At 45.4% G+C, this 117,813-nt stretch overlaps 5 protein-coding genes and 2 long non-coding RNA genes across 30 annotated transcripts; 5 read left to right on the forward strand and 2 right to left on the reverse strand.

The window, feature by feature from the left end:
• The first annotated feature begins 3,640 nt into the window (after positions 1-3,640).
• Positions 3,641-23,318, forward strand: SLC22A17 (solute carrier family 22 member 17). 15 transcript variants are annotated; one of them, XM_033851318.2, is made up of 17 exons: positions 3,641-4,203; positions 8,953-9,339; positions 9,490-9,630; positions 9,749-10,471; positions 10,852-10,941; positions 12,360-12,536; positions 14,466-14,542; positions 16,861-17,245; positions 17,448-17,957; positions 18,050-18,153; positions 20,258-20,412; positions 20,995-21,160; positions 21,357-21,502; positions 21,666-21,771; positions 21,932-22,203; positions 22,438-22,549; positions 22,684-23,318. In XM_033851318.2, the coding sequence occupies exons 1-17, from the start codon at positions 4,186-4,188 to the stop codon at positions 22,970-22,972; spliced, it is 3,858 nt and encodes a 1,285-aa protein (XP_033707209.1). In that variant the 5' UTR covers positions 3,641-4,185; the 3' UTR covers positions 22,973-23,318. The 15 variants fall into 15 exon arrangements, 14 of the variants coding, with proteins under 14 accessions (XP_033707209.1, XP_033707211.1, XP_033707210.1 ...); XM_033851320.2 differs by having other exon boundaries at positions 21,932-22,149; XM_033851319.2 differs by having other exon boundaries at positions 17,451-17,957.
• Positions 23,319-33,243: 9,925 nt separating this feature from the next.
• On the reverse strand, positions 33,244-49,660 carry PABPN1 (poly(A) binding protein nuclear 1). Of its 8 annotated transcripts, XM_073800648.1 has the most exons (10): positions 49,497-49,558; positions 49,111-49,198; positions 48,194-48,633; positions 39,617-39,712; positions 37,083-37,197; positions 36,307-36,374; positions 35,892-35,998; positions 35,340-35,427; positions 35,104-35,255; positions 33,244-34,173 (listed from the first exon to the last, which is right to left on the reverse strand). In XM_073800648.1, exons 3-10 carry the CDS (start codon positions 48,623-48,625, stop codon positions 34,134-34,136), a joined length of 1,098 nt encoding a protein of 365 aa, XP_073656749.1. In that variant the 5' UTR covers positions 48,626-48,633; positions 49,111-49,198; positions 49,497-49,558; the 3' UTR covers positions 33,244-34,133. The 8 variants fall into 8 exon arrangements, with proteins under 8 accessions (XP_073656749.1, XP_033707229.1, XP_073656748.1 ...); XM_033851338.2 differs by lacking the exons at positions 39,617-39,712; positions 48,194-48,633; positions 49,111-49,198; positions 49,497-49,558 and adding an exon at positions 37,551-38,233; XM_073800647.1 differs by lacking the exons at positions 39,617-39,712; positions 48,194-48,633; positions 49,111-49,198; positions 49,497-49,558 and adding an exon at positions 37,489-37,512.
• LOC141277993 (uncharacterized) lies at positions 38,701-40,412 on the forward strand. Its single transcript, XR_012330028.1, has 2 exons — positions 38,701-39,169; positions 39,622-40,412. It is a non-coding gene; the product is annotated as an uncharacterized lncRNA (long non-coding RNA).
• Positions 49,661-49,714: 54 nt separating the features above from the next.
• Positions 49,715-52,201, forward strand: LOC141277992 (uncharacterized). Its single transcript, XR_012330027.1, has 3 exons — positions 49,715-50,095; positions 50,384-50,517; positions 51,672-52,201. It is a non-coding gene; the product is annotated as an uncharacterized lncRNA (long non-coding RNA).
• A 743-nt stretch (positions 52,202-52,944) lies between these two features.
• PPP1R3E (protein phosphatase 1 regulatory subunit 3E) lies at positions 52,945-58,268 on the forward strand. 2 transcript variants are annotated; one of them, XM_033851336.2, is made up of 3 exons: positions 52,945-53,998; positions 54,312-56,587; positions 57,468-58,268. In XM_033851336.2, exons 1-2 carry the CDS (start codon positions 53,582-53,584, stop codon positions 54,735-54,737), a joined length of 843 nt encoding a protein of 280 aa, XP_033707227.1. In that variant the 5' UTR covers positions 52,945-53,581; the 3' UTR covers positions 54,738-56,587; positions 57,468-58,268. The 2 variants fall into 2 exon arrangements, with proteins under 2 accessions (XP_033707227.1, XP_033707228.1); XM_033851337.2 differs by having other exon boundaries at positions 54,315-56,587.
• HOMEZ (homeobox and leucine zipper encoding) lies at positions 56,605-72,004 on the forward strand. 2 transcript variants are annotated; one of them, XM_019948542.3, is made up of 3 exons: positions 56,605-57,633; positions 59,599-59,759; positions 69,257-72,004. In XM_019948542.3, the coding sequence occupies exons 2-3, from the start codon at positions 59,714-59,716 to the stop codon at positions 70,852-70,854; spliced, it is 1,644 nt and encodes a 547-aa protein (XP_019804101.2). In that variant the 5' UTR covers positions 56,605-57,633; positions 59,599-59,713; the 3' UTR covers positions 70,855-72,004. The 2 variants fall into 2 exon arrangements, with proteins under 2 accessions (XP_019804101.2, XP_004327425.2); XM_004327377.4 differs by lacking the exons at positions 56,605-57,633; positions 59,599-59,759 and adding an exon at positions 63,361-63,550.
• RNF212B (ring finger protein 212B) lies at positions 71,756-95,233 on the reverse strand. Its single transcript, XM_019948549.3, has 15 exons — positions 95,109-95,233; positions 93,279-93,379; positions 91,369-91,421; positions 90,789-90,863; positions 85,850-85,965; positions 84,733-84,793; positions 83,985-84,013; positions 82,835-82,881; positions 82,571-82,613; positions 82,352-82,412; positions 81,654-81,702; positions 76,049-76,088; positions 75,652-75,752; positions 74,891-74,952; positions 71,756-73,122 (listed from the first exon to the last, which is right to left on the reverse strand). The coding sequence occupies exons 2-15, from the start codon at positions 93,376-93,378 to the stop codon at positions 73,057-73,059; spliced, it is 903 nt and encodes a 300-aa protein (XP_019804108.2). The 5' UTR covers position 93,379; positions 95,109-95,233; the 3' UTR covers positions 71,756-73,056.
• Positions 95,234-117,813: the final 22,580 nt, after the last annotated feature.

The raw sequence follows: 117,813 nt of genomic DNA on the forward strand, positions 1-117,813 counted from the left end.
TTCTTAACCACTGCGCCACCAGGGAAGTCCGGAGCATTTGGATTTTATGCCAGATTTAGTGGGAAGGTATCAACTGTATTCAAGCATGATCTACATGATGTGGGTTTCTTGAAGGCAAGTTCCGTGTCCTTGACATTCTGCTGCCCCACAGAACTGACATCAGATAACAATAGTAACAGTTGCTTTGAGCCAACATTTACACTCATGGACCAGGCACTGTTCTCAGACTTCTTCTCTTTTTTGTTTTATCTTTTTTTTTTGTTTTAATGAATGAATCTTTTTTAAAAAAATAAATTTATTTATTTATTTATTTTGGCTGCATTGGGTCTTCGCTGCTGCACGTGGGCTTCTACTCTTTGTTGCTGTGTGCAGGCTTCCCATTGCAGTGGCTTCTCTTGCGGAGCATGGGCTCTAAGCGCACGGGCTTCAGTAGTTGTGGCGCACGGGCTTAGTTGCTCCGCAGCATGTGGGATCTTCCCCAACCAGGGCTCGAATCCGTGTCCCCTGCACTGGCAGGCTGATTCCTAACCACTGCGCCACCAGGGAATTCCAGTTCTCAGGATTCTCTTAATCCTCAGTTCCATTATTAACCCATTTGACAGACAAGGAACCAGAGGCTCCCAGAGGTCACATAGCTTGCCAAGGTTGGAGTTGGCTAGTGTTGGAGCCAGGATTAGTATGCAGCCAATCTGGAGCGGTGGGGTCCAAAGAGAAGAGAACTGGAAGAATCCATGAGCACCCGAGAAGTTCTGAGTAGAACAGGTCACGGGGTGGGATGAGGAGGAGATCAGCTGATTGGCCCTGCTGGGAAAGGACAAGAGTGGGAGAGAAGACTGGGACCCAGAAAGCCTGACGGAGGGGTTCCTGCCTTTCTACCCCCTGAGTAGTGGCAAACGCAAGCCCCGAAGCTGAGGGCCCCCCTGCCTGAGGCTGCCGCCCACCCAGGGTCTTAGCCTACCACCCAGCCTGGGTTTTCTCCAACCTAACCTGGAGCCCAGAACTCTCCCTGACCAAGTTAGAATCACCTGAAACCTCAGTTTGCGAAGGAGAGGGCAGAGATGAGGCATAAGGACAGGAAGAAGGCTCCTCCTGCCTTCAACAAAGAAGCACTTTGAACTTTCATGAAGGTACAAGCTGGGGGTGCAGGGGGAGTTGTGGGGAGCCAAGGTGAAGAGGAAAGGCCATTGTGCTACACACTTTACATATATTTACTCCTCACCAGAGCAACTGTTCCAGATGAGGAGCTAAACTTCAGAGATGTTCCAGAACTTGACCAAGGTCACAGAGCTGACAAACCAGGATTCACTCCCGAGCCTGACCGGCTCCATTTCCTGCCTGGGCACTCCAGAAGCACAGACTTGTGTTCCTGCAGGTGTGCACTCTAACCCCCTCACCTAGCTCCAGGCACTAGCTAGGCGCTCAGCTACAATGAGGGCAGTGAGCCTCACTGCCCTCCTCCCAAACCACCATTTTGCCGGGTCCCAGCACTTCCTTCCTGCTTAGTCTTTTCCGGCCTCCATCTGTTTCCCCTGTGCCAATCAGGGCACTCATCTTTGGAACAGGGTTTCCTGCCCACCTCCATCTTGAGCCCCAATTTGCCTTGGCAGTCCCCTGGGCAGAGATCATATACCAAGTCACTCCCCAGAAGCTGAATATCTGTGTTCCAGGCAGCCAGGCCCCCCCCAGGGCTGGGGTCTGGGAGAAGTTGGACCAGGCTGGAACTGGAATGGGGGAGCTCTCCCTTGAGATGCATCTGGAAATGTTAAAGTTCTCCTCCCATCCTAAAGGAGTCTGAGTTTGTTCACAGGTGCCCAAGCAACAGGGAGAGGAAGGAGCTGGGTCAGGTGCTTCCCCCTCCCCTGCTGACAAATGCCTGGAAGAGTGGGCCTGTGGAATGCGAAGGTGGAGGGGGATGGGAGGGGAGAGGGGAGCCTCTCTGTATCCCCGGCCTCAGGTTCACAAAGGGCCTTAAATTAGACTTCTGATGTTATCTCCAAATGACGCTATACATACATAGAGCCATTGTCTATCTGTTTGAAGTGTTAATGTGTTAAATGTAAATATTGAAAACATGCTACAGTTTTTCAATCCAGTTTGGCATCTAACTTTTTAAATTCCAGGAACCTCAAAAACGGAAGAAGGAAGGCTTCTCTGGAGCCTCTGAGAGGCCTCGATGTGTTCTTTCCCAAAGGAAGAACGCGGGGTGGGCGGGGAGGGGGCGGGCAACTGGAGGGAGGCAGCGCACGCGAAGGAGCAGTAACAGGGCAGGAGAGGTGTGGGGGACACGAGCCGCGTCCTTCCAGCCGAAGCTTGGGGGCAATCCCAGCTCCTCTGAAAGAGTCCTGCCCTTTTGTGCCCGAAGTCCCCACTTTTGCTCCTCAGGAGCGAGCCAGAGTGAGGGCAGGGGACAGGTCTAGACTGGCAGAGAAGCGTTAAGAGGCGGCACAACCGGCCCGCCCGCGGCTCCGGGACCAGATGCTCAGGCATCACGTTTTCTCGCCAGGGCTAGAATCCGTGTCCAGCCCCAGACCCCTGCGGAGGCCCTGCCAAGGGAGTAGACAGGCTCCGCGGAGGACCCCAGAAAGGCGGAAGGAGCGTGCTCCCTCCCAAGGGAAAGACAGATGTGGGGCTAATGAAAGGGATGCAGAGAGGCGCGGGGCCGGCGGGGGAGATCGGGGGCGTGACGGGGAGAGGAAAGCTCCCGGGAGGGAGCGAACCAGACCACCTGGAGGTTCGCCGCGACGCCGGGCTGCAGCCGACGGGGAAGAGGAGCCGGGAGGGGGCGTGCAATTTGGCCCGAGGGTCCTGAGCTGAAACTCAACACCCGCCTTTGGAGGGATCGTCCTTCTTTCTCCTCCGCCCCTTCCCTTCCCCTCCCTTTTCCCCTCCCTCCTTTCTCTTAATCCCCGGGACTGAGCCCCGCGCCGGAGCGGAGAGGGCCCGAGGGGAGGAGAAAGGAGCTGCACAGAAAGGGCGCCGGGAGCCCGGGAAGGGGAGGGGAGGGGAGCCGCGAGCGGGGGGTGAGCCTGAAGGCCGCGCGCGACCCCCGGAGCCTTCCCAGCGCTCTCAGTGTCCCCACCCCCCCAGCCCCACCTCCAGGCGAGTCCGCAGGACCCTGGCCTCTGCTCCTCCTTCGCCTTCTCTTTGCTCCTTCTTTTGCTTTGTGGCCTTTCTCTCGGTTGCCAGAGACACCCGGGCTGCCCCGAGCCCTGGGGCGCGCGGAGAGGGCCCGCCAAGGGTGCGTGTAAGCGGGGCGGCGGGGCCAGCGCCGAGGGCCGGGGGCCGAGGGTGGGAGCGGGAGCGCCGGCGTCGAGGGCTGGAGGGGGGCGTGTGGGGAACGCCGTCCCGCCCCTTCGAGCCGGGCCCGCGTGCGGGTAGCGAGGCGTCGTCGCGGCGTCCCCAGACCCCCAGGCGCGCTGCGAGCTAGTGTGCGTGTTTGGGAACCCGCTTCCTCGCCGGGGCTGCGAGAGTCTGGGCAGAAGGCAACCACTCGGGCCGCCCAGCCCAGCCGCCGCGCTCTCCGAGACATTCGGCGCCAGCCTGGCCTCGGTTCGCCAAGTCGGGCGAGTTTGAAGAGGGACGAACGTCTCAGTTTTCACTGCCTCCCCCACCCCTCCCTCGCAGCGGGGCTGCCGCAGAGCCCCCGACGCCCCTCAGCCTCGGGAGCACCGCTCTCCGGCGCAGCAGCCGGGTGGGGAGGCTTGGCCCCTAAACTCGCTCGTCCAGCCCGACCGCCCCGGCGGCTTCTCCCTGCCCTCGGGGCCGTCCTGAGCGGCCCGGAGAGGCGTCGAGCGCAGCCCCAGCTCCCGCCTCCTCGCCCGCCCTGGCACTGGAAGGAAGCTTTGGGCCCGTGCGGATCCGGGGTGCCCCCTAGGCCTAGGACAGGCAGCTCCGGGGGCCTGGTCCACCCGGCAGCCCCCGGGAGGCCGCGGGGACGGGGCAGAGCGCGCGCCCTTGGATGAGGTCCCGCAGCGACGCCCCGGCCCGCCCCGCTCCTCCTCCTGCCCGGCCAAGCTGCCTCCCATTTGGGGAGTTTCGTGGGTTTTCTTTCTCCTCCTCCAACCTCTGCGGAGGCCACGACTCAGGCGCCGCAGCAGGGGGCCGCCTCCATGGTGCGGGGCAGCCGCTGCTGAAGTCAGCGAAACCGAGCCTGGCCTGGAGCTGGCCGCGCGGAAGGCCAAGGCCATGGCCATAGCCACGTCGGTGAGTCCACCAGAGAGAGGAGGCTGCCGGGCAGAGACGTCCACAGCCTGTCCTGCACTGCTGTCACTTTTATTTCTGCCTTCTCTTTGTCTCGCTCCTTGGTCCCTTGCTTCTTTGGGAGACTGTGTCCCCCTTCTGGCACTTTTGTTTCCCTTTCCCCCTCTCACTCCTCATCCCTAGCTCCTACTGGATCTGGCCTCCCCCTTCTCTCCTCCCGCTCCCCATTCTCCCCTTTTTCTTTCCAGAGGCTGCTCCTGGAAGGAGGGGAGGGGGCAAGCCTGAGTCCTATCTGCTCCTTTATGGGCGGGAACAGATGGCCACTGGAGGTTGGCAGGGGCTTGTGATTGGGAGGCTAGTAAAAGGTTGGGAGGGGGCTGAAAGAACGGAGGTGGCTTCAAGGAAATAGGAGAGGGCAAAGGGCCCAAGGGGGCCCTTCTCTAGAGGAGGGACGGCAGAAAGGTGGGAAATAAAGTAAAAGAGGGAGATCGGGCAGGGAGCAAGAGAAAATAGAGGGAGGAGGGGAGGTGATGTCAGCCAGCCTCTGGCCACTTTCCTAGGACTGGGGACAAAGGGAGGAGACAGCTGGCATGATGGGCCAGTGGGAGGAGGCCTCCCAGTGAGCGTGTAGCCCACGGCCACCCCCCTTTAAGACAGCCACTCCCTCACAAGTCAGCTGGGCCCCTGAGGAGGGGGTAGAGCTGGGGTGGCCACACCCATCATCAATCAGTCTATCAGGGACTCTGGCCTGGGTTCCCGCAATTGCAAGGCCCAGAGGTTTGGTCCCATTGGACAGAATTCAAACCTGACACAGGGAGGAACTCTTCACAGCCCCGCCCCTGCTTTCTGTCCTCTGCTGCTTGTAGTCTGAATCTAAGCAACTCTGTCCCCTTTCCAGCCTTCCCTAGGCCTTAGGATTCCCAGGGAAAGCGAGGCTGCCACCTGCTTTCTGGCTCCCTCTGAATGGGCATCCTGCGAAGGAGGATTGTGAGGCTGGGAAGAGAAGCATGGCTTCTGACATCCTCCCACACCCCCCGAGGATGAGTTAGATTTTCATTCCTTCTCAGACCAAACTCCTCTTAGCTCCTCAATCTGTATGATGGTGAGCAGACCCTAGTTCGGAGCCAGAAGAGGGGGAGGTCCTGAACATAGTGGGGTACTGTGACATAAAGATGCCTTCTCAGGAGCCAGCTGGTCAGCTGGTCAACTTTGTAGTGCCAGGAGGTAGATCTTTCTTTTGCCTGGGGGAGCGAGGCGTGTTGGTATTTACGCTTATGAAACTCACAGGATCCTAACAACAGCTAATATTTACTGAGTATTTCCTGGCCCTAAGCTGGCCCTGAGCTTTGTCTGGGTTTGTCCTGGTTCTTTGATGCATTATCTCACCCAGTCCTCACAACAACCCTGTGAGGCTGGTACTGTTATTATCTGAAAGTGGATATTCAGCTGTGGATATGGAATTCTATAAAGGAGGAAACTGAAGCTTGGAGAGGTTAAACAAACTGCCCAAAGTCACCCAGCTCGAAAGGGGCAGAGCCAGGACTCAAACTCAGGTCGGTCTGCCTCAGAAACCGTGCTTTTTAACCCCCTGGCTAGATCCAAAACGCCAATTTCTAATTTACAGTTAGAAAGAAAAAGGCCAGGCTCACCAGGAATTTGTGTCATCTGGCTAGCGTATTGGCTTTTTGTGGGACAACCTCCTTTAGAAGCCAAAATATAATCAGAAGAGGGTTTGATCATTTGGAATCAGGCAAGAGAAGTCAGCTTATTGTTAAAATCACCCAGCCATAAAGGGCTGGACAACCTCTCCACCTGAGGGAAACACTGGCCACGAGGAACATGCACTCATGCTGGCTGAGCCAGACACCCTTCCCCCAGGGCCTGGTGGCCAAATGCAGCCTGCCAGAGATCTTGAGCTTGAGATGTTTCACTGAGTTAGCCCACGTGGATTACCTGTTCAGTAATGCCTAACTACCTGCTTTCTACCACTGCCTGGGATCCTGCCAGCAGGCTCGGGTCACTTAGGAAACATAGGTGAAGCGGAATATATTTTGACATTGTGAGTGGCTTAAGCTTGATTCTACCAAATAACTTGGTGGAACCAGAGCCCAGTGAAGAGAGACTAGCAAAGGGAACTTGGGCATCATGAAGACTGCCTATGAACTTGAGTCATGTTTGAGCCATGGGTCCTCTTTTTGTTTTGTTTTTTAAGTCTTTTTGTTGTTATCTTTTTATTTTATTTTTTAATTTTTATTATTTAATTCTGTTTTGTTTTGGGTTTTTGCGGTACGCGGTCCTCTCACTGTTGTGGCCTCTCCTGTTGCGGAACACAGGCTCTGGACGCGCAGGCTCAGCGGCCATGGCTCACGGGCACAGCCGCTCCGCGGCATGTGGGATCTTCCCGGACCGGGGCACGAACCTGTGTCCCCTGCATCGGCAGGCGGACTCTCAACCACTGTGCCACCAGGGAAGCCCTATTTAATTCTGTTTTATTTTTGGCCGTCTTGGGTCTTCGTTGCTGCGCACAGGCTTTCTCTAGTTGCGGCGAGCGGGGACTACTTTTGGTTGTGGTAAGCGGGCTTCTTATTACAGTGGCTTCTCTTGTTGCGGAGCGTGGGCTCTAGGCATGTGGGCTTCAGTAGTTGCAGCACACAGTAGTTGCGGCCCACGGGCTTAGTTGCTCCGCGTCATGTGGGATCTTCGTGGACCAGGGCTCACACCTGTGTCCCCTGCATTGGCAGATGGATTCTTAACTACTGCGCCACCAGGGAAGTCCCTTTTTTTTTTTTTTAATTGAAGCATAGTTGATTTACAATGTTGTGTTACTGCTGTACGGCAAAGTGATTCAGTTATACATATATATGTACATCCTTTTTTATATTCTTTTCCACTATGGTTTATCATAGGATATTGAATATAATTCTCTGTGCTATACCGTAGGACCCTGTTGTTTATCCCTTCTATATATAATAGCTCACATCTGCTAACCCCAACCTCCCACTCCATTCCTCCCCCAGTCCCCTCCCGCTTGGCAACCACCAGTATGTTCTCTATGTCCATGAATCTGTTTCTGTTTCATAGATAGGTTCATTTGTACCATACTTTAGATTCCACATATAAGTGATATCATATGGTGTTTGTCTTTCTCTTTCTGACTTACTTCACATAGTATGATAATCTCTAGTTGCATCCGTGTTGGTGTAAATGGCATTATTTCATTCTTTTTTATGGGTGAGTAATATTCCATTGTATATATGTACCACATCTTCTTTATCCATTCATCTGTCAACGGACATTTATGTTGTTTCCATGTCTTGGCTGTCGTGAATAGTGCTGCTGTGAACTTAGGGGTGTGTGTTTCTTTCTGAATTATAGTTTTGTCCGGATATATGTCATGGGCCCTCTTGACTTAACTACTGTTACTTATATAAGAAGAAAAAAGTGGATCCTTTTTTTGGGGGGGGGTGCACTGCACGGCTTGTGGGATCTCAGTTCTGTGACCAGGGATTAAACTTGGGCCATGGCAGTGAAAGCCTGGAATCCTAACCACTAGGCCACCAGGGAACTCCCAAAAAGTAGATCCTTATGCTTATGGTTGTGAAGAGGCAGCAGAGGAGTGAGTGAGAGGCTCTGGAATCCCACAGCCTGGAGTTCAAATCATGCTGCACCAGCTGTATGTCATTGGGCAAAGTACCAACCTCTGTTCCAATTTCCTTTCCAAATTGGGATAATGATGGCTCCTCCCTCATCAGGTTGTTTTGAGGATTAAATGAGATGAGATGATTAGTGCAAACACTCGCTCAGTGTCTGGCTATATAATTTGCACTTGATGTCTGTGGCTTACCTGAGCCTGTAGCTCTCAAAGGAAAAAGCTTAGATGTCCCCACCAAACAGGACTGGAAACAGGCTGATAAATGTTTGCTCTTGTTTGGTCCACCAGCCCCCTTGCATACACACACACACACACACACACACACACACACACACACAAACACACACGAGCGTATACACTTTTCTCCATGATAACCTCAGCCTCTGCTGGTAGAGCCTTACTTGCTCAGACTGAGAATAAAACAATTGCTTTGGTTTCTGTTTTCTTCCTTATTATGTCGAGGCTGTGTCTGGGCTGGGCTTCTCCCACTCCTTCTCAGAATACGGCGTCTCTGCAGCTGCTTAATCTAACCTGCTTATAGGGGATGCTGACTGGGAAACAGGGAAGGTAAAGGAGATCCTATGGGAGACCTTTTCAGGACTTCCTCATGTAATTCATTCAACATATGTTCATGGAGGACTGATTCCAGGTTAGGCCTATTGCAGAGGCTAGGAATATAGAAATCCCTTTTCTCACAGGGCTGACAGTACAAGGGAAGAAATTGATTTTTTAAAGTAAATAGACAAATAGTATAAAGTACTGTGAAGGAAACAATGGGTGGAGACAGACACAGAATGGGGTGGGGAGAAGAGTGAGAAGAAGACATTTAAGAAGAACTGAAGGATGAAAAAGGGCCAGTCAAATGAATAGTCAGGGGACAGGTAAAGGGACTGCAAAGGCCCTGAGGTGGGAAAGAGCTTGTCTAGATCAAGGAATAGAGAGGGAGAATGCAAGGGATGAAGCTGGAGACAGGCAGGGCTGAGTCAGGAGGTAAGATTTTTAGCTTGAGGGAAGTGGGGAGCTCTATGTTTTGAGCAGGGGAGGACATGACCTGATATGTGTGTGAAGACCCCTCTCCCTACTCCCACCTCACCCATCAGGCCCAGCTGGCCCGGGCACTGTACGACAACACCGCCGAGTCCCCCCAGGAACTGTCCTTCCGCCGAGGGGACGTTCTACGGGTGCTGCAGAGGGAAGGCGCTGGTGGGCTGGACGGCTGGTGCCTCTGCTCCCTGCACGGCCAGCAGGGCATTGTGCCTGCCAACAGAGTGAAGCTCCTTCCCAATGGCCCGGCGCCCAAGCCTGGCCTCTCCCAGGTGCCGCCAGCCCAGCCTGGCTCACCACATCCAGCCCCAGAGCACGGCACTGAGGACCAGGAGGTGAGAGCTGGAGCCCCCCAGAACCCCAAGCCAGGACATGCCCGTCCGCCGGTGCCTGCACGTGGAGGAGGGAGAGCCCTGAGACGGCAGCTCTGCACCGACTCTGCTGTACTAATCCTGGTGGCCAACCCTTTCTGGGCTCTTTCCCCACTGGTACAGGGAGGGGGTTGGAAGATGTCTAAGCTCCTCCCGGGCACACATTATCTGATCCCCTGGTCCCCACACCACCTGACCCACCCGCCTGTGCTGATCCCCCAGGTGTATGTGGTACCACCTCCAGCTCGGCCCTGTCCTACCTCGGGACCTCTGGCTGCACCCTGTCCGCCCTCCCCTGATCCCATCTACAAGGTCCCCAGAGGCAGTGGGACCCAACAGGCTGCCCCTGGAGATGCCCTGGAGGTGAGGGCTAGAGGTTTGTGTGTATGTTGGGCAGGGAACAGACGGCTCTTGGGGGTAGGGGTTAGCAGAATGGGGGCCCACTGCTGAGACTGAGAGTAACCAACTGCTTCCTCTCCAGGTCTATGACGTACCCCCCACTGCCCTCCGAGTTCCCTCCAACGGCCCCTATGACTCCCCGGCCTCCTTCTCCCGCCCTCTGGCCTGGGTTGTCCCCCAGTCCCCTGGAGAAGATGAAGCTCCCTATGACGTGCCTCTGGCCCCGAAGCCACAGTCAGACCTGGAGCCAGATCTGGACTGGGAGGGGGGCCGAGAGCCAGGGCCCCCACTCTACGCTGCCCCTTCCAACCTGAAACGAGCATCCGCCCTGCTCAATCTGTACGAAGCACCAGAGGAACTGCTGGCAGACGGGGAAAGCGGGGGCACTGACGAGGGCATCTACGACGTCCCCCTGCTGGGGCCGGAGACACCCCCTTCTCCAGAGCCCCTGGCAGCCTCGGCTTCCAATGACCTGGACGCCCTGGCCCTGCTTCTGGCCAGAAGCCCCCCACCCGCACACAGGCCCCGCTTGCCCTCAGCTGAGAGCCTGTCCCGCCGCCCTCTGCCGGCCCTGCCTGTCCCGGAGGCCCCCAGCCCTTCCCCGGCTCCCTCTCCTGCTCCAGGCCGGAAGGGCAGCATCCAGGACCGGCCTCTGCCCCCACCCCCACCCCGCCTGCCGGGCTACGGGGGCCCCAAGGTCGAGGGGGATCCAGAGATCGGGGAGGTGGAGGACCATCAAGAAGGACACCACAATGAGTACGAGGGCATCCCGATGGCCGAGGAGTATGACTACGTCCACCTGAAGGTGAGCTCGCCTCCAGCCAGCCCCACCAGAAATGGCTCCAGGAGAGCCAGCAAGGAGGCCTGAGGCCCCAGATGCAGACCCCGGCTTCCTCCCTTCCCTTCTTCCGCATCCATGGCCCTGTACCCTATGGCCTGGGCCCCAGTACTTGGCCACATCACTTGTATCGGTGCCACATTCCTCCCCCTAAACCCAGCCTAGGGTCCCTGAGACCTCTGACCTGCCACCAGAGCTCTCCCGGACCTAGAGTCAAGGGGTTGCAGATCTGATGGCAGGAGAGACCTTCGGGAGGACGTGGGAGTGGGGAGGCGCAGGAAGACCATGGAGGCTAGACCCCAGCCTGCTCCCCCACCACTGCACTGAGACCCTCTCCCCCCCTGCAGGGCATGGATAAAGCTCAGGGAGCCAGGCCCCGGGATAAGGCCTCCCCAGGGGATCCTGAACTGCTGGAGAGGGGGCCACCAGAGCAGCAGGTAACCCCATGGGGGTGGTGCTAGAGAAGGGGCGGGGAGGAGCAGGAACTTGGAAGGAGGGCTGTTCTCAACTCGAGCATCAAGGGAAATCGATTTAGGATGGGGGTAAGAGTTCAGTGAAACGGGACAGTTGGAGTAGAGAGGAGTTAGAATTCAGGAAGGAGCTGGAACTTAGAAAAGGATATCAGGGGGCTTCCCTGGTGGCGCAGTGGTTGAGAGCCCGCCTGCCGATGCAGGGGACATGGGTTCGTGCCCCGGTCCGGGAAGATCCCACATGCCGCGGAGCGGCTGGGCCCGTGAGCCATGGCCGCTGAGCCTGCGTGTCCGGAGCCTGTGCTCTGCCACCGGAGAGGCCACAACAGTGAGAGGCCCGCGTACCACAAAAAAAAAAAAAAAAAAGAAAGAAAGAAAGGGATATCAGGGATTCGGAAAGAGGAAAGAATGTGTTGGAGAAGAGTCAGAAAAGCGAGCAGTCAGGGGAGCAGAAGAGTTGCTGGGCCGGGTGACTTCCAAGGCCCCTTCCAACTGTGAATTCCTGGGTTCCTAAGAGACCCGGCTCCTAATCCCAGCTCCACCACTAAGAAGCCGCCAGTTAATCTCTCTGGGCCTCGGGAAAGTGAGATGGTCTCCTCGACCTGATCTAGAATGGTCCTAATCACAATAGCTACCATTTGTCAGGTTTGTACCAAGTGCCACACCCTGTGCTCAGCACATCGCGTGCGTCAGCACTGATCACAGCCATAGTTAGCACTCACATAGTGCTTACAGTGTGCAATTCTCTGTTCTCAGCCCTTTCTGTACATCGTATCAGCTAATCTCCACTGCAGCCTTAGGAGGCAGAGACGAGAGCTGCACTCTCCAGTCTGGTAGCCACCAGCCACATGCGGCTACCGATCCCTCCAAATGTGACCGGTCCAAACTGAAATGTACCGTAAATGAAAAGTGCACATCAGATTTTGCAGACTTAGTATGAAAAACAATCTCAATAATTTTCGTATTGATTACAGTGTTCAAATTACCACATTTTTAATATATGGAGTTAGAAAATATGGACCAATTTCTTTGGATTTTCTTAATGTGGCTACTAGAAAATTTGAAATTACATGGGTGGTTCGCCTTACGTTTACACTGGACAGTGCAGTCCTAGGCTCCCCATTTTAGAGACAAGGAAACAATGAAGTTCAGAGACTTGTTTTTGAGGTTGTTTGTATCCAGATTTATCTGACATCAATTCTGGGTACCTTCCTGCCACTCGCTATGAGAATCTAAATTGTCTGATGGGCAGAGGTACGATCTAAAGGAATTGAGCTCAGGGAGAAAGGAAGGAATGAGGAACAAAGGGAGGGAAGGAGAAAGGAAATGAGAACAAAAGCGGCAGTAGTGAGAGCAATCCCACGGACCACTCTTCTTGCCCGCAGGAGGCCCCGTCCCCAGGGGAGCCACTGGTTCTTCCCGCCGGAGATCTACAGCTCCTGCACTTCTACGCCGGGCAGTGCCAGGGCCACTACTCAACACTGCAGGCAGCCGTGGCGGCCCTGATGTCCAGCACCCGGGCCAACCAGCCCCCGCGCCTCTTTGTGCCCCACGGCAAGCAGGTGCTGGTGGCTGCTCACCGCCTGGTGTTTGTTGGGGACACCCTGGGCCGCCTGGCAGCCTCCACCCCTCTGCGAGCACAGGTCGGAGCTGCAGGCACAGCGCTGGGCCAGGCATTGCGGGCCACGGTGCTGGCCATCAAGGGGGCCGCCCTGGGCTACCCATCCAGCCCTGCGGCCCAAGAGATGGTGCAGTGTGTGGCGGAGCTGGCAGGGCGGGCCCTGCAATTTACCACCCTGCTCACCAGCCTGGCCCGCTGAGCCCCTTGGCCCTGCTCTGCCCTCGCCTGCCTGCCAGAGCCCCCTCAAGGCCTTGGGCAGCTGGCGGGCTCTGTTTTAGGGACTAGGAGAGGTGGAGGCATCTCTCCCCCTTCCTCCCTCTTCCAGTCATCTCAGCCTCTCACGGAGGCGCCTCCTTCCCTACCCCGCAGCTTTTTGTACGAGCCATTTTGTATAAATTATTTATATTTAATATTATTCCCTGCTTTGTCAGGGGCAGGCGCCAGGCCCTCCAGGGCAAGGAGGAACTGGACCTTCCTCCTCCCTCAGCCTGACGCAGAGGTTCTTGGGCACCGCGTGGCTGCCTGCCTCTGGGATTTCGGCCCCACAGAGGTTCAGGTAGCTGAAACCTGAATCATTTTCAGATTCTGGGGGAAGGGGCCACTCGGAGCCCCTTTCCTGTCCTGTGTCTTGGCTCTAGAACATCAGTGCCTCACTGTTAGCTGAGAGTGAGGGGAGGACGTTGGCCACCCAGAATGGGAAGGCCTGGGAGAGGCCAGAGGGCTCCTCCCCACAGGAGACAGGAGAGCTGGGCCTTGAGCGCTGGTGCATCTCAATAAACCAGGCTGTCTGGTTCCCTGACTCTGCTTCTTGGGAGCCTGGGGAGTGGGCCTGGCACCCTTGGCCAAAACGATGAGACGCATGGCTGTGGGCAGGCTGCCTTTAGGGTTTTGGGGAAAATTTTGCTGTTTCTTCAACAACTATTCATCTGGCAGGTTCTCTGCTCCCATGTGATGTGCCAGGCGCTGTTCTGAAGGTACATCATGGGGGTGGGCTGGATATAAACGAGTCAGCTAAAAGAAGTAAGTAAAGAAAGAAACCTGCCACGAAGTTGACAGTTGCTGGTAATGGAAATAAACAGGGTGATATGCCAGACCAACTAGGTGAGGAGAGAGGCCATTGGAGACTTTAGACAGAACTGTTGGGGAGGTGAGGTGGTATCTGTGCTGAGACTCGGAGGATGAGAGAACCAAGAAGAGTCTGCGACGCGGCATAGCAGGAAGGCAGGCCCTGATTTGTGACCAAGGCCTCTCCTCCAAGACCAATGTCAAGTGATGTCATTAGAGAGGTGCACATGTGGAGAGGGTGGCCACAAGAGAGCCTTCATGGTGCCGTGCTGGAGAGGTCACCCCAGCTGTCCTCAACTCTGGCCAACTGGAGAGCGCTGCTGGCCTGGGCGCCCTCTCCCTTCAGTTAACCCAAGAAGGTCTAGCCCCTTAAACTCCCCTCTCCAGGCTTCCTGACTATCCTTCTGGACACACCATCTTTTAGAGGAGCTGAGGGGCCAGTGAATTTAATGTGTTGGAAGTCCATAGTCCACGGAGCTTTGGTGAAATTAATGGGCCATGGCTTAGATAGGGGATCACTCCAGCCATTTACCACAAGGGAAGTAGTCCAAGCCACAGATCCATTGCTTCAGTTCTGCTTTCCCAAGATGCTACTCTGCCACAGTGACTGGGTTGGAGGCACCCCAAAATTCAATCACACTCTTAGTCCCTTGGCCCCTTTCCCCATGCATTTGCCTCCTCCATTTTGGGTTCTTTGTTCTCATTTCACTCTCAAAAGGAAACTCATTTTCAGATTCTGAGGCCACCAAAATTTACCCCAGGTGTTGAAGACTTGTAACAGGGGCCATCCTCCATCACCTTCCAGAAAGAATTTCAAGAGATCAGCCTGGAATTAGAGTCACAGGTCTCTGTGCAAGTTTCCATGTACCTATATGTCTGCAGGTAAATCCCGTCAGTCCCTCCAAGTCCTGGTTTCATCTTTAATATGAGGATGAACATAATGGTCTCGCAGGCTTATTGTGAGGCCCTAACAAGACAATGCATGTAAACAGCCCAGCACCACAGAAAGTCAAAGGGATGATAATTCCAGGACAGACACAAGGACACAAACAAACCCCAAGGAATGTTGGCTGTGACAGCACCAAAAGTAAATCCCAAAGAGATGCTCAAATGAGTTGGGGGAGGGAAAGTGGTGTGAGGCTGCTTATTGCATTAGAATAGTTTCCCATATTTAGAAAATTTCTGAACAGAGGAGGCAAATTATGAGTGTGGTTCAGTGGAGACAAGAGGGAATGGATTTCCCAGCTGAGACTGATAGGACATGCCTTTTCAGCCCTTACCTGGAATTAGAGAATAAAGTACCTATTAGATATCCAGTCTCTTAGAGAAGTGTATCTCAAACTTTAATGTACATACACCTAGGGATCTGGTTAAAATGCAGATTATGACTCAAAGGGCTGCGATTCTGCATTTCTAACAAGCTCCCAGGTTACACAGCTGCTGGTAGTCTGTAAATCACACTCTGAGTAGGGGGAGGAGAAACCTTCTAGGTGTAAAGACCAGCTTAATGCAAGGGACCCGTGGCACTGGAAAACCTGAAAGAACGTCAGTGTGACTGGAGCGCAGAGAGTTTGGGGAGAGATGTGAGGTGGAGCTGCAGAGAGCACAGGGTCACGTTTGAGATATCTAGAAAATTAGTATTTACCTTGTCAGTGAGAAGACATTGAAGGCTGTTAAGTAGGAAAGGGACATGAACAGATACACTTTTTTTTTTTTTGGCTACGTGGGGTCTTTGTTGCTGCGCGCAGGCTTTCTCTAGTTGCAGCGAGCGGGGGGTACTCTTCTTTGTGGTGCGCAGGCTTCTCCTTGCAGTGGCTTCTCTTGTTGCGGAGCACGGGCTCTAGGCGCACAGGCTTCAGTAGTTGTGGCACGGGGGCTCAGTAGTTGTGGCTCACGGGTTCTAGAGCACAGGCTCAGTAGTTGTGGCACACGGGCTTAGTTGCTCCGGCATGTGGGATCTTCCTGGACCAGGGATTGAACCCATGTCCCCTGCATTGGGAGGCAAGGCAAATTCTTAACCACTGTGCCACTAGGGAAGTCCCAGATCTGCATTTTGAAAAGATCACTCTGTCTGCACTATGAACAACAGATGGGGAAAAGGGATGGAAACAAAGCAGATGCAGAACACTGGTTAAGAATTGAGGCTAAAGCAGTCTGTACAACAGGTAGCTTGACTAGTGGTGGTCGAGTTGGAGAGAAGCAGAATATCTGAGAACTATATAGGAAGTAAAACGGACAGGATTTTGTAAAGGATCTGACATGGGGGTAAGGAAGAGGGCACTCCAAGGGCTGTCAGCTGAGCATCTGGCCACAATTGGATGATGAGGAAAGATTCAGTGAGGAAAGAAGCACTAGAAGACAACCAGGGTGGTGGGGGGTTGGGGGGAAACATGAGTTTGGTCTTGGATGTATTGAGTTTGAGATCCCTGTGAGTCATCCAAGGTAAGAGGTCAAATAAGAGGTGGCTTCATGGGTCTGGGGCTCAGAAGAGAGGTGGGAACTGGAAATGTAGATCTGGGGATCAGGTTTGTATTGGCTCGTATTGTTTATACTGGGGGTGATCAAAGCCGTGGGCACAGGTGAGATCCCGAGGTGGAAAGAACAGTGTGAGATGAGGGGAGGACCTAGAACCAAGCCTCTGAAGATCGCAGACACTGAATGACAGCAAGCAGGAGGAGGAGAAGCCTGCAGTAGAGAAAAGAGGAGCAAGAGAAAGAAAACCAGGAGAGTGTGGGACTTAGCAGCCAAGGAAAAAAGTGGTTAGAGGAAGGGGTGGCCAACAGTGCCAAATGCTGTTGAGAAATGATGGAGACCCAGCCAGGGAGGGGGTGGTGAAACCAGACAATGGTCTTGTAGAGGACTAAGGCCAAGGCTGAGTACAGTGCCCAGCCCAGTCCACCATATGCATGCCCCGTGTCATCACTTCCAGTATACCCGTCTGTCTCAGTAAGCTTCTCCAAGGTCGGTCTTGTCCATCCTGTTATCCCCAAAGCCCAGCACAAGGCCAGAACATAGCAGACACTTAATAAATTTTACTGATGAATGAGTGGATGGATGGATGGATGGGTGGGTAGGTGGATGGATGGGTAGATGAGAAAGAAGAACTGGAAGCAAAGGAGGAATTGCTGGCATCTGCCTGGGATCTACTATCCTTCAGGGTCTTTTTTTTTTTTTCCTCTTTATACCGCAATGGTCCGCAGACCCAGGGAACGGAGACAGAGCCCCATCCTCTCCCTCCGCTGGGCCCTGGCCCCCCTTCCTCTCTCTGACGAAGAGTCTGGACCGAAGGTTCTGCTGACGTGGGAAGGGGAGGAGAGTCTGGAGGAAGGGGAGGGGAAAGCAGCGCAGAGATCGCAGAGACGAAGGAGGCGCCCGCGGCTGCAGAGCAGGGTCTCTCCGGCTTCTGTGTCCGGGCACCGGGCGCGCCACTGGGCCAGAGGGCAGTGCATCCTTTCGGTGCGGGCCGCCAGGGCCCCTGAGGTCGGCAAGCTGGCTCCCCGGGTGGCCACCGGGACCCCCGAGCCCAATGGCGGGGGCGGCAGCAAAATCGACAGCACTGTAGAGATCACCCCCAGCCCCAATGGAGTAAGTGCCCGCGCCCTGGGGGCTACGCCATCATCTCCCAGCACCCCCGCCAAGAGCCCGGCCTTTTCCTCCTGCGCCCCCTCCTCCGCCGCCCGCCTTCCTCCCGCTGGTCCCGGCCTCTTCGCTTACTCTGCGGTTTTCTCCGCTTCACCCTTCTCCTGCCACCACCTCACACACCCCTTACCTCACCCCCCTCACACAGCAGGTCGGGACCCTCGGAGATGCGGTGCCCACGGAGCAGCTGCAGGGTGAGCGGGAGCGCGAACGCGAGCGGGATGGGGAGGGCGACGCGGGTGGCGACGGGATGGGCAGCAGCCTGTCGCTGGCCGTGCCCCCCGGCCCCCTCAGCTTCGAGGCGCTGCTCGCCCAGGTGGGGGCGCTGGGCGGCGGCCAGCAGCTGCAGCTCGGCCTCTGCTGCCTGCCCGTGCTCTTTGTGGCGCTGGGCATGGCCTCGGACCCCATCTTCACGCTGGCGCCCCCGCTGCATTGCCACTACGGGGCCTTCGCCCCCAACGCCTCTGGCTGGGAGCAGCCCCCCAACGCCAGCGGCGTCAGCGTCGCCAGCGCCGCCCTAGCAGCCAGCGCCGCCAGCCGCATCGCCACCAGTACGGACCCCTCGTGCAGCGGCTTCGCCCCGCCGGACTTCAACCACTGCCTCAAGGACTGGGACTATAACGGCCTCCCCGTGCTCACCACCAACGCCATCGGCCAGGTGAGGCAGCCTGGTGGGCCGCGGGTTTGGGGGCGGGCCGAGAGCGACCAGCGAGGGGCCTCACACCCACTCCATCCCTCTCACGTATCTAGTGGGATCTGGTGTGTGACCTGGGCTGGCAGGTGATCCTGGAGCAGATCCTCTTCATCTTGGGCTTTGCCTCTGGCTACCTGTTCCTGGGCTACCCGGCAGACAGGTGAGGGCTGGGCAAGTAGAGAGGAGGGGGTGCTAGGGAGGCTGGCCCAGGCAGCTTGCCTTGGCAAGAGGCTGAAGGGGACTCGGTGGACTCTGCAGTGTTCTCTGGATTTCTTCTGTTCAATGATATGCAGCCCCACCCCTGTCTCAGCTTCACTCCCCATCAAGAGATACTCCTTCCATACCTCTTCCACACAGGGAATAACTCTTCCTTCCTTGCCAATCCCTAGATCTATGGATCAATGGCCTCATCTCAAAAGACAATAGCCCCATCCCTACTGACCAAAACCCCTATATCCACAGATCGAAAGTCCTAACTTCTCCTCTATCATCCCTATCACCACCAAGCACCTGCCTCACTATCATCATGGATTGATAGACTCATCCTTGCTAACAGCCCTATCCACCTGGACTGTTAACTCCATCTCAAGGGCCTCATTCCTAAAGCTCATTATGTTAATTTCTAAATATCAACAGCTCCATTCACACTGACCAATAGCTCAACTCTATAAACAAATGACTACCCTCATGGGGGTCAATAGTTCAACCCCCATGGATCAGTGACCACAATAGCACCCCTCCCCCAAGACTAACAGCCCCATCCTCATGGATCTTCAGTGCTCTCAGGTCCTCTCAGATCAAAAGCCCCATTTCCAGGAATCAGTGGCCTCATCTCAAAGATCAACAACCCATCCCCACCAACCAATAGCTCTTCCCAGGGGTCAAAACTCCCATCTCCTCTGATCCTCGACACCATCTCCACTGACCATCCCTGTGGATTATTAAACTCATCTCCACTGGTCTACAGTCTCATCCAAATGGATTTATAGTTCAACTCCCATGGATCAAAGGCAACCCAACATTGAATAATCCAGTTCCCTAAAATCAATGCCTATCCTCACTGCCCAATAGTCACACACCCCTGTGGGCAAATGATCCTAAACCCATAGGTCAATAGCCCCTCCTTATGCATCAGTGGCCTCATACCCACAGACCAGTAGCATCATTCCTGTGGAATAATAACCTCATCCTCAAAGACCAATAATTCAGGCTCCTAAATTCAGTAACCTTAGCCAATAAGCTTAGCCCCATGGAAAAATGGCTCCCCCCATTGGGTCAGTAGCTTCACCCTCAGGCTATCGGTGCCCCCTTCCCAATGACCATTGACCCCAGTCTACATCCCCATAGATCAGTGGTCTTATCCCCCAAAGTCAATAGCCCAACTCAGTAGCCCTGTCCTCACTGACTTATAGTCAGTGACCATCATCATTGACCAATTGTCTCATCTCCTCTGGTCTGTGACCCCATCCTTACTGATTATTCCTATGGATTAATAGATTCATCCCTACTGGCCAACTGTCGCATCCACATGGACTGAGATCCCTATCCCATGAATCAATAGCTCCATCCTCAAAGATCAACGGTCAAATCTTCAAAGATTAGTGATCATCCCTGCTGATCAATGGTACTATCCCATAGATTAAGAGCTCCATTCCCATGGATCAATGGCTCCATCTTCTGGTCAGTGGCCCCATCCCCACTGACCACCCCTATGGATTAGTAGACCCATGCCCCAACCCCATGGAAAAATGGCCTCATCCCCCAAAATCAATTACTCAGTCCCCTAAGATCAAGAGCTCCACTTTCACTGACCAATATTATCCCCATGGACAAGTGGCCAATGGCCTACCTCCATAGATCAATAGCTCCAACCCCATATATCAATGACCCCATCTCCTCTGACCAGTCTGAGCAAGACAAGCTCCATCCCCACTGACCAATAGCTCTCTGCCCAAGGACCAATGGTTCCAAGTCCCCTAAGCAATATCCCATCCATTCTGATCGTTGGTCTCACTTCCATGAAGAAATGCCCTCATCTCTGACCAATAGCCCCATCCCAAGAGTCAATGATCCTACCCCCACAGAACCATAGCCTTGCCCCAGTGCCCAGTAGCCAACCATGGTCCCCATCCTCTCCCATCTTCTCTAGCCTCACTCCAGGGCCTCATCCTCATACCTCCAGCTTTGAAGTGGGCAGCTGGGCCCCACCCAGCAACTCCTCCCCCAGGGAGTCTGGGTGATCAGAGGCTCTCCCTACTTTCCAGGTTTGGCCGTCGTGGGATTGTGTTGCTGACCTTGGGACTGGTGGGCCCCTGTGGAGTGGGAGGGGCTGCTGCAGGCTCCTCCACAGGTGTCATGGCACTCCGATTCCTCCTGGGCTTTCTGCTTGCCGGCGTTGACCTTGGTGTCTACCTGATGCGTGAGTGGCATCCCCCCAGAGCTTCCCTAGGGACTCATGGCTGCCTGTCTATATCCCCAGGCCATTCCTACTGCTCCCTAAGATCCCCTCAGTCCCTTCTTCAGCCCCAGATTTCAGCTGTCCGGAATCTCTCTGCCCAGGCCTTTGAAGGATCCAGGGGTCTTCCTTCTCTCCACACCCCTCTCTTCCCATGATCTTTAAGGCTTTCCTTGCTCTGGACTTACTGCTGTCAGGGAATGAGCCTTATTTTAAAAATGAAATCCTGAGTAGCTGTATGACCTTGAACAAGGGTTAATGTGAAAGTCAAATAAGAGGTCTGGTGTGAAAGGGCCCATAATTTGGGAATGCTGAAAACCCACCAGGGACTCTGACCCTCGAGCCCTCCCAGGTTTGAGTGGGAGAGGAGAGAGAACTGAACAACTCTCCACTCTTTGCCTTAGCGGTTGGCCTGTGGGAGGCGATGGCTGCAGCCTCCACTCAGGGGCTGACCTTGCTCTCTGTCCTCCTCCCTCCCTCTCCCCTCTTCTCTCCCTCGCCTCCTTCCTCCCTGGCCTCTCTTCCCTGTCCCTGCTGTATCTCCAGGCCTGGAGCTGTGCGACCCAACCCAGAGGCTTCGGGTGGCCCTGGCAGGGGAGTTGGTGGGGGTAGGGGGGCACTTCCTGTTCCTGGGCCTGGCCCTTGTCTCTAAGGACTGGCGATTTCTGCAGCGAATGATCACCGCTCCCTGCATCCTCTTCCTGTTTTATGGGTCAGTATCACCCTCCACCTGTTGTCTGGCCGTTCCCATCTCTACCTCCAGCCTAGCTCTAGCCTGGAGACCCCTCCTCTTCTCCATTGCCCCTTGTCCAGGCCTACTCCAGCCCCAGCCCCTCAGAGGTGGGAGTTTTCCATCCCTGGGTCAGGATTCAGGAGGCCTCACAGTGTACCCCCCACCCCACCCCCAGCTGGCCTGGTCTGTTTCTGGAGTCTGCACGGTGGCTGATAGTGAAGCGACAGATTGAGGAGGCCCAGTCTGTGCTGAGGATACTGGCTGAGCGGAACCGGCCCCACGGGCAGATGCTGGGAGAGGAGGCCCAGGAGGCCCTGCAGGGTAAGAGACAGGGGTCCCTACAGGTGATACCTCAGTGTGCACACATGATGGTGCCCTCTGTTGTAGCTGTACCACCTTCTCCCAGGGTCCCTGCCATCCATGTGGGAGGACCCTGGGTTCTCAGCTGTTCCTTCTAACAGACAGCTCCTCTCTGTCTCCCAAGACCTGGAGAACACCTGCCCTCTCCCTGCAACATCCTCCTTTTCCTTCGCTTCCCTCCTCAACTACCGCAACATCTGGAAAAATCTACTTATCCTGGGATTCACCAAGTGAGCCTGGGTGTCTGAGCCAAGGGCCAGGCCAGTAGCTGGGATGGGGGCTGGCCGGGTGGGGAAAGCCTGAGGACCCCTACAGAGGCCAGCCAGGGCTGTGAAAGGCTGCAGATGGAGATTCAGACACCTTTCTTCGCCTCCCCACCCTGTCTCACAGCTTTATTGCCCACGCCATTCGTCACTGCTACCAGCCTGTGGGAGGAGGAGGGAGCCCATCGGACTTCTACCTGTGCTCCTTGCTGGCCAGCGGCACAGCTGCCCTGGCCTGCGTCTTCCTGGGGGTCACCGTGGACCGATTTGGCCGCCGGGGCATCCTGCTTCTCTCGATGACCCTCACTGGCATTGCGTCCCTGGTCCTGCTGGGCCTGTGGGATTGTGAGCATCCTCCCTTCCCCACGGTGTGGGCTCAGCAAAGGAACCCCAGCAGAGGTGCCTCAGACGGGCTCAGCCACTGCTTCTGGCACAGGCCTCCCAAAACCAGACCAGACCCTGCCCAGATCTTCCACAATTCTCCCCCTGGCCGCACAGTCCTGTCTGTTCTCTCAACCGATGAGTGAATGCCCAGACCCGCCCGGCTAGGGATCAGAGGGGGATGATGGCAGGGACTAGGCCAAGCATGACCTCCCCACCTCTGTTCACACGCTCCATCTCTTGCTCCTCCAGATCTGAACGAGGCTGCCATCACCACCTTCTCCGTCCTTGGCCTCTTCTCCTCCCAAGCTGCTGGCATCCTCAGCACGCTCCTTGCTGCTGAAGTCATCCCTACCACTGTCCGGTGAGAGCAGGGGTGCTGCCAGGGGAGTCTCCAGCTGAGGACAGGGCCTGAGGGATGAAAAAGGGGAGGCTGCTGGAGAAGAGCTGGGGTGAGGCCCACAGCTACAGGCTCAGTGCCTTGTCTGTCTCTCCCAGGGGCCGAGGCCTGGGCCTGATCATGGCACTGGGGGCACTTGGCGGGCTGAGTGGCCCAGCCCAGCGCCTCCACATGGGCCACGGAGCTTTCCTGCAGCACGTGGTGCTGGCGGCCTGTGCTCTCCTCTGCATCCTCAGCATCATGCTTCTGCCGGAGACCAAACGCAAGCTCCTGCCCGAGGTGCTCCGGGATGGGGAGCTGTGCCGCCGGCCCTCCCTGCTGCGGCAGCCACCCCCTAACCGCTGTGACCACGTTCCACTGCTTGCCACCCCCAACCCTGCCCTCTGAGCGACCTTCGAGCACCCTGGCAGGAGGCTGGCCCATACAGAAAGGTGGCACAAGGCCCTGGCAAGGAGAGCGGGAGGACTGAATGAGGAAGGCAGGGCTGCCCTGAAGCCTCAGAGGCATCTCACGCCAGTCATCATGGAGAGCTCAGAGGGCTGCCCTCAACCCCATCTCCTCCTTGCTGCTTTGTGTTCACTTCCTTGGCAAGAGTCAGGGGACAGGGAGGGAGCTCCACACTGTATCCACCAGGTCTGGGCTCCATCCTATGCCCAAAGACATCCTCCCAGACCTCATTCTTTCTTGCTCTATCATTCTGTTTCAATAAAGACATTTTGAATAAATGAGCATACCATAGCCTGGACTTCCCTCCCTTCTGTTGTCCTTCTCACTGTCTCTTGGGGGAAGGTTTCTCTCAGTGGAACCCAAACCAGTAAAAATCTCCCTCCCCCTCCCTGCACCTGCCCCCTCTTCTCACTCCCCCACCATGTTAACTTACAGACAACTACCACCACCCCTTACTCACTGCTTGCTATGCTGCTAGGACTGGGCTAGGCACTTTACAAACTTCATTTAATCATTTAAGCCTTACAACATTGCAAGGTAGGTGTTTGGATCAATTAAAGCTTCTTGTTTTTGCAAGCAATAATAACTGACTGACTCTAATGAACTTAAACACAAAGGCAATTTATTAAAGGGATCTGGTGGGGCAGGTTGTGGTGCGGAGCTCACAGAGCAGAAGGAAAAGCAGAACTAGTCATAAAAGGCCAGGAGCCAGAAAAGGCAAGAGAGCAAGTGACTGGCTAGCTTGTGTATCACCCCACCCCACCCCTATTACTGACAACTGGGGAGGGGAGAGCAGTACCTGAGTGCTGCTGGCAGAAGTAGGACTGGAGTTGTGCAGGTGAACACAATGGATGCCCACGACAGTATTCTTCTTCTTTTACAGATGACGAAACTGACACTCAGAGACTCAGTAACTTGCCCAAGGTTACAAAGTTAACGAGTGCCAGCTGGGATATAACTGGATCCTGGAGCTGGAGCTCTCTAGGGATGCACACCGTGGCCAGCTTCCCAACTCCTTCCAATCTTTGCGCGCGACCCTTGGAAGTGAGGAGTGAGTCTCTAGGCCCCCCTGGGAGGGGGCTGTAGGAGACTAGGCCTTCCACCTCAGTGCCAGGGCCTGCCTTTGACTAGCCCTGGCCTGGCTTTGGGCAAGTCTCTTAACCTCCAGCTTCCTTCAAGCGTTGCTATGAGGATTAAACAAGATAGTACATTGTAAGTGCCTCTTAAATGATCCCACTAGATGGTAAGCCCCTTGAGGACAGGAACTTTGTCTTACGCAACTTTGAAACACCAACATGTGACCCACGATAGGTGTTCAAAAAGTCGCATTTGTTAATTCTTTAAACAAATGTTTCCTGTGCCGGATTTACAGACCAGTTCCATCCTGGATGTTTAGGGCGTGGGCCATCCTTCAAGGAGCTTAAAATCCATCTAACACTGGGAATATTAATGAGGAGGAAGAGAGACCAGTGGTTTGGAGCATCAAAAGGCTGCCTCCTGAAGGAGGTGAGACTCAGAGAGGCAGAAAGACCTTAGGCAAGGGCCCAGGAGACAGGTACATAGCTCTCAATTCAAAGGACATAGGGAGAGCAAAGGCCTGGAGGTAGGAAAGGGTGAGGAGGTCCTGGAGAGAGGAATTCTTAAGAAAAGCATGTCTTGAGGCCAGCCTCTTCCAGAGAAGGGGAGCCCTGTTACCCACAGATCTCTGCAACACCGGTGTTCCTATCTCCTTCCCCTCTGCCAGTCCATGCCCCAGGCCCAAAGCTCTAGGAACTAAGCCATGCTTCTGGGCTCTTGATAATAATCACTGGAGAACTCATAAGAACCCTTCTCATTTAATCTTCATAGCCCCCTGTAATAGGTATTAGTAGTTTTATCCTATCTAACTACTGAGGAAATGGAAATGAGAGAAATGGAAGGAACTGCCATGAAGAGGCAGAGTGAGGACTTAAACCCAGGCCTTCTGCATCACACATTCTGTAGAACAGTGTCTGTGTGGTCCAAACTGACTCCAATGTTGACTTTTTAGCTTTGGGTTGCCAATGATAACTCTCATTGAGAGATCATACTCATTGCTGTCTCCAGAGTTTCTGTAAGAACCAACAGGATGATAGATAAGTACTTTTTGGAAGAGCCCAGGTAAAGCCAAGGAGTTACTTATATGCTAATGACACTGTCCAAAGCACACTGTGAGGAATGGTGTCAAAGAGGCATTTCAAAGAATCCATTCTCTGCATACCGCTGGAAAAAGGTCCATGGAAAGAAAATAAAAACACTCAGGAAGCTAGAGCAACTCCTGTAGGAGGGTAGGTGAAACACAGCAAGTCTCTCTGACTTCAACCAAAGAGGTAAAGGCAAAGAGAATGATAGCATACAAGAAGCATCAAGGAAGCACGAAGATACAGTCCCTCATCCCCAAGCAATTCCTGGTCTAGGTGGACAGGACCAATGTGTGTAGCTACAACTGGCATCTTGTCAGTTGCTCTAAAATTCACCAACCACATGATCTCACTGGATCGTCATCAATAACCCCATGAAAAATGGTTATTATTTCTTAGGCTTTTACAGATGGGGAGACTGAGGTTTGGAGAGGTAACTTTTGAGGTGACTGGTAATTAGAGTAGCCAGATCTTGAGAACTGAGAGCCTGCAATCTTCTTACCGCATACCAGATAGAAAATAATTCTAAACACCATGAAAGAAAGTATTACTTATCCTGTAATATTAAGTTTAGAAGGTACCCCAGGAACTTGGAGATCATTTACAGGCAAACAAGGAAATGACTACTTTCCTTGGAAAGGTTGTACTGACGAAGCATGAACAGTTCTTAGAAATGTTTTACTTGGATTCACAAGTAAAAACCATTATGGATTATTGAGGAGAAAATTAAAAGGATATACGGGGTACATTTCTAACCTAAAAAAAGTTATATGAAGTGATATGAAAGCCACTCCCATTCCTCATTCAGTCAACCTAGCCCGGCTACCGTGCAACCGATTTTTACTGATTATCCACTACTGTCTTGTGCTGCCTCAGGTCTGGGGCGGCATGGTCCTTGCCTGCAAGAGCTCAGAACACTGGGAGATAAATAATTACAATCCTATATAGAAAATGCAGAAAAATATAAAAAGTGCTGTAGCAGCTCTAAGGAGGACAGGAAATACTCTATTGGAGGCAGTCAAGGAAAGATTCTCAGATATTTGGATTGGACCCTACAGGGTAAGTCTTGAGTTTGCTAGGGACAGAAAGGAAGAAGAAACAGTGCAAAGCCTAGAGACACGACAGAACATGGTATACATGGAGAAGAGCAGTGTTTACCTTAAACTTCCACGGAATAAAAGGCAGCTATGAAAACCCACAGCTAACATCATATTTATCAGTGAAAGTCTGAAAGCTTTACCCCCAAGATCAGGAACAAGACAAAGATGTCTGCACTCATCACTTCTATTCTACATTGTACTGGAGGTTCTAGCCAGGGAAATGAGGCAAGCAAATGAAATACAGGCATACCTCAGAGATACTGAGGGCTCAGTTCCAGACCACTGCAACAAAGCAAGTTACACAAATGTTTTGGTTTCCCAGTGCATATAAAAGTTATGTTTACACTGTACTGTAGTCTATTAAGTGTGCAATAGCATTATATCTATAAAAGACAATGTACATATTTTAATTTAAAAACACTTTATTGCTACAAAATGCTAACCATCATCTTAGCCTTCAGTGAGTCGTAATCTTTTTGTTGGTTTAGGGTTTGAAATATTGTGAGAATTACCGAAATGTGACACAGAGACATGAAGTGAGCAAATGCTGTTGGAAACTGGCACCAAGAGTCTTATTCAATGCAGGGTTGCCACCAACCTTCAATTTGTAAAAAATGTAATCTCTACCAAGTGCAATAAAGCAAAACCCAATACAATGAGATATGCCTGTAAAAAGCACCAAGAATGGAAAAGACAATGTAAAACTATATTTGCAGGTGACATGACCTTGTATACAGAGAATCCTAAAGAGTCCACCAAAAAGCTATAAGAACTAAATAAACAAGTTCAGCAAGGTTACTTAACTAGTGACTGAATGTGGAGGATACAAGATCAATATACAAAATCAATTGTTTTTTGGCTGCACCACGCAGCTTGCAGGATCTTAGTTCCCTGAGCAGGGATTGAACCAAGGCCCCCGGCAGTGAAACACCAAATCCTAACCACTGGACCACCAGGGAATTCCCAAAATCAGCTGTATTTTTATACAACTGCAATGAACAATCTGAAAATGAAATTAAGAATTCCATTTAAAATAGCAAAACCTCAAATACTTAGGAATAAATTTAATAAAAGAATTGCAAGACCTGTACACTGAAAACTACAAAACGTTGTTTAAAGAAATTAAAGATCTAAATAAATGGAAAGACATACTGTGTTCATAGATTGGAAGATTTAATATTGTTAAGATGCAATCTTCTATAAACTGATCTACAGATTCAGTGTAATCCCTGTTAAAATCTTTGCCATCTTTTTTGCAGAAATTGACAAGCTGATTCTAAAATTCATATGGAAATGTCAAAGACCCAGAATAGCTAAGCAATCTTGGGAAAAAAGCAAAATTGGAAGACTCACACTTTCCACTTTCAAAACTTATTACAAAACTACAGTAATGAAAACTGTACTACTGGCATAAGGATGGACACATAGATTGATAGAACAGAATCGAGAGTCCAGAAATAAACCTGTGGACTTACAGTCAACTGATTTCAACAAGGGTGTTAAGGCCATTCAATGGGGAAAGAATAGGCTTTTTAACAAATGGGGTTGGGACAAATGCATTATTTGCATGCAAAAGAATGAAGCTGGACCTCTACCTCACACCATACACAAAATTAATTCAAAATGCATCAAAGACTTAAATATAAGAGCTAAAACTATAAAACTCTTAGGAAAAAACATAGGCATAAACCTTCGTAACTTTTGTGCTTCAAAGGACACTATCAAGAAAGTGAAAACCGGGACTTCCCTGGTGGTGCAGTGGTTAAGAATCCTCCTGCCAATGCAGGGACACAGGTTCGAGCCCTGGTCTGGGAATATCCCACAGGTCACAGAGCAACTAAGCCTGTGCACCACAACTACTGAGCCTGCGCTCTAGAGCCCGCAAGCCACAGCTACTGAGCCCGCATGCCACAACTACTGAAGTCTGTGTGCCTAGAGCCCATGCTCCACAACGAGAAGCCACCGCAATGAGAAGCCCGCTTGCTGCAACTAGAGAAAGCCTGCGTGCAGCAACGAAGACCCAACTCAGCCAAAAATAAATAAATGAAAGTGAAAACCTACAAAATGGGAGAAAATATATTTGGAAATCATATATATCTGATAAAGGTCTAGTATTCAGAATATATCAAGAACTCTTGCAACTCAACAATAAAGACAAATAACCTAGTTTAAAAGTGGGCAAAGGATCTGCTAGACATTTATTCAGAGAATATATACAAAGGGCCAGTAAGCACATGAAAAGATATACCCCAGAGAAATGAAAAGGTATGGTCACACAGAAACTTGTACACAGATGTTTGTAGCACACTATTCCTAATAGTCAAAAAATGGGACTATCCCAAATGTCCACCAACTGATAACTGGATAAACAAAATGTGGTATATCTATACAGTTGATCCTTGAACTTGGGGGTTAGGAGCATCGACCCTCTATGCAGTTCAAAATCCTCAAAAACTTTACAGTCTACCCTCCATGTCGTAGTTCTACATCCATGGGTTCAACCAACCATGGACCAGGTAGCACTATAGTACGTATTTACTGAAAACACCCCACGTTTAAGTGGGCCCATGCAGTTCAAACCCATGTTGTTCAAGGGTCAACTGTACAATGAAATATTATTCAGCCATAAAAAGGAATGAAGTATTGATAAACGCTACAACGTGGATGAATCTTGAAAACATGCTAAATGAAAGAAGCCAGACAGAAAAGGCCACATATTGTACGATCTCATTTATATGAAATATCCAGAAAAGGCATACCCATAGATATAGAAAGTATAATTAGTAGTTGCTAGGGACTGCGAGGGGGGGAAAATTGGGAATGCTTGTTAACGGGTACAGGGTTTCTGTTTGCCATGATGAAAATGCTCTAAAATTAGGTAGTGGTGATGGTTACTATATAGGTATGTACATATATATGTATAAATAATGTGGTTACTATAAATATATCTACTAAATATCACTGAATTTTAAGTAAACTTAAAAGGCAAATTTATGGTATGTGAATTATATCTAAAAAAATCCATAGAGCTTTTTGGTGGGATGCAAGTCAGAAATATTGCAAGCTTTCTTCAGCAAATAAAATTAAAGTTCCTTTACTTAGTGACCCCTTTCTCTGTAACAAATTCTAGCACTTCGAACAGTGCCCAGCACTTGGTAAGGACTCAGTAAATGTCTGTTTGTTGAATGAATGATTGCCATAGGCATAAAGGAGAAAGAGGCATTAGCTGGGTTGACATTTTTAAAATAGATGATTTGAGAAATCAAATCTACTCATCTAACCATATAAAAGTGAGGAAAGCTATTATTGAAAAAACCCAGCCACCGCTTTTTTCTGTTGCTGGTGTCAGGTTGGGCAAATTCTGAGAAAGCACTGAGCTGTCCTCATTCATTTTGTATCACCCACAGTCCCTCAAAGGATCTCTGACTCAGACTCACTCCAGAGAAATCTTATAGACAGGCTTCCCCAATCTCTCCTCCTCAAGGACACTTCCTTCCCACAGAATCCGAATGAGACCAGACTCATTGCTGTCCCTTGATTAAGAGAGAGCTTATTAGGAATGACTGACAGAACAGTAACCAATCTTTCTCAAAGAAAGCAACTTGCTTTCTAAGCTACTTCCTCTAAAATCACTGAGGATGATACAGGAAAAATGAAGAGACCAGGTAAAGCAGGAAATCTAATTCCTGTTAAGAATAGGAATCAACAGGGACTTCCCTGGTGGCGTAGTGGTTAAGAATCTGCCTGCCAATGCAGGGGTCACAGGTTTGAGCCCTGGTCTGGGAATATCCCACATGCCGCACAGCAACAAAGCCTGTGCACCACAACTACTGAGCCTGCGTGCCACAACTACTGAGCCTGCGTGCCACAACTACTGAAGCCCACGTGCCCTAGAGCCCACACGCTGCAACTACTGAAGCCCACGTGCCTAGACCCCATGCTCTGCAACAAGAGAAGCCACCGCAATGAGAAGCCCGCGCACCACAACGAAGAGTATCCCCTGATCTCCACAACTAGAGAAAGCCCGCGCACAGCAACAAAGACCCAACGCACCCAAAAATAAATAAATAAATTTATTTACTTAAAAAAAGAATAGGAATCAGCAGGCCCAGGATAAAGGGACCCTTCAAGGTGAATTAACACCTTCTGAACACCTAAGTGGCAGGTGCTGTGAGCCATACAAAGGCACAATCCATGCCCTTAAGGGAAAACACGGATGTAATTATTTTAATTATGAAAGCATGAAGTGCCAAATAGAGATAGGAGCAATTTGCCGAGTGCAGGAGTGATTCATCCTGACTAGGAAATCAAAATAAGTTTCCTGGCTGCGTTACTTGGCTTATACACCTTGGCTTCTATCTTATGATTCTGACAGAGTAGATGTGATGGGCATAGCAGGCTGGAGGAACAGCATGAGCAATACATGAAAATAAAGTAAAACTCAACTGGAATGCACAGTACATCAGATGTAGGGAAGAATGTGGCAGGAAAAATCAATCTGGATCAAACTGGGAAAAACCTTAGTTCCACACTTGGCAGCATAGGGGCCTTTTTGGAAATACGAAGAGTTTGGAGCCAGATTATTGCCAGGAGTCCACTACAATCAAGGTGGGGAGTTGCTCAAGCAGTTAAAGTAGGATAGAGGACAGACAGGATATTGAGAACGGACTGAACACAGAAAATTAAAACAAAGAAGAGTCAAAAAAGCAATTCATCCTCCAAGATCCAACAGGCTACAGGGATTTTTTTAGATAGCCACTTACTGCCACCTGGCGGACAGACAAGACCTTCCCAGCATGAGCAGCATCAAGCCACTTAAGATGTTGCACATTTTTCTAATAAAAAGTTAATACTGAACACTTTATCCAGCCTCTTGCTAATCAGCCTCTAAAGTTTCCGTACTCAGCTTATGAGACACTGTTCTAGTTGAATCTAGTTAGAGAAGACTCCCAAATGCCTAACAAATGACACAATAGGAGGTAGATGATCAAATATTAAATTATGGGATGGTCGATACATGAAATTTCAGAATACAAAACCATTTGGAAATAAAAAACAAAAAACATTTGGGAGGTTGGCTGAGGCTCCATGGATATGGAGAGCCATTTCTTTAACCTAAGATTATCGAAGAGAGCATCTCGGTCAGAGGCAATCATGAACAAAAATCCTAGGAACAGAAGTGAACGTACAGAGGTTTAAATATTTACAAACTCTGTAAGTAATGGAGGGTCTACAAAAAGGGGTGTGTGTGTGATATAGTACCAAAGGCTTTTAAGACCAATCTAACATTAGAATATAAAATGGAAAATTAGGTCATTAACACAACCAAGTAACTCAACTACTAAACTTAAGGATACTCAAACAACGAAAGCCACTTGTCCTAATTAATGGAACAATCCAAAATAAGTTAGCTAGGACTTCCCTGCCGCAGTGGTTAAGAATCTGCCTGCCAACACAGCGGAAAGAGGTTCGAGCCCTGGGTCTGGGAATCCCACATGCTGTGGAGCAACTAAGCCCATGCACCACAACTACTGAAGCCTGCGTGCCTAGAGCCCGTGCTCCGCAATTAAGAGTAGGCCCCGCTCGCCGCAACTAGAGAAAGCTCACATGCAGCAACAAAGACCCAACGCAGCCATAATTAAAAATAAATTTATAAAAAAATGAAAACAAGTTAGCTGAACGTATTAAGTGGCCACTGAACTACTAAACGTAAGCTTCGCAATTATCTTTAAATGTTAACTTTTATTAATAATTTTTTTTATTTCTGGCTGTGTTGGGTCTTCATTGCTGCACACAGGCTTTCTCTAGTTGCAGCGAGCGGGGTCTACTGTTCGTTGCGGTGCACAGGCTTCATTGCAGTGGCTTCTCGTTGCAAAGCATGGGCTCTAGGTATGCGGGCTTCAGTAGCTGTGGCACATGGGCTCAGTAGTTGTAGCTTGTGGGTTCTAGAGCGCAGGCTCAGTAGTTGTGGCGCACGGGCTTAGTTGCTCTGTGGCATGTCGGATGTTCCTGGACCAGGGCTTGAACCCGTGTCCATTGCATTGGCAGGCGGATTCTTTTTTTTTTTTTTGCGGTATGAGGGCCTCTCACTGTTGTGGCCTCTCCCGTCGTGGAGCACAGGCTCCGGACACGCAGGCTCAGCGGCCATGGCTCACGGGCCTAGCCACCCCGTGGCATGTGGGATCTCCCCAGACCGGGGCGCGAACCCGAGTCCCCTGCCTCGGCAGGCGGACTCTCAACCACTGCGCCACCAGGGAAGCCCCAGCAGGCACATTCTTAACCACTAAGTCACCAGGGAAGCCCTAATTTTTTTTTTTTAATTTATTTTGGCTACATTGGGTCTTCATTGCTGTGCACAGGCTTCTCATTGTGGTGGCCTCTCCCATTGCGGAGCACAGGCTCTAGGAATGCGGGCCTCAGTAACTGCAGCACAGGGGCCCAGGTGCTCCGCGGCACGTGGGATCCTCCAAGACCAGGGCCCGAACCCATGTCCCCCGCATTGGCAGGCAGACTCTCAACCACTGCGTCACCAGGGAAGTCCCCCTAATTATTTTTTTCCCTCGTTTTTTGAGCCTACCTTGGGGTAGAGAAGACAAAAAAGGCTACCCAGACGCCAACATAAGAATCTAGTGCTGTTGATGTGGATAATTCATTTGCACATAAATTTTATCAAGAGGACACACTAAAGTGCTATTAGAGCAGTCTAATCTGGCCATTCCTTTATATTCCCAGGCTCATTTAATGCACCTCTCAAATGCCAATCAGGGCTACATGCTTTCCAGAAAACCCCATCAAGCTCAGCTAAACGCACAATGTTCCTGCTAGTTGTACTTCTGACTCCTACTCCTTAGGTGGGAACTTCCCCTCCACAACACCAGCATTTCCAGAAAGGAGAATTAACAGCCATCTGGGATTTAAGAGACAACAGGAAGATAAATAATCCATACACCCAAAAGGCCAAACATTTTTTATTTTCAAAAACAACTTTATTCATGACACATATTAAAAAAAAAACTCCCACCCCCTGGAAATGAGCTAAAAAAATAAACAAAATCCACCTCCCACCTCCCTGTCCCCACTTCCTCCCATTCCCTCCAAACAAAAGGGAAAAAAAGGCAAAGGAAAACAAAACAAAACAAAAAACTGAAAAACAAAAAACACCCCAAAACCCCCCAAAACAAGGTAGTGCATTTCCCCAGGGGAAAGGGGAATTTACACTGGAGCCGCTGGGAGCGGATCGGAGATCTTCCGGCTACAGAAACCTGCAAAGAAAGACACTCAAAACAGAAAAAGAAACACAAAAGGAAACAAAATAGATCACCAGGCAATCTGGAGGGGCAGGGAGCCAGAAAAGAGGGGTGGGGTGGGTGGTAGACCTGGCAGGACAGGAACAGGCAGGAGGGGACTGTGAAAGCTAGGGAGAAGATGGAGGGAAGGTAACAAGCAGAACAGTTTGGTGTCCTTCCAGAGCCCTGGGTAAAAAAAAACCCTCCTACCACCCATGCCCACCTACCCTTGAGCAGCCCGCAAGGGGGCAAAGGGGCACAGGGAAACAGGGGGAGCAGCTTGCGCGGTTGAGACGTGTCCATGGCGAATCCCCAGAGTGAATGAGCAGCCCCCTGCCCCACTCCCTGGGCCTTCCCTTACTCCCCAAAGCAGGTCCCTCCTCAGCAGTTAGTTATGGGATTCTCCCCCCTTCCACAGTATATCTTTTTTTTTTAAAAAATATTTTTTTCCATCAAGGTCATCTTCTGTTTTTCTTTTTTTTTTTTTTTTTAAATTCTTTTTTTTTTTCCTTCTTTCCTCTTTTTTTCCTCTCTCTCCTCCTAATACACACTTTTTTTAGTAAGGGGAATACCATGATGTCGCTCTAGCCCGGCCCCTGGAAGAAAGAAGGAGAGTTAGGTGTTAACATGATCACTAAATAGTTCAGTACAAGCCCCTCCCCGTGGGCCCTCGCCCCAGTTATTGAGAAGGGAAGAGGGGAAAGAAGTTTCCCAAGTCCTAAAACTGACCCCCACAATCCCAGAAATAGTGACACACCTGGCAAATGGGAGTGGGGAATTAACTGTTATTACCTCGCCAAACAGTGGCAATAAAGAAATGCATCTGAGACATAGGGGCAAGAAAAAGGACTCATTGTTTATCCAGATTCCAGTTCTCCACAGCTCTTAAAAGCGAGGCTCTCACCAACAGATCCTCCCTAACTCCTGGGAGCTGACAGGTAAATCTTATGAAAAGCCAAGGTCTATATGCCTAAACTGTCTATTTAAATGTAAAGAAACGGAAGTAAAGTGAAGCAACAACATGGGTGCCACACTAGGCCCAGCGAGAAAGTTGCAAAAGACTGGCTAAAGAGTAAATATCTCGATATCCTCCCACATGGCTGTTGAGGAGGATCAACTAGCCTCTGGTTTTCTTCCAAGGGAGGTTCAAACTTCAGCCCCTCCCTAACTCTGAGAAAAGTAGCAAAGGTCCAAACAGTGCTTTCACTGCTCTGAGGCCCTGTTCTTCCTGGGAGTTCTGTGTAAACACCTTCACTGCCATCAACTCTCAAGGAAAAAAAGGCTGGGTGGAGAAGCATCTCTCAGAACAGGGTGGAGATATCCAGCCCTTATCACCAATTCCTGCTCCAGAAAAAGATGAGACTGGCCTCCTGGCCTGCAACTACCTTCCTCACCCTGCACAGGCAGGAGACCAAGTCCCCGGAACCAAGGGGAGGGTAAAGGAGGGAGGTTCCTCAGATGAGGAGAGAAGGAAGCATACAGGGCTCATGGGAGGCGGGGGAGAGGAGCAGCCCATCTATCCTGACCTGTAGACGCGACCCCGGGGCCTGCTGTTAAAACCACTGTAGAATCGAGAACGGGAACTGTTGTAGTTGGTGGTCCGGGCACGGTATCGGGCTCTCGGGAAACCCCGGTCTGTTGTGCTGATGCCTGGTCTGTTGGTTCGTTTTGGGATCACCTGAGAATGACACGTACAACACAATGCCTTAGAGCCAACCTGGAGAACTTACAGAACCAGAACAGCAAAGGGCACAGGGCTTACCTTGATTTGTCTTCCTCTAAATAGGGACTCATCTAAGGCCAAGGAAGTCCTCACTGACTCTTTGTCTGAGAACTCTATATATGCAAACCTGAAAAGGGTAATTGCCACTTTATCTGAGGATACAAATAGCAGCTCACAGGTCAAATCCAACTTGCAGGCATGCTTTGTTTGAGTACAGTGTGTTCATATTTTTAATTATTTGTCCAAAAAATTCTTAATGGAAGATTTTAATCAAAATTTGCAACTACTCTTGGAAAATTATAAGATAGGATACAGAGGGCCTGGTTTTCCGCAAGGCAGAAAACGGTGGGGGTCGTGCAGAAGGCGCCCCCCCTTATAGTTCATGATCCCCCCACACCCAGCCCCCATCTCTGTTATCTGTTGGGCCCCTGAAGGCAATTTTATGTGCAATCCTTGATATGTATCAACATTAACACCTATCTTAAAAGATAGACTACTTACTTTAACATCTAGGTAACTTACTGCTCAATATAAAATATAATTTATTTATTTTTTAACTGTGACTAAAACGACCTCAACTTCCCCACTTACCCTTTGGGATGGCCACTAAATTTGTCACATAGTATAGTAACACGGTTGACTGAACCACAGCCATGAAAGTGTGCTTCCAGCTCTTCTGCTGTTGCACCATAGTCCACCTGTGGGGGGGTACATTTCACAGGTAACAGGGCAAACTCCCATCTCCACAGGTACTCTGCCTAGCCTCTGCGCTGGGCCATCCATACACACCAAAGCACACCAATATCTAGCTCTCTAAGGAACTAACCTCTTTTCCTTCCAACCCCAGAGCCTCTGCTAATCACCATTACCTTTCACCTCATTCCAACCCTCCCTCCACCCCTTAAATCCACCACCTACCCTGGAAATGGTTCCTTTCAAGACTCCTAATAAATAATCCCCCAAACTAAGAGATTTCCCCAACCCTAGTCAAGGCTCTGGTACATACATTGCCAACATAGATGGAACGGGCATCAGCCTCCATCTTCTCCTCAATGGACATGATCACTGGGCCGGCTTTGAAGAAAAAAGGATCAGGAAAAAAACGCTTGTTTTCTACTTGGCCAATCTATGCACCACTACCACCACCACAAGCAGCAGCAAAGGTAAAGATTTTGGTCTGTTCTGTTCCCTGCTGTACCCATTACCTAGAAAAGTCTAGCATGCAATAGGTGCTCACCAAATACTTGAAAAACTAAGGAATAGATTAATACAGTCTTAAAAATCAAAGAAAACAATACAGGGATTCCCTCCTGCCCCCAAATCAAGTACCTATTGAGTAGCTTCGGTTAAAATGATTTGAAAAGTGAACAAAATTAAGTCGGCTGAGGCTGGACATTTCTAGATTAGAGGAGAAGCCCCCTGAAGCTGAGCAGTTTATCTTAGAACTCCTAACTAAAGGTCTCCAACTGAAAGAAAAACTATTGGACTTGAAGGTCAAATACCAGCTGGCAACCTCCAAAAAGGGTAGTGGAAGACTAAGAACAAAGAGCAACACATTTGTAACAGGGACAAAGGGAGGCACAAGACTACCATCACCAAAACATAGGCCCCGTCTCACAAAGGTCAGAAAAACACACAATGGACTATGACTGCAGCAACTGCCCAGTAATTGCTCAGACAAGCAGCTCCAAGGTTCCGAGCATCTAATTCCATATAAACCGTGCTCCGATAACCCTTCCAATCTCAGGACCCGGGTTCCGCGTGCAACCGCCAGTTACTCACCATTGCCTGGAGGTGGACTCATATTCATCTGCTTCTCTACCTCGTTCTGTAGCTCTTTTAGCTTCTCAGCTTCTTCCTCCATCTCCCTGACTCGAGCTTTGATCGCTTCCAGCTCCTACAATGAGTGGGGAGAGTATGGAGAACAGCTTAAGAGGAACCAACGCAGGGGCTCTACCCTGCTCTCCTTCCGCGCGCGGCCCCAGCCATGCTCGGCCATTTCTCTCGCCCGACGCGAGGGTCGTAATGAAAAGAAAACCAAGCTACCTTCTCTAGAACAACACTAGGCACCCATGACGCCCGAATCAACCCGGCTGGGCCCCTTCTGGCGGTCGAGGCTGCCTCCCCAGCCCGGCCCCAGCCACGTTATTCCCCGCCCACCCCCATCCCCCGCCCGCCTCCCGCTCGCCTGAGCTCTGGGCCTCCCGTGACACGGCCGGCCGGCCTGCTCGCTCGCCCTCCTTCCCTCACCGGGTCCTCAATGGCGCCGTCCCCCGGGTCACCCTCGACCAGTCCCGGCTCCTCCTCCTCCTCCTGGCTGCCGGGGGCTCCCGAGCCAGGCCCAGGGCCCGGAGCTCCCGGGGGGGCACGGGGCCGGGGCGGCTCCTCTTCGGGCTCGGGCTCCGGCTCGGGCTCCAGCAGCAACTCCTCAGGCTCCAGTTCCTCAGACTCCAAGCCGTTCCCGTAGTCCCCTGCGCCCCCCGGGGCCCCCTCCCCGGCCTCCCCACCGGCCCCGGGCACAAGATGGCGCCGCCGCCCCGGCCCGGAGCCCCGACCGCCCGCAGCCCCCGCTGCTGCTGCCGCCGCCGCCGCCGCCGCCATCGCCGCTCAGACTGGGGCCAGCCGCCCAGCGATTGGAGAGCTGCGCCGGCCACGCCGAGGATTCATTAGTCAAGCAGCCTGCCCGTCACCACGAGCTAGGACTCCATTGGGGAATATTACTAGGCAATCAAATAAGACCCCATCCCTAAGGCGGGGGATTGCGCCAAATCCTTAAATCCCGGTAGGAGAAATCGGTCTGTCAATCAACACTCGTCCCACCTCCTCTCAAGTCCTTAGGTAACAATACCGCCTAGCTGTGACGACATTCCTGCTTCTCCCCCGCCTAAGGGCGGGTCCGCGAAGTATGACGGTCGGTGATTGGCCGCTGGCAAGGCGAGTGGAAAGGACCAATCTTCCGATCGCTTCGCCGAAGTGGCCCAGCCTCAGATGCCGATTGGCTCGCGAGATTCGAAGGGCTGACACCCGTTTCGTGACAGGTGAACCTTGCCCCCGAACGGACTACCGGGCTCCCAGTGAAAGCCGAGGTCACATGACTGGTCTTTAGGAGGCGGCCATCTTGATGCTGCTGGTTGCCAACTAGTGAGTTCTTGGAAGGCAGAGTCCGGAAATACTGCGGCGGTTTCTGGAAACTGGTCTTCTACCAGGAATGCACCAGTAGATGGGATGTTGCTGGAAATGGAGGGTTCTGAATGGCGCTCTCTGGGAAGGAGCTTATCTTTCCCACCCAGGTTACTGGCACCACCATCCACCAGGTCTCCCCAAACCAGAAAGCAGGGAGGAATCCTCACTCCAGTACTAGTCATGAGCCCTGTATGTGCTGTCTTCCTGCACAGGCATACTTTCCAAGCATTCTGCTCATGCCCCAGTTTCATTTTTTCTTTTGCTTGGACTGTTTGCTGCAGCTGCTTAATGGGTCAGCTTCCAGTGGGTCACCACTCCAGTCCACACTGGCCAGGTTAACTCTCAGAACTCCTTTCTGAGGTCTTGGAGACCTCCAGACCAGGCTACTAAGTGAATGTTGTTTCCACACTCTTCATTCCAGTGGGTGTATCTGCACCCAGGTCTGTGCCTCTGTACATGCAGTCCTTCTTCAGCCAGACCACTGCAAACCCCATCATCACCTCCTCTGTGAAGCTTTCCACTAACTGGCCTCCCCTCCTCTCCCATGACAAGCGGGCCTACCTCCACTGTGCACTTAATCATTTTGTGCTTCCTTTCCTAACTAGAGCTTGTGAGAGCTTGGAGATGAGAGGCTGGATTCTATCTACATTTGCATCTCCACCGTGGAGCAATATGCCTAGCACATAGTAAGTATCCAAATAAATGTTTGTTGACCAAAGGATACATAGACTGGGGATCTGGGTGCCACCCTTCATCTACAGCGCTTTCCCAGACCCTCCTTCAGACCCCAGAGGAATTCCACCTCATCGTTGCACTCTGAGGTACCAATGAGACCTAGCCCTGGAAAGCAGGGTTGCCATAGTTTAGTGGTGATCCTACACATTTATTAAAAAGGAAGGAACGGCAGTGCTAAGTTTGCAAGAGGGATAGCTGCAGCCAGACCAAGCTATGGTTTGAGAGCCAGATTCACATGAGCCCAACCAAATAGTTACTCAAACAACCTGGAGAGGATGTACATGACTTGGTAGAGGGATTTGAACAAGAGGAGATTCCTACTAGCAAACCAAAAGTCAAAAGCTTCACAGTATACCCCACTCTTCCCCTCACCCTCATTTTTTCACACAAATCCTTACCTCAGGAACAGGAGAACTTGGAGCAGAGTCACAGTTGCTTAAAATTTCACTGAAAATTACTTCATCAGCCATCTCAGCTTCAGTGGTCTGGGAGAACTAAGTTGAGCACCGCAGACAAGCTCTAAAAGATTGTGAGTTTGCTGGAAGAAAAATCTTTTCTACTGATTTTAACCAAATCAAGACTTGGATGTTTATTGATACCTAATTTAAACTAAGAAAGCCAGTTAAGGGAAATGTGATTTTTAAAATAATGCCTTTGAACCACAGTTTTGTTGAGCACTGGATTTTGTAACAGGCTGCATCCTGGACTCCTTGTTATGTTATCTCATTGAACTCTCATAACATTATGAAGCAAATAGTCCCCAAACCATAACCTTTTTTAGGGATGAGGAAAGAATGAAGTAACTCCCCCAAGTCATAACTAATTAGAAGTGAGCAGGGAATCCAAAACCAGATTTCAAAGCTCAGATCAAAATTTCTGTAAGGTCTGTTTTAATACACAAAGATAACATTACGTACAATGCTGAAGCTGGAAAAAGACTAAATTCCAATAAGAGATAAATGTTTAGGCAAACTATAATTACATCACAAGATTATTATGCACCTATTTTTATTTTTTTATGCACCTATTTCTTTTACAAAAAGGTTTACACGTAGTGTGTGATAACTTATAAAAATAATTTTTGTTAGGCCAAAGAAGTAGGATGTAAAATTGTATATAAAGTATGATTAAAATTATGTATATCTGATTTTTTAAAAACACAACTTGGGCATTGGAGAAAAAAAGGAAAAAGAACCAGTACAATCTGTTCTTTGGCAATATGCAACAAAAGTTTTTAAAATGTTGAGGTTCTTAACACAGTAATTGTATTTCTTATCATCTGTTCTAAAGAAATAATCTAAAACCTAGGTAAACATCTGAGAATAAAGGTGTTCTTCAAAGTGAAAAAAAATGTAAACAACTTGATTGTCCAAGTGGGCACTTTTCAGGAAAATTGTTATACACACATATATGTAATTTTATATAGTCATTATGTCTTCAAAACATTTTTAATGACAAGGAAAATGCTTGCAATATAATGGTAAGCAGAATTGCAATGTACAAAATTGTATATACAAAAAAAAATTGTATATACAGTATGATCATAAAATATAAGCACAGACAACTGATGGAAAAAAAATATACCAAAATGTTAATAGTGATTCTCTCTGGGTAGTAGGCTTATTATGATTGATCTTCTTTATAATTTTCTATGTTCTATGATTTTTCCCACAATATTGTATATTATTTTTATTTAAAATTAAAAAAAACACTTGGGCATTGGAGAGTGCCCAGCTTCCAAACTTACTCTAATAAGCATGATTACTTTTACAAACACATTTTAAAAAGATATTTGAATGGTGATCTGTAATATAGTTCCCTATTAGACTGAAAGTGTAAAAGGCAGGGACACCTTCTTAATTATATTTGTATTGCCATTGGCTATCACTGTGTGCTCAATAAATGTTAACTGAATGAATGATCTTCTGTAATAAATTTATATCCTGCCTGTTGTTGATGCATAGACAACATCAAAGAGATAAGTTTTCCTCTGAGAATGAATTTTTTTTTTAATTGGTATGTAATGATGTAAGATTCACCCATTATAAGTATACTTTTCCTTCAGTAATAACCTATCAATAGAGGGCCATGGAGTTCCGGAAAAACTGAAACTCAGTGATGTTTTGCCCTAGAAGAAGGAAAAGTGTGTTAACAAAAGTGAATGATCTGTTGAGTTGAGAAAAGGAGAATTAAATCAGTAAAAATGGATGAGGGCATGTCCAGTTCTGTCCAGAAGGGAAAAGTTTTCTCACTAAACATATAAATACTTGGCTTCCTAGTAGTTTCATCCCCATTTTTAACTCCTGCTTTGAAAATTTTACATTTACTGGCTGCAATAATTCCCTCTAATCTAGAAGTACATTGTTTACTATGGTAGCCGCTCGTCACACGTGGCTACTGAGCCCTTGAAATGTGAATGGTGCTGAATTGAGATGCGCTGGAAGTGTCAGATATACACTGAATTTCAAAGACTCAGGATGAGAAAGATACTTATGTAAAATAACTTAATAATTGTTCAGTATTAATTACAGATTGAAATTATAGTAGTCTTTATATACTAGGTTTAAAAAAATACTATTAAAATTAGTTTTACCTGTTTCTTTTTGGTTTTTTTAATGAGGCTACTAAAAAACGTAAAACTACATATGTGGCTTGCATTATATTTCTTTTTTTTTTTTTGACTTTTTAAAAATTTTGATTGGAGTATAGTTGCTTTACATGACTTGCACTATATTTCTATTGGACAATGTTGACACAGAACCTTGGAGCCTTGATCATTTACTTACCTCTGTTTTGGAGCCAACTCCAATTACTTTCTAATGCAAAGTCTGGCCCGACCTACCTTAACTCCCTAGGTCCAACCTTGCATGGAAGTGGGGTGGCCATTTAAGTGAGAAGGAGCCTCTCTTGGGCTGCTTAATTTCCATTCTGCTTGGTTAACTTTTAGAAGACTTTGTACCTGAAAAACTTCTTTTTTATATGTTCCTTATAAAAAAAATCCTAAAATACTGATAGCAAAAAGAAAAAATAAAATCACCCATAAAATCCACCACCCAGAGATAATCACTAATGATGTTTTGGCATATACCATCCTGAAACTTTCAATACACAAATACATATAGAGGTATATATATGTGTGTGTATATATACATATTTTTTTTAGCAAAATGGGATCATACCATATATTGTTTTCTAATCTATTTTTTTTACCTAATAAGATAACAAATATTTTTCCATGTCAATAAAAATATTTTTCCAATTTCATTTTTCATGACTTTACTCAGAAGTTACCTTAGAAATGAGGCCTTCCCCACTCACTCTATTTAACATTGAAACCTATACATACACCTTCCCATCCTACCCTAATGAATTATTTTTCTCCATAGCATTTGGCACCTAACGTGAAATGTTATGTTAATGAACATCGTGAAATTTATTTATGTAGGTAGGTAGTTATTTAGCTTTTGTTTGTTTCCATTACTAGAATGAAAGTAACATGAAAGCAGAAATTTGTGCCTGTTTGTTCACTTCTCTACCTCAGTGCCTAGAATTGTCCTCAGCACACCTAAGATGCTTGAATATTTGCTGAATGAATGAATGACTGAATGAATAAAAAACTAGATAGCATTCCATTATATTATGTTTTCTGGTTGATTTTTAAAATATTGTTAATTTATTTGTATCTCACCTGTATCCACATTTAAGGCAGCTTTTAAAGTTTTCAAAGGATCTGCTCTCAACTAAAAACACAGAATATTTATAATCCAACCATTTGCTAGAAAGTGTAACTAAATGTTGCCCAATTTTTATCAAAAGTATCATTTGGAGAAATAACATTCACAGAGAACTGTCTGAAGAATAAACAATCCATCTGTCCATTTAGATAGTCTGAAATTTAGCCCTATTTTAAACTATGGCATCATAGAGCATATTTGAGCTAAACTGTGATGATCCTGATAGAACAAGCTTAGGACCTGCTGAATCCCCATTTGGTGTTTCTGCAAGAAACGGTAGTGTAAAACTCAACATCATATTTGCTGTCAGGTGTTATAGAGGGTGGTGTCCACTATATCATTCAGTGTCTTCTCAGAAGAGCCACAAAACTTTTTGCCTACCTTGAGGAACTGAAAGGTTTTACAAATCCTAGGAGGGATGTGAATCTCATTGTGTTTTCCAATTTTCTTTAGCTGCCAAGAAGCTCAGAGTTGAATTCATAGCCTACCTTTAGTATTTGGGAATACTGCTTATAGACTCCTTTTCTGTGTTCGTTTTCCTTTTTGCTGTCATTTTATTATAATATTTCAATTTTCCCTTTACCCTTACTTTAAAAATCTATATTTTCCGATTGTTTTGTCTTTCGTGTATTATAGTAAGATGCTGCAAATGCTTTTTGGAATTAGGCAAACTATAAACCAGTCAAACTACAGTAGGGATAAATACACTAGCTATCATAGCCTAATGATATTAACTATTAAGAGCATCTAATTCCCTTTTCCCTAGAGCCATGTTCACCAAGCCACTCTCTGATTTTAACATGGCTTGTCCCGTAGATTTTTCTATATAGAGAGAATAGAAATACAACACTGGATTCCTCTAAGCAGTGTATTTCTCACTACAATTTAACACATAAACCCAAATACCATTATATTGCATTGGATTATAGAAAGACTAGAAACTCCCACTTGTGAATTAAAATTAAGATCACTACTCCTGTCAGACATGATTTTGATGTGGTCCTAGACTAGAAGTACAGAGGGATGGGCTGAACAATTCCTGTAGATCCCATCCAGTTTAGCAGTTTGCATTACAATGGCTGAAACCAAATGTCTCGGGAGCAGGAAAGTAAGCAAGGACTCCATTTTTGCCAGACTTATTTTAAGCCTGAAGTAGGCAGCAGGATATTGAGGAGAAATGCTCATTATCACATACTTCTGATTTAGCAGCTGAACCACAACAGGGGACTTGATTACATCATAAAGATTTTTGGTAGGTTTTGTTTGTTTTGTTTTGGGTTTTGTTGTGGCCATCCCAAAGTACCATATACACACACCCTCTCAATGCTTGGGTTGGCACAGATGGAGTTCTTGGCTTTGGGCATTTGGCTAGGATGGGGGGATGGGAGAACAACTCTGATTTTCTTTTTTCTTTTTTTTTTTGTCTGCATGGCGCAGCTTGTGGGATCTTAGTTCCCTGACCAGGGGTCGAAACCGGGCCCTTGGCAGTGAAAGCGCAGAGTCCTAACCACTAGACCGCTGGGGAATTCCCTCCATTTTTTTTTTTTTTTAATTTTTTTATCTCAATACTTTCCCAAATCCCTATTAATCTAATTCTTGGCCTTAACAAGGTCATGATGAGATGCTTAGATCAAGAAATGTCCTGACCCCAGGCTAGACAGTATAGAAGTCACAAACCCTGCTCAGTCCTTCTCATTAAACTTCTGGGTTTTATTTATTTTTTTTAATACGACCATTACATATTACACAAAAATAAAAGTCAAATGAACTTGGTATTTATAAATTATTAAATAAAAATACAGGAATATATATTTATATTTATAGAGCTTTTTCTTTTCTTCTAAACTAACCAAATCTGTTCTCCCGCCGCTTTATGATTTTAAAAAAGTAAAATAGTGTATGCCCTAGAATAAGTGGGGAGTGGGATTAATAAGTGCAGGACCTAGTTGCCCTACCTCTGCTCCTTCCTTGGCCTAAGCAAAGTCCCTATTTGTCCCTTTGGGCTCTGGAGAGCAAGAAACACCCTCTCCACCTATTTAATCTCTGAAAAATGGCAATAAGATTTATTTCCCTTATTTTAAAAAAAATGAAATGGATTTAAAAATTGGGAGCCATACTCAGCCTTCTTGGCCAAGAGCTAATCCCAAGGAACTATATGGCTCTAGAAGAGAGTCGCTAGTTTTCCCTGACAGAAGAGTCTCTGGGGTTTCCGTTCCCCCTCAAGCTCAGAAGGGCAGGACAGGTCAAAACTGCCCTCTGTGGTCCCATCCAAGCTATGCTTCCGGGAATCCAGACCAAGCCCTTTTACCCTTTCAGAAAACAGCCTCTCCTTCCACCCAGGTGTGAAGGCCTCAGAGCCGGGCTTTTTGGTAACCTGACCACAGTCCCTGCTACCTCTGTTTGCTAAAGGTCCCCAGGAAAGCTACCAGGGCTAGGCGTCCTGTGGTAGAGGGTAGGGGGAAGAGTCTGACCCAAACCTGGGGGAGCACAGGCTCCAATTTGGAGCTGACGGTCTAGTCAGTGGTTTTCCAACTTTGTTTTTCAGCAGCAAACCCCTTAATGCAAATAAAATCTTACCCTGAACCCCGATATGTAAGACAGCTACAGGGGAGCTGTTCTGTCTGAGGGCAAGTCACCTGGCCTGCTCAGTGCCCCCGCCTCATCTCCCCCAAGGACTCCTGAGGCAACCCTAGGAAACTTTGGGGCTCTGCCAAGCAGTTGGAAAACCACTGGCCTAGTTTGTCCTGAGCAAGTCAGAGACCCCCCCCCACCCCAACTGCCTGCCACAGACTGGCTCTGAGTGCCTGGTACCAGCATACTCACAACAGACCAAGTGGCCCATGCAGTCCACCACCTCCCCTATAAATACCGTTAAAAAGTGCAGCCCTCTTTCAAAAGCAAAAGTCTGAGCTAAACACCTGAGGCCAATTTTGGTCCCACATTCTTGTGAGTACAACTATGTTGCCACATTCTGGGACCAAGTGAAAATCTCCAAGAGTCAACCATGGTCTAGCTAAGCTGGTCAGTGCTCAGGATCAAGGGCAGGGTTCTAGAGCACTGTGTCAGAAGAAGTCAGCATTGGAGAGCAGCAATTTTAGCACCTAGGAAAGTGCAGCAGTGAGGTCTGGCTCAGGGCATACATCTGGAGTGAAATCATGTCTTTCTCAAAAGAAAAAGCTGTCATCTGAATCTGTTATAGAGGACAGGGAGCTCTAAAGTTAACATCCTCAGACTCTGAGGTACAGACAAGTAAAACCCATGCAAACAGCGTGGCTTCCAAGAAAATATCAATGTTTCTAGGTCCTGGGAGGTACTGTGGAACCCAGACACCTGGCCCTTAATAAAGCAGCACCAAAGCCCACCACATGGAATAGGCCAGTCACGGAGTACACGTCACCCTCACATTCATGGGGTTCAGAGCTGGAATGTTCCTCTCAAGACATCAACAGTCTCTCCGAGACACAGTGCAGGACCCAGACTGTATTCCAGATCTGCATTTACGTCCACACACTCAAAAGGAAAATTAGTAAGAGCCCCAATTTAGAGTTTAAGTTTGGGTACAAAAGGTCCCAGAGATAGGGAACACTTTAGGCACCAGTGTGCCCCAGTGGGAGAGGAGGGCAGCAGGCAGCTCCAGCTCCCGAAGCCTCCACCCCCGCAGGCTCCGCAGCCCTGCCTTTCTGTCAGAGCCCAGGAGGCAGCAGCAAGTGCGTGATGCACAAGGAAGGGGGACAATGAAGGAACAAGGCCAGCTACAGAAGTGCTCTTCTCTCCAAAGCCCTGCTGACGACTTTCTGCAGAAAAGTTGCCAGAGCCCTCAGTCTGGATACAGTGTTTCTCTCCCTCAGCCTTGAGGCAGCAGGACAAGGGGAGAGGGGAGGGGACGTTGGGAGGAGGGACAGAGAGCTGCCCCTTGTTCTCACCACTGCAAGAGGGAATGTTTTCTCCTCGAGGAATCCCACGGCCACCAGATTAGACAAGCAGCCCAGCATGCACACGAGCACCCGTGCACATGCACACGCATATCCCAGCAGCCCATGGTCACAGCCACCTATCCCCTGAGAACCCCAAGCTCCCATTCCAAAGGGATGTTCCTTCTGTGTTTGCCCCAAATCTCACTCACTCAAAGGAGACGCCAACCCCTTATGCAAGTCCACCTTCCTCGGGGCTGCAAATCAAGCTCTAGGTAGAGTTTCATGTGCCTACACCTATAGGCATAATCCCTCCCACCTCCCCCCAACCCTGGAATGAATCCATCTCCTGACTTTCCCAATACATTCCGCAATAGCTCCAGTTCACTCTTTCAACCGCCTGCCTGGCACACTCAGCTCTCTTGCACGCTACCTTGCCCCTTCCCATCCCTGTTCCATGCCCATCCTTTCCCCCACTTCTTCCAAGGGCATTCCTCTGCTCTGTTCCTGCTCTCCTGTCCCCCAGCCACACCTCGCCCCACCTGGCCCTGGACTTTCTCACTTGCTAGCAAAAAAGGCCCCTACAGTTACCAGGGCCCCCAGTGCCACGGCCCCCGTCAGCACTGTCCTCACTGAGGCCCAGTTCCCCTCCCGCAGACGCCGCGCCTCCTCCAGGGCCCCGTCCCCGTACAGAGCTGTGAACTCCGCCTGTGGGAGAGAAGGGAAGTAGGAGAGAAAGAAGGAGAAAGGGATATCAGGAGAGGAAAGAGTGGAGAAAAGAGGAGAGGGAGAGTTCCAGTTCCATCCACTGCAAGCACTACCCCACCCCCAGCTCCTCTCTGGCCCAAGCTCCTGGCCGCCAGCCCCTCTGATGCCCCCTGAGCGCCTGGCTCATTTGCCCTTCTCTACGTCAACTGAATCCCATCCTTTCCCTGGCCAAAAATTCTGCTCAGAACTGGCATCCTTTGCCAAGGCTTGCCTTGACCACCACCCATCCCTGATCCCTGACACCCCCATGCCATGTACTCTGGTGTAAAAAATTCCCGATGGCTGGATGCCATTTCTCTGCAGGCACTACACTGTCTACTGTGTATTCTGTCCTCTGCTTTGGACCATGAGCCCACCCAGTGATGACTGCATGGCAGCCCTGGAGTGCAGAGTCCAGTGATACCCATAGTGAGGGCGTCTGATTCCACCCAAACAGGGAGACTCAGCCCCCGCGCCTCATTCCCAGCACAGCCGCCCCCAGCTCCAGCCAGAGCCCCCGTCTTCCCCCTGGAGACCAGCTTTTCAGAGGGATGTTCAGGGCAGCAATGGAGAAGTTTCTTACCCAGCCCCCGCTGCTGTGGATCCAGTCGGCCAGCCGCGTCTCCAGGTAGGCCACCATCCACTCCTGCACTTGTCCCACAAGTGGCTCCATCTCCTTGTTGACACTCTCAGCACACAGCGCGGCTCCAAAGACAAAGAAAGCCACAAGGCGGCCCCAGTTGGGCCCCCCTTGGAAGAGTTCATCAGAGACCTGGGTGAAGCGTTGCTGGGCCGAGCCTGGGGTCACATGCAGCTGAGCTGCCAGATCCGAGAAGGTGCGCCGGAAGCGGGTCTCGAACTCATCTCCAGCTGCCCGCATGGCTTGGTGCAGCGGGTCAGCTGCTGGGCCCTCCCCGGGGCCAGCTCCACAAACATAACCCTTCTGCCTCAGCTTATAGCCTACAAAGTCTGCCACTAGAGCCCGTGTGTCTGGGGCCGAGGCTGGGGTCGCCATCCGGGCAGCTGCAGGAGTCAAACACAAAAGACTGGCATGAATATATGGTCAGAGACCCAGAAGGAGGCATTTCAGGTTTGGCCAGCCCATGAGACAGGGAGGGAGGTGAGGGGAAATCTCAGAAACCACTGGGCCGGGACGAGTAAGAACAAGGAGATTAGGCCATGGTGCGGGGCCAGGGCATGAGGGGCTGGCCCTCAAATTCATAATATGCCAAATTAAATGTAAAACAAGTAAATTTCACCTAAAATACTTTAGATTCTTTTCATAACAAGACAACAGCAGCTCTATGACACCTCTATACCTCCCCCACCAACCCCGCCACAGTACACACCTTTTTGGCTAGAGGAAGGGGCTTAGGACCTCCCCAGAGGCAAGATGTGAAGATGCTGGCAGAGGCACAAGATGGGCGAGGAGACAGGGGCTGAAGGGAAAGGGGGAGAAGCAAAGGGTTGCCCGGGACAGAGAAGGAAGGGGACACTCACCCAGCCTGGATGGCAGCTCTTAGGACCCAGCGCTGGTGGCAAGGAGCCCCCAGCTGGGGCCTTTCATCCTCCTGCCCAGCGTGGAGCCCTGGGAAGGGGAGGGGGAGATCAGAGCTAGGTGGGGAAGACCAGGGATCAGGGTCTGGGCTGAGAAGGGCTGGGGTTGCAGCTCCCGGGACCAGGCCCCTGCCCCCAACGCTCTACCAGCTGTGTGGCCGAATCCATGTTTAATGACTGTCCTCCCGGGAAACCCAGGGCCAAGGGCTTCCTGCCGACACCATCTCTACTCCCGCTCCCCCCAGTGCAGCCCAAAGGCCCAGCTCCTCCCTCACCCCCACCCTCAGCCGGTCTCCAACCCCGCCTGCCTGCCAGGTTAGGGATCTCACGGGTCAGGCCGCTGCCAGGATCTGGCTGTTTCCTGGTGCAGGAGCTGGGAGGGAGGGAGAGAGGGAGGAAGGGAGGGAAGGAAGGAGGGAGGAGAAAGGGGGGGCGGGAGGGAGGGCCCGGCGCCGGGTGATGATGGGGCCCAGAGATGCGTCCAGAGAGAGGGGCGGGGCTGGGACGCAGGCTTGGGAAGGGCCACAACTCAGGAAGAGAGAGGGCCGCTGGAGGCCAGGAAGAGCAGGGCCAGGAGGACATGGAGAGCCGGACGGGGCTCCTGACCCTGGAGGCTACCCAGAGAAGCCGGCTGAGGCTCAGGAAACCTCAGAGCAAATTCAGCATTTCCAGAAGGTCTCTGATGTTCCATGCACTTGTTGAACTTTTGCAGCCCTGGAATGGGTGCCCAGAAAAGAGGAGCAGTTCCCATTCCGGTGGGAACTGCCTGCCAGGTGCCTCATCCTGTGGGACTAGCAGACGTGACACAGACACCAAACACTTCACTTCCTCTTTTCTCCAGGACCTTTAACCCAGTGGTCTCTACGTGAGCTGGGGCTTTAGCCAAGCATCAGGGAGTCAGGACTTGGATCGCAAGCAGTTTCTGCAGGTAACTTTATCTTCTTTTTTTTTTTTTTTTTGTAATTAGATTGGTTTCTTTTTTAGTTCTTTCTAGCCAACACGTGAACTTATTCTCCTTATGAAAAAGTCAAATAATATGGAAGTGTAGAGAAAGAAAATACAAGTCATCAATCCCCCTCCCTCTGCTCTTCCCCCAATTCCACCTCCCTTCCTGGAGGTTGCCAATGTCAAGGTTGATGTTTATCCTTTCAGATTACATATATATATGCAAATACATGAATGTCTACCATTTATACAAGGCAGTATGTTTACACAGGGTGTGAAGCCATCTGACTACAGCTGATCCACACGAGGGCACCCTCAGGCATTCTGATTGGGGCCCACCAGCTCCTGCAGCTGGCACTTCCTTCAGCTCCATTTGCAGGGCTCTCCAACCAAAGACCGAAAGAGGTAACCCAATTTTCCTTCCCTGCTGGTTCCCTTTGCTTCTACCTCCAGTCCAAGCCTTGGTATTCCCATCTGCCTCTATGGTAACTAGAGAAGAAAGGTCTTTTCTGTAAAGATGGTGATGACTCACACATTTTGAAGACTTATTAGGTACTAAGTGCTTTCTTTACACACTTGATATTTTATCTTCACACTAATCCTTATGTTGTGTTATCCTCATTCTATGGATGAGGAAAGTGAGGCTTGGAGAGGTTATGTAATTTGCCCAAAGCCACATACTGAGAAGATGGGCCTCAACCTAATTCTGATTTGAAAGTTTGTCTTAACTTTAACACTGTATTGTTTCAAGGTCCCTCTTTGCTTCAGGTAATCAATGCTGTTATCATGCCATTTACAAGGCCAAACTGAATCCACATCATTTGCAAACCCAAACTCAGTTCTCCCCAATATTCTGAACATACCACCGATTCCACTCCTTTATGACTGTATCCTTTCAATCATCCTCATTTCTTCTTTGTCCTTGGGCTGATCATTCCAGCTGCCACCAGCAAGATTGCCTTCTTCTTCTTTTTTTTCTTTAATGTAATTTTATTTATTTATTTATTTTTTTGGCTGCGTCGGGTCTTAGTTGAGGAACACAGGATCTTTCCTTGTGGCGTGGGCTCTTCATTGCGGTGCACGGGCTTCTCTCTAGTTGTGGCATGCGGGTTTTCTCTCTCCAGTTGTGGCGTGCGGGTTTTTTCTCTCTCTAGTTGTGCCGCGCGGCCTCCGGGGCACGTGGGCACGTGGGCTCTGTAGTTTGCGGCACGCGGGCTCTTTCACTGAGGTGTGTGAGCTCAGTAGTTGTGGTGCGGAGGCTCAGTTGCCCCGTGGCAGGTGGGATCTTAGTTCCTCAACCAGGGATCGAACCCACGTCCCCTGCATTGGATGGCGGATTCTTTAGCACTGGACCACCAGGGAAGTCCCAAGTTTGCCGTCTTTCTTATAAAATAATCTAGCCTAGTCCTTCATTTGCAGTCCTGATTTCTTCTAAGAATTTACTTGAAATAAAAACACTTTTGTCACAGGATCCGAATAGATTTCTGTTCGCCCACCCATTTATTTATAAGCGTGGTGAGAGCAGGCACTGAATTTTATTCACTTTTATGTCCTCATAGCCTAATAGACCCTCAGTAAATGTTGACTGAAGAAATCACTCGATGCCTCTGGCCAGTTATTGAGTAGGCGCAGTCAGATGTTTGAAGATCACTGCAGTGGCTGTTTAAGAAACAAAGACTGCTGGAACAACACAAATTACACCAGGTCCAAAGCTGTGTACCTCAAGGACCTTCTCAGGCCAACACTACAGAGCCAAGGAATGGCAGCTCAAACTGTAGACAAGGCAACAGAGCTTTTCCCAGAAAACCTCGAGCCATTTAGGCTGACGTGGAACCTTACCTATTCTGTCAATAACATATTTTAGCAGAGCAAGGAAGACAGTTTTTAACTGCTTGACTGTAACACAAATTACTGTAGCATTATTTTATACCCTAAAATATGAAAAGAATGTGTCCATGGATTATATACGTATGTGTAAAATAAGAAAATAAAACTCAATATCACTTTAAAAATGAGTCCTGGCTAAACAGCATTGCTATGGTTAGTACTGGAATTAAAATGCAAGCAGGAATAAATTGTACAATAATAAGATAGCATATGTCTCACTATTTATTTCCAACTTAGTCACTTGTGATTTTACGGTTAAACACTCCTGTTGCTTTAAATTTAGAGATTCCGTTTCCACTCTAAGATTCCCCGTTTCAATGCTCTGAGAATGTTAACTATTACCATGAAATGTTTTAATCCACTTATAACTAAGTGGATAAAAGAGTAGACTCTAGAGTGGGACTGCTGACTTCTAATTCCAGCTATCCAAATATTAATTTATGTGACCCTGGGCAAGAGTCCTATCCTGTCTCTCTCCCTCAATCTTCTCATCCATAAAATAGGCATAATACTCCCTAGTCCTATGATGACTGTATTATATGAGTTAGTATTTGTAAAACAACTGTACTTAGCACACTGTAAGTGCTACACAAGATCAGGAGGAAGTTAGAAAAAAACTAAACTTCATATTTTTTTCCCCACTAATATAGAAAAAAATGAAGGAGTAAAAAGCAGCTCTGTGCCCTTCTTGGAGCTCCCACTGGAACTAGAACCCCGCAGCCCCAGCTCCAAGAGATATATGTGATGATTCATTCAATAATTTGAGGGCCTACTATGTGCTGAAACTGACCATGAATCAGAAACAGCCTTGACTGTACGTCAAAGAGCGTACAGTCAGGTTAGAGATCAGAACTCTAATCCACTTTTTTACAGATAAGAAAACTGAGGTCCAGAGAAGTTGTCCCTTCCTCAAGGTCACGCAGCTAAATAGCACCAGAGGTGAGACCCGAAACTATGTCTTTCCACAACTCTCAGCTCAGAACTCTTTCAAATGGGCCACCCACCCTTTTGAGTACCACATCTCAGCTTCTGTTTGAGACTCTAACTAGCTTTCGTGACCTTCCCATGTTTTCGCCCATCATCCTCCCAAACCTGGAGCCTAGGGTTTGGGAAAGAAGACGTTGAGCCCTGAAGAGAAAGTTACAGGCTGGGCCTTTTGAAACTTCCCCGAAAAGGAAAGGAAAGGTTACTCTCTACTCCCTACGTTAACTCTTCCCGAGCCGAAAGGCTGAGGCCGTTAAAAAAAAAAAAAGAAAAAAGGCAGAGTGGTCTCACTCAGGACCTGTAGGCTGGAGTGCCCACCTCCTGCTGGATGGGGAGCCACCTGTCAGAGGGCTGTGGGCGACGGCCGCGGGACCGGAGGGTGAGCGCCGCTGAGCGCACGCTCAGAGCAGAGAGACGCAGGAGGTGATGGTCAAATACCCTGGGAGCTGAGGTGGAGGATTCTGGAGGTGACAGCAAGGAGAGTACGCAACTGCGAAGGGTGCCTGAAGCTTCTGCGCCAACACCAGGCGGGTGGGAGACAGGAAAGGAAGGCAGCGCGGCGGCGCTGCGGGAGGGCTCCGCCGGGGCGGGGGGTGCCATGTCTCGCGAGCGGTCCCCCCGCACCGACATTCCCCGCAACCTGAGCTTCATCGCCGCGCTGACAGAGCGCGCCTACTACCGCAGCCAGCGGCCCAGCCTCGAGGAGGAGCCGGAGGAGGTGCCAGGCGAAGGCGGGACGCGCCTCGGGGCCCGATCCCGAGCTCCTGCTCCGAGTCGGGAGCGCAGGGCTCGCTCTGCGCCCGCCGGAGGCAGCGGTACCCGGGTGCCCCACAGCCGCAGCCCCGACACCCGTAAGAGAGTGCGTTTCGCCGACGCGCTTGGGCTGGAGCTGACCGCGGTGCGCCGCTTCCGCCCGGGAGAGCTGCCCCGGGTACCCCGCCACGTGCAGGTCCAGCTGCAGAGGGACGCCCTTCGCCACTTCGCGCCGTGCCAGTCCCGCGCCCGAGGTCTCCAGGTAGGCGGCAGAGGTACGCCCCTTCCCCGGGACCTCCCCAACTTGGCCTCGGCGGGTTTATGGGAGTGGATTTATCTAGGAGCACCCATCTCCACCCCGAACCCTGGGCTTGCTCTCGCTCATCCCTTTTGGTGTCCCCATTGGCAGGTGGCTCTAGGCCACTCTCCCAGCAGGGCTCCCCTCAGACTGCCCGGACGCCGGGGTCGGCCTCCGATTGGTCCCGTGCCTCGCCCTGACCCCGCCCCCTCTCTCTCCCCTCCCCTCCCTTCTCCTGGGCTCCCTCCTCCCCTTTCCTCCATTCCCCCTTTCCCAGCAGGAGGCGCGCGTTGCCCTGGAGCCGGCCAGCGAGCCTGGCTTCGCGGCCCGCTTGCGGGCGCAGCGAATCTGCCTGGAACGCGCCGAGGCGGGCCCGCTGGGCGTCGCCGGGAGCGCGCGCGTGCTGGACCTGGCCTACGAGAAGCGCGTGAGCGTGCGCTGGAGCGCCGACGGCTGGCGGACCCAACGCGAGGAGCCCGCCGCCTACGCCGGTCCGGCCCCGCCCCCGCCGCGCGCCGACCGCTTCGCCTTCCGCCTGCCGGCGCCACCCATTGGTGGCGCCCTGCTTTTCGCCTTGCGCTACCGCGTTAGCGGCCACGAGTTCTGGGACAACAACGGCGGCCGTGACTATGCTCTACGTGGGCCCGAGCACCCGGGCAGTGGTGGAGCCCCGGAGCTACAGGGCTGGATCCACTTTATCTGAGACGCCTGCGGCCGACGGCGGAAAAAAATCAAAGGCACCGGGGGGCTGGGGGATCCCGAAGATTTGGTGGGGAGGAATGGGAGAAACCGAGATTGGCGGGGAGCTGCCCTAGAGAGTCAAGCCCGGGAGGGCGAGGAGGATGGGGGAAACCAAAGGGGTGTGGGGTGTGGGTAGAATCAACGAAAGTTGGGGAGGTTGGGGTGGATGTGAGTGGAGGAACCCAAGTCATAGAAGGAGGGAGACGGAAAGGGTGCTGGAAGGTTAGAAAAGAAGCAAAAGGACGATAGTGATGTTCTCTTCCGTGAGTGGGCATTGGGAGAAAGTGAGTAGGTCCGTCCGGCCTAGGCAGTCAAAGGTTGAGGGTAACTCTTTGGGACCGAGGACATATTTTGTGTGAACTAGGAGCCCACCACAGTTGAAATCATTTAGATTGCTGGCTTATTCCCTCTTCTTACTGGCCTTAGCCACCGCAGGTTCCCCAGCCCTGCCCATCGTAGCTTTAACTCACCCATAATTGCCTTGCTTAAGTCCCAGGAACTTGGCCATTGCTCCCCAGCCCCTGACATTATGACAGGATTCGCTTGTCACCCCAGCCCCTAGCTTCAGTCTGCACTGACTGGCTGGGGAGTGATGGCAGGTAGCATCAGAGCTCCCTCCTCCAGCTTCCAGGCAGCCCTGGGGATGAAAATGAAAGTAAAACCAACTCCAGGCTTGTCCTTGTGGCCAAATAATGCGGTGCCTAAGGTGCTGGTGCACTCAGGGGCTTCCAGAAAAATGCCAGCCTTACCTTTCTGGGTGCCTTCTAATGACCTCTAAGCACTTTATGGACTGTATTTGTCAAGAGACAGGTGAATCACAGGATTCCTTCTGCCACAAAAGAAAAGGAAGTCACTGACTAGCTGGATAACTTTGGGCAAGTTACTTCACCTCTCTGGGCCAGAGTTTCCTCCTTGAGAAACTGCATTTGGATTAGGTGATCTCTTAGGCCCCTTCTTGCTCTGACATTTTATGATCTGTGAGGGGCAGAGTGTGGATTAGAAGCCACATTCTCCAGCCTACGGTTGGAGTGCTTACAGTTCAGAACACACAGCACCCCAAGCGTGTGGTTGGGCCTGAGAATGGCTCTCCAGTTTTTGACACATGTTCCAGAGCCCAGAAAGCATCCAGTCTGCAGCAACCAGCCTGCAGCCTCAGGGTATTCCAGGGCCTCTTTCAAACCACAGCTCATCCTCTGCCCCTTGCTTTTGCTCTTGACCCAACAGACTTTCAGCCTGGGTGCTGGGAGACAGCTTTGGGGAGGTGCCTCTCTAGGGGAAAATGATGCTTGGGAGCCCCCAAAATGAAACAACGTTGGGGACTTTCTTGAGTATAAAGGATTATAGGTATAAGAAACTGAAAACATTTCAAACCAAGAATCAGAGCACCTTGAAAATTAAATGGTACCAGAAGATGGCAGTCTGCTCCATACCTTGAGCAAGTGAAATGGGAAAGCTGGACTCTTCTCCCCATTCACATTTATGCCTTATGTCTCTCCTGGTTAACCTCAGCTGGTTGTGTGTTTTCCTCCCTTCTCACCCTATGTCTAAGCTCTTTGCTTTTCTCTTTCCTTGTCCCCTTCTCATCACTTTCATTTTTCTTTTAGCATATACGGTATTTACCTTCACTTTCTCTATTTCCATCTGCCTCCCTCTTCATCCTTGTTGAAGATGAAGGAGTGGAGAACCTACTTCCTTTTCTCCAAGACCATGGTTGATCCACCTTCCTCCCTCAGGCTCCTTCTTGACAGTCTTCTAGAAGGGAGAAGAGGGAAAAGCAGTTCCTGATGCTGCAGATGAACAAGGAGCTCCCAGGTAACCAGCTCCCCACACCCGTTTCTATCTGTTACTGATTTCTCAGAATTTTCTGGATTCCCCTTTTATCTCTTAGTGAGCGAGGGTACACGCACATGTGCCCATACATGCGTTCAGAATGGAGTATGGGGCTTATTACCATGCCCCTCCTCTCCAAATCTTTAATCCTTTGAAGAAAAATGGCTGAAAGAGAGAAACCCTGGGTCATTCCTCAGACAAATGCCCATTTAAGCATCATCTTCACCTGGTGGAAAAAACAAAGAATTTCATGCATCTTGTGGATCACCCTCAGGTCAAAGTTCCAGCAGAGTGACGAGAGAAAGTGTACTGAAAGCCACCAGCAATACACTTTTTAGTCACCAATGAAGAGCCCAAGGGAGGATAATGGAGCGGGAGAGTGGGTCAAGGCTCAGTGTGTGATCATCTCTTGCGTTATGTGTATGCATTACTGTTATGTGTATCAGCAGTCGCAAGAGCTCACATTTACTTACGTAGCCACTAAAATCTGGTGTCTTGCATGCTTTATAATCCATAAAACAACCCTATGAGTTGAGTAATGTTATTCCTGTTTTAGAGAGAAAACAATTCAGAAAAGCTCGGTATTTTGTGCAAGGTCACACAGCTAGTAAATGGCCGAGCTAGGATTGTGAACCCAGGAAATCTCCAGAGCCTCAGTGCATAACCATGATGTCATAATATTATCCTTTAAAAACAAAATTAAAACCTTGCCATTAAAAAAAAAACCTTGGAACATACCATCTCTTATTAGGAAAAGACCACAGTTTCTAATTGTGCTCTGCCTTCCCATCCTCCCAGCCTCCCCAACTGGCTTGGAGAAGGCAAAGCACCAAGGGTCCCAAGCTTCATCTGCTATTTCCAGGAGCTTGCTGCTGCCTCCTGTGCCCGTGTCCCGGCTCTGCAGGATCAGCAAGGAACCACTGCGCCTGCGCCTGCGCCTGCTGGAGAACTTGGGAACCCATTTGAACTCCAGCCTTGCCATACATTGGGATTCTCTCCTGGCCCTAGCCAGTCCTCCACACTTGTTGGTATGCTGTGCCCCTTCCTACTACCCCAGCTAGCCTTGAACAGGCCAATTCCCTAAAGTTTCCACTAGAAGGGTCCCTGACTAGGACAATTGCTGGATGGTCTGTGCTTGGGCCCTCTCTGGGAACCTGAGTATTACTAAGCAGATAAATGCAAATGGTTGGGGGCAGGGAACCAAGAAGAGTTCATTGTTCCTGAGCTTTTTCTCTAAGAAGTACCCTGGCTCACCCATGCCCCTATTCTCAGCTTTACAGAGCCAAGACATGAGTCTTCTGGTTCTTCCCATACAGAGCTGCCCCAGGGCCTGGGGGTAAGCTGCTAGTCTAATCTGACATGGGAAACACTAGGAATTTGGCAGAAACTTCAGAGATTTGTCATGTGTTAGGCGTTGTGGTGGGGACTTTCCTCTAAAGCCTGATGACTGTACGAATGGGGGCAATTTAGGGTATAACCTGTTAGCCATGGACCGGGAAGGGCCATAAGAGAAACCATTACCATGGTCAGGGGCTCGGGTCCTTGAAGCAACACAGCAGGAACACTCTTGCCCTTTCCTCTCATCCAGACCTCAGATGTCTTCCTAAGTATTCTTCCTGTTCCTTTGTTTTCTTTTATGAATACATTATTTCTTTTATGAATATATCATTTCTCTTCACAATAAGCCCTAACTCAACTTGCCAATCTAATCCCACATTCCCTTGCTTCTAACTCCTGTGTTTCTCTGGAGCCCCTCTGGATCCTTGCAATGCGCAGGTCATAGAATCCAGAGACCTGAAAAGGCTTGTCTTTAGAGATCACTGTGTCCAGACTCCTCCAGAGATGAGGACACAGGTCCAGAGATGAGAAGGGACCCCAGCAGGGTCAGAGAATTTGTTAGTGCAACTCCAGATGGGACGTAAACCCAGGCCTCCTGACCACCTCCCATTCCCAGGCTATGAAACAGGCCTCTCTCCACAGGGTCAGACCCACGATTTTTCATGGCAAGGGACACGTCAGAAATTTTCATTTTCTGCTTCTAGTTTCCATTCCCTTCCCCGTCCAGGCAGAAAGAGAAACAAAAGGGACTGGTATGTCCCCAGCCTTGGCACTTCTTTCAGTGATATCGCTGAAGAACAGTGAAGTTGCTAAAACAAACAACAACAACAAAACAACAACTGAATAATCTACCCATTGAATAGCTAACCTGGGGAGGAAATGAAAGTTTGCTATTTGAATCCCCCTCAAACCACCGTTCTCATCAGACCCTTCCCGAGCCTCCCCACCCTCTTCACAGTGCAGCTCTGTACACTGGGCCCCAGACCCACTCGTATTGTGCCTCACTTCAGCCTCCTCATGCAACTGCTCTCCCTTCTGGATAAAAGACCTCGTATTTGAAATAAAGTTGAAATATGAAAAGAAAATATAAGCTACTGAGAAGTATTGTTTGTTTGGGGCTGAGGGTGGCAAGAGACCCAGAGGCACCCTGCATTTCTTGGCCATCTCATCTCTTGCAAGTCCTGTTCCCTGTCTGCTGGAGTCCTCTGGCTATGCAAAAGTTGGATGGGAAGGAGATGTAGAGGAGTTGGGCGGCCCTGGTATGAGACACCCCTATAGTATCACGGCACCCTTTTGGGTAGTGGTAGGGAAAGTTACCAGGCCCAGCTCATAGCTCCCTTGCACCCAGCACCAGCTGCTGTTGCAGTTAAAGCGAACAGCTCAGGTGAAGGCCCCGTGTTTCCCCTTGGTGGGGTGCTTTTCTTAAGGAGGCCATTTAAATTACATTCTGCTCCTTAGGCACTGGAAGGAAAAGCAAAGCCCCTTTTGTCTATCAAGGGCAATCCTAAAACAAAGGACAAGAAATATGATGGAGAGGAAAAGTGAGGACCTCTCTATTTGAAAAAGATCAAGTTCTAACATAGTATTGACTCCCACATCACCTGAATGATGAAAGAGTCCAATTATCCACCAAGTAATGAGACTGTTCCTTACAGGGAAGCCCTAGCCCGAGAATAATCAGATGCCTCATCATTACATCATAATGGCCAAGTTGTGATGTCACTGCAGAGCACCCACTCTTTAGTACACGCATTGTAATTGAAACCAGATATGCTGAAGGGTAGAGTCAGCATGAGGAGCAGATCCCCAAGAAGAGGTAAGTGGGGGCTTTCCATGGGTTCCCTCCATGGCTTATCGCCTAGGGTCTCTCTGTGGCCCTAATGTCTTTCCAGACTTCTCATATCTTAGTTTGGTGGTAGGTTTGTCTGAAATCTCTCTTCTGCAAACTCCATTGCAGCTTTTGCTATCCCAAATCCTCAATACTTGCAGTTGTGACGACTGGTCAGCCCTCACGTCTGTTTTTTAGGACAGAGCGCAGAACACTGGAGCAGGGTTTCCCTAACTGGGGCAGAAACTCACCATATCTGTTTCGTTAGTCCCAGGGATAGATCCAAGTTTTCGGTTGTCTGAAGCATACAACTTTTGGGGCCTTTTTCAAGTAAAATAAATATTTCAGAATGAGAAAAGATATCTTAAAAATTATAACTTTAAAAAAGCTGACAAATATCATAATATCACAAAATCAAGAAAAATAACATTTTTAAAATTACCTATGTGGCAAACCTAAATATTTTTCCCCACAATTTTGTTTTTGGCTGCATGCTCTTTGATAGTCTTTTTATATGATGATTATAGATAATTTTTCCGTAAAGAGATAATTCCATCTCCATGATCACTTTAAAAAAATTCTTGATAATTAAAAAAAATTTCACCTTCACACCTTGTAAGTAATAATGTCACATAATTTGGGGGGACTTTTGTCAAACTTGGAAAAACACTACCAAATGTCTTCAGTATATGTGGTGTAAGATTTTAGAGCATTTTCAAATTTGCAATAATGAATAACATAAACTCTGAATTTTTGACATTGGGAGTATTCCTGGAAGCTGTATGTATTAAGTTTGTTAGAGCTGCCATAACAAAATACTTAGACTAGGTGGCTTAAACAGTGGAAATTCTCTTACGGTTTTGAGGCTAGAAACCTGAGATCCAGGTGTTGGCAGGGTTGATTTCACTCTGAGGTTCCTCTCTCTTGGCTTGTGGATAGCCATCTTCTCCCTATATCTTCACATGGTCCTACCTGCATGTCTGCATCCAAATTTCCTCTTATTATAAGGACAGCAGTTATACTGAATTAGGACTCACCCTAAAGACCTCATTATAATTTAATTACCTCTGCATAGACCTTATCTCCAAATATGGTTACATTCTGAGGTACTGGGAGTTAGGACTTTAACATATGAATTTTAGCAGGACACAGTTCAGCCCATAACACTGTAATTACTATTTATTCACAGAAGTAACTGCAAATCACAGATGTGTAACTCCTACACCCAAACTAAATGTATTCCCAGCTCAACTTGGTTAGTCAATCCCCAAATACCCGTGGCCTCTTCATTGCCACTGGACAAAAGGAGAAGTGTGATGGAGGAGGAGTCAGAAAGGAAAGAGACATCAGTCTTGACCAACTGCAGTTTAAATTTTTTTTTCAAATTCTACAAAAACCTATGATCATATTAACACATTGCTGGGACTCCTCCCATGCTTTGGAAGAGTTCTGTGCAAGAGAGGGCCCTTCCTCCAACTTCCTTAGCTATTAGGTCATTGTGTGTCTGGTCAGTCCTGCTATATTTCTGAGCCATGCAAAGGGAGAGGGAGTTTTCACCAAAGATTAAGGATGATGTGGTAAATCCACATTCTTCAGCACTAGTCCCTGGAAGAGCTGGGATGATTACTGTCTTGCTGAAGGTGGGACCCTCCCTTCTCTGATAATGTCAAGTCTGGACCTCTTCCTCTCTTCCACTCCCCCACCCCAACTGTTAGGGTGATAGCTGATTCATTTTGCTGTACAGCAGAAACTAACACAACATTGTAAAGCAACTATACTCCAATAAAAATTAATAAAACAAAAAATAAAGTGTTAGGGTGAAACCCACATAAAGGAGGGAGGCTTCAGCCTGTTCTCCAGAACTGGGGCAGAGGAGTTTCTTCTTTCCTTGGATTCTTCCTCCCTTAAATCTGTCTTTGATTCTTCTCCCTACACCTGAATTGGGAGTGAGTATCCTTCTGAGACAAGAAATGTGACTGAGTTGTCTACCTTTCATAATTCCCAGCCCATGATCTGTGATGCCCAGAGTGACTGACTGAACCCTCCAGGGGCAGCCACTAAATTTTCACAGTTCCTGCCTGGCTTTCCAGCCAAATAAGTGTGAGTTCTTCCGGGTCAATCCAGTTTCATTGTTTGGATTATAAAACAATAAGCTCTCCATCGACAACTGAGGGCTGCCTGCTGCCTACAGTGTTTCACTTTTTCCTTCCTTCGTTACATACAAACCATTGGCGTATTGTAATAAGTCATGATTTAGGAGAAGTTCTGTATGTACCACCAGCCCTGGCTTAAACCCTCAGGGATCAAAAGTTTCTAATTCTAAAGCTGAGAATATTCTTTCTGTTGCTTACTCCTATCATGTTTTTGCAGGATACTAGTTTGAAGGGCATGGCTCTTAGGAGTTGAGATTGTTACTAAATGTATTGAGGGAGAGAGGGGAGGAAGGGGCAAATGCAGGGCCAGCAACGGAAAATGGGGCTCCAAGCTGAATTAGAGATATATTTCTCATGCTTGGCAACCTTGAAAGAGCTCTTGACCTTAGACTGGAGCAATTAAGAATCAGAAGTAGCGATTATGGTGGTTGACTTTTAGGGGGTACAGGGGGAGTGGCGAGATCTGTAGAATACAGGGCAAAGTCTGAAATTGTTTTATAAGTTATTGTCGGTATATAAGCTATTGTGACCTAAATAATACAAGAGGAGACTAGCATGAGAACAGAAGACTCACTTCAGAAAGTATTGTTCCCAAGTTTTAGTCAGAAGACTGAGAATCCTAACTATACAAACTTTTGGCCCAGAATTTCGGTGTGGAATACTGTTTCGGTGGAAAGACCATTTTATCGCACTCCCTTTCTTTACAACAAAAACCAAGGTCCCCAAATATGAGGCACATTTCCAGGTCCTCTTTACTAGGGCGGAGCGGGTGGGTAAGTCCGAACGAGGTGACCTCCTCTAGCACTTCGTCTTTGAGAACACCTGTCTGGTGACAGCTGGACCCGGGAAGTGGCCGAAGGTGCCGGGCTGCTAGGATCCTCGTCTTTAAGGGTGTCCAAGACATTTGATCCATCTCGAGAACAAGTTCCCGGTTGCTCTAGGCGCTTCGTTTACAGTGACGCTGCTGACAGCGGTTGGGCCCTCGTCTGGGAACGCGCGTCTCCTGTGTGAGACTGGCAAAGGGATACTGAAAAAGTCTTCCTTCCGAAGGAAACAAATGGGGAGTAGTTGTAGGCGGTCTGGACAGTTCAGCAAACTGCTGTTAATTTCTTGGGGAATTCCAGGAGGAACATTGCCCAGTGGACCCCTAAGATCCGGCGCCCACAAGGCGAGGGTGGGAGGGGGTACCATTCACTGCGTCCTAGCCCGGGGGGACATCTTCTCTGCCCCACGCAGCCAATAGCCATCCCGGCTGAGGCCCACGGAGCCAATAGCCGACTTCAACCGAGGCCCACGCAGCCAATGGCCGGCTCAGTCTGTTCCGCCGGGGCCCGCCCACCTGCGTTCACCAATCAGGACTCTGGCCACCTTGGCACCGCCCCTGGAGCCCGCCCCACCCATCCGCCCCGCCTCCAACTCGCTGAAGCAGGGCTGGGCTAGACGGGCGCGCTTTCGGGGGCGGGGGGGGGGGGGCAGTCCCGGTCCCAGCCCTCCGCGCGGGTGGGCTCGGAGCAGGCCGCACCGGGCAGCAACCCCACTCTCACCCCGGAGGCCCCCTGCCCTTTCTCCCCCTTTCCCCCCGGCCCATGGTGCGAGGCTGGGAGCCGCCGCCCGGGCCGGACTGCGGTGAGTGATCCCCAGCCCCTTCGACTTCCCCTCCCAGCCCCTGTACGATCTCCGACCCCCGGAGCCCCATCCCCGCGCTGGGGGGAGGAGAATTCTAGGTTCGAAGTCGCCTGGTTCTCTCTCCTTTCTCCTCTGGACTTTTCGGTTCCCTGTTGTAACTGGGGGAGGGTGAGTGGGTGTGTAGGGAGGAGGGGAAGGCTGGGTAGGGACGCCCTTGGCGAGGGGAGGGTTTGAGATTCTCCTGCTTCCTGGGGCTCATCGCCCCAAGTGCAGGAACTTTTTGTTCTCTGACCCAGTTTGGAGCCTTCTAGACTGCCTGTGAAATGGAGGATAGGAGAAACGTTTCCTTCCCAGGCCTCCCCTCCTCCCCTCCATGACTACCTCCTAGCGACCTCAACACATGTACAGAAACCTGGCCTTATTCCTGGGGAGCAGTTGCCTTTGGGAATGAAAGGTTTAAGAGAAATTGCCCCCTCTGACCCCTACCCAGACATACTCAGAAAACCAACTAGGAAAGTGAGAACCTGAGTCCTCAGAGGTTCCTGGTGTTGCGTCCTAATCTGAGACTTCTAAACTGAAAGAAGACTCAAGCTGAGACCTATTTGGTAATGAGGGCCCAGATGTGATATTTTGTCATATGAGCCCCCTTCTCACCATACATTTGAAGCGCTTTTTATGATTAGGATAAGTAGGTGGCAGTAATTGAAAAAAAAAAAAAACCAAAAAAGCCAGTTAAAGTTGGGAATTTTTAAAATGATGCATACATATCTTAAGAACTGTCATTAAAAGTACATTCATTTCACCAATCTCTTCGGTTAGTGTCCAGGCGTTTTCTTTATGTAAGTATGCTGATTGGCAGTCCCAATTGTCTTTCTAGGATAAACGACATAAGTGAATCTCAAATCTGGCTGCACCCTGAGAACTTTTTAAAAACTACTTATGCCTGAGCCCCAGTCCAGGCTAATTAAGTCAGAATGAGGAGGTTGATGCCCTGGTTTAAGTTTCCCAGGTAATTCTAATGTGCAGCCTGAGCCTGGAGCCACTGCCTCTCATCATCTGTGATTTCCACGTTTGGTTTCTTTAAAGTGGAGTGAGAATTTAAACACTTTTGAAGCAATCTGAGTGCAGAATACTTCTGAGTTTTTTAAATCCCCAGCCCCTCCAGTCTTTTACAGTTTTCTTGCCTACTCCCAACTCAAAAAAAAATTTTTAATATACACTCCTTTGTATTATGTCTTTCCAAAGCATTTGACTTTGTTTTCATAGAAACAGTTTTTTTCTTTTGGCCGCTCTGTGTGGCTTGTGAGATCTTACTTCCCCAACCAGGGATTGAACCCGGGCCCTCAGCAGTGAAAGCACGGTGTCCTAACTACTGGACTGCCAGGGAATTCCCAGAAACAATTCTTAATGCACTCATTTTTCATAGATTTATGTGATGTTTAATTATTATATACAGAAAAACAATGAGCCTAAGCAGGTTTGGAATTACACACAACTGGCCTAAGCACATAGGGCAGCTGAAGGAAGCAGCTGACTTTGCCATACTAGAGTAGCCTACCAGTGTCTAGTTTCCAGTGCACTATGGGTATTGATAATGTAATCCAGTAGGGGTCAGTTAAGCCAGGCTTTTGGCCCAGTTGAACACCCCTCACTTCCACTCTCTCCAACTAATATCACCAATGCCTAGTCGCTTCTAGACTAATTCAGATTCTCTTGAGTCTTCCAACCATTCTTTCCATTCATTCATAAACTGTTTCTCTTTAAGCATTACCACCATTGCTTTTATTAAGTTGGGAGGACATAAGGCAGAGCTTATTAACCAGGACTTCTGGGCAATCAGCAAACCCCCGGAGATTATACTTTATGTAATGTGTAAGTGTGAATGTTTATGGGGCGGGGGGGGGCAGTAAGTCATAACTTTCTGAGAGTTTATAACTTCTGATTTTCAAAGAGGTTCATGATCCAAAAAGTTGAGAAGCACATGAATTGAATATCACTAAAAGTCCTTTAAGGCCCTTGAAAACTATCACCAAAACACATTTCATTCAGAAACATACCTCAGTTCTCTGAATAAAGATTTAGAGAATTTAGCAGGCTCATATCTGGTCTCTCACTTGAACTGTTTCCTGCTTTTAACCATAAGCCTAGGCTCGAGGGTTTTTTGGCACCGTGCAGTATGCGGGATTAGTTCCCCCACCAGGGATCAAACCCGTGCCCCTTGCAGTCCTGCAGTGGAAGTGCGGAATCCTAACCACTGGATCACCAGGGAATTCCCAGCCTAGGTTCAAGTTCTGAAGACCTCTTTTTCCTAGGATTGTGTGAACACCTACACTGGAAGTTTAAGGCAGCCCATTCTTTTCTGCCTTTTGTCCAGGGGTATGGAAAGCCCAAAGGGAAATAAGGGTGTTACCCTGACTATATTTTTTATTAGTGATTTTAAGTAGCAGTGGGGCATATCTGGCATGGATACAAGTTTAGTAATAATTCAGAATTGATAATACCACTACCACCACCTCTGCTCAGAGGAGTCCTTATTTCTCCAGCTTTCCTTCCCTTTCTCTCCCATCTCCAAATGAAGTACAAGGACATAAGACACTATAGTGTCTTCACTGTGGTTTTGATTACTGTAGGGTCTACCCTCTTTGTTATAGTTCTCATGAGCCACTCCCTGGATAGTTTTCTCCTATATCAAAGCCAGATTCTTCCAGGGAGGTACCAGCTCTACATCTGTGCCCTGATTTAAGCCACCATTCTGTATCAGGAAGTCTTCCACAACTTGTGTTTTGTGTCACTGGGAAACTGTAGATACATACAGTACACCAGATATGACCTTTCCATTACTGTATGTTATACTGAAATATCAAGCTGATATGGGAATCTGACAATAGCAAACCACATGAATGAAAGTAAAATGCTTCCTGGTGGGCTTATAGCTGTGCCTGCCTTATTTCCTGTCTGGCAGTCTTCATCCTCACACTGGACTGCTTTATTCCTTACGCTACCTTTTCCTCGTATCTGAACTGTTACTGTGACCTTAAAAAACAGGACACAGATAAGGTTAAGTGGATGTCAAGTGCTGGAACATCAAGTATTCTCCAGCTTAGATTTGGTGGTGTTCCTGGTGGGCCACAATTTCCAAATGGTAGTTTAGTGCCTGGCTGTGCAAGCACTTCCTCACAGCCCCTCAGCTGTGTCTGGGATGGACCTGGAGGGTAAAGGTAGAGCTACCACACTGGCAATTCACCTAGTAATCAAAAAGAACTTATATCCAAATTATGGATTCAATTCTAAAGCAGTGATTTTCTACTTTTTTAAAAGTTGCAAAATCCTTTCTGGAATTATATCCAACTCCCCAAATATAAAAAGTACAAAATCAAGACACCCTGGTTTCCTGCACTGCTCATTAGGATTAAGACTGCAATAACAGACTGAAACAGTCATTTTAAAGGATTCAGTCTTTGCCTCACTTCCCCTGTTGTCTAAGAGGAGCATTACCTTATATCAGAATCAGCCCGTGAGGCTGAAGCAATGATAAAAGCTCTAATTTATTGAGCCTTTACTTTGGTCTAGGCATGACGTCAGTTGCATTTTTTTTTTTTTTTTTCTGTATGCGGGCCTCTCACTGTTGTGGCCTCTCCCGTTGCGGAGCACAGGCTCTGGACGCGCGGGCCCAGCGGCCATGGCTCACGGGCCCAGCCGATCCACGGCACGTGGGATCCTCCCGGACCGGGGCACGAACCCATGTCCCCTGCATCGGCAGGCGGACTCTCAACCACTGCGCCACCAGGGAAGCCCATCAGTTGCATTTTTTGATTTAGTCATAAACTTGCAAGGTAGACGCTGTTATGACCTCCTTTTATTCTGATGGGAAAATAAAGCTTAGCGAGCACTCTAGGGAGTGGAGAAGCTGCGATTCACCTCAAATCTGCCTCACCCCAGACTTCCACCTCTAACAGCTCTAGGCCCCGCCTACACATGACATCTAGCACACAGTAGGTGCTCTGTAAAAATATATGTAACTTTACATACATTCAACATTGTCTCCATTTTCTACACATGAGGAAACTGAGGCTCCTATAAGTTCAGTAGCTTTTGCCCAAGATCACATGGCTGGTGGCAGAATTGGGATTCAAACTGCAGGCTGGCCTTAATCATATTTTAACCCACTATGCCATGCTGCCTTCATTTACCCTCTTAAGGTTCTCTTCAAGCTGTACTGCTTCTAGGGTCTGCATGGCCTTCAGTTTGTTAAGATTTGCTTGTTAAAAGGGAACGGTGACACCCATTAGAATGCTTCCGAAGTTTTCTGCTCATCATATAAAATCCCCGATATTACACTGCACTATGTGTAACTTTCTGGACTTGAGATTTTTCTCAATTCATCATGTAGCATTTATATCGGAATCCTGTCCTATCCATAACATATCAGAAGTAATATTTATAAACTCAGATGGGATTCCTCTAAGAGTAAAGGATGACAGATGTTTTAAAGTCTCTAATGCCCACACAGGGAGCCGAGTTAAAATTTGGTCAACAGGGAACTCCCTGGCGGTCCAGTGGTTAGGACTCTGTGCTTCCACTGCAGGAGGCATGGGTTCCTCCCTGGTTGGGGAACTAAGATCCCAAAAGCCTCAGGCATGGCCAAAAAAAAAAAAAAAATGGTCAACAGAATTATTCTGGGAAATAGCTTGAGCAGGTTTCCAAGAATGAAGCGTAGTCAGAGGCTTTCCCTGCAGTCCCCACAGCCACGATGACCCTGGGAGCCCTGGTGCTGCTGGGTAGCTTGCAGGACCCGGTTACAGTTTATAATGAGCGAGCCCACCTGGTTCTGAGAAGAAAGCTGGACTGAAAAGATAAGAGCTGAGGGCCTCCCGTCTTGTGCGGAGGGGCTGCTAAGGTCTGAGGGAGCTCTCTAGGCTCCCTGGAGAGAGACTCAGCAGTTGGAAGAGACAAAGGCTGGGGGGAGGGGAATAACCTTTGTTCTGAGGATGACAGGGGTAGGAAACGTTCCCCTCCCTCTACCCTAACCAGACCAAAACCGAGGGGGAGTGAGCCCCATTTATCCCAGATAGCTGACCTATCTTATCCTACTGAGAGTTAGAAAAAAAACCCATCAATCCCCTCCCCCTAACACTCGCCCACCAAGAAGGGAAAGAAAAGGGGGCTGGGCAGAGGGACTGTGCTATTCTACCTTCTAGATTTTCACACGTTGTATTCTTAACCTTTCCATATTCTAGAGATAATCTAGAGATAACTCTAGAGATAATCTGTTAGGAGCTAAAGTGTTCTGGGATTACACCTCTTCTTGTTTTCTTGGTGAGTCTTAGTTTTGTCATTCTTGTTCCATTAACTTAGAGGGTGAAGTGAATTTGAATGGGAAAGATAAAGGCTATAAGGATGTTTTCCTTTTTAACCTCGGAAGTCAGATTTCGTTTTTGGTGACAACACTCACTAGTCTTGTGACTTGGGATAATTTAACCTCTATGGACTTTGGTTTTTTCATACTTACAAGGGAATTATAGCAGGCTCTGATGATTCACAAGGTTATGAAAATTAAATGAGAAATTGTTATGCACTTTAAAAGCAATCCAGCACAGTACACGTAGAAGTTGATTGTACTGGAGTCCAACGTTTTGTTTGGTAGAAATTGAACAATGGGTTGAAAGAGGAGCCCCAGTGATCGAGCTGTTTCTCTTCTTATTACAGCTATCTCTGAAGGGCACAAATCAGAAAGCACCATGCCTCCTAATAAAGAGGCCAGCGGTCTTAATAGCTCCCCTGCGGGGCTCATCTGTCTCCCTCCAATCTCTGAGGAGCTACAACTTGTGTGGACCCAAGCAGCCCAGACTAGTGAGCTGGATGGCAATGAGCACTTGCTACAAACCTTCAGCTACTTTCCGTATCCCAGTTTAGCAGACATTGCCCTTCTCTGCCTACGCTATGGGCTGCAGATGGAGAAAGTCAAGACTTGGTTCATGGCCCAGCGCCTCCGCTGTGGCATTAGCTGGTCATCCGAAGAAATTGAAGAGACTCGAGCCCGAGTAGTCTACCATCGGGACCAACTCCATTTCAAATCCCTTCTCTCTTTTACTCATCATGCAGGGCGGCCCCCAGAGGAGGTGCCTCCTTCTCCAGTGCCACCTCCAGAACAAGTTGGTTTTGGAATAGTTCCCCTGACTCTTGGCGAGCCCACCCAGATGAAAGGATTGAAGGTAGAGCCCTCAGAGCCCTCAGAGCCACTGAGTCACCAGAAAGCAAAGGAGCCCCTGATGGCACCTGGCAGTGGGGCATTCCCCCACCAATCACAATTTTGGCAGGATCTTCAAAGCAGTGGCCTCTCTAAGGAGCAGGCAGGCAAGGGTCCCGACCAGTCACACGGCCTAGGTACTGCTTCCTGGAACCACTCCACAGCTGTCCACCAGCCCCGTGCTCGGGATAAGCCTCCACCCGTCTCATTACTTGCCAGTAGTTGTAAGAAGGAGTCAGCATCTAATGTGACTCCTCCTTCCTCTACCTCTTCTTCCTCTTTCCAGGTACTGGCTAATGGAGCTACTGCCACCTCTAAACCCCTCCAGCCACTGGGCTGTATCCCACAGCCACTGTCACCCAATGAACAGGCACTACGCCCACAGCTGGAGCCAGCCTGGCCCCAGGGGCTAAGGCATAACTCAGCACCTGGTAGGGTTGGCCCTGCAGAGTACCTTTCCCCAGATATGCAACGCCAGCGAAAGACCAAGCGCAAAACCAAAGAGCAGCTGGCTATCCTCAAATCGTTTTTTTTACAGTGCCAGTGGGCACGGCGTGAGGATTACCATAAATTAGAGCAGATCACTGGCTTACCTCGGCCTGAGATTATTCAGTGGTTTGGTGACACACGCTATGCCTTGAAGCATGGGCAACTAAAATGGTTTCGGGACAACGCAGTACCTGGTGCCCCTAGTTTCCAGGATCCAGCAATTCCCACACCACCACCTTCAACCCGCTCCTTGAATGAATGGGCTGAGACACCACCTCTGCCGATCCCCCCACCCCCACCAGATATACGACCCTTGGAAAGGTACTGGGCAACCCACCAACAGCTACGGGAAAGTGATATCCCTCAACTGAGTCAGGCATCAAGGCTTAGCACCCAGCAGGTACTGGATTGGTTTGACTCTCGATTACCTGAGCCAGCTGAAGTGGTGGTTTGTCTAGATGAAGAGCAGGAAGAGGAGGAGGAAGAACTGCCAGAAGATTATGAGGATGAAGAGGAGGAGGAGGAAGACGACGACGACGACGATGATGATGTGATCATCCAGGACTGAGGGTGCACTGGGGGAGGGGAGGTCTGTTACTAAAAGACGAACCAACTTAGTAACTGTTTAAACAAAGAAACCACATTTTTTTACTTACCTTGTGGCAAAGAACTGAAAAGCTTTGTGTTTTTGAGGGTGGGGGACAGCGGGATGTAGTAAGGGTGGACCAGGGAGGATGATCATGGAGGACAAAGCAAGGTGGGGATTGGATGGGCAGAAATCCAGGCCTCCAGCCTCAATGAGAAGAGTGCTATGGGTCTGGTCCAAACTATGAGGCCGGGAAAAGGCTCTTGCTCTCCTCGTATTGGCTGTTATTTCCCCTTAGTGTACTACGGCCTACATTTATGGAGGACTAGAAAGGAGGTGTAAAGATTCCAGTACATCCCCCAGTCCCACCCCACCATTTTCCTTGGAATATAAGGCTGCCTTGCACCCCTTCTTTTCTCTCTGAGCACAAGTCCACACACAATGCAGCCAAGAATCTCAGTATGTCCCAGTCAATCACAAATACTTCCTCTTCCTTATACCAGCTTGACTTTATATGTTTTCCTGCTGCTTTATTGAGTCACACAGGGAGCAGAATGTTTTCGTTTCTAATACTGGACCACTATGCCTTGTACCTTTTTATCTTTCCCAAACCCCCATTCTGTTCACTATTTGTCTCAGGGTAAATCTTCCCCCCGGAGCTTGTGAAAAAGTTTAATAATTGGGTGGAGAATAATTTAGACTGGATATTTATTGGAGGTGGGAATTAGGGGAGATGTCCTTTAAAAAAAAAGTAGAATTAGAATTACAGAGGGGTAGAGAGGAGAAGGAATGGTTTCTACTGTTCGGAAGGACAGTGCAGGTAGGTTCCAGGTTTGGTTTTACAAACCTGACAGTCCCTCCTGCCTAGCTTGACATAGACTGATTTTTTTATCTTTTTGGTGTTGGTTTAATGTGTCCAGAAAAGAGACTTTTCCCTCACTTTATACGATCTGTCTTGGAGACAGAGGGACCATGGTCCTTAACTGAATTAATTGATGTTTTAGAATGGTTTTCATCAGTTGGGGTCAGATATAAAGGTATCAGTGGGTTAACCATCTAGAAATAAAAAAGTGAAAAGCCCCAAATTGCTAGAATAATAATAAAAAGGCCAAAAATAAAATTGTTTCTCTCACCTCCACTTTGCCACTTCTATGGTTTAGAGATTAATGGAGCCAAATCCATTAACTTTCTGATTTAGTATACTTTTTATTTATTTTTGAAGCGGCAGGATATAGTGAGGTAAAGTAAAAGAACAAAAACTTGAAAAGTTAGTAGATCAGTATCTATCACTAGGCAGACTTTTTTCTGCACCTGCTACAGCACAGGCTCTTGCTCAGAAGAGAGGGAGTTTAGAAATGCCTTTAAAATAAATTCAGTTTCAGAAAGGGTAGTGGGATCCTATTCAGCTACAAGGTCATTCCCAAGACCAAATTTATTTCTGGCAGATGCTATCTTTACATTTTTCCAATATTTTTGCTTAAGGTATGCCTGCCAGTGGCCTACCCATTTAATCCCTCATTTCTACCCCTTAGTACCCAAAGAAGAATAAATGTTTGATCTCAGTGGTAGTGTTCTTTGCCCACTCCACCATTTGAGAGCTTGTAATACCAATAGAGTTGCAGTAGCAATAAAAGGACATCCTCTTTATTTCACTATCTGTGTACTTTAGTAAGCCTGTGTCTCCAACCATTACCAAACAGAAAGGAAAATCAACATATTTAATAGTAACTAGGCACAGAGGAAACAATAGGCAAATAGAAAAAGTATAATAAATTAGGGCAAGGAACAGTGTTGTGGCTTGTTAACATCGGCAGTGGGAGAATATATCCAAAGCTAAAAAGTGAAATCCAGAAATAAAACATGGTTAATAAGTATATCACCCCACCCACCCCACCCCCAATGATGCCAAGAATTGTTTTTATAACCTTGTTTCAAGTTGCAGGAAATAAGGGAGCTATCTGTATCTTGTGGGAGAGATATAAACATCTTCCTGAAGCTCTGACCTGATCATTTTCATAGGAAGTAATACAGGGTGTATAGGGTTAAGATTGAGAGAGAGAAGGTACAGAGTGAAACCAGGAAACAAGGTAGGGGTACATTTTCCAAGGCCATCACACCTAAATGAGTATGAGATGCTACCGTCCGTCCTTCAGCAGTATGTATAGATCAGATCTTGAAAATGGTCTATCTGGGAGTGTTCCATGCTTCTCTCCCCCTGGCTAATCCCATCTGCCTCTGTTGGTAGAGATTCTGCAGCACAGGACAGGAAGGCAGTTAAGGGTGTTTGTAACAAAAAGGGCGAGTGTTTGTAACAAAAAGGGCAAGTAAGGCCCTCTCAAGTCATTATATGAAGTTTATCGTGACAGTAAACCGCTGCTGTTGCTTCCCCATAGTTTTCCCCCTTTCATGAAAACTAACTTTTCCAAACTAAGATTTGATACATCTAATGTGACAAAGGCTTTGTTGCTACTTATGAAACTGGAGCATTTCCGTGGTTTATGGTGATAAAGCCGAATATTTGAAAATCAAACAGTTTTGGGAAGCCTGGAACATGACTACCATACCCAGAGATGATTACCAGGGAGGCAGAGTTCTTAGGCCTCTGGGGAAGTGGTACTTTCTTCAATAACTCTTTTTCTAACTTTATTATGGAAATTTTCAAAAAATACAAAAACAGTAGTATAATGTACTCATATGTACTCATCACCCAACTTCAACAATTAACTCATGGCCAATTTTTTTTCATTTCTACTTTCTCACACTGCCCCTTTCCACTAGATTAAGCTAAAGCAAAATTCAGATAATCATTTAATTTTCTATCCATAAGTATTTTAGTATGCATCTCTAAAAGATAAAGACTATTTTTAAAAACATAACCACAATAGCATCATGCCTACAAAAAAAACACTATTAACAATTCCTTAATATAAAATGTCCACTAAGTATTCAGTTTTCCTCAACTGTCTCATAAATGGTTTTTACAGTTTGTTCCAATCAAGATCCAACTGGAGGCCATTTATTTGCAGATGGTTTACGTGTCTTAAGTCTTTTTTTCACCTGTAGATTAATCCCTCGATTTACGAGGGTCTTAGAGGGATGTTATTTCCCCAGCGTTGTCTGTTAAGGCTTAGACCCTAATTCCTTGCTGATGAAAATAAAGGGAATTTTGGAACATGAGAGCAAAATATTTACCTACCTTAGTAGGTCACCAGGAGCTTGGCCTAAATATCCTCAAAACCCAAGGTGTAAAAGTGAACTTAAAAGGCAAGACTGGACTTTTCATTTAATAGAGCTCCTTACAAACCTCTCTTCTCGTTCCCATGCCCTTTTCCTCTTGTTTTCTGGATCAGAATCATAGTCTCATAAATTTACAAAACATTATTCTGCTGTTGCTCTTTGGAGAAATGAAAATGGTTTTTCCTAGTTCAAGCAGTACCTCTATCCAAAATATATATTCCATTGAAAACCCCTTTCTGTGAAACTCTTGAGAATGTCATTTGTGTCCACATCCTTAGTTCACCCTGGCCAAGACCTCTCAGTTTAAACCCTTTCATTACTATGTGACCGAATTTTTTTTTTTTTTTTTTTTTTTTTTTGCTATACGCGGGCCTCTCACCGTTGTGGCCTCTCCCGCTGCGGAGCACAGGCTCCGGACGCGCAGGCTCAGCGGCCATGGTTCACGGGCGCAGCTGCTCCGCAGCATGTGGGATCCTCCCGGACCGGGGCACGAACCCGTGTCCCCTGCATCGGTAGGCGGACTCTCAACCACTGCGCCACCAGGGAAGCCCTGTGACCTAATTTTTAAACCCCAAACCAGGAAGGTAATCTGACAGTCATATTATCAGAGTGACACCACTCTGGAAAACTGTGTACCTGTGGTTACCACACTTGAAACCACGTCATTCTCCACTGGTTACATTCTATCACCTTAACAAGAGACCAGAATGAGGCATTAAGTGTGCAGGCCTAACTGTGTGAGTTTTTCATGAGCAGACCAGTTAGACTGGCCAGGGCTCACCTGTAGGGCTGGTAGCTGGAAACCAGGAAGACCCTCTAGTGTGGTTCTGCTCTCCCTCTGACCTGGAGGATGGAATTAAATAGTGAAAGATAACTACCTGGGGCAGTTTCTCAGTATTGTTATTTATGCATCAGGATAAATAAGTGGTTCTTAATCTGCAGTACACTACTCAGAAGGGAAAAGACTGGTAGCTCAGCAATTCAAGAGGTGGGTTATAATATAAAGTCCATTCTTTTACTGTGAGGATGGGGTGGTGACACAGAGGTCTGAGATTTGAGTTTAACTATGAGTAGAAAGATGTAGAGACAATATAAAGATTTTGGTGAGCTATGAAAGATGACAGCCCCTTATCACAAGGACTGGTAGCAGAGGTACCTTTTGGGAAAACATGAGGAGAATAAAGGATGCTGGTTTTATCATTCTCATTCAGCACTAAGCTCCCAGCAGTGCTGCAACATAGGGATCTCAAAAGAAACAAACAAAAAGCCAGTTTAATTCTACAGGCCAACCTTCTGGCTAAAGAGCAGAACTCTACTCCTGGTGACAGGATGAGTGATATTTAGGCACAATCCAAAGCCTGCCTTAACTGTGAAGGAAATGGGGTAACTCTTAAAGAATATTAAGGAGTCAAACTTGAGACAGTGCTTTTTTCAGGGGCTGGGGTGTAAAAATCTCAACTTCTTTGCACCTTGAAAATCTTCATTTTAGTGTATATGTCAATGGTTGAAGCTCCACTCCTTTGGGAATGTTATTTAACTTACCTGAAATATTGGGGGTGAGGACTCCTATTTGACCTGAATCCCCACCACTTAGGGATGGTCTGAAAGAAAAACTCCCCTGTCCGGAGGAGGCAGATGAAGGTCTAAGGAAGGGAAATAAAAGCATCAGTAGAGAAAAGGAAAGGTTAAAGTAAAAACCATGTGTAAAGGAAGAGCCTATACCTTTAAACCAGAGAGGAAATGAATCCCCTGCTTGCAACTCAGAATACAATTAAGTAATTCAGATGTATATTAGACACAGTACTGTTCAACCTTCTCTTTTGTTTACAAGGTAGATTATAAGCTTCAGTGGTATAGGCCAGTGGAGAAGTAACCACAGGGCTGCTGGCAGAATGTCAGTGGGAACAGATCTCAAGTGAAAGGAAGCAGTATTACTTACCTATAAGATAGGCTGTGAGTGGAAGCTGGTGAAGGGGTTTCTGAAAAGCATAAAGATGAGCCTATGAGATAATTCATGAACCAAGAAGAGATCCAGGTATTCTGGGGGCCAGGGCAAAGGAACAGGGGATCAAAGATTTGGTATATATGTTAGACTTGGGGGCTAATGGCAAGTGAAAAAGCCCACAAGTCACCTAGCAGTGGATCATAAAGGTGCTTTCCTCACCCTTTCATGAGTTTATGGGCAAGGATCCATCACTGCCTTGATGTGTTCTAATGTATCTGTGCCTTGGTTTCCCCTCTAAGGTGAAGATTATCAGAAAGAATGGCTAAAGACAAAGGGTCTTTAAATTGGCTGGGAGTGACAGCAGTAAAAATGTAGAGTAAGGACCTCCACAGATTCTCTCCATAAAAGGAATGAGAAAACTGGCAAAAATTGTCAGAATCAACTTCTTCAGAATTCTGGAAATTAACAAAGGGCTTTTAGCAATCTGGGGAATGTTTATTCCAGAAAAATAGCTGAATGTGAGTAAGAACAGTGAGCTTTGTGACATTTTAACTTGCCCTATTCCCATTTCTCCCTCTCCAGCTCCATGGTAGCCTTGAAAATCAACAGTTTGGCAGTCATCATAGGGGATGGAATGGGGTTGGAGCTCTTTCAAAACCTCATTCCCAGAGAATTGTCATACTTGACCTGCCTAGTTGTTCACTGGAAGACTTCACTTGCAAGGCTGCCTTTATTTGACCTGACTTGGAGCCAAACTTACCAGGACTTGGAGCTTAAGAGTTCACCAAGTGTGAAAAGCTTTTTCCCCAGGAGTGTTTGTTGCAAATAATTAGAGGCACTTGTTTAGCCTGCCTGAGGAGGTGAATATCAGTTGGGGCAAACAATAGGCTAACCAAAAAGCATAAAAGGAAAAGCTGTGGAATGACCTGTCCGCCGGGATTTTGAAAAGGAACAACAAGTTCTTGGGAATCTAGGCCATGTGCATGCACAGGGCTGTGTGCATGCTCAGTAAAGATTGAAAAGGCTCTAAGCTCTCACCTTGGGACTACCTTGAGGTCATACAAGCAGAAAGTGAAGGCTAAGGCACAGTCGTCAGCTGCATGTTGAAGGTACACCCCAACACACAGTCCCTCAGCAAACACTGAGGGATTTATTGGTACTAGGTGTTTAAGGAAAGCTCTGTCCAATCATTGGCTGAACACTAAGCTAACCAAATAGACACTTCGGTGGCCACACGAGAAAGAATACAGATTTTACAGAATCAGTTTTAGAAAGTCACTAAACAAACAATGACAAACAGCAACAACAACAAACCTTGGGAAGGGAGGAAGTATCTGATTCTTAGAGTTGCCATGCTATATTATTTAGCTGTCCAGTTTTCAACAAAAAATTATGAGGCATGAAAGAAACAAGAAAGTATGATCTATGTAAAGGAAAAAAGCACAAGCAATAGAAACTGTCCTTGAGGAAGCTCAGATACATTGGATTTTAAAGACAAAGACTTTAAACCAGCGGTTCTTTTTTTTTTTTTTTGGCCACGTTGACAGGCATGCGGGATCCTAGTTCCCCGAACAGGGATCGAACCCATATCCCCTGCAGTGGAAGCACAGTCTTAACCACTGGACTGCCAAGGAAGTCCCTAAATCAGCTATTTTAAACATGTTCAGTTAGCTAAAGGAAACCATGTCTAAAGCACTAAACAACAGTATGAGAATGGTCTCATCAAATAGAGAACACTAATAAAGAAATATTATATTAAAAAGAAGCAAATGTAAGTTCTGGAATTGAAAAGTACAATAACTAAAATGTAAACTTCACTAGAGATATGAGCTGTCAGAAAAAAGAATCAGCAAACTTGAAGATAAATCAATTGAGATTATCCAGTATGAAGAAGAGAAAGAAAAAGGAATGAAGAAAAATGAACAAAGCCTCAAAGACCTTGGTGGAATACCATCAAGCACACCAGCATGTGCAAAATGGGAGTTCCAGAAGGAGAACAGAGAGGACCAAGGGCAGAAAGAATTATCTGAAGAAATAATGGCTGACAACTTCCCAAATTAGATGAAAACATTAATCTATACATCCAAGAAGCTCAACAAATCCCAAAGAGGATAAATCAAAGAGATCCGCACCTAGACTCATCATAAACTGTTGAAAGCTAAAGGCAAAAAAAGAAACTTGAAAGCAGCAAGAGAGAAGCCATTCATCACATGAAAGGGATTCTCAATAAAATTGGCACTGATTTCTCCTCAGAAACCATGGAGGCCAGAATATAGGAGGATAACGTATTCAAAATGCTGAAAGACTGTCAATCAAAAATTTTAAATCCAGCAAAACTATCCTTCAAAAATGAAGGAGAAATTAAGACACTCCCAGATGAGTGTCAAAATTAAGAGAATTCATCACTACCAAACCTGCTTTACAAGAAATACTAAAGAGAGTCCTTCAAGCTTAAGTGATAGGACACTGGACAGTAACTCAAATCTACATGAAGAAGTAATAAAGATCACTGGTAAAGATAACTACATTGATAAACATAAAAGTATAAGTGTATTTTTGTAACTTCCTCCTATCTGATTTAAAAGACAACTGCATAAAACATAATTATAAATTTATGTTGAGGAGAACACAATTTTTAAAGATATAATCTATATAATAACAGCACAATAGAATGGAGAGGGGAATGGAACTATATAGGAGAAAAGCTTTTGTACACTGTTGAAATTAAGTTTGGTATAATCTGAACTAAATTGTTATAAATTATGATGTTAATTATGATGTTGATCCCTAAGAAAATAACAAAAAATACAGTGAAAGAAACAAGAGAGAAAGTAAAATGGTACACTAGAAAATAGCTGTTTAACACAAAAGACAGCAAAAATGGAGGAAGTGAGGAACAAAACATACATAAGACATATAGAAAACAGGGACTTCCCTGGTGGTCCAGTGGTTAAGAATCCACACTTCCACTGTAGGGGGCACAGGTTCAATCCCTGGTCGGGGAACTAAAATCCCACATGCTGTGTGGTGTGGCAAAAAAAAAAAAAAAAAGACACATAGAAAACAAATAGCAAAATGGCAGAAGCAGTCTTTCCTTATTAATAATTACGTTAAATGTAAATGTATTAAACTCTCCAATTAAAAGGCAGAAACTGGCCAAATGGTGAAAAAAGATCCAACTGTACATCGTCTATGAAAGACTCACTGTAAATTCAAAGACACATATAGGTTTAAAGTAAAAGGATGGAAAAAGATATTCCATGCAAACAGTAAACAAAAGAGAGCTGGAATGGGTAATATCAGACAAATGCACTTTAAGACAACATTGTTACTAGAGACAAAGGTCAAAATGATAAAAGGGTCAACCCATCAAGAAGATATAACACTTATATATGCACTTAAAAACAAAGTCCTAAAATACATGAAGCAAAAACTGACAGAATTGAAGAGAAAAATAGATAATTCAACAATAATAGAGCTTTCAATACCCCACTTTCAATAATGGATAAAACAGCAAGACAGAAGATCAGCAAGAAAACAGAAGATTTAAATGGCACTATATACCAACTAAATCTAACAGATATCTATAGAACACTCCACCCAACAACAGCAGAATACACATTCTTTTCAAGTGTACAGGGAACTTTCCCCAGGATAGACAATGTTTTAGGCTATAAATTTAAAAGGATCTAAACCATACAAAGTATGTTGTTCAACAACAATGAAATGAAATTAAAATCAATTAACAGGAGGAAATTTGGGAAATTAACAATTATGTGGATAATCAACACTGCTAAGTAACTAATGGGTCAAAGAAAAGAAAATCACAGAAGTTAGAAAATACTTTGAGATGAATGAAAACAAAAACACAACATACTAAAACTTAAAAGGATGCAGTGAAAGCAGTGCTCAGAGTGAAATTTATAACTGTAAAGGTCTATATTAAAAAAGCAGATCTCAAGTCAATAATGCTACTGTCCACTTTAAGAAACGAGGAGAACTAAACCCAAAACCAGATGGAAAGAAAATGATTAGGGCAGAAAAAAATGAAATAGAGAATAGAAAAATAATAGAGAAAAATCAAGAAAACTAAAAGTTGGTTCTTTGAAATGATAAACAAAATTGACTAACCCTGTGGGGTGAGGGGCAGGATAAATCTGGAGGCTGGGATTAACACATACATACTACTATGTATAAAATAGATAACCCTGGTGGTGCAGTGGTTAAGAATCCGCCTGCCAGTGCAGTGGACATGGGTTCGAGCCCTGGTCTGGGAAGATCCCACATGCCGCAGAGCAACTAAGCCCGCACACCACAGCTACTGAGCCTGCGCTCTACAGCCCGCAAGCCACAACTACTGAGCCCACGTGCCACAACTACTGAAGCCTGCGCACCTAGAACCCGTGCTCCACAACAAGAAAAGCTACCGCAATGAGAGCACCACAACGAAGAGTAGCCCCTGCTCACCACAACCAGAGAAAGCCCGCGTGCAGCAACGAAGACCTAGCGCAGCCAAAAATAAATAAATTAAAAAAAAACCCAGATAACCAACAAGGACCTACTGTATAGCACAGGAAACTATACTCAATATTATATAATAACTTATAAGGGAAAAGAATCTGAAAAAATATATGTATATATAGATTCAGTTATATAAATATACATACATATGTATGTATATGTCTGTATTGGGTTGGCCAAAAAGTTCATTCGCTTTTTTTCTGGAAGATGGTACATATATATATGTATCTCAATTGCTGTGCCGTACACCTGAAACTTAGATGATATTGTAAATCAACTATACTTTAATTTAAAAATTTTTTAAAAATAAACTTCCTTTTTAGAACTGTTAAAAAATTGGACTAATCTTTAGCCAGGCTGTCCAAGAAAAAAGAAGAAAGCCCCAAATAACTAAAGTCAGAAATAAAAGAGAGTATTACTACTAACCTGACAGAAATAAATTGGCTAGAGCACCTAGTTTTTCAAAGGGGTGAAGATGAAAGAACTGGAGGGAGGCTATTTGGTGAATTTCAAAAATGGTTATCCAGGAAGAGATCTGTGAATTTCAAAACTGCCTCTTGGGAAAGAAAGGGAAATCCTCTCCAAGTATACTCTATGGACTGACTAATGCCTTGAAAAACAGTAATAACAGTAATAGTTCTAAGGGGAAAGAGACAAGAAATTACGTAGGTGGAACCAAAATATTTCTTCACTGGAATATTTTTGTGTTTGATACACAGTGAAGAAGCCAGACACCTTTCAGGCTAACATAATTGGCATCTAGTTAATCTTTCTTTTAGATCTAACTTCTACTGCCATCTTGTGGCAATTAAAATCCAGGTCAATTATTTTAAAAGTTACTCTCCAGTCTCCTGACCAGAGGGTTTCAATGACTTTCTAATACTCAAGTTTCAATTTTCCCCTTATCAGTTTGAGAACAGAAATATCATTACTTGAAAAGTTGTATCTGGATACCTGGAACCACCTTCTGGAGAAAAAGTAAAATGGCATTATATTATGCACAGAAAACCAGAAATCTGCTGGTATCTGCTCAGAATGTGTTGGCTTCTGACTCCTTCCCCTACACTGCCCCTCTCACCAGTAAAAGAGTCTCTTGGAGTGCTCCTTCCCTGCAGCGCTCTGGCTCCCTGAGGGACAAATAATAAACATTAATAAATGTATCCCGGGGCTTCCCTCGTGGTGCAGTGGTTGAGAGTCCGCCTGCCGATGCAGGGGACACGGGTTCCTGCCCCGGTCCGGGAGGATCCCACATGCCGCGGAGCGACTAGGCCCGTGAACCATGACCGCTGAGCCTGTGTGTCCGGAGCCTCTGCTCCGCAACAGGAGAGGCCACAACAGTGAGAGGCCCGCGTACCGCCAAAAAAATAATAATAATAAAATTAAAAAAAAAAATATATATATATATATATATATATATATATATATATATATATATCCCGATTCTCTGGCTTCCATATTTCATGCTATGGCTATACACTGAAGTGTATGTTTTTCTCCCAGAGTGGGTACGTGACTCCAGGAAGGATCCACACTTTATTCCTTCCAAAATGAACATGATGGACACTGTTAATGCAGTCCACTATTTTCACCCCTATTCATTCCGAGTCATGAATTAGGTCAGCTTCTAACTTCAGGTCTGAATTGCTGAAAGAGAGTCCAGGCATGGCATCAGATAATTCATGCCAAAATCAATATGTTTAATATTCTTGCTTTAATTTTGGCTTTCATTTAGCATTAGAAGTCTCAATCTGAAAAGATAATGTGAATATTTCTTACCTGTCCCAAGTTACTAAAGCCAGCCCCTCTATAAAGGATAGATTCCACTGAGGAGGACCGACTGTATAAGGCAAAACAAAAAGGAAAAAACAAACCTGGTATTAAACTTTTACACAGACATAAAGTCTCCTCAGTCCCTGTCTCAGCCGTATCTAGGCATTTCTTTCATCTTGATCTTTTGCCAACAGTTCTAATGCTGCTGTGTAGCTTTCTACTCACCTGACCACTTGGCTGCTATGCTGAGAACTGGGTCGTGGAGTAACTGAAAGGGAATAAAATGCAGAATGAAAAGTTGCCATCAATGGTGTGCCCTGCCTTGCCTAGCCTACATGTTGCAAGTGAGTGTCCAGGAGTATGGCCTTTTCATATCATACATAAGATTCGGAAAATCACATTATACTTTCTGAGAGGAAACCATCTTCCATATGGGATAAGGATATTTACTCATCTCACACAGATATTTGGGCAAAACATGGTCTCTACCTGACTGTGATGGAGAAGTAATGCCCACTGGTCGAGGTGTGGTTGACCTGCAAGGAAAAAAAAAAAAAAAAAAAGAAAGGCAGCTCTATTTTCTCTAAGCAGAACTTAGTGCCACCTTAGAGGATCAATCAGGTCATTATTTACAGAAATAACAGCCTTCTCTCTGAGCACAAATTGCTTACTAATCATGTATTACAGGTATCAGCCCAAAATACAGAGGTAAGCTTTCCATATGGGACTCCTTGGCTCTCCAATTCCCTAAACGAAATCTTCTCCACTTCTCTATTGCCCATAATAGAAGTTCTGAAGTCCTTCTTTCTTCCTTCCCATAGTGCCTTACCAGGTACTCTCAACTTTACATATATCCATTCATACATCTGCCATTCCCTCACTCCCTCCATCCCCTCTTCCATCTACCCACAGACATTTATTTAGTGCTCATAAGTCTTAGATCCTGAACTTACAAAGATAACTAGAATATGGTTCCTATTTTTGAGAGGCTCACAGGCTAGTGGGAGAGACAAAAAGAAAAAGAGCAACATAAGTGTTATAATGGGTATGTCAGAAGTATGGAAGTATGATAGAACACTATACTTTAGCTTCTGTGAGTCAGGGGCCATGTCTTTTTAATCCACCAATGCAGAGCTGATATTAAAAATATATAATAACTGGTAGGGTACAGACATTTACAATTAGAATAATCGGTGATGTACACCCAACACCTAACACAGTGCTTCACAAACAGTAAGTACTTAATGAATATTTATTGAATAAATGAATAATAGAACATCTAACTCTGCCTAATAAAGTGCTGACAGAGGAAATGACACATGAGTTCAATTTTGAGGGGTGAATAGGATTTCATAAGGTGACGGTCAAGGGTGAGCATTCATCCAAGATTTTAGTTCAGCACTTTTCAGTAAGGAGCTCTTTTTTGGAGAAGTGAAAAATGAATTCATAAACCATTCCCTCCACCGCAGAGCCCACACAGGAGCTACAGCCAAGTGCCAAGAAAGGATAGAATTCACTTTGCTGTACAGCAGAAACTAACACAACATTGTAAAGCAACTATACTCCAATTAAAAAAAAAAAAAAAAGGAAAGGATAGAAATTTTCAAAGAGGGATGGTATGGGGCCTGATAAAACTGACCTGCTTCCTTGGTACCAACTTGGAGATTCCTGTAGGTGAAAAAAATGGAAGTGAAGGAAGCTGTAGCTCAATGGTCCCAATCAATGGATCTTACTTGTCAGATAGCTAAGCTGCAATGTCCTCTAGTTGTGGTTACTAAGATGCCCAATAGAAGAAAAAACAGCAACAGTGAGTGTTTCCTCAGAAAATTATTAGCTTTGGGGGGAGAAAATTTTAGTTCCTCTTCACAAAAACACATTGGGAATCCTGTAGACTGATACATGTGGGGAAATATAGAGAGTCTATGGGGAGAGCAAGGAAAATGACAGGATTACAATGTGCTAGAAGAGTTACAAGAGTAAGATCAAAAGGAACATTATATAAACACAAAGGACAATCTTGGGAAGAGACAAATGTCCAGGAAATAGAGTTTGAGGGACAGGAAAGGTCCTGAGGTGCCTTGGGATTCTTGAAGACAAATTTTAAGTTACCACAGATATCTCTTCTATAAGAGAGCTTCCCATGTGTTATGGCATGGACTCCCTGATATTCGAGAATAGGTTACCACTGTGCTAGATTTTGTCCTTTCATCCCTCCAAGGTCTTCTGTGGCCTCGTCCATTTACTACAGTGTGCTTGCTGTACAAATGTTATCAATATTACCAGCCATGATGTGAAAAAGGTTAGGAAACACTAATTCTATTCAGTCAGCTAGATAGATGGGCCAAGTAAGAGAGAAAATAATAGTATGGAAAATCTATTTCATTCACCTTTAGGATGGCTAGCAATTTCTTCAGTTCTCCATTCTCTTTCCTTAAGACTGACAGCTCTCTAGGCAAAAGATGGAAAAAGAAACAATCAGCTCCAGCAGGTCAGTGGGATAAAAAACCTGATTTTTATTATCAACATCTAGTTAATGCTTCCGGAGAGATACTTGCCACTATACAAGGTATTTCTGTCAGAGATCTGGTGATTCAGGGGGGCAATGGCAGGGTTTTGGTGGTGAGAAGAATCAGGTGGACAAAATAAACAGTCACTTGGTACGATTTCAGAAGTTTACACAGAACTGCATTTCCTCTCCACACATTTTCCCCTGGCCTGCTGCTGTCTGAAAATTTCCATCAGGGATTCCATCTTTTAGCTTAAGATTTCCAAAAGAACATGGACTTCCCTGGTGGTGCAGTGGTTAAGAATCTGCCTGCCAATGCAGGGGACATGGGTTCAATCCCTGGTCTGGGAAGATCCCACATGCTGTGGAGCAACTAAGCCCGTGCGCCACAACTACTGAACCTGCACTCTAGAGCCCATGAGCCACAACTACTGAGCCTGTGTGCCACAACTACTGAGCCCATGTGCCACAGCTACTGAAGCCCGTGTGCTCTAGGGCCCACGTGCTGCAACTACTGAAGCCTGCGTGCCTAGAGCCCATGCTCTGCAACAAAAGAAGCCACCGCAATGAGAAGCCCCAACACCACAATGAAGAGTAGCCCCCGCTTGCTGCAACTAGAGAAAGCCTGCGTGCAGCAACAAAGACCCAACGCAGCCAAAAAAAAAAAAAAAAAAAAAAGAACCAAAACACACCCTCCTAGAGGTAACATTTTAAATCTTCCATCATTATTACTGTGAAAAAGTCATGTCCGATTTCTCTGAAGTAGTTTTCGACAGATGGAAGTAAAAGGGGAAAGCTATAAAGTAGGGAAGGTCCCTTGAGGGAAGAAAGAGAAAAATAAAATGGAGATTGAGAGACCAAAAATTCTGTACCTGACTTAACCAAGACAAACATAAACACACATGGAGCAATTTTTAGGCTTTGGAACCATAAGGAAATAAGGGCTACAGCTTCTATGAGAAGAAAAAGGCTCTCTGGTGATTTCATTCGTCACTTACTTGTCCTGGTTAGTCAGTGTTTGCTGTGCCTCCTGCGTGGCTGCTTCTAACTTGGTAATTCTATGCTTATAAAAGGCGATGAGGAGATCTGTTTGCTTCTTCTGGAAACTCCACACCTACTAGGGAAAAACAGACCTTTGACATACAACCCCCATAACTCCTTTCCCCTTACTTGTAGCAACAAATGGAAACCCATCAATTCATACTCTATTACTGATCATTTTCTTCTGGAGCATCTGACCTAATTCATGATTCCCCAAAACTAGGGAAAGCCAAAGCTTTTCATCTCCAGAAAAGTGCCTTCCTAATATCTTAATGAGAACATTCTGACATAGAATGACCCTTTAAAAATATAACCATTCGGGCTTCCCTGGTGGCGCAGTGGTTAAGAGTCCGCCTGCCGATGCAGGGGACACAGGTTCGTGCCCCGGTCCGGGAAGATCCCACATGCCGCGGAGCGGCTGGGCCCCGTGAGCCTTGGCCGCTGAGCCTGCGCGTCCGGAGCCTGTGCTCCGCAACGGGAGAGGCCACAACAGTGAGAGGCCCGCGTAACGAAAAAAAAAATATATATATATATAACCATTCATCTTGAGCAAGAAGTGACAACCAAAAAAATGTTTCCAAGCTTAGAACTGGTTCTGACCTTACTTGTTTACTATTAGCTTGGACTCAGCTTCCACATTCCTAGCTCTACAGAGCACTGGTAACCAATTTACTTTCCCTAAGATACTCACACATAGACACTTGTAGGCTGTTTATGTTGCTACAGTAAAGGGCAAAGAGGCACAGAAGGAGATTTACCTATTCCTGAATTTTATTTCTGGCCATGGGTAAATAATTTTATCTTTTGCTTTAATTTACCATTTGATATACTGATGTGCCTATCATGGGATTACTGAATCAGATCAAAAGTTAATATGTGGAAAGTATTTTAGCTTTGTCAGGTTCTACTTTTGAATACACAGCAGTATTCAGGTCTCGTTTGTTTCCTCCCTACTCACACCGTAAACCTTTTTTCTTAGGTCCCTCCTAGATCTGGTACTTTTGTCATAAACTTTTTGTTCTCATTTAATTTGCAAGTTGCTTTTGCCACCTTACTAAAGAATTCTACTTCCGAATTTATATAGTCTCTACACTCTTTCCTTTCTACTCAAAAGCAAACTAAACTAATTCTACACAGATAAGAATTCACTGTAATCTATTTTTTAAAATTTATTCTTGTTTTCAATAAAAGTAAAACATATTCATTTTAGAAAATTTGAACAATGCAGAAGCAGAAAAAAGGCACTCAATCCTGGGAGTTATCTAAAATGGCAAAGGGTTCGCGAGCAATAGATACTATGGTTAGATACAATATATAGCCAAGAGACCTACTAACCTACGTGCCAAAACTACTTTGGTGCTCAAAGAGATTTGAGCAAAAAAGAATCCTAAAAATGCTTCCTTATCAAAAGCAAGGGGACTTCCCTGGTGGTCCAGTGGTTAAGACTCCACGCTTCCACTGCAGGGGGCACAGGTTCGATCCCTCGTCGGGGAACTAAGATCCTACAAGCCACGTGGCACAGCCAGGGAGTTAAGTTTTGGGTTGCAGTTTGTGATCAAAGCCTCTCACACTGGGGCTTAAGGTTCCTCGACCTGCTCAGTAGTGATAAAGAACTCAGCTACACTGTTTCAGAAGTCTTAAAAACTGACAGATAAACTTTTTCTTTTCAGGTAAAATAATCTTCAACTAAATAAAACCTTTCTTCAAAGGCACCATTGATTATCTCAGCTGTTCAGTCTTTAAATTCAAGTGAGGGATGGGAAACTGATCTGATCTATTTATGAGATCAGGTCTTGACCTGATTTTACTCAAACGATTTATATGGTAGTTATTTAAGTATGTTAGCAAAACATATGATTTCCCAGTCAGCCAACTAATGATCAGGGCCAGCTGCCTGTATTTGTAAATAAAGTTTTACTGGAATACAGTCATACCCATTTGTTTACAGATTGCCTGTGGCTGTTGTTCTGTGCTACAGCAACAGAGTTGAGTAGCTGCAACAGAGGTTGCATAGCCTGCAAAACCTAAAATATTTACTAACCTTTCAAGAAAAAGTTTGTCAGTCCCAACATTAAATTTATGAAAGTCTTTCTTGGGCTTCCCTGGTGACGCAGTGGTTAAAAATCAGCCTGCCAATGCAGGGGACACAGGTTCGAGCCCTGGTTGGGGAAGATCCCCCATGCCGCGGAGCAACTAAGTCTGTGCGCCACAGCTACTGAGCCTGAGCTCTACAGCCCGAGAGCCACAACTACTGAAGCCCGCATGCCTAGAGCTCGTGTTCCACAACAAGAGAAGCCACTGCAATGAGAAGCCCGCACACCACAACCAAGAGTAGCTCCTGTTCACCACAGCTAGAGAAAGCCCGCGTGCAGCAACGAAGACCCAATGCAGCCCAAAATAAATAAATAAATTCATTTTTTAAAAAAGTCTTTCTCTGTATTTTTGTTTATCTTTTTCTTTTTTTTTGGCTGTGCCATATGGCATGTGGGATCTTCGTTCCCCAAGCAGGGATCAAACCCATGCCCCCTGTATTGGGAGCGCAGAGCCTTAACCACTGGCCCACCAGGGAAGTCCCTCTGTATTTTCATTTGTGCCTTTTGCTCTGAATTTGTCTTTCTTTGTGAACCTATATCTTTCCCTCTCTTTCTCTCAACCTCTTCTCTCTCTTTATTTCCTACTCTATTTGATGCTTGATGTTGTCTGTTCTTCCTATTTGTATTTACTTAATGGACATTTATGTTACTTCTTCTTAATTTTAAAGTGGACGGGCCCAACAAAATGGGAGAAAATGTTTGCAAATCACATATGTGGTGAAGGACTTGTACCTAGAATATATAAAGAACTCTTACAACTAATAAAAAGACAATCCGACTTAAAAATGGGCAAAGGATTTGAATAGATATTACTTTAAAGATGACAAACAAATAGCCAATAAGCACATGAGAAGATGCTCAACAATATTAATCATCAGAGAAATGCAAATCAAACCCACACCGAGATAGCACTTCACACCACTAGGATGATTATTATTAAAAAAAGACAGATAAAACAAGTGTTGGTGAGGATATGGAGAAATCAAAACCCTCATACACTGCTGGTAAAAATGTAAAATGTGCAAGCACTTGGGAAAACAGTCTGGCAGTTCCAAAAGTTAAACATAGAGTTACCATTTGATCCAGTGATCTAATTCCTATGTATATATCCAAGAGAAATGAATATATGTCCACACAAAAACTTGTATACAAATACTCATAGCAGCAGTATTCATAATAGCCAAAAAGTGGAAATAACCTAAATGTCCCTCAATGGATGAATGAATACGTGAAACGTATATCCAGCTATATAATGGATTATTATTTGGTCATAAAAAGGAATAAAGTACTAATGAAGTTCTAATACATTCTACAACATGGATAAACCTTGAACACATTATGCTAAGGGAAAGCAGTGCAGGATTCAGACAATAAATAAATTATATAATGTTAGAGATAAGACCTATGATGAAAAATAAAGCAGGGTGAGAAGTAGACTTGGGGCTGCTATTTGAGATATGAGAGTCAGTAAAGGTCTGACTGAGGAAGAAAAATATGAGCAGAAGCCTGAACGAGACAATCTAGACATTACTTGGATCAGTTATTCAACTTCACAGATTGGGAAAACACATTTTCAGACATTGCTGACTTCACCAAACGGGCACTTCACTACAGTGATGATTAACTGACCCTTTTCATGTATTTTATCTTGATTACTTGACCATGTGTATTTGGTCCCATGATTAGGCAGGGTAGAATTCAGACTACATATAATTTCTCTCCTGATCATTAACTAACCCTTGGTTTAGTTATTAACCAAAGCTCTGCTCTTTCTCTTGTTCATGTGACCTTGTTTACATTTCTCCTTGAGTCTCAGCTGGATTTTATCTCCCCATAATGTTAAATAGTATCTCAAATATGACGGTTCACCCAAGCAGCTAAAAGCAGGATGCAGTGAAAGCTTTAATTTCCCTTCCTCTATCTCCAGAGTCAGGATTGAGGGGGAGACACCAAAGAAAAATTAAACCTACTGTCTTCAGCCAAACATGACAAAGGACCATCTTCACGTTTAATAAAAAAATATTCTCGTAAGAACGAGGAGAGTAGAGAAGAAAAATAGTGATAAAATCTCAAGAAATGTGCCCAGATAGCAATCCCATGAGGCTATGAAATGATCTTGGTGGAGAACTGGAGAGTGGAAAGGAAAAACCAAAGTTTTTAGAATTTGGGAACTTTCTCAAATGGTTGTCCTGTCTCCTCTTCACTTCCTTCCACAATTCTATTGCTCCTGACCAAGTCAATGGCATGACAACATATCATGCATCAGGAAAAGAAAAATATCTTCCAAAATTCAGGCAACCTATTATAAATACTAACTGAAGAATTAAATATATATGTGTTGCTAAGAGAGGTTATTGAAAAATAAGAGTGGAGAACAAGAAATCCGTTTTTGAACTTAGGTCTATAAGCAAAAGCTTGAAAGTTTGGCTACTAAATCCATTGTTTGCAGGGTCAGGCCTGTATATTCAAAGCAATTTTTAGAAGATTCATTAAATGTGCGAAGAAAGAAGACAAAGCTCTCTAGAACCTTTTTTATCCTCAAAAATTACTAAATAGAACTAGGAACGACAAGGCAAGATGTCAGCTACATAGTAGTTTTTACAGCCTATCACAGATTCTGGGTGAGTAAAAAGTTAACTGTTGAGATTTGTATCATCAGGGAAGAAAGCAAACAGGGCAGCCAATTTCTCCCCATTGTATACAAATATATGAATGCAGTTTAAAGAGAACCTCTGGAAAAGAAATAAGATGCATTTATAACTTGCCTGGAAAATCAGGTTTTCTTCACTTTTATTTCTCATACCTGAGAGATGTGACTAAAATACTGCAAAGCTGTCTCCACAGGGCTTTTGAAGTACATCTTCTCCTGAGGTTTCAGCTACGAAGAGAGTAAGACACATCCACAATGGAATGAAATAAAATACAGGCAAATATGGTTAAAGACATAGCACCCTTTCTAAAGCAACCAGGTATTATTTCACTGTGCTAAAAGGGCGATCACTATTGCGCTAGGAGATGTAGACTACATATCCTAATCCTTCTTACCTCATGCTTCTGTGACAGCAGTCACAAATCCACAAATAATTCTTTTATCTCTAGTTTACCTCCTTTTTTTTTCAATTGCTATCTACACGTTTTGTTTGTTCCTTTTTTTAAAAAAAAATTTCAGTTTTTTTTTTTTGGCCATGCCATGTGGCTTGCAGGATCTTAGTTCCCTGACCAGAGATTGAACCTAGGCCCCCACGGTGAAAGCCCCAAGTCCTAACCACTGGACCACCAGGGAATTCCCCCAAAATTTCAGTTCTTAGCCACTGTATTCTTTGTATAGTTCCTACACACCAGGAATGGGATAAGATTGTTTGTGACGGGGAGGAAAAACTTACATTATCAGAAAGAGCCAGATACTTGCAGGCAGTTCCACAAACAGCACATTTATCTAGCGGGGAAAGGGGAAAAAAATGTTTGGTTCTCATGGGCATGAGGTAAGATTTTCCTAAAGTACATGATAACAGTCAAGTAGGCTAGCTAATGAAAAGAGGGTTCTTACTGAATTCAAAATGTCATTGTGCTATAAAAGGACATCGACTTGAGCTCCATTCTCGAAATCAGTGTTTCCAAACTTGTATGTTGATGAGAAGTAAGGCTTTCACACTGTACCTCTACCCATCTCCCTTTTTATAAATTCTCAGTTTTCTTCTGCAGGTGAGGGACAGTAGCCTCCCAGCAGGAGTACAGGAGTGTACATTTACTAGAGTCTGGGAAGAGTACCAAAGATCTCAACTTTAAGTTATTATTTTTTATTCTATCTACCAGACAGTAGGCACACATTAGGCACCATAAGAAACTCTCCAATTATTCCTGCCTTGTTCTCACCTTGCTAATATTCCTGGATATTGTTTTGAAGCTCTCCTACTCTCATTCTCTAATTAACCCAATCTGAAAGATGTGGAAATTAAAATTACTAATCTTCCTGTGAAGTTAAAATTTTAGTAGTGGTGCTGGTTATTGATTAAGATAAATGCCATGTCCGGAGAAAACGTCACATGACATATGCTTCACCGAGACAAACTGCTCCAAAGTGAGCTGCTGTTACCATAGTAATAGCTTTGTTATATTAGCAGATAACTTTAAAGGGTCATGAGATTCACATAGAGAAAAAGCTTCTCCAGAGGCTACCTAACCTGACTCTTCTTTCCTTGGGGATGAAGTTTTTCCCCGTCTTCCTTCCATATTATTATCAGAGTGAGCTAGCAAGTGCAAATCATTCTTCTATTTAAGAAAAAGACAAGACAAAGAAACTTCCACAGCTCTCCATCACCTGCAGGATAAAGTTCAGGTTCTTTAGCCTGGTATATAGAGCCTTCCATCATATGGCCACTACCTACCACTCTAGCCTCATCTCTCACCATTTCTTACTTTATTCTTTTATGCTCTACCAATCCCAACCACATGTACTTCCCTGTACTAAGATTAATGATGTTGTATTCCTTTACACATGCTGTTCTCTTAAACCAGAATGACCTTCCCTGCCTAATTCACTTGGCAGACTCCAGTTTATTACTCAAAACTCTATTGAAACAACACCTCTTCTATGAAATTTTCCCTGATCAAAACATCTTAAGTCCCTCTTCTGGACCTACTACCCAGAATACATACCTACAGAATATAATACATACCTTGTAAGTATTTTAGCATTAAGAAAAAAAAGACACACCTTAAATTTGTCTCTTCTAAGACTTAACAGCTGCAAGAACTTGGTCAAATCACCTATTTGAACCAGCTCCTCATTTGTAAAATGGGTCTACTAATAATTACCTCCTGGGATTGTGGTGAGGATACATAAAACTGGTACACGTGAAAATACTTTTTAAACCACAAAGGTATCACCCACCACTATCACCATCGTCAACATTTCTAATTAAATTGATTTCACAGATTATACTACTTCCCATTAGAAATAGCTCTTGTTATCAACCACTTTCCCAATTTCTATTCATTATTTTTATTTTTTCTCTTTCCTCTAATCAGTCTGATAGCCTTGTGGCTTTCCCTGCCACAGGCTTCAGAACACTGACAAGCACCTTTTGATGTTCAAGTAATAGATAGTCCATTTGCTAAATCATTCCTTTTAATGGATTCCTCCGATTTTCATAATCAACAGTTTCCTATTATACCCACACCACCTTCGGCCTACTAAGTGATTTTTATTCCAAGTTACACAGAGAAATGGTTAATCATTATTTCTAGGTTAAAAACATTTTTGCCTGAATCTGAAAACAGTTAAATCACTCACCCAGAGTCAAACACTTTTTACAGAAAATATGGCCACAGCTGGTGACAAAGAAATGGGCCCCATCTTTTTGGAAACACAGGTTGCAGTGAAACCAATCCATTCTGCAGCAGAGAAAGAGAATAACCTGGGGCATAACATAATTATAGCTGTCCCAAAATCTACTTAACAATGTTTGCTTAGTTTCTGCTAACTTATTGGGATGTGGGCATATTATTGTGGGTATTTCAATTGGATGTGAGGAAGTACATATACCTCTGAAGTAAAAAAAGCAGACTGCAGACTATGCTATGCAATTTTCTAAAGAGAAAAATTATACATATTTAGAAGAGTAATAGGACAATGATGATTTTTTTTGAATGGTGAGATCATGTGTATGTGTGTGTGTGTGTGTGTGTTGCCTTTACACTTTTTTTGTTTTCTAAATTTTCTGGATTAATTCAGGCACTAATTTGTAATTAGAAAAAACAATCCTAAAAAAAAATCTATTTCTTTCCTAATAGTTTCCTGTGATACAGCAAGATGGAGCAAGGAGAAGGTAGTGGACCAAATATACAAGATCACATATTAGCCATTTGGGACACATTTTATCTAATGGAAACATTATTTATGCATGATGTCTCAGCTTTTCACATTTCCTTCTACTCCATAGAAACTCAGAATCATAGAACTGGAAGCGATCTTGAAAATCATTTAACATTTTTTCCAATCCCATCATTTTTCAAAAGATGTATCTGATATTCACTGAAATGTAAGGTTTTAAATGAAGAAACTGACATAAAAAATACAGAGCTGAGGGCTTCCCTGATGGCGCAGTGGTTGACAGTCCGCCTGCCGATGCAGGGGACACGGGTTCGTGCCCCGGTCCGGGAAGATCCCACATGCCGCGGAGCGGCTGGGCCCGTGAGCCATGGCCGCTGAGCCTGCGCGTCCGGAGCCTGTGCTCCGCAACGGGAGAGGCCACAACAGTGAGAGGCCCGCGTACCGAAAAAAAAAAAAAAAAAAAAAAAATACAGAGCTGATACATAGAGCTGTAATTAGTTCACACATTTAATAGATTTACGCTTAATTTCATGACTATACTACAAGAATGTAATATATATTAGTTTAATTTCATTTAAAATTAAATTGGGGGAAAAATCAAAACAGAAGGTAAAATTTTTCCCCACTGAAGTCTTCTTTTTTTTTAAGTCTTTTCTTTAAAAAAGTTTTAAAGTAGTTTATGGAGACATTTGCTCAAAGAATATTGGCTGGTTTGTGCCACACTGTAATATTTTTGTCACATAAGGGCAAGATTCACGATAAAAACTTACTGAATAAATGTTTCAATGCAAAGACATTACACAGAGGCATGAGCTTCAGATACCTATTTGTTGCTCACAGATACACTAACTTCTACCAGAAAGTGAGTCTAAAGAACTACTGAAAAGGTCACAGCAATATATGCCCTGGTTTGTTTAGGGGAAGCAAGAACGATTTTAATCAAATGCGTTGACCAAATGAACCCTTTAGAAGAAGGGCCGTTAACAGGATTTGTGAGGGCAAGACTCGTCTGATTTCTAGGGGTGATGGAGATTAAGCAGAGTCTCAGATTTACCAGTAACTCTTTTTTTTTTTTTGCGGTACGCGGGCCTCTCACTGTTGTGGCCTCTCCCGTTGCGGAGCACAGGCTCCAGACGCGCAGGCTCAGCGGCCATGGCTCACGGGCCCAGCCGCTCCGCGGCATGTGGGATCTTCCCGGACCAGGGATGTCCCCTGCATCGGCAGGCGGACTGTCAACCACTGCGCCACCAGGGAAGCCCGCAGTAGCTCTTTTTTAACTACATGCCCTACCTGTTTGGCCGCAGTGATCCCAAAAGGCCTCGGATCTCACCGAAATCAATCAGTTCTCAAGAAAAGCTGGAAATGGCGGGAAAATATACAGCAAGCCTGGCACCGTCGAGAGGCAAGAGGCTGGGCGTGGCCCGCGACGCTGTGTGAGAGGCGTGGGCGGGGCCCAGGAGTGGGCGGGTCCAGAGCATGCGCGAGGCGTGGGCGGGGCCGAGAGGCAAGAGTGCGTTTCCTTAATAGTCCGGGAAAATCTACCTCATTTAAGATTGGGAACAAATAAGAAATATGATCTAATCCCATACATGCTATGGAAACAAGGTGAAAATAAACCTAATAATGTTCAAGCAGACAGTAACACACTAGAAAAATGTGGTCACAAAGCAGATGAAAACTTTAACTTAGTATTTTTTCTTCTCTCTTTTTTTAACCTAATATTTTTAAGGGAAATAAAATAATAGATGATTTGAAAGAAAAGCATAAATCAGAAATAGAAAAGCTAAAAAGTGATACGGGTAGAGAACAGTCGCATATTAAATGAGAACTAACCAGTCTCAGGAAAAAATTTTTTTAACTTTTTTCAGAAATAAAAAAAGCACATTTAAGGGCTGAAAGGAGAATGGTTTTTCTAAAAAGGAAGATAAAAGTTTTCAAGAGAAAGTGATAGATATAGAGAACAAGCACACACATTTATCCCCACAAGGAAAACCAGAGCAATGTATCAGAACAAATATTTAAAACAAAATTTTGAGAAAATTTTCCTGAAATAAGACTTAAGTCTACATATCGCAAAGGCCTACAGTGTATAGGATAAAACTGACCCAGAACAGTTTAAACCAAAACACTTTCTAGTAAAGCTATTAGTCTTTAAAGATAAGGAAAAACCCCTTTGAGCATCCAGACAAAAAGTCCTAGTCATTTATAAGGAAAAGGAAATTCGACTGGCGTCAGACTTCTTTACAGCATCACTTTATGCTAGAAACAATGAAACTGCATTTTCAAGATTCTCAAAAAGAAAATATGATCCAAGAATTTTATATCCCCTTATGCTGTGTTCAGGTGTAAAGCCTGCTGACAAAAAAATCTGAACATGAGCTTTTCTTGAGAAAGCTGCTAAGTAATGGTTCTCAAGCGTCTTGGTCTCAGAACTCCTTTACCTTTTAAAAAGTATTGAAGTATTGAATTCCCTGGCAGTCCAGCGGTTAGGACTGTGTGCTTCCATGGCCGGCACACAGGTTCCATCCCTGGTCAGGGAAATAAGATCCCCTATCCCTGGATGCTGTGTGACACAGCCAAAAAAAAAAAGTATTGAAGACACCCTTCCCTACAGAGCTTTGGTTTCTGTGGATTGTATTATATCTATCAATGTTCACCATATTAGCAATTAAGATTGAAAAAATTTTTAATATTTTTTATTCATTTGAAAACAACAATAAAAATAAACCCATTAAATGTTAACATAACCTATGGGAAATAACTATATTTTCCCAAATAAATACAATTTAGTGAGAAGAGGGGTATTGTTTTTGTTTTACAGCTTTATCATTTCTTACTATCTGACCTAATAGAAAGCAGCCGGATTCACACATCTGCAATCACTCTGTTACAGTGTACTGTTTTGGTTGAAGTGTGTGAAGATCTGGACTCACTCAAATACATAGCTGGAAAAGGGAGTAGTATTTTTTTTTTAATTTTTTTTTATTATTTTTTTAAATAGCACAGCACCTGACATTTTTTTTTATTAATTAATTTATTTATTTATGGCTGTGCTGGGTCTCCGCCTCTGCGCGAGGGCCCCCTCCAGTTGCGGCAAGCGGGGGCCACTCTTCATCGCGGTGCGCGGGCCTCTCACTATCGTGGCCTCTCTTGTTGAGGAGCACAGGCTCCAGACGCGCAGGCTCAGTAATCGTGGCTCACGGGCCCAGCCGCTCCGCGGCACGTGGGATCCTCCCAGACCAGGGCCCGAACCCGCATCCCCCGCATTGGCAGGCAGACTCCCAACCACCGCGCCACCAGGGAAGCCCCAGGGAGTAGTATTTTAATAGCTTATTTAGATACTTGTGAACATTTTTCTTTGATACCAAACCAAAATTCAAGAAGTGGGAGTTTGTTAAAAGCTAGCTGCAACGTGGGATCTGACACCATATCAATGAATGTGTAACATTTGGCATTAGACCAAATTGGTCATTTGGAAAATATTGGTTCACTGAGTTAAACACATTGACACATTTCATGATACAATATTAAATACTGACACACTCCATTATACAATATTTAAAAATCACTTTTATTTGTATCAACACCTATCTCACCAGAAAAGTCTTTGAGTATTGGGAACTTGTCAGGTTCACAGTTGCAGATACAAGTTTCCCAAAATTCTAATTTTCATCTGAAAATTTGAGTTTTGTCATTGTCAATAAATACTAAGTCACTTGTTTTCCTTTAAGTGACAAGCTCATTTTGTGTATTTTTGAGAAAATGTCTACCAAATACCCAAATCTGAATAAGTATAGTTTGTTTGTTACTTGTTCTTTCAGGTTAAAAAGGTGTTCCATTAAAAAGTGATTAGTTCAGCCCACAACTCAAACCATTGCATAGTTTTCCTAAATATAATCTTAATTCTACTTAAGCATTCTGGGTCATAGAAAAAGAAGAAAACTTATAAAAACATTTTATGAGATGAGCTTAGCAAAAAAAAAAAATAAAAATGATAAAGATTGCACACATACACACAAGAAAACTACAGAACAATCTCACTTGTGAATATTGGTGCAAAAATCTTAAATAAGATAGAAAATAGAATAGAATCCAACAACATATTTTAAAAAGTATACATTATGACCAAGTGATGTTCACTACAAAAACGAAAGGATTGGGCTTCCCTGGTGGCGCAGTGGTTGAGAGTCTGCCTGCGGATGCAGGGGACACAAGTTCGTGCCCGGGTCCGGGAAGATCCCACATGCCGCGGAGCGGCTAGGCCCGTGAGCCATGGCCGCTGAGCCTGCGCGTCCAGAGCCTGTGCTCCACAACGGGAGAGGCCACAACAGTGAGAGGCCCGCGTACCGCAAAAAAAAAAACACAACGAAAGGATTGTTCAATATTAGGAAATCTATTAATGTAACTTATTATATTAAATAATATTTCTAAGAAGAAATATCATACGCTAATCTCCACAGTTGCCAATAAAGCATTTGTCATAATTTATATCCATTTTTGATTTAAATTTTCAATGAAGTAGGAATCAATGGATATTCCCTTAATATGATTAAAAGATGTCTGTGTATGTGTATGCAAAATCCAGCATGTTTTTTATTTTTATTTTATTTACTTATTATTTATTTATTTTGGCTTTGCCAGGTCTTAGTTGTGGCACGCAGGATCTTTGTTGCATCATGTGGGATCTTTTAGTTGCGGCATGCGGACTCCTTAGTTGCAGCATGTGGACTCTTAGTTGTGGCATGCATGCAGAATCTAGTCCCCTGACTAGGGATCGAACCTGGGCCCCCTGCATTGGGAGCACAAAGTCTTACCCACTGGACCACCAGGGAAGTCCCCCGCATGTTTTTTACATGAGGGAACATTAGAGTCATTCTTGCTAGTCAAGAATGAGACAAGACTACCACTACCACTTAACATGGTATGGGAACACTAATTTAAAAGGATAAGATAAAAACACTTCTTTTAGCAGATTATATCATTGTATGTTGAAAAATCGGAGAGAATCAATCGAGAAACTACTGTAAATAATAAGAAAATCTAGTAAAGTAACAAGTTATAAACTTAACAGAAAGAAATATAGTAACCTTTCCATATTCAAATAATAATCAGGTAGATGTAAGAGGACAGAAGACTATTTAAAATAAAAATAAAGATAAAATACTTAGGCAATAACTTAACGAAATATATATGAAGAAAATTTTAAACCATTATTGAAAGAGACAAAAGTCAACATAAATAAAATAACAAGTCAACATCATAATGTTGGAAAGGAAGAGTCAACATCCCAATGATGTCAGTTCTTCCTAATTTATAAATTTAACTTGATCCAAAACAAACAAAAAACACAGGTTGCCTTTCTAGAATTAAACAAATTGATTATAACTTTCATATGGAAAATATCCAAACAAACAAGAGTATCCAGGAAAACCCTGAAAATCTTTTAGTGTCATGTGGGGTGGGAAGCTAGCCACACCTAATATTAAAACATATTATAAAGTCTCTATAATTTAGAAAGTGTGCTATTGGTGCATGGGTAAACATACAGACCAGTAAAATAGAATAGAAAGTCCAGAAATAGAAACATGTACAGTTGAAATTATTAATTTGTGATAGAGGTGAGGAATTCAGTGGGGGCGGGGTGGGATTGAGGTTTTTTTGTTTTCGTTTTGGCCTCACTGCAAAGCCAGTGGGATGCGGGCTGACCAGGGATGGAACCTGAGCCCCTGGCGGTAGAAGCGCGGAGTCCTAAACACTGGACTGCCAGGGAATTCCCAGGATTGAGTTTTTTAATAAAGAGTTGAGAAAACTGGATAGCCATTTGGAAAAATATAACATTGGGTCTGTATCTCACACTGTTCACCAAGATAAATTTCAAGTGGATCGGAAATCTAAATGTAAAATGAAACATACAAGTACTGGAAGAAAACATGGGTGAACACCTTTACAACTGAGGATTAGGGGAACTCTTCCCATGATCCAAAAGTCTAGAAGCAATAAAAGAAAAGACTGATAAACTTGACTACATAGAAATAAAAGAAGACCTTTTAGATGTCCAAACTCTCTCTCTCTTTCTCTCTCTCTCTCTCTCACACACACACACACACACAGAGAAAAGCCCACTACAAATGAAATAAAAAAACAGTGACAAATTGGGGAATAACATCTTCAACTTAAATCACAAAGGGCTAATAGCTTTACTATACAAATAACTTCTAAAAAGAGAAAGCCGATGACAATAGAAATTTGAGCAAAAGACATAAACAGTTCATAGAAAAAAAAATTTTTAATGGCCCTTGAACATATTAAAAGATATTCAACCTCACTTTTAGTGGGATAAGCAAACAGAAACTCCATCAAAGTACTACTTTCCATCTCTCAGACTGGCTGATCCAAGTATTTCATAAGATATTGTGTTGGCAAGTTTAGGGAGCCACAGACACTCATATATTGCTGGTGAGAATGCCAAATAGTGTAACCACTCTGTAGTGAGCATGGCCCTGTCTAGGAAAGTTACATATGTATTTATCTTTAACCCAGCAATCCCACTTCGAGGAATCTGTCTCAAAGATGCACTGGCAAAAATATGAGATCACTTATGAACAAGGTTATTCTTCACAGTAGTATTTATAATAGCAAAAGATTGATAACTGTTTTATCAGTGACAAATCACAGTTGAGTATTATGCACATATAAAAAGAAATGAGAAAGATCTTCATACACTAATATGAGGCAAATTTATTGTTAAATGAAAATAAAAGGTGTAGAAGGTTACATAATGTGCAATTCTTTGTTTGAGAAAGGGGAAATATAGGGACTTCCCTGGCGGTCCAGTGGTTAAGAACCCGCGTTTCCACTGCAGGGGGCACAGGGTTGATCCCTGGTTGGGGAACTAAGATGGCGCATGCTGTGGCCAAAAAAAGGGGGGGAGGGATATATTAATAAATGCATATCAAAAAGAAACACTAGAAGATAAAACAGAAATTACAAAAAAAATTTACCTATGAAGATAGGAAGGGAACATTATAGAAGTAAAAATATGAAAGGAAGACTTCCCTGAATTTAACTTGTTATATAATTTTGTCTATAGAAATATAATTATTTTACATATTAAAAATAGAATTGAAAAGCAACTCCTAAAAATTGAGGACTGAAACAAATGAAATTAACTGTACATAAGATTAGTAGCTTTTTAAACAATTTTATTGAGATAGAATTGGCATACAATCCACTGTATATATTTAAAATGCAAATTTGGTAAGTTTTGACATATGTATAAAGCCTTGAAGCCATCACTACAATAAAGATAGTGAAGGGCTTCCCTGGTGGCGCAGTGGTTGAGAGTCCGCCTGCCGATGCAGGGGACACGGGTTCGTGCCCCAGTCCGGGAAGATCCCACATGCCGCGGAGCAGCTGGGCCCGTGAGCCATGGCCGCTGAGCCTGCCTGTCCGGAGCCTGTGCTCCGCAACGGGAGAGGCCACAACAGTGAGAGGCCCGCATACCAAAAAAAAAAAAAAAAAAAAGAAAGATAGTGAAGATATCCATCATCCCCAAAAGTTTCTGCATGCTCCTTTGTAAACCATCCCTCCCAACCCTCCCCACACTTCTCTCCCCCGGTAACACACGTACTTTCTATCACTAGAGATTAGTTTGCATTTTCTGGAGTTTTATATACAAGAATCACATAGACTTTTTTTGTCGGGCTTATTTCATTCAACATAATGATTTTGAGATCCATCCATGTTCTTGCATGTATCAATAATTCTTTCATTTTTGTTGCTGAGTGGTATTTTATCATATGTATATACCACAATTTGTCCATTCATCTGTTGATGGACATTTGAGTTGTTTCCAGTTTGGAGCTATAACAAATAAAGCTGCTATAAATGTTCCTGTACAAGTCTTTGTTTGGACATATGCCTTCTTTTCCCTTGGGGAAATACCTAGAAGCTGAATGGCTAGATCAAATAGTAGCTATGTGGGGTATATGTTCAACTTTTGAAGAAGCTGCCAAACTTTTCCAAAGTAATTGTACCGTTTTCCATTCCCACAAGCAATGTATGAGATTTCCAGGTTCTCCACATTATTGTCAGCACAGAATGTTCAGTCTTTTTATTTTGATTAATTCTAATAGGTGTGTAGTGGTTCTCGTTGTGGTTTGTGGTTGTTGTTGTTTTAATTTATTTATTTTTGGCTGTGTTGGGCCTTTGTTTCTGCAAGCAGGCTTTCTCTAGTTGTGCTGAGTAGGGGCTACTCTTCATTACGGTGCGTGGGCTTCTCATTGCGGTGGCTTCTCTTGTTGAGGAGCACGGACTCTAGGCGTGTGGGTTTCAGTGGTTGTGGAGCATGGGCTCTAGTAGTTGTGGCTCTCGGGCTCTAGAGCGCAGGCTCAGTAGTTGTGGCACATGGGCTTTGTTGCTCCACAGCATATGGGATCTTCCGGGACCAGGGCTCGAACCAGTGTTCCCTGCATTGGCAGGTGGATTCTTAACCACTGTGCCACCAGAGAAGCCCCACTCATGGTGGTTTAATTTGTATTTCCCTAATGACTAATGATGATGAACACATATTCGTGTGCTTATATATAAGCAAATGAATGTGCGTGAAGTGTCAAAATCGTTGGCCCATTTTTAACTAGGTTGGGTTTTTTTTTTTTCTTCATATTTTGAATTTTGAGAGTTCTTCATATATTCTGAAGAAACTTCTCTATCAAATATATTCCCAGTCTTTGGCTTGTCTTTTCAGTCTTTTAATAGTGGTTATTGAAGAGCAGAGGTGTTTTTTTGTTCTGTTTTGTTTCTTTTCTTTTCTTTTTTTGGCCGCACCGTGTACCCCTGGTAGTGAAAGCACCAAATCCTAACCACTGGACCACCAGGGAATTCCCCTTGAAGAGCAGGTTTTTACTTTTGTTGAAGTCCCATTTATCAATTTGTCCTTTTTTTTTTTTTTCATCTTTATTGGAGTATAATTGCTTTACAATGGTGTGTTAGTTTCTCCTTTATAACAAAGTGAATCAGCTATACACATACATATATCCCCATATCTCCTCCCTCTTGCGTCTCCCTCCCTCCCACCCTCCCTATCCCACCCCTCTAGGTGGTCACAAAGCACGGAGCTGATCTCCCTGTGCTATGCGGCTGCTTCTCACTAGCTATCTACCTTACGTTTGGTAGTGTATATATGTCCATGCCTCTCTCTCGCTTTGTCACACCTTACCCTTCCCCCTCCCCATATCCTCAAGTCCATTCTCTAGTAGGTCTGTGTCTTTATTCCCGTCTTACCCCTAGGTTCTTCATGACATTTTTTTCTTAAATTCCATATATATGTGTTAGCATACGGTATTTGTCTTTCTCTTTCTGACTTACTTCAGTTTGTATGACAGACTCTAGGTCTATCCACCTCATTACAAATAGCTCAATTTCGTTTCTTTTTATGGCTGAGTAATATTCCATTGTATATATGTGCCACATCTTCTTTATCCATTCATCCAATGATGGACACGTAGGTTGTTTCCATCTCCTGGCTATTGTAAATAGAGCTGCAATGAACATTTTGGTACATGACTCTTTTTGAATTATGGTTTTCTCAGGGTATATGCCCAGTAGTGGGATTGCTGGGTCATATGGTAGTTCTATTTGTAGTTTTTTAAGGAACCTCCATACTGTTCTCCACAGTGGCTGTATCAATTTACATTCCCACCAGCAGTGCAAGAAGGTTCCCTTTTCTCCACACCCTCTCCAGCATTTATTGTTTCTAGATTTTTTGATGATGGCCATTCTGACTGGTGTGAGATGATATCTCATTGTAGTTTTGATTTGCATTTCTCTAATTATTAATGATGTTGAGCATTCTTTCATGTGTTTGTTGGCGGTCTGTATATCTTCTTTGGAGAAATGTCTATTTAGGTCTTCTGCCCATTTTTGGATTGGGTTGTTTGGTTTTTTGTTATTGAGCTGCATGAGCTGCTTATATATTTTGGAGATTAATCCTTTGTCAGTTGCTTCATTTGAAAATATTTTCTCCCATTCTGAGGGTTGTCTTTTGGTCTTGTTTACGGTTTCCTTTGCTGTGCAAAAGCTTTTAAGTTTCATTAGGTCCCATTTGTTTATTTTTGTTTTTATTTCCATTTCTCTAGGAGGTGGGTCAAAAAGGATCTTGCTGTGATTTATGTCATAGAGTGTTCTGCCTATGTTTTCCTCTAAGAGTTTGATAGTTTCTGGCCTTACATTTAGGTCTTTAATCCATTTTGAGCTTATTTTGTGTATGGTGTTAGGGAGTGATCTAATCTCATACTTTTACATGTACCTGTCCAGTTTTCCCAGCACCACTTATTGAAGAGGCTGTCCTTTCTCCACTGTACACTCCTGCCTCCTTTATCAAAGATAAGGTGACCATGTTTGCGTGGGTTTATCTGTGGGCTTTCTATCCTGTTCCATTGATCTATATTTCTGTTTTTGTGCCAGTACCATACTGTCTTGATTACTGTACCTTTGTAGTATAGTCTGAAGTCAGGGAGCCTGATTCCTCCAGCTCCATTTTTCGTTCTCAAGATTGCTTTGGCTATTCGGGGTCTTTTGTGTTTCCATACAAATTGTGAAAGTTTTTGTTCTAGTTCTGTGAAAAATGCCAGTGGTAGTTTGATAGGGATTGCATTGAATCTGTAGATTGCTTTGGGTAGTAGAGTCATTTTCACAATGTTGATTCTTCCAATCCAAGAACATGGTATATCTCTCCATCTACTTGTATCATCTTTAATTTCTTTCATCAGTGTCTTATAATTTTCTGCATACAGGTCTTTTGTCTCCTTAGGTAGGTTTATTCCTAGATATTTTATTCTTTTTGTTGCAATGGTAAATGGGAGTGTTTTCTTGAGTTCACTTTCAGATTTTTCATCATTAGTGTATAGGAATGCCAGAGATTTCTGTGCATTAATTTTGTATCCTGCTACTTTACCAAATTCATTGATTAGCTCTAGGAGTTTTCTGGTAGCATCTTTAGGATTCTCCATGTATAGTATCATGTCATCTGCAAACAGTGACAGCTTTACTTCTTCTTTTCCGATTTGGATTTCTTTTATTTCCTTTTCTTCTCTGATTGCTGTGACTAAAACTTCCAAAACTATGTTGAATAAGAGTGGTGAGAGTGGGCAACCTTGTCTTCTTCCTGATCTTAGTGGAAATGCTTTCAGTTTTTCACCATTGAGGACGATGTTGGCTGTGGGTTTGTCATATATGGCCTTATTATGTTGAGGAAAGTTCCCTCTATGCCTACTTTCTGCAGGGTTTTTATCATAAATTGCTGTTGAATTTTGTTGAAAGCTTTCTCTGCATCTATTGAGATGACCATATGGGTTTTCTCCTTCAATTTGTTAATATGGTGTATCACGTTGATTGATTTGCATATAATGAAGAATCCTTGCATTCCTGGAATAAACCCCACTTGATCATGGTGTATGATCCATTTAATGTGCTGTTGGATTCTGTTTGCTAGTATTTTGTTGAGGATTTTTGCATCTATGTTCATCAGTGATATTGGCCTGCAGTTTTCTTTCTTTGTGACATCCTTGTCTGGTTTTGGTATCAGGGTGATGGTGGCCTCATAGAATGAGTTTGGGAGTGTTCCTCCCTCTGCTATATTTTGGAAGAGTTTGAGAAGGATAGGTGTTAGCTCTTCTGTAAATGTTTGATAGAATTCGCCTGTGAAGCCATCTGGTCCTGGGCTTTTGTTTGTTGGAAGATTTTTAATCACAGTTTCAATTTCAGTGCTTGTGATTGGTCTGTTCATATTTTCTATTTCTTCCTGATTCAGTCTTGGCAGGTTGTGCATTTCTAAGAATTTGTCCATTTCTTCCAGGTTGTCCATTTTATTGGCATATAGTTGCTTGTAGTAATCTCTCATGATCTTTTGTATATCTGCAGTGTCAGTTGTTACTTCTCCTTTTTCATTTCTAATTCTATTGATTTGGGTCTTCTCCCTCTTTTTCTTGATGAGTCTGGCTAATGGTTTATCAATTTTGTTTATCTTCTCAAAGAACCAGCTTTTAGTTTTATTGATCTTTGCTATCATTTTCTTCATTTCTTTTTCATTTGTTTCTGATCTGATTTTTATGATTTCTTTCCTTCTGCTAACTTTGGGGGTTTTTTCGTTCTTCTTTCTCTAATTGCTTTAGGTGCAAGGTTAGGTTGTTAATTTGAGATGTTTCCTGTTTCGTAAGGTAGGATTGTGTTGCTATAAACTTCCCTCTTAGAACTGCTTTTGCTGCACCCCATAGATTTTGCGTCGTCGTGTCTCCATTGTCATTTGTTTCTAGGTATTTTTTAATTTCCTCTGTGATTTCATCAGTGATCACTTCGTTATTAAGTAGTGTACTGTTTAGCCTCCACGTGTTTGTATTTTTTACAGATCTTTTCCTGTAATTGATATCTAGTCTCATAGCATTGTGGTCGGAAGAGATACTTGATACAATTTCAATTTTTTTTAATTTACCAAGGCTTGATTTGTGACCCAAGATATGATCTATCCTGGAGAATGTTCCATGAGCACTTGAGAAAAATGTGTATTCTGTTGTTTTTGGATGGAATGTCCTATAAATATCAATTAAGTCCATCTTCTTTAATGTATCATTTACAGCTTGTGTTTCCTTATTTATTTTCATTTTGGGTGACCTGTGCATTGGTGAAAGTGGGGTGTTAAAGTCCCCTACTATGAATGTGTTACTGTTGATTTCCCCTTTTATGGCTGTTAGTATTTGCCTTATGTATTGAGGTGCTCCTATGTTGGGTGAATATTTACAATTGTTATATCTTCTTCTTGGATTGCTCCCTTGATCATTATGTAGTGTCCTTCTTTGTCTCTTCTAATAGTCTTTATTTTAAAGTCTATTTTGTTTGATATGAGAATTGCTACTCCAGCTTGCTTTTGGTTTCCATTTGCATGAAATATCTTTTTCCACCCCCTCACTTTCAGTCTGTATGTGTCTCTCGGTCTGAAGTGGGTCTCCTGTAGGCAGCAAATATATGGGTCTTGTTTTTGTATCCATTCAGCCAATCTGTGTGTTTTGGTGGGAGCATTTAGTCCATTTACATTTAAGGTAATAATCGATATGTATGTTCCTATTCTCATTTTCTTAATTGTTTTGGGTTCGTTATTGTCTGTCTTTTCCTTCTCTTGTGTTTCTTGCCTAGAGTATTTCCTTTAACAGTTGTTGTAAAGCTGGTTTGGTGGTGCTGAACTCTCTCAGCTTTTGCTTGTCTGTAAAGCTTTTAATTTCTTTAATTTCTGGACCTGAAAAGTCAGGTCCAGACTTTTCCCCAGACTCCCTCCTGGCTAGCCGTGGCGCACTAACCCCCTGAAGGCTGTGTTCACGCCGCCAACCCCCGTCCTCTCCCGGCGCTCGGACCGAAGCCCGAGCCTCAACTCTCAGCCCCGCCCGTGCCGGCGGGTGAGCAGACAAGCCTCTCGGCCTGGTGAGTGCCGGTTGGCCCTGATCCTCTGTGCAGGAATCTCTCCGCTTTGCCCTCGGCTCCCCTGTTGCTGCGCTCTCCTCCGCGGCTCCGAAGCGTTCCCCCTCCGCCACCCGCAGTCTCCGCCCGCGAAGGGGCTTCCTAGTGTGTGGAAACCTTTCCTCCTTCACAGCTCCCTCCCACTGGTGCAGGTCCCGTCCCTATTCTTTGGTCTCTGTTTATTCTTTTTTCTTTTGCCCTACCCAGGTACGTGGGGGCTTTCTTGCCTTTTGGGAGGTCTGAGGTCTTCTGCCAGCGTTCAGTAGGTGTTCTTTAGGAGTTGTTCCGTGTGTAGATGTATTTCTGGTGTATCTGTGTGAAGGAAGGTGATCTCCGCGTCTTACTCTTCCGCCATCTTCCTTATCAATTTGTCCTTTAATGAAGCATGCTTTTGGTGTCATATCTAAGAAGTCTTTGCCAAACTCAAGGTCACAAGGATTTCCTCCCATATTTTCTTCTAAAATGCTAGAAATCTAGACTTACAGTTTTGTATTCACATTAGGAATATGATTCATTTTGAGTTAATTTTTCTATATGATTTGAGGTATGGATTAAAGTCCTTGTGTGTGTGTGTGTGTGTGTCTTTTGTTTTTGTTTTCTTCATATAGATATCCAATTGTTCAAGGACCATTAGTTGAAAAGATCTTTTTTAAACTAAATTGCCTTTGTCAAAAGTCAGTCGTCTATGAGAAAACAATTCCATTTACAAAAGTATCAAAAAAGAATAAAATACTTAGAAATAAATTTAACCAAGGAGATGCAAGACTTGTACATAGAAAACTACTTAATATTGCTGATAATATTACCCAAAGTGATATACAGATTCAATGCGATCCCTATCAAAATCCCAATGGTGTTTTTTGCAGAAATTGAAAAACTCATCCTAAAATTCATATGGAATTTCAAGGGATCCAGAATAGCCAAAACAATCTTGAAAAAGAAGAATAAAGTTGGAGGAGTTACAATTCCCAAATTTAAAACTTACTATACAAAGTTACCATTATCAAAACAGTGCAGTGCTGGCATAAGGATAGACATATAGACCAATGGAGTAGAATTAAGAATCCAGAAATAAACTCTCACATCTATGGTCAATTGATATTCAACAAGGATGCCAAGACCCTTCAATGGGGGGAAAAATAATCCCTTCAACAAACTGTGCAGGGAAAACTGGATATCCACGTGAAAAAGAATAAGGTTGGAACCTTACCTTACACTATATACAAAAATTAACTAAAAATGGATCAAATATCTAAATGTAACAGCAAAAAACATAAAATTCTTAGAAGAAAATTTAGGGGCAAGTCTTAATGACCTTGAATTTGGCCATGGTTCCTAACTATGACAAAAGCACAGACAATAAAAGAAAAAGTGGACAAATTGGACTTCATTAATATTAAAAACTTTTGTGTATCAAAAGACACTGTCAAGAGAGCAAAATGACAGCACACAGAATGAGAGAAAATATTTGCAAATCATATATCTCCTACAACTTAACAACAAAGACACAAACAACTCAGTTAAAAAATGGGCAAAGGACTTGATTAGACATTTCTTGATTAGACAGATGGCCAATAGACACATGAAAGGATGCTCAATATCATTACTCATGAAGGAAATGCAAATCAAAACCACAGTGAGTTACCATTTCACACCTATAAGGATGGCTATACTTTTTTTTAAAGAAAGCCATAGTGTTGGGGAGGATGCAGAGAAATTGGAACTCTTGTATATTGCTGGTGGGAATGTACAATGGTGCCTTTGCTGTGGAAGACAGTTTGGTGGTTCCTCAAAAAGTTAAACATAGAACTACCCTACCATATGACCTAGCAATTCCATGCCTAGGTATATACCCCAAAGTATTGAGAACATGGATTTAAACAGGCACTTGTACATCAACGTTCACAATATTGATGCAGCATTATTCATGATAGCCAAAAGAAGAGAACAACCCAATTGTCCAACAATAGATAAATGGATAAACAATGTGGTATATACATACAATGGGATATTTTTCAGCAATAAAAAAGAATGAAGTTCTGATACACACCACACCATTAATGAACCTTGGAAACAATGGTAAATGAAATAAGCCAGACACAAAAGGACAAATATTGTATGATTCCATTTATGTGAAATATCTGGAATAGTCAAATTCATAGAGACAGAAAATAGATTAGAGGTTAACAGAGGCTGAGAGAAGGAGAGAATGGGAGTTGTTGCTTAATAGGTACAGAATTTCTCTTTGAGGTGATGAAAAATTATGGAACTAGAGGTGATGGTTGTACAACGTTGTGATGATATAATTTAAAAATGAATACTACTTGGTTAAGGTAGTGTTTCCCAGGTTTCCCCACTTTAAAGTTAATGTTTTCCCTTTCTGTATTCTTTGGAAGCAAGACTGCAAGTCCAGCGCAGCCTCAAAACTAGAAAGAAGTGTTTAAGTACCACCTCTTATAAGGAAGAGTATCTCCATACATTACTTGGAATTCTTCTGTAAAGGTTTGCTTCTACTCCACCAGTTAGTTATGTATTCAGTCATTTATGTGTCTCAGTATGGACTCATGTACATTTATTTTATACTTTGGATTATAATCTAATAGTACATTATTTATTTTGTTGCTCAAATTATTCCATTTGGCCATTGGGAAAATCTTTCAGGTGGACTCCTACATCCTTTTAAAATTTTAAACATTTCCTTTTTGGTACTACAAGATGCTCCAGAATTATTTTGTATTTTCCTTGCCCCAGCTCTAAAATTAGACATTTCTCCAAGGATCTTTGGTTACCTTTATTGGAGAATGGTATTTTGAAACCAAAATTTGGACATAAGGTGTTCTCATCGCTATGGAGATGTCATTGTTTCTAGGCCCTTTCAGTGGACAGAGCTAGGTAATATATGTACGTATACTAACTTGTGGATACACACTTTTTCTCATTGTTTCTGTCTGTTTATTTCTACATATATTAAGCTAAACATGAGTTCATGCTGATGTCTCCAAATCTATTTCCAGTACCACAGGGTTCATTCCAGTCTTCCCTTCTTGCTTTCTCCCCGTCTTCTCTTTCTGACAGTGAGAACCCTAGCTCCCAACACCCATTATACATTTACTTATTTGATCAACCCCAGTATACATGTAAAGCAGTTTTTTAAAAAAATTGATATCAAAGAATTATCCTTAATTTTTAGGTGTGATAATGACCTTGTAGTTATATAAGAAAATGTCTGTATTTTTAAGAGATGCTTGTTGAGATATGTTGGATAGAATGTCTGGAATTTTCTTTAAAATATGCTGCAAGGGAATTGCCTGGCGGTCCAGTGGCTAGGATGCGCTTTCACTGCCTGAGTTCCACCCCTAGTCAGGGAACTAAGATCCTTCAAGCCACGAGCGCAGCCAAAAATAAAAAAGTGATAGGACTTCCCTGGTGGCACAGTGGTTGCGAGTCCGCCTGCCGATGCAGGTGACACGGGTTCGTGCCCCAGTCCGGGAAGATCCCACATGCCGTGGAGCGGCTGGGCCCGTGAGCCATGGCCGCTGAGCCTGCGCGTCCGGAGCCTGCGCTCCGCAACGGGAGAGGCCACAACAGTGAGAGGCCCGTGTACCGCAAAAAATAAATAAATAAATAAATAAATAAGAATCCACCTGCCAACGCCGGGGACATGGGTCCCATCCCTGGTCAGGGAAGATCCCACATGCCGCGGAGCAAGTGCGCCACAACTACTAAAGACAGCACACCTAGAGCCGTGCTCCACAACAAGAGAAGCCAGTGCAATGAGAAGCCCGCACACCGCAAAGAAGAGTAGCCCCCACTCGTCGCAACCAGAGAAAGCCCGCGTGCAGCCAAAAATTAAATATATACATATATATAATTTCAGACTTACAAAAAAGTGAAAATATAGAAGAATCCCTGTTTACTTTAATCCAGATTCCCCAAATGTTAACATTTTACCACATCTATTATTTTTTCTGTTCCGTTTGAGAATCCGTTGCAGACATAAGGCCCCATTACTCCTAAATATTTCACTGTGAATTTCCCATAAACAAGGACATTCTCTCCCATAAAGTCAGTACCATTATCAAAATCAAAGAATTAACATTGATATGGTACTATTATCTAATCTAGAAACCTTATTCAAATTTCACCAATTCTTCCACAAATGTCCTTTATAGAAAGAGAAGAAATGTTTTTTTCTATCCAGGCTCACATGTTGCATTTAGTTTTGAAAAAAATGAAAACACAAGTTTATAAATTGGAAAATGAAAACCCATCACCCCGACCCTATTCCCCAAAGACAAACATGGTTGACAGTCTTTATGTAAATCCTTCCAGAATTTCTTTCAATGCATATACCACCACACAATACACATATGTTATACGCATTTAAACAAAAATGTGATATTATACACATAAGATCAATTTACAATTTGTTTTCAGTTAATATTTTTATTTTTATACATCATTCTTTTTATTGTTTTTATTGGAGTGTAAGTGCTTTACAATGTTGTGTTAGTTTCTTCTGTACAATGAAGTGAATCAGCTATATGTATACCTATATCCCCTCCCTCTTGGACTCTCCTCCCACCCCCCATCCCACTCATCTAGGTCGTCACAGAACATGGAGCTGAGCTTCCTGTGCTTTATAGCATGTTCACGATAGCTATCTATTTTACGCATGGTAGTATATATATGTCAATCCTAATCTCCCATTTCATCCCACCCTCCTCCTCCTCCCATGTCCACACATCCATTCTCTACCTCTGTGTCTCTAGTCCTACCCTGCAAATAGGTTCATCTGTACCATTTTTCTAGATTCCACATATATGCATTAATATACAATATTTGTTTTTTCTCTTTCTGGCTTACTTCACTTTGTATGACAGACTCTAGGTCCAGCCACATCTCTACAAATGACCCAGTTTCTACATCATTCTTTTTAAAGTTTGCATGCTTTGATTAGTAATAATTTAATTAATCTCATATTGATGGACATACAGTGTTTCCAATTTTTAATTATTGCTAAAACATGATGTAATAAACATCTTTACATTCATTTATCTTTAAGCACCATGCAATTATTTCTGTAAGTAATTTTCTAGACATACAAGTGTTCATTGAGTATATATTTTATAAATATACCTTGAATCCATCATCTTTCTATTTTCATCACTCTTGCTTTGTTTCTCTTTATTCCTTATTTTGATTACTCTAATCACCTCTTAACTGTTCTCTGCCTATAGATTTGCCCAATCAATTCCATCCTACCAAGCTGCCAGATCCAATCACTGTTCTGCTTAAAACTGCCCAAGACAATTTACTGAGTATGGCACTAAAGCTCTTCATGATCTGCATTTTTTTTTTTGCATCTCTCAATGTTTGATCAAGAGGACGGTGCACTTCAGTCACAATGAATTTATTTATTTATTTTAATTAATTAATGTATTTTTATTTTTGGCTGCGTTGGGTCTTCGTTGCTGCACGCGGGCTTTCTCTAGTTGCGGCGAGCAGGGGCTACTCTTTGTTGAGGTGCGCAGCCTTCTCATTGAGGTGGCTTCTCTTGTTGAGGAGCACGCGCTCTAGGCGCACGGGCTTCAGTAGTTGTGGCATGGTGGGCTCAGTAGTTGTGGCTCGCGGGCTGTAGAGCACAGGCTCAGTAGTTGTGGCGCATGGGCTTAGTTGCTCCGTGGCATGTGGGATCTTCCCAGACCAGGGCTTGAACCCGTGTCCCCTGCATTGGTAGGTGGATTCTTAACCACTGCACCACCAGGGAAGTCCTAGTCACACTGCATTTAAATCACACTCTCCTGCTGGTGTGCCTTTTGGGCAAGCTGTTTCCTTTGTTTGGCATATTCTCCAGGTTAACTTCTACTCGTCCTTCCAGACTCAGCTCAGAGATCACTTTCTCCAGATGCCTATTCTGGCCTGCCCACTGAGGGGTGCTCCCAGAGCAGCCTTTGCATGTCACTATCATGACCCTTGTCCCATTGTGTTCACTTCCGTCTTTAACCAGACTGGGTCTATATTTTTACTTTGGGCTTACCAGTCCTTCCACAGTGTCTGATATGTGGTAGGTGCTCAGTAAATATTTGATAAACAATGGAATAGGAAAGGAAATTATCAGGGAGAATTTTACCTTGCTTCAAGACACACTTTAGCACACTCAAACAGGAATACATCTCAATGGGAGAAGAGAAATTTAGGAATAAAATGAAGATTAGTGGTTAATACCACCAGGAACTATGGGAGAAGGATCTATGTGGTAATTATAATCATTCAGCCAACAAATATTTACTAAGCAAATGCCAGGGACCAAGCACTATTCTAGCCCCTGGGGATATGGCAAGGGAGAAGACAAAGTCATGGCTCTCTTGGAATCTGCATTCTCCTGGGATATTCATGGGGCAATTTTATCTAAGTTTCCACTCTATCCCAGGCACAGATCTAGGTGGGGATAGGGGTGTGGTACAAAGACATAAGAAATTTTATCTGTCTCTTCAAAAAGCCTATGGCTGAATAAGGAATCCAAATATATACAGATATAATTACACACACTACAAAACAGAATATATGATCATTTCAAAACCATTAATTAACCCAGTCAACAAATGTTATTGAGCATCTATATTATGTACCCTCTGTACATGGTAATAGATATGGCTCTTGCCTCCAAGTCACTTCCAGTATAGTAGGAGAGGAAGACATTTTCTTTAATCTCAATAATAGGTATATAACTATTAAGTACTTTAAGTACTGTCATATAAGACAAAGCACCAGTTACTATGGGAGCATACAGTCCGGGAAGGCTTCCCTGAGGAAGTAGGGAATGCTATGAGAACACAGAAAAAAAGAGAGATAAGGTCAATTTGGGCAGGTTTCCTAGAGGAACAGGCATTTGAATGAGCCTTAAAAAATGGGAAAGTTTTATCCTGCAGGTGGAGAGGAGGGGCATTCCAATCAGGGGAAAAGCATCAGTAAACACATTAGTATGGGAAAGTACAGTCTGGTCCAGTGTGGCTAAAGGGAAGAGTGAATGGGACACCAAAAGGATGATGAGGATAAGAAGATATTATGGGGAAGAAGCTAGAGAGATGGATTGATGCCTCCATCCAAGAGTTTAGACTTTATTTGTTAAGCTAGTGGTTCCCCCAACCATTAGGCAGATCCATCTTAATTAGAATCTCAGAGGGAATTTTGTGGATAAAATGAAAGTCAGCCATTGCATGGAGTTGCCACCAGAGGGTACCATAGGAGAAGGTCTACCTGAGCACTTCCCTGTGGCCAGTATATTTTTTAATTTTAAAAGCTCCTTGGGTGATTTTGATGCTCACTCAGCCAGCCTTAGGGACCACTGCTTTATACAATAGAGAACCATCAGAGGCTTTTAAGCAGGATAGAAACATGATCAACCCCGTGTTTTATGAAACATAACTCTGGGGACAGAATGAAGGGATGGAAGGTTGCAGATGGGGGATTAAGTGGTAGGCTATTGCAATGGGACTGGATGAATAGTTCTGGAGTAGGGCAGCAGCTATGGGATAGTAAGACAGCTGTGAGACAATTTCAGAGGCAGAACCAACAGGACTTGGTGACCAATTGGATATGGGGTTAAAAAGGGAGAGGGAGGGAAAAAGATGAAGGCCTCAGGCCTGGGTGATTGAGATCATGATGCTATGATAACGTGATACTATGGCCATGACAAAATGAGGAACACAGGAATTTGGTTTTGTCTGGGGAACTGAGAGGAGTTTGGTTTTGAACCCAGTAACTGGCATGACCTAATGGGGCTATTACCTGGCCTCAGAACTGGGTCCTATCTTCTCACTCTAATTCCCCTTTCTGAGTATAGTAATTGTAATTTTTTGGAAGTTTTCTTCTGCTTCCTTCTTTCTTTCTTTCTTTCTTTCTTTCTTTCTTTCTTTATTCATGGCTGTGTTGGGTCTTCGCCTCTGTGTGTGGGCTTTCTCCAGCTGCAGCAAGTGGGGGCCACTCTTCATCGCAGTGCACGGGCCTCTCACTATCACGGCCTCTCCCGCTGCGGAGCACAGGCTCCAGATGCGCAGGCTCAGTAGTTGTGGCTCACGGGCCTGGTTACTCCGTGGCATGTGGGATCCTCCCAGACCAGGGCCCGAACCCGTGACTCCTGCATTGGCAGGCAGACTCTCAACCACTGCGCCACCAGGGAAGCCCTTCTTCTGCTTCTTGCATCACCTATGTTTGTTATTGTCATGCTGGAGCTTTCCTCAAATGTCCAGTGATCCTTTGTTGGGGAGTCAAGATGTTGCAGGAAAATAGGGCATGATAGGCTGGTCAGGTCCCAGGTCTCAGGTGAGTCCCCGGAATGGGCCACCAAGTGAGGGTCCTGGCTTTTCTGAGCAAAAATTCAAGAGTGAGCCACAGTAAAGTGAAAGCAGGTTTATTTAGAGAGGACTACACTATTCCATAGGCAGAATGCTGTCCACCTCAGAAGGCGAGAGTGGCCCTGGGCTGCAGGGGTGGTTAGTTTTTATGGGCTGGGTAATTGCCTATGCTAAGTGGGAGGAATATTCTAACTGTTTTGGAGAAGGGGAAGCAGTTTTCAGGAATTGGGCCACCGCCCACTTTTTGGCCTAAAATGGTCAGCCTCTGTCGTCATGGCGCCAGTGGGTGGCTGTCATTTAGCATGCTAATATATTACAATGAGCATACAATGAGGCTCAAGGTCTATTGGAAGTTGAATTTTCCGCCATCTTGGGCCTAGTAGGTTCTAACCAGTTTTCGTCGTATCCTCAAGGGCTATGTCATTCTTTTAAAGGTTGTGTCCTGCCCTCTTCCCTCCTGTCTCATAGGAAACTAAGCTGCACCTGGACTTTAGGAGGAAAGAGAAAGATCTAAAGTGTTGGCATCTAAGGTCCTTGTCTTAGTCAGGGTTCCCCAAAGAAACAGAATCAGTAGGAGATATATGTGTGTATATATATGGGGGTAGGGAGAGAGAGAGATTTATTTATAACAAATTGGCTTACTCAATATGGAAGCTGGGAAGTCCCATGATCTTCTGTCTGCAGGCCAGAGGCTCAGGAAAGATGTTGGTGTAAGTCAGTCTGTGTCCAAAGGCCAGAGAATCAGGGAAGTCAATGGTTTAAATCCCAATCTGAGGGGTAGAGAAGGTGAGATGAGATGTCCCAACTCCAGCAGGCAGATAGGAAGCAACAAGGGGTGAATTCCTCCGTCCTTTGCTTTTTCTCCTATTCAGGCCCTCAACAGATTTGATGATGCTCACTCACGTGAGGAAGGGCAATTTACTTTAATGGACCCGTCAATTCAAATGCTAATCTTATCCAGAAACACTCTTACAGACACACCCAGAAATAATGCGAACTCTGGGTACCCTGTGGCTAGTCAAGTTGACACCTAGAATCAATCATCACAGTCCTTGAGGTTCTTGAAGGCAGATGGTGTTTGTCCGCCATTATATTCCCTGTATCTATAGCACAGTAAACAGTTGATCAGTATTGGCTGAATATGCAAGTGAAATTAATTGAGCACATCCCTGTATATGTAATAAAATTTCTATTAGAATTTATTTCTCTATTAATCTGATTAATTGTGTAGTATTGAAGATTTCCTAAAAGACCACATTCTCTTACTATAGATTGTACGTTCTACATCAGTGAGCTCCACACTGTAGCCTTTTATTTTTTTATTTTTTCTTTTGGCTGCGTTGGGTCTTCACTGCTGCATGCGGGCTTTTCTCTAGCTGTGGCGAGCGGGGGCTACTCTTTGTTGCGGTGCGCGGGTTTCTCATTGCGGTGGCTTCTCTTGTTGCGGAGCACGGACTCTAGGAGAGCAGGCTTCAGTAGTTGTGCTTCACGGGCTCTAGTTGCTCCGCAGCATGTGGGATCTTCCTGGAACAGGGCTCGCACCCGTGTCCCCTGCATTGGCAGGCAGATTCTTAACCACTGTACCGCCAGGGAAGTCCACTATAGCCTTTTAGATTTTTGTATTTTCTTCCCAACTTTGCTTCACAATTTTAGTAGTATAGGAGATGACGGTTAATTATCATGATTTGGTGAGAAAGAGGTGAGAAATTAAGCCATATATATATAGTAAAGATCTTTATTGGAGTATAATTGCTTTACAATGGTGTGTTATTTTCTGCTTTATAACAAAGTGAATTAGTTATACATACACATATGACCCCATATCTTCTCCCCTCTTGCATCTCCCTTCCTCCCACTCTCCCTATCCCACCCCTCCAGGCGGTCACAAAGCACCGAGCTGATCTCCCAGTTAAGCTATATTTTTAAAAATTGCTCTTAAGTTTAGTTTTGGCATTCCCACAATTAAGACATTCTTGGATGTGAAGCCTGGAAGGGAATACTCTTTATAAAATCTCCTTTGGAACTTAGATTTCAACAATTGGCAGTAAATGATTAACTTTTATCTTGAAAATATACCTTTACTCTCCTGATTCAAAGTGCAATAACTATTAAATAAATATGTATTTATTGAATTC

Source organism: Tursiops truncatus, chromosome 2 (genome assembly GCF_011762595.2).
Source record: "Tursiops truncatus isolate mTurTru1 chromosome 2, mTurTru1.mat.Y, whole genome shotgun sequence".
Taxonomy (NCBI): domain Eukaryota; kingdom Metazoa; phylum Chordata; class Mammalia; order Artiodactyla; family Delphinidae; genus Tursiops; species Tursiops truncatus.

Coding starts and splice junctions, on each gene's coding strand:
- PABPN1 (XM_073800648.1), bottom strand. CDS start 48,625: ATGGCGACCCCAGCCTCGGCCCCAGACACACGGGCTCTAGTGGCAGAC. Junction 36,375..37,082: donor GAGTCCACCTCCAGGCAATG/GTGAGTAACTGG, acceptor TTTTCTTCAAAG/CCGGCCCAGTGATCATGTCC. Junction 35,428..35,891: donor TTTAGTGGCCATCCCAAAGG/GTAAGTGGGGAA, acceptor TACCCTTTTCAG/GTTTGCATATATAGAGTTCT.
- PPP1R3E (XM_033851336.2), top strand. CDS start 53,582: ATGTCTCGCGAGCGGTCCCCCCGCACCGACATTCCCCGCAACCTGAGC. Junction 53,999..54,311: donor CCCGCGCCCGAGGTCTCCAG/GTAGGCGGCAGA, acceptor CCCCTTTCCCAG/CAGGAGGCGCGCGTTGCCCT.
- SLC22A17 (XM_033851318.2), top strand. Junction 10,942..12,359: donor GGGGGCCACCAGAGCAGCAG/GTAACCCCATGG, acceptor TCTTGCCCGCAG/GAGGCCCCGTCCCCAGGGGA. Junction 21,772..21,931: donor CTTATCCTGGGATTCACCAA/GTGAGCCTGGGT, acceptor CCTGTCTCACAG/CTTTATTGCCCACGCCATTC.
- HOMEZ (XM_019948542.3), top strand. CDS start 59,714: ATGCTGAAGGGTAGAGTCAGCATGAGGAGCAGATCCCCAAGAAGAG. Junction 59,760..69,256: donor GAGCAGATCCCCAAGAAGAG/GTAAGTGGGGGC, acceptor TTCTTATTACAG/CTATCTCTGAAGGGCACAAA.
- RNF212B (XM_019948549.3), bottom strand. CDS start 93,378: ATGGATTGGTTTCACTGCAACCTGTGTTTCCAAAAAGATGGGGCCCAT. Junction 82,413..82,570: donor CATAGCAGCCAAGTGGTCAG/GTGAGTAGAAAG, acceptor TGCCTTATACAG/TCGGTCCTCCTCAGTGGAAT. Junction 75,753..76,048: donor ACTCACAGCCTATCTTATAG/GTAAGTAATACT, acceptor TCCCTTCCTTAG/ACCTTCATCTGCCTCCTCCG.